The sequence below is a fragment of the Anser cygnoides genome, chromosome 3 (genome assembly GCF_040182565.1).
Source record: "Anser cygnoides isolate HZ-2024a breed goose chromosome 3, Taihu_goose_T2T_genome, whole genome shotgun sequence".
Lineage (NCBI taxonomy): Eukaryota > Metazoa > Chordata > Aves > Anseriformes > Anatidae > Anser > Anser cygnoides.
The window spans coordinates 87043741-87187919 of record NC_089875.1 but is presented as its reverse complement, the minus strand read 5'-3'; the positions used below and the strand labels follow the sequence as shown (position 1 = coordinate 87187919).

At 43.2% G+C, this 144179-nt stretch overlaps 2 protein-coding genes across 6 annotated transcripts; one reads left to right on the top strand and one right to left on the bottom strand.

Moving 5' to 3' along the window:
• Window positions 1-30428: 30428 nt before the first annotated feature.
• On the bottom strand, window positions 30429-51019 carry LCA5 (lebercilin LCA5). Of its 4 annotated transcripts, none has more exons than XM_048052508.2 (9): window positions 50866-51019; window positions 49591-49721; window positions 45002-45397; window positions 42038-42567; window positions 40407-40544; window positions 39501-39597; window positions 38263-38408; window positions 36347-36485; window positions 30429-34495 (listed from the first exon to the last, which is right to left on the bottom strand). In XM_048052508.2, exons 3-9 carry the CDS (start codon window positions 45198-45200, stop codon window positions 33696-33698), a joined length of 2049 nt encoding a protein of 682 aa, XP_047908465.1. In that variant the 5' UTR covers window positions 45201-45397; window positions 49591-49721; window positions 50866-51019; the 3' UTR covers window positions 30429-33695. The 4 variants fall into 4 exon arrangements, with proteins under 4 accessions (XP_047908465.1, XP_013056060.1, XP_013056061.1 ...); XM_013200606.3 differs by lacking the exon at window positions 50866-51019 and adding an exon at window positions 50691-50826; XM_013200607.3 differs by lacking the exon at window positions 50866-51019 and adding an exon at window positions 50246-50503.
• A 22168-nt stretch (window positions 51020-73187) lies between these two features.
• SH3BGRL2 (SH3 domain binding glutamate rich protein like 2) lies at window positions 73188-115904 on the top strand. Of its 2 annotated transcripts, none has more exons than XM_066994624.1 (4): window positions 73188-73439; window positions 94219-94394; window positions 110090-110170; window positions 111302-115904. In XM_066994624.1, the coding sequence occupies exons 1-3, from the start codon at window positions 73395-73397 to the stop codon at window positions 110148-110150; spliced, it is 282 nt and encodes a 93-aa protein (XP_066850725.1). In that variant the 5' UTR covers window positions 73188-73394; the 3' UTR covers window positions 110151-110170; window positions 111302-115904. The 2 variants fall into 2 exon arrangements, with proteins under 2 accessions (XP_066850725.1, XP_047908460.1); XM_048052503.2 differs by having other exon boundaries at window positions 73194-73439; window positions 94219-94404.
• The last annotated feature ends 28275 nt before the right edge of the window (window positions 115905-144179 follow it).

Here is a 144179-nt window from a genome sequence, read left to right as displayed (position 1 = left end):
GGCCAATCGTAAGGTCCACAGACCCTTGCACAAGTTGCTTCCCGTCAGCAGAAAACTACCTGTTCCTCCTCAACCTCAGAAACTCTGCTTGCAGATGTTAGAAGGAACCAACAAATGCAGCCTTCTGGCCTCTGCCCCAACAAGAGTCCATCTCCAAGCTCTGGAGACGGACAACCACCTAGAATGGAAAGCTCCTGGAAAGAGTGGGTGCACAGGACAGCAAGAGAGCGAGCACAAATGGTGTGTGAGCGTGCGTGAGTGAAGGCTGTGCGTGAGTGTAAGCCTTTGCCAGTCCTTCCTTTCCCACAGCATCCCTAGCGGCACGGTGCTAAGGAGCCTCTGGGACCCTGAGCCACAGCTGCACAAGTCTGGTGGTGCCCTGGGGCAACAGGCTTCGTAGGCCTGCAGCCCAACAAGGGGCAAGAGCATCTTCTCTGGCTGAAGCGGCCAGCCAGCAGCTAACTCAGCTATCAGCAAAGTCCCTCAGGACAACTTCACTGCCTTCCTGACAAAACAGTCACTGCTGTATTTGCATGTTACTTTTGACAAGAACTTTCCTGCCTATAGGTGAGGCTGTACTATCAGAGTGCATCTTTCCTCCATACAAACCCCCTTTTGAGCAAATGATTCCTTCAGAAGGATTTACACTCCAGCTGAAGTGTGTCAAATCTGTGGCTAGTAATGAGCACATGAAAATATTTTTTCAGTATTTACATATGAAAGATATCAAATAGGATCACTGTAAGATTACTTCTTCAGTGTCGCCTTCTAAAGATGTGGTGGTTTTACTCAGGTGGGCAGCCGAGTTCCACCCGATCCTTTTCCAGAGGAAGATACATAAGTGCCTCTAGAGAAGGACTAGCTCACTAAACGGGTTGGCCTACTAGAGAGTCCTTCAAAAGTTTGGTTGGCCAAGGAGCTGTAGCCTGAAAGTCAGAAGTCTGCTCCATACTACGGGAAGAGAGAACGCCCCCAAGGGTAAATTACCCAACATTTTGGTATTTCTCTTAGCTACCAGAAAAGAAACAAACACACCCCAAAACCACCAACATGCGTACGTGAAAGAAAACCAAGCACGGCATGCTAGAGCTGGTCAAACAATTCTGCCAGTTAGCTCTAAGAGAGAATTTGAAGTTAGCTGTGTAGCGGAGAATAAAAACGAAAAACCAGTGCTCTCTGTGTTTGAGGGCTTTTATTATCTACCACAACGGTCTGCCCAAGAACTTGTCCCTCAGGACACCAAGTTCTTTCTGGGAGAGGTTGTGCACCAACAACAGATTCTGTCCCGGGGAGTCTCTGCTCGGAATTTTGGGGTAAGGAAAGCCAGGAGGCTGGCTTGGTTGCCTTGGTTTCCGTATGCCCACGCGTGGAGACGGTAACCTGGACGCTGTGGACTGATTGTGTGCTCACCATGAAGACACGCAGGTTAAAAGGCGGCGCCTCTTCCTGCGGCCATCACTTCTTGGAAGTGAGATTGTGACGGACGAGGTAGGACGAGGCTTTTCTCCAATGCATACTGTGAACTGTCGATCTAGCTTCACATTCGTTAGTCAAATGAGAGCGGTGAATAAGAGAATGTTTACATTTGCCTTCCTTTCAACAGGCACGCAATGTGTGCAGCAGAGTCACAGAAGGAAAATTCAACTGAGAAGAGCCAAGCGGTAAGATTAGCTCCTTACGAATACACAAGTTCATGCACTTTTTTGGACGAAGGTGGTCTAGCGCAAAGCCTGATACTGTTTGTGTGATAAGTGGGCGAGAGGGGGCAAATGAAAAAAAAAAAAAAAAAAGAATGCTTCAGATACTTGTGGCTCTGCTTACTTGCAGAAGAAAAACTGCAAGCTCTTCCAGTGACAGTGTCAGAAGCGTGCAGCTAGCTCTCACGTGCACTTTCAGGGAGTCTTTAGTGGAGAAGAGATCCTCTAGTACCGTGGCCAGTGACTATTAGTCACCAGACAGAGGGAAGAACTGAAGCAGCTTCTGGTTCTCCCTCTCGCATCCCTCTGCCTTCCTGCCCAGCATGGCCATCGAGCAAAAAGCAGCCAAGCCCTTAGTTTGTGCCTTCCTCCGGCACGTTTTAAGCATGATAACTTTAGAAGTGGCCAGCAAAAGTTAGGAAGTACAGTCGGCAAAGGCGGTGTGAAATGCTAAAGGTCATTGAAGCCCAGCTCCATACCTCTTTGGGTTTTCGTATTCCCCATGCCCCAAGGGAATTTCCTTCATGAGTACCCTTGGGTTGCAGAAACCTAGCGCTTCTCCAGTGCTTCTTCTTCCCCCGTGAAATACTGCAGACCACTCAAACCCTGGTTAAAGATTTGTCCCAAAACAAAGAGAGCAAAAGTAAAGTGCCCACAAGCGAACAACGCAGACGGAAGCTCAGTCTGAAATACAAGCTATGTCATGAGGTACCCGTTGCATTGGCAGGGCGCGATGGAGCTGCCCGACTTGACCGTGCAGAAGAGCTCTGTGAAGCTCCTCACGAAGAGATGGGAGTCCGCCAGTGCTCTGGCACCCAGCCCGGCCTTCCAACGCTTGCCAGCCCCACGGTCCCTGGCACCAGAGCAAGCCAGCCCAGGCAGCACCGTGGACGAAGCTGCGGCAGACAGCGGGAGGGCGGACGTCACCCTGGGTGGCCCTCGCCGGACTGAGACCTTCCCCATCTCTGTCAAGGAGCTGCAGAGCCACTTTGAGACCCTGGGTGGCAGGAAGGTGAGTGCACGCAGGTTCCGCAGCTGAAAAGGATTCCCGCGCTCTCACTGAGGACTCGGAGAACACTACTGCCACAACAGCACCCCCTTCCAATCTGCTGCCTCTTCATATCCTTTCTGCCCCCTGAAAGCCCTACCTGGCTCCTCCCAGTAGCTTCTAACTCACATCCCCTCCATGTCTTCCAACAGGAAGCGGAAAGTGGCAAAAGCTCACTGCCACCAGCACTGGCCACTCAGCCTGGGAGCCAGACAGACATTTCTCTCATGGAAATGTCCAGCGTGAAACGGGGGAGGGCAATCTTTGAGAAGATGTCCTCAGGCAATGGACAGACCACCAACACTGAAGGTTAGCCTTACCACTTGGATCGGATTTCTCCCTTTAGTTCAATGCGCTCCGTCTCTGAGGTGGCAAGGGGCAAGCACACTCACCTCATCAGGGCAGCCCCCAGGCCGCCCAGGGAGAGAACGTGGTGTTCTTCTCAGTGCAAAACAAGCTTTCTAGCCTTCTCCATTTTGTCTGTTGCATTATGGAGCAGTGCCTGATGCCATTAAATACTTGTTGAGCAAAACACAACAGAATGGTGTCTTATGTTTTGAGAAGATAACTTTTGATGAAGACAGCCCAAATTACAAATAGGATATCAAAACTATGGGCAGCATCCATCAATTACAAAAAAGTGGTATCTTCATTTTCTTCTTTGGTGAAGATAGTTTGGATTTAGCAGTGCGTTGCTTTGGTAACAATGCGTTAACTTTTATTAGTTAAAGGCATTCTGGTTTCCACAAATCAAATGCTCCGTACTTGATGTGCTGTAAAGTAAAAGTGCGACGACACAGTGGGTAAAATGTTGGCAATACTGTTTGTTTTGCTTACTGCTTTTCTTTCAAGCTTTGAAACACATGCACCCATCTCCCTCTCCCCAACTATGACGTCTCTTTGTGGTTGCAGTGGGTGGCTGCAAAGCTGTAGGAGGACTTCCAGAAGAGAGCCCTCCCAACACCGGCAATACACTGACGGAATTCCAGGAGAATGTCTCCTTGAAAGACAAAATGGCTCTGTATCAGGCTGCGGTGTCAAAGGCAGAGAACAGCAACCGCTTTGCCAATGTAAGATACCAATGTCTCCATATCTTCTTAATTCTACGTTTGCTTTGCCCAGGGACAGATCGTAACCATCTTTATTTCTACAAGCAAGCTATCAGGTGGATCATAGGGTGGATGAAAATTTAAATCCCAAATTAGGAAACCTATAGAGCAAACATAGTCATCCATCAGTCTCTCTCTCTACCAAAAGAGGTTTTTCACGCTAGATGCCTTTGGTCTTTTGGACAATCCCCGTTATTTCGTGGACGTGCTCTTCCTTTCAGTCCACCTTTGCCTGAACTTCATGTATGAGGATCATGGGTGAGAGAGAGATCAGCAACACGGTTATCCTGTGATGACAAAACAAGGCAGTTTCCTTACCACAACAACTATTCTCTATCGCCAAATAATAAAATCCTGTTCAGGAGCACAGTGACTTTAGAGCTCTTGCTGCTCGAACTGAAGAATTTGAAATTACCGCATGATAAAACAGCTCAGCTATGGGTGCTCAGGTAGCCCAGAAGCCACCTGAGGGAAGCAGCCACCAGCCACGCTCGCCTTCAGAGTCCAGGTGTTTTCAAACCACGCAATTCCTGCCCACTGGCTTCTTGATTTCCTAATTGCCCTTGTGTATTTGGAACAGATTCCTGCAGTTCTTTGGGCCAAGAAGGTTCCAATTCCCTCCTCCCAACACTGCCAGCAATGGTGCTGTTAGCTCTCTCTCCCCAAAAGGAAGAACTGGAGGAAGCCTGACCCAACCGAACTGTGTTGAGAACATATGAACTGCTTCATTTACACCCTATAACACCTTGCCCTTCCTTGTTGAAATGGATGGTATGTTCTTACTGCAAATGGAAAACACCTGGCCTTATTTGATCCCTCTAGACCTCAGAGGAAATCAAGTCCTGCACTGTGCCCGGGGGCCTGGCTGCAGTGAGGAAACACTTTGAGAATGGGCAGATGACCCCTTCAATGACCACCTTTGCTCACTCCCAGCACCAGCACAAAGCTGCAGAGGTAACAATGGCATTTTGAATACTAACAAATTAGGTTTCCCCTGTTAAAGAGCTCGAGAGGAAAATAACACTATTTGCTTGATTCCAGGATTCACCATTCCCGGTGTCCCTGGAAAAATTTGCACCCCATTTTCTTTTCAACTCGCCCTCCTCGAGCCTCACCTAACTTTAACGGTTCAAACTTCTCATCACATGGGTTCCTTGTGGCGCTCGTAATCCCCTAAATCATCACGGTACACTGCCATAAAGGAACCATTTGGGCTTAACATCTGTTAAAGTAGAACTGATTTGTGACAGCCCTTCACAGGCAGAAACACAAATCCAGATTACTGTTAATTACGTGATTCTTTGTATTTGTTTTCAGGAGACCTCAAGAACCACTCAGCTCCCACTATCAAGCAGCACCAGGGAAGCTGAGTGCAGTGCGACGAGCTCCAAAGAAGCCCCACTAGAAGCCTTTCCAAGCAAAGAGGTAAGTTTATCAATTAACGATTATACCATTTGGCAGGTATGTTTTTAAAACAGTGTCCTAGACAGGGTTGTTTGGATGTGGTAATGAATGGGGCTTCCCACTCAGACTTCTCTGTGATGTTTCAAAGACAGCAGCCGAAATATGGAGTATTCTTCCATGTTGCACTAAATCCCGCAGTAACGTGAAGGTTTTGTGCACAGGTTTCTCTCGGGGAGCAAGTGACTCCAGAGACAAACGGGGCTTCTACACTCACCCGGCATACTGATGAAGCAGGTAAGAAGTGGCTTGAGAGTAACGGCTCCCAAAGGAGCACGACAAACCAAGTTCTTGGCAACTGTCTTTACTGGCACAAACGTGGGGCTGCTTTTAGGATACAGATACAGGACATTGCTCCAAGTTGTTCAGTGCCTCCTTCCTCAGCTAAGCACATTCATTGGTCTCAGTGGGACCTAAGAAACAGCTTTCCGTGCTGGTACACAGAGAGGAGTTTGGCAGAAGGAGGTAGCTTCCAATTTGTGCTGAGCTGCTGGAAAGAGCGGGGCATTTTAAGAGATGTCTGAAGACACACGCAAACCCTTGCCCCTGTATAGCCGAAACTGTGGATGATAAAGGCTCAATTTATAGCCAGGCGGAACAGGCCTGGACACCATGAGCACGGTGTAGAGGCGCTGCTTCTGCGGTCTAGTCCTGGTATTAGAATTCACGCGCTCGGTTAACACAAAGACCTCAGTCCTGTGCGAGCCCTGACATTCAGGCAATTCAGGTACGGCAAAACAGCAGGCCATAGATAACGTGTCCCTCAACACTTCTTCCATCCATTTCCTACGTATTTCTTCTCTTCATATTGTCCGTTGTTCATTTACTTTTTTTTTTTTGTTAGTAATAATAGTAATTATTATTCTTTCCATTGCAGTAAGCAATGCAGCTATGGACGTGGAGGTCCCAAAGACTTCCACAGAGGTGTGTGACCATCAGACGGAAAGGACAGCAGAGGAAAACGCTGTTCCCATAGACAGAGAGACTGCAACATCTGTACCAGATGGCAAGGTCTGTGCCTTTATAGTAAGAGTAGACATCAGTCTGTCAAATACAGTCTGAATTTCTATTTTTACCATGTAGTTGCAACTGAAAATGCAACCTGTGAAAGCAGTAGGAATATACGGAGCTTAGCAATGACGGGCACACAAGGTGGTATTTAGTACAACCTGTAATTCAGCAAGTACTTCTATTACATGACAAACACAACTGAAAGTTGAACTCAAACGCTTCTGCTTTTCCTTTCCTTCTCTGATGAAGGAAGCCTCTTCTTTCCCTGCTTTCAGTCTCTAAAAGGCTATGTTTTCTGTCACCAGTTCCTCAGATGCACAGAAACTCTCAACTTGAGGACAAACGAAGACAAGCGTCAAAATGTCGAGGGCTGTCCGGACCAGACAATTCCACTGGCACTGCCGAGCGAAGCACTGCACCAGCCCAAAAGCACCATGCCGTCTGCTCTTGCCAGAATGAGAGCCATGAATGCGATCATCAAGAGCCATGCACATTCTGTAAGACGGCCACGTCACCAAGGAGCTGCTGGGCTGCCAGTTCAAAGTGTCTGTGAGCAAGAAATCCCAAAGGTTCACAAAGGCGACATCTGTTCAGAGGAGCAGCTCCCTAAGCCTGGGGAGCCGCAGATGAGGGAGCCACTGAGACAACCCAAAAGCAGAAGCACTCGTGCGGCTTCCAGAATTAAGGCCATCAACGACATCCACAGGAACCTACACCATTCTCAAAGGCGTCCAAACCAGGAAGGGGCTGCTTTTCTGGTGGAGGATGCGCAAGGGTTCAAAACAACAGAATCCGGCCTGAAGAACGAAGACGCAAGCGTCACAGTCTCTGTGTTGTGCAGTAATGCACAACAAGCTGACAATAAAGAGATGAAGTGACTCAAAACTAACAGACTTGTCTGAACTTTTGCTGCCTGTCTCAACAGGTTGGAGCATCAGGCGGGGAGAAACTTCATGAAATATAACGAGGGCAAGTGTAGAGCCCTGCATCGGGGCAAGAACAACCCCAGACACCAGGATAAGTTGGGGACTGCCCTGCTGGAGAGCAGCAAAGGGGGAAGGGACGTGGGTGTCCTGGCGGAGAGCTGGCTGACCATGAGCCAGCACTGTGCCCTTGTGGCCAAGAAGGCCAATGGCATCCTGGGGTGTATTAGCAGGGCTGTGGTTAGTAGGTCGAGAGAGGTTCTCCTCCCCCTCTACTCTGCCCTAGTGAGACCACATCTGCAATATTGCGTCCAGTTCTGGGCCCCCCAGTTCCAGAAGGACAGGGAACTGCTTGAGAGAGTCCAGCACAGAGCCACAAGGGTGATAAAGGGAGTGGAGCGTCTCCCTTTTGAGGAAAGGCTGAGGGAGCTGGGTCTCTTTAGTTGGAGAAGAGGAGACTGAGGGGTGACCTTCTTAATGTTTATAAATATGTAAAGGGAGAGTGTCAGGAGGACGGAGCCAGGCTCTTCTCAGCGACATCTAACAGTAGGACAGGGGGCACTGGGTGCGTGCTGGAACATAGGAGGTTCCACTTAAATGCGAGACAAAACTTTTTTATGGTGATGGTGACAGAACACCGGAACAGGCTGCACAGGGGGGATGTGGAGTTTCCTTCTCCAGAGGCATTCCAAAGCTGCCTGGACGCGTTCCTGTGTGACCTGATCTAGCTGCTCCTGCTCCGGCAGGGGCATTGGACCAGACGATCTTTCAAGGTCCCTTCCAATCCCTAACATTCAGTGATTCGGTGATTCTGTGATTCGTAGGCATCTCAGCAGTCTTCTACCATCTTTCTTTGGCAAAGGCATGTCTGGAAAGAAAAACTGTAAAAATCACAGTCAGGAGAAGAGCTCTGGATCTCCAAAGTACCAATCTGCAGGTCTGATATACAGGCTGCCATTATGTCAGGATAACAACAACCTGCTGCCCTGGAAGATTAATCTTACTTTGAAATCAGTGGGCACTGCAATACTATGCTCCTCAGAAAATCAGGACAATTATTGCCAGGTTTTGTGATTACCACTCGTTAAAATGAGGGTATACTGGATTAGGTCACCCAGGGCGTCTCTCAGGCTGAAATTTGTCATGTCAGAGCAAGAACAGGTCACACTTAGTGAAGCCGTGTAGTTCTGGGAAGAAAACGTCCCTTCCTGCAATCGGCAGCTCGATTCTTTCTAGTCTTGGCTTTAGAGCACTATGCGGAGTTTATTACAATCTCCTGGAATCGGGAAGGCTCACCCTGAGCACTCTCTGGTGCACAAGTATCCAGGAAAGCCCTGCTGGGGCTCTTGTAGCCGCTTGCCTCAAGGCATTTTCCTAATCAAATTCCTACTCCTACCATGCCAGACCAGATATTCTTTCGTGCCCCCTGGCAAAGCTAATGGGCTCTGGGCTGGCTGCATTAGACCTTCTGCCTCAGCACCAGCAATGAGCCTGAGGCTACCAGGTAGCCGAAGCACATCCTCTCCAAGCAGCCCCATTCTGGAAGCATTATAGATTTGCAGTTCCCCTCCTTAGGTATATATGCAACAAGCAAAGCATCATTAGAAGCACAGCGTTTATGAGGGTTCTGAAAAATCACTTTTTTTACTCCTTAGCTAGGGCAAAGACTCCACAGATATGAGAAAAACGGTCAAATCTTTTCTAGCATTTCCCAGTTCATTATTCTTACTACTGTAGTCTTCTTCAGGCTTCACTTCAGAGTTGTGAAGGGCATCCCAAGTTCTCCTCCTCCAACTCAAATCTCTTCTCTTGCATTACCGATTATCTACTATGATCCCCCCCCCTTCCCCATCCCTCCCCCTACCCCCCCTCAAACTTCTCATCTGTACTTTCGCAAAGAGAGAAAAAATCTTTTCTCTTAAATTTTCCTGTTTCCTCTGTCAGGTGTGTCCTGACACCTGACCATCTTTGTCAGGTGCTCCTCAGAGAATTTTGTTTGATGACCACTCTCCTGGGGACCAGAAGTGGAAGACCAGTTTGCCTGCAACAGGAACCATCTCCCTGCGTATCGCATTAAAACAATTCATGCAGCTATAGTAATCTTTCCATGCTAGAAGGCAGGAAGTTCTCCCATCATCTTTTGTGGTTTCAGAGGAAAGAAAAACACACCACGTGTGACAGTCGTACATTGTGAACACCTAACAAACACAGTCCACAGCAGGACAGAAACATCAAATCATCCCAACTCATCATCAAAACAGCTTGCATTTGTGACTGGCTTTTCATCCCAAAAGGGGGATTCTCCTGCCATCAGTCACGTGCTCTTAAACACTCACACCACCAGAGCAACGCGCAGACTCCCTGGGTGTGTGGCTGAGACCAGGGGTAAAGCGGACCACTGCAGATCAATGAGGCCAATCGTAAGGTCCACAGACCCTTGCACAAGTTGCTTCCCGTCAGCAGAAAACTACCTGTTCCTCCTCAACCTCAGAAACTCTGCTTGCAGATGTTAGAAGGAACCAACAAATGCAGCCTTCTGGCCTCTGCCCCAACAAGAGTCCATCTCCAAGCTCTGGAGACGGACAACCACCTAGAATGGAAAGCTCCTGGAAAGAGTGGGTGCACAGGACAGCAAGAGAGCGAGCACAAATGGTGTGTGAGCGTGCGTGAGTGAAGGCTGTGCGTGAGTGTAAGCCTTTGCCAGTCCTTCCTTTCCCACAGCATCCCTACCGGCACGGTGCTAAGGAGCCTCTGGGACCCTGAGCCACAGCTGCACAAGTCTGGTGGTGCCCTGGGGCAACAGGCTTCGTAGGCCTGCAGCCCAACAAGGGGCAAGAGCATCTTCTCTGGCTGAAGCGGCCAGCCAGCAGCTAACTCAGCTATCAGCAAAGTCCCTCAGGACAACTTCACTGCCTTCCTGACAAAACAGTCACTGCTGTATTTGCATCTTACTTTTGACAAGAACTTTCCTGCCTATAGGTGAGGCTGTACTATCAGAGTGCATCTTTCCTCCATACAAACCCCCTTTTGAGCAAATGATTCCTTCAGAAGGATTTACACTCCAGCTGAAGTGTGTCAAATCTGTGGCTAGTAATGAGCACATGAAAATATTTTTTCAGTATTTACATATGAAAGATATCAAATAGGATCACTGTAAGATTACTTCTTCAGTGTCGCCTTCTAAAGATGTGGTGGTTTTACTCAGGTGGGCAGCCGAGTTCCACCCGATCCTTTTCCAGAGGAAGATACATAAGTGCCTCTAGAGAAGGACTAGCTCACTAAACGGGTTGGCCTACTAGAGAGTCCTTCAAAAGTTTGGTTGGCCAAGGAGCTGTAGCCTGAAAGTCAGAAGTCTGCTCCATACTACGGGAAGAGAGAACGCCCCCAAGGGTAAATTACCCAACATTTTGGTATTTCTCTTAGCTACCAGAAAAGAAACAAACACACCCCAAAACCACCAACATGCGTACATGAAAGAAAACCAAGCACGGCATGCTAGAGCTGGTCAAACAATTCTGCCAGTTAGCTCTAAGAGAGAATTTGAAGTTAGCTGTGTAGCGGAGAATAAAAACGAAAAACCAGTGCTCTCTGTGTTTGAGGGCTTTTATTATCTACCACAACGGTCTGCCCAAGAACTTGTCCCTCAGGACACCAAGTTCTTTCTGGGAGAGGTTGTGCACCAACAACAGATTCTGTCCCGGGGAGTCTCTGCTCGGAATTTTGGGGTAAGGAAAGCCAGGAGGCTGGCTTGGTTGCCTTGGTTTCCGTATGCCCACGCGTGGAGACGGTAACCTGGACACTGTGGACTGATTGTGTGCTCACCATGAAGACACGCAGGTTAAAAGGCGGCGCCTCTTCCTGCGGCCATCACTTCTTGGAAGTGAGATTGTGACGGACGAGGTAGGACGAGGCTTTTCTCCAATGCATACTGTGAACTGTCGATCTAGCTTCACATTCGTTAGTCAAATGAGAGCGGTGAATAAGAGAATGTTTACATTTGCCTTCCTTTCAACAGGCACGCAATGTGTGCAGCAGAGTCACAGAAGGAAAATTCAACTGAGAAGAGCCAAGCGGTAAGATTAGCTCCTTACGAATACACAAGTTCATGCACTTTTTTGGACGAAGGTGGTCTAGCGCAAAGCCTGATACTGTTTGTGTGATAAGTGGGCGAGAGGGGGCAAATGAAAAAAAAAAAAAAAAAAGAATGCTTCAGATACTTGTGGCTCTGCTTACTTGCAGAAGAAAAACTGCAAGCTCTTCCAGTGACAGTGTCAGAAGCGTGCAGCTAGCTCTCACGTGCACTTTCAGGGAGTCTTTAGTGGAGAAGAGATCCTCTAGTACCGTGGCCAGTGAATATTAGTCACCAGACAGAGGGAAGAACTGAAGCAGCTTCTGGTTCTCCCTCTCGCATCCCTCTGCCTTCCTGCCCAGCATGGCCATCGAGCAAAAAGCAGCCAAGCCCTTAGTTTGTGCCTTCCTCCGGCACGTTTTAAGCATGATAACTTTAGAAGTGGCCAGCAAAAGTTAGGAAGTACAGTCGGCAAAGGCGGTGTGAAATGCTAAAGGTCATTGAAGCCCAGCTCCATACCTCTTTGGGTTTTCGTATTCCCCATGCCCCAAGGGAATTTCCTTCATGAGTACCCTTGGGTTGCAGAAACCTAGCGCTTCTGCAGTGCTTCTTCTTCCCCCGTGAAATACTGCAGACCACTCAAACCCTGGTTAAAGATTTGTCCCAAAACAAAGAGAGCAAAAGTAAAGTGCCCACAAGCGAACAACGCAGACGGAAGCTCAGTCTGAAATACAAGCTATGTCATGAGGTACCCGTTGCATTGGCAGGGCGCGATGGAGCTGCCCGACTTGACCGTGCAGAAGAGCTCTGTGAAGCTCCTCACGAAGAGATGGGAGTCCGCCAGTGCTCTGGCACCCAGCCCGGCCTTCCAACGCTTGCCAGCCCCACGGTCCCTGGCACCAGAGCAAGCCAGCCCAGGCAGCACCGTGGACGAAGCTGCGGCAGACAGCGGGAGGGCGGACGTCACCCTGGGTGGCCCTCGCCGGACTGAGACCTTCCCCATCTCTGTCAAGGAGCTGCAGAGCCACTTTGAGACCCTGGGTGGCAGGAAGGTGAGTGCACGCAGGTTCCGCAGCTGAAAAGGATTCCCGCGCTCTCACTGAGGACTCGGAGAACACTACTGCCACAACAGCACCCCCTTCCAATCTGCTGCCTCTTCATATCCTTTCTGCCCCCTGAAAGCCCTACCTGGCTCCTCCCAGTAGCTTCTAACTCACATCCCCTCCATGTCTTCCAACAGGAAGCGGAAAGTGGCAAAAGCTCACTGCCACCAGCACTGGCCACTCAGCCTGGGAGCCAGACAGACATTTCTCTCATGGAAATGTCCAGCGTGAAACGGGGGAGGGCAATCTTTGAGAAGATGTCCTCAGGCAATGGACAGACCACCAACACTGAAGGTTAGCCTTACCACTTGGATCGGATTTCTCCCTTTAGTTCAATGCGCTCCGTCTCTGAGGTGGCAAGGGGCAAGCACACTCACCTCATCAGGGCAGCCCCCAGGCCGCCCAGGGAGAGAACGTGGTGTTCTTCTCAGTGCAAAACAAGCTTTCTAGCCTTCTCCATTTTGTCTGTTGCATTATGGAGCAGTGCCTGATGCCATTAAATACTTGTTGAGCAAAACACAACAGAATGGTGTCTTATGTTTTGAGAAGATAACTTTTGATGAAGACAGCCCAAATTACAAATAGGATATCAAAACTATGGGCAGCATCCATCAATTACAAAAAAGTGGTATCTTCATTTTCTTCTTTGGTGAAGATAGTTTGGATTTAGCAGTGCGTTGCTTTGGTAACAATGCGTTAACTTTTATTAGTTAAAGGCATTCTGGTTTCCACAAATCAAATGCTCCGTACTTGATGTGCTGTAAAGTAAAAGTGCGACGACACAGTGGGTAAAATGTTGGCAATACTGTTTGTTTTGCTTACTGCTTTTCTTTCAAGCTTTGAAACACATGCACCCATCTCCCTCTCCCCAACTATGACGTCTCTTTGTGGTTGCAGTGGGTGGCTGCAAAGCTGTAGGAGGACTTCCAGAAGAGAGCCCTCCCAACACCGGCAATACACTGACGGAATTCCAGGAGAATGTCTCCTTGAAAGACAAAATGGCTCTGTATCAGGCTGCGGTGTCAAAGGCAGAGAACAGCAACCGCTTTGCCAATGTAAGATACCAATGTCTCAATATCTTCTTAATTCTACGTTTGCTTTGCCCAGGGACAGATCGTAACCATCTTTATTTCTACAAGCAAGCTATCAGGTGGATCATAGGGTGGATGAAAATTTAAATCCCAAATTAGGAAACCTATAGAGCAAACATAGTCATCCATCAGTCTCTCTCTCTACCAAAAGAGGTTTTTCACGCTAGATGCCTTTGGTCTTTTGGACAATCCCCGTTATTTCGTGGACGTGCTCTTCCTTTCAGTCCACCTTTGCCTGAACTTCATGTATGAGGATCATGGGTGAGAGAGAGATCAGCAACACGGTTATCCTGTGATGACAAAACAAGGCAGTTTCCTTACCACAACAACTATTCTCTATCGCCGAATAATAAAATCCTGTTCAGGAGCACAGTGACTTTAGAGCTCTTGCTGCTCGAACTGAAGAATTTGAAATTACCGCATGATAAAACAGCTCAGCTATGGGTGCTCAGGTAGCCCAGAAGCCACCTGAGGGAAGCAGCCACCAGCCACGCTCGCCTTCAGAGTCCAGGTGTTTTCAAACCACGCAATTCCTGCCCACTGGCTTCTTGATTTCCTAATTGCCCTTGTGTATTTGGAACAGATTCCTGCAGTTCTTTGGGCCAAGAAGGTTCCAATTCCCTCCTCCCAACACTGCCAGCAATGGTGCTGTTAGCTCTCTCTCCCCAAAAGGAAGAACTGGAGGAAGCCTGACCCAACCGAACTGTGTTGAGAACCTATGAACTGCTTCATTTACACCCTATAACACCTTGCCCTTCCTTGTTGAAATGGATGGTATGTTCTTACTGCAAATGGAAAACACCTGGCCTTATTTGATCCCTCTAGACCTCAGAGGAAATCAAGTCCTGCACTGTGCCCGGGGGCCTGGCTGCAGTGAGGAAACACTTTGAGAATGGGCAGATGACCCCTTCAATGACCACCTTTGCTCACTCCCAGCACCAGCACAAAGCTGCAGAGGTAACAATGGCATTTTGAATACTAACAAATTAGGTTTCCCCTGTTAAAGAGCTCGAGAGGAAAATAACACTATTTGCTTGATTCCAGGATTCACCATTCCCGGTGTCCCTGGAAAAATTTGCACCCCATTTTCTTTTCAACTCGCCCTCCTCGAGCCTCACCTAACTTTAACGGTTCAAACTTCTCATCACATGGGTTCCTTGTGGTGCTCGTAATCCCCTAAATCATCACGGTACGCTGCCATAAAGGAACCATTTGGGCTTAACATCTGTTAAAGTAGAACTGATTTGTGACAGCCCTTCACAGGCAGAAACACAAATCCAGATTACTGTTAATTACGTGATTCTTTGTATTTGTTTTCAGGAGACCTCAAGAACCACTCAGCTCCCACTATCAAGCAGCACCAGGGAAGCTGAGTGCAGTGCGACGAGCTCCAAAGAAGCCCCACTAGAAGCCTTTCCAAGCAAAGAGGTAAGTTTATCAATTAACAGATTATACCATTTGGCAGGTATGTTTTTAAAACAGTGTCCTAGACAGGGTTGTTTGGATGTGGTAATGAATGGGGCTTCCCACTCAGACTTCTCTGTGATGTTTCAAAGACAGCAGCCGAAATATGGAGTATTCTTCCATGTTGCACTAAATCCCGCAGTAACGTGAAGGTTTTGTGCACAGGTTTCTCTCGGGGAGCAAGTGACTCCAGAGACAAACGGGGCTTCTACACTCACCCGGCATACTGATGAAGCAGGTAAGAAGTGGCTTGAGAGTAACGGCTCCCAAAGGAGCACGACAAACCAAGTTCTTGGCAACTGTCTTTACTGGCACAAACGTGGGGCTGCTTTTAGGATACAGATACAGGACATTGCTCCAAGTTGTTCAGTGCCTCCTTCCTCAGCTAAGCACATTCATTGGTCTCAGTGGGACCTAAGAAACAGCTTTCCGTGCTGGTACACAGAGAGGAGTTTGGCAGAAGGAGGTAGCTTCCAATTTGTGCTGAGCTGCTGGAAAGAGCGGGGCATTTTAAGAGATGTCTGAAGACACACGCAAACCCTTGCCCCTGTATAGCCGAAACTGTGGATGATAAAGGCTCAATTTATAGCCAGGCGGAACAGGCCTGGACACCATGAGCACGGTGTAGAGGCGCTGCTTCTGCGGTCTAGTCCTGGTATTAGAATTCACGCGCTCGGTTAACACAAAGACCTCAGTCCTGTGCGAGCCCTGACATTCAGGCAATTCAGGTACGGCAAAACAGCAGGCCATAGATAACGTGTCCCTCAACACTTCTTCCATCCATTTCCTACGTATTTCTTCTCTTCATATTGTCCGTTGTTCATTTACTTTTTTTTTTTTGTTAATAATAATAGTAATTATTATTCTTTCCATTGCAGTAAGCAATGCAGCTATGGACGTGGAGGTCCCAAAGACTTCCACAGAGGTGTGTGACCATCAGACGGAAAGGACAGCAGAGGAAAACGCTGTTCCCATAGACAGAGAGACTGCAACATCTGTACCAGATGGCAAGGTCTGTGCCTTTATAGTAAGAGTAGACATCAGTCTGTCAAATACAGTCTGAATTTCTATTTTTACCATGTAGTTGCAACTGAAAATGCAACCTGTGAAAGCAGTAGGAATATACGGAGCTTAGCAATGACGGGCACACAAGGTGGTATTTAGTACAACCTGTAATTCAGCAAGTACTTCTATTACATGACAAACACAACTGAAAGTTGAACTCAAACGCTTCTGCTTTTCCTTTCCTTCTCTGATGAAGGAAGCCTCTTCTTTCCCTGCTTTCAGTCTCTAAAAGGCTATGTTTTCTGTCACCAGTTCCTCAGATGCACAGAAACTCTCAACTTGAGGACAAACGAAGACAAGCGTCAAAATGTCGAGGGCTGTCCGGACCAGACAATTCCACTGGCACTGCCGAGCGAAGCACTGCACCAGCCCAAAAGCACCATGCCGTCTGCTCTTGCCAGAATGAGAGCCATGAATGCGATCATCAAGAGCCATGCACATTCTGTAAGACGGCCACGTCACCAAGGAGCTGCTGGGCTGCCAGTTCAAAGTGTCTGTGAGCAAGAAATCCCAAAGGTTCACAAAGGCGACATCTGTTCAGAGGAGCAGCTCCCTAAGCCTGGGGAGCCGCAGATGAGGGAGCCACTGAGACAACCCAAAAGCAGAAGCACTCGTGCGGCTTCCAGAATTAAGGCCATCAACGACATCCACAGGAACCTACACCATTCTCAAAGGCGTCCAAACCAGGAAGGGGCTGCTTTTCTGGTGGAGGATGCGCAAGGGTTCAAAACAACAGAATCCGGCCTGAAGAACGAAGACGCAAGCGTCACAGTCTCTGTGTTGTGCAGTAATGCACAACAAGTTGACAATAAAGAGATGAAGTGACTCAAAACTAACAGACTTGTCTGAACTTTTGCTGCCTGTCTCAACAGGTTGGAGCATCAGGCGGGGAGAAACTTCATGAAATATAACGAGGGCAAGTGTAGAGCCCTGCATCGGGGCAAGAACAACCCCAGACACCAGGATAAGTTGGGGACTGCCCTGCTGGAGAGCAGCAAAGGGGGAAGGGACGTGGGTGTCCTGGCGGAGAGCTGGCTGACCATGAGCCAGCACTGTGCCCTTGTGGCCAAGAAGGCCAATGGCATCCTGGGGTGTATTAGCAGGGCTGTGGTTAGTAGGTCGAGAGAGGTTCTCCTCCCCCTCTACTCTGCCCTAGTGAGACCACATCTGCAATATTGCGTCCAGTTCTGGGCCCCCCAGTTCCAGAAGGACAGGGAACTGCTTGAGAGAGTCCAGCACAGAGCCACAAGGGTGATAAAGGGAGTGGAGCGTCTCCCTTTTGAGGAAAGGCTGAGGGAGCTGGGTCTCTTTAGTTGGAGAAGAGGAGACTGAGGGGTGACCTTCTTAATGTTTATAAATATGTAAAGGGAGAGTGTCAGGAGGACGGAGCCAGGCTCTTCTCAGCGACATCTAACAGTAGGACAGGGGGCACTGGGTGCGTGCTGGAACATAGGAGGTTCCACTTAAATGCGAGACAAAACTTTTTTATGGTGATGGTGACAGAACACCGGAACAGGCTGCACAGGGGGGATGTGGAGTTTCCTTCTCCAGAGGCATTCCAAAGCTGCCTGGACGCGTTCCTGTGTGACCTGATCTAGCTGCTCCTGCTCCGGCAGGGGCATTGGACCAGACGATCTTTCAAGGTCCCTTCCAATCCCTAACATTCAGTGATTCGGTGATTCTGTGATTCGTAGGCATCTCAGCAGTCTTCTACCATCTTTCTTTGGCAAAGGCATGTCTGGAAAGAAAAACTGTAAAAATCACAGTCAGGAGAAGAGCTCTGGATCTCCAAAGTACCAATCTGCAGGTCTGATATACAGGCTGCCATTATGTCAGGATAACAACAACCTGCTGCCCTGGAAGATTAATCTTACTTTGAAATCAGTGGGCACTGCAATACTATGCTCCTCAGAAAATCAGGACAATTATTGCCAGGTTTTGTGATTACCACTCGTTAAAATGAGGGTATACTGGATTAGGTCACCCAGGGCGTCTCTCAGGCTGAAATTTGTCATGTCAGAGCAAGAACAGGTCACACTTAGTGAAGCCGTGTAGTTCTGGGAACAAAACGTCCCTTCCTGCAATCGGCAGCTCGATTCTTTCTAGTCTTGGCTTTAGAGCACTATGCGGAGTTTATTACAATCTCCTGGAATCGGGAAGGCTCACCCTGAGCACTCTCTGGTGCACAAGTATCCAGGAAAGCCCTGCTGGGGCTCTTGTAGCCGCTTGCCTCAAGGCATTTTCCTAATCAAATTCCTACTCCTACCATGCCAGACCAGATATTCTTTCGTGCCCCCTGGCAAAGCTAATGGGCTCTGGGCTGGCTGCATTAGACCTTCTGCCTCAGCACCAGCAATGAGCCTGAGGCTACCAGGTAGCCGAAGCACATCCTCTCCAAGCAGCCCCATTCTGGAAGCATTATAGATTTGCAGTTCCCCTCCTTAGGTATATATGCAACAAGCAAAGCATCATTAGAAGCACAGCGTTTATGAGGGTTCTGAAAAATCACTTTTTTTACTCCTTAGCTAGGGCAAAGACTCCACAGATATGAGAAAAACGGTCAAATCTTTTCTAGCATTTCCCAGTTCATTATTCTTACTACTGTAGTCTTCTTCAGGCTTCACTTCAGAGTTGTGAAGGGCATCCCAAGTTCTCCTCCTCCAACTCAAATCTCTTCTCTTGCATTACCGATTATCTACTATGATCCCCCCCCCTTCCCCATCCCTCCCCCTACCCCCCCTCAAACTTCTCATCTGTACTTTCGCAAAGAGAGAAAAAATCTTTTCTCTTAAATTTTCCTGTTTCCTCTGTCAGGTGTGTCCTGACACCTGACCATCTTTGTCAGGTGCTCCTCAGAGAATTTTGTTTGATGACCACTCTCCTGGGGACCAGAAGTGGAAGACCAGTTTGCCTGCAACAGGAACCATCTCCCTGCGTATCGCATTAAAACAATTCATGCAGCTATAGTAATCTTTCCATGCTAGAAGGCAGGAAGTTCTCCCATCATCTTTTGTGGTTTCAGAGGAAAGAAAAACACACCACGTGTGACAGTCGTACATTGTGAACACCTAACAAACACAGTCCACAGCAGGACAGAAACATCAAATCATCCCAACTCATCATCAAAACAGCTTGCATTTGTGACTGGCTTTTCATCCCAAAAGGGGGATTCTCCTGCCATCAGTCACGTGCTCTTAAACACTCACACCACCAGAGCAACGCGCAGACTCCCTGGGTGTGTGGCTGAGACCAGGGGTAAAGCGGACCACTGCAGATCAATGAGGCCAATCGTAAGGTCCACAGACCCTTGCACAAGTTGCTTCCCGTCAGCAGAAAACTACCTGTTCCTCCTCAACCTCAGAAACTCTGCTTGCAGATGTTAGAAGGAACCAACAAATGCAGCCTTCTGGCCTCTGCCCCAACAAGAGTCCATCTCCAAGCTCTGGAGACGGACAACCACCTAGAATGGAAAGCTCCTGGAAAGAGTGGGTGCACAGGACAGCAAGAGAGCGAGCACAAATGGTGTGTGAGCGTGCGTGAGTGAAGGCTGTGCGTGAGTGTAAGCCTTTGCCAGTCCTTCCTTTCCCACAGCATCCCTACCGGCACGGTGCTAAGGAGCCTCTGGGACCCTGAGCCACAGCTGCACAAGTCTGGTGGTGCCCTGGGGCAACAGGCTTCGTAGGCCTGCAGCCCAACAAGGGGCAAGAGCATCTTCTCTGGCTGAAGCGGCCAGCCAGCAGCTAACTCAGCTATCAGCAAAGTCCCTCAGGACAACTTCACTGCCTTCCTGACAAAACAGTCACTGCTGTATTTGCATCTTACTTTTGACAAGAACTTTCCTGCCTATAGGTGAGGCTGTACTATCAGAGTGCATCTTTCCTCCATACAAACCCCCTTTTGAGCAAATGATTCCTTCAGAAGGATTTACACTCCAGCTGAAGTGTGTCAAATCTGTGGCTAGTAATGAGCACATGAAAATATTTTTTCAGTATTTACATATGAAAGATATCAAATAGGATCACTGTAAGATTACTTCTTCAGTGTCGCCTTCTAAAGATGTGGTGGTTTTACTCAGGTGGGCAGCCGAGTTCCACCCGATCCTTTTCCAGAGGAAGATACATAAGTGCCTCTAGAGAAGGACTAGCTCACTAAACGGGTTGGCCTACTAGAGAGTCCTTCAAAAGTTTGGTTGGCCAAGGAGCTGTAGCCTGAAAGTCAGAAGTCTGCTCCATACTACGGGAAGAGAGAACGCCCCCAAGGGTAAACTACCCAACATTTTGGTATTTCTCTTAGCTACCAGAAAAGAAACAAACACACCCCAAAACCACCAACATGCGTACATGAAAGAAAACCAAGCACGGCATGCTAGAGCTGGTCAAACAATTCTGCCAGTTAGCTCTAAGAGAGAATTTGAAGTTAGCTGTGTAGCGGAGAATAAAAACGAAAAACCAGTGCTCTCTGTGTTTGAGGGCTTTTATTATCTACCACAACGGTCTGCCCAAGAACTTGTCCCTCAGGACACCAAGTTCTTTCTGGGAGAGGTTGTGCACCAACAACAGATTCTGTCCCGGGGAGTCTCTGCTCGGAATTTTGGGGTAAGGAAAGCCAGGAGGCTGGCTTGGTTGCCTTGGTTTCCGTATGCCCACGCGTGGAGACGGTAACCTGGACACTGTGGACTGATTGTGTGCTCACCGTGAAGACACGCAGGTTAAAAGGCGGCGCCTCTTCCTGCGGCCATCACTTCTTGGAAGTGAGATTGTGACGGACGAGGTAGGACGAGGCTTTTCTCCAATGCATACTGTGAACTGTCGATCTAGCTTCACATTCGTTAGTCAAATGAGAGCGGTGAATAAGAGAATGTTTACATTTGCCTTCCTTTCAACAGGCACGCAATGTGTGCAGCAGAGTCACAGAAGGAAAATTCAACTGAGAAGAGCCAAGCGGTAAGATTAGCTCCTTACGAATACACAAGTTCATGCACTTTTTTGGACGAAGGTGGTCTAGCGCAAAGCCTGATACTGTTTGTGTGATAAGTGGGCGAGAGGGGGCAAATGAAAAAAAAAAAAAAAAAAGAATGCTTCAGATACTTGTGGCTCTGCTTACTTGCAGAAGAAAAACTGCAAGCTCTTCCAGTGACAGTGTCAGAAGCGTGCAGCTAGCTCTCACGTGCACTTTCAGGGAGTCTTTAGTGGAGAAGAGATCCTCTAGTACCGTGGCCAGTGAATATTAGTCACCAGACAGAGGGAAGAACTGAAGCAGCTTCTGGTTCTCCCTCTCGCATCCCTCTGCCTTCCTGCCCAGCATGGCCATCGAGCAAAAAGCAGCCAAGCCCTTAGTTTGTGCCTTCCTCCGGCACGTTTTAAGCATGATAACTTTAGAAGTGGCCAGCAAAAGTTAGGAAGTACAGTCGGCAAAGGCGGTGTGAAATGCTAAAGGTCATTGAAGCCCAGCTCCATACCTCTTTGGGTTTTCGTATTCCCCATGCCCCAAGGGAATTTCCTTCATGAGTACCCTTGGGTTGCAGAAACCTAGCGCTTCTGCAGTGCTTCTTCTTCCCCCGTGAAATACTGCAGACCACTCAAACCCTGGTTAAAGATTTGTCCCAAAACAAAGAGAGCAAAAGTAAAGTGCCCACAAGCGAACAACGCAGACGGAAGCTCAGTCTGAAATACAAGCTATGTCATGAGGTACCCGTTGCATTGGCAGGGCGCGATGGAGCTGCCCGACTTGACCGTGCAGAAGAGCTCTGTGAAGCTCCTCACGAAGAGATGGGAGTCCGCCAGTGCTCTGGCACCCAGCCCGGCCTTCCAACGCTTGCCAGCCCCACGGTCCCTGGCACCAGAGCAAGCCAGCCCAGGCAGCACCGTGGACGAAGCTGCGGCAGACAGCGGGAGGGCGGACGTCACCCTGGGTGGCCCTCGCCGGACTGAGACCTTCCCCATCTCTGTCAAGGAGCTGCAGAGCCACTTTGAGACCCTGGGTGGCAGGAAGGTGAGTGCACGCAGGTTCCGCAGCTGAAAAGGATTCCCGCGCTCTCACTGAGGACTCGGAGAACACTACTGCCACAACAGCACCCCCTTCCAATCTGCTGCCTCTTCATATCCTTTCTGCCCCCTGAAAGCCCTACCTGGCTCCTCCCAGTAGCTTCTAACTCACATCCCCTCCATGTCTTCCAACAGGAAGCGGAAAGTGGCAAAAGCTCACTGCCACCAGCACTGGCCACTCAGCCTGGGAGCCAGACAGACATTTCTCTCATGGAAATGTCCAGCGTGAAACGGGGGAGGGCAATCTTTGAGAAGATGTCCTCAGGCAATGGACAGACCACCAACACTGAAGGTTAGCCTTACCACTTGGATCGGATTTCTCCCTTTAGTTCAATGCGCTCCGTCTCTGAGGTGGCAAGGGGCAAGCACACTCACCTCATCAGGGCAGCCCCCAGGCCGCCCAGGGAGAGAACGTGGTGTTCTTCTCAGTGCAAAACAAGCTTTCTAGCCTTCTCCATTTTGTCTGTTGCATTATGGAGCAGTGCCTGATGCCATTAAATACTTGTTGAGCAAAACACAACAGAATGGTGTCTTATGTTTTGAGAAGATAACTTTTGATGAAGACAGCCCAAATTACAAATAGGATATCAAAACTATGGGCAGCATCCATCAATTACAAAAAAGTGGTATCTTCATTTTCTTCTTTGGTGAAGATAGTTTGGATTTAGCAGTGCGTTGCTTTGGTAACAATGCGTTAACTTTTATTAGTTAAAGGCATTCTGGTTTCCACAAATCAAATGCTCCGTACTTGATGTGCTGTAAAGTAAAAGTGCGACGACACAGTGGGTAAAATGTTGGCAATACTGTTTGTTTTGCTTACTGCTTTTCTTTCAAGCTTTGAAACACATGCACCCATCTCCCTCTCCCCAACTATGACGTCTCTTTGTGGTTGCAGTGGGTGGCTGCAAAGCTGTAGGAGGACTTCCAGAAGAGAGCCCTCCCAACACCGGCAATACACTGACGGAATTCCAGGAGAATGTCTCCTTGAAAGACAAAATGGCTCTGTATCAGGCTGCGGTGTCAAAGGCAGAGAACAGCAACCGCTTTGCCAATGTAAGATACCAATGTCTCAATATCTTCTTAATTCTACGTTTGCTTTGCCCAGGGACAGATCGTAACCATCTTTATTTCTACAAGCAAGCTATCAGGTGGATCATAGGGTGGATGAAAATTTAAATCCCAAATTAGGAAACCTATAGAGCAAACATAGTCATCCATCAGTCTCTCTCTCTACCAAAAGAGGTTTTTCACGCTAGATGCCTTTGGTCTTTTGGACAATCCCCGTTATTTCGTGGACGTGCTCTTCCTTTCAGTCCACCTTTGCCTGAACTTCATGTATGAGGATCATGGGTGAGAGAGAGATCAGCAACACGGTTATCCTGTGATGACAAAACAAGGCAGTTTCCTTACCACAACAACTATTCTCTATCGCCAAATAATAAAATCCTGTTCAGGAGCACAGTGACTTTAGAGCTCTTGCTGCTCGAACTGAAGAATTTGAAATTACCGCATGATAAAACAGCTCAGCTATGGGTGCTCAGGTAGCCCAGAAGCCACCTGAGGGAAGCAGCCACCAGCCACGCTCGCCTTCAGAGTCCAGGTGTTTTCAAACCACGCAATTCCTGCCCACTGGCTTCTTGATTTCCTAATTGCCCTTGTGTATTTGGAACAGATTCCTGCAGTTCTTTGGGCCAAGAAGGTTCCAATTCCCTCCTCCCAACACTGCCAGCAATGGTGCTGTTAGCTCTCTCTCCCCAAAAGGAAGAACTGGAGGAAGCCTGACCCAACCGAACTGTGTTGAGAACATATGAACTGCTTCATTTACACCCTATAACACCTTGCCCTTCCTTGTTGAAATGGATGGTATGTTCTTACTGCAAATGGAAAACACCTGGCCTTATTTGATCCCTCTAGACCTCAGAGGAAATCAAGTCCTGCACTGTGCCCGGGGGCCTGGCTGCAGTGAGGAAACACTTTGAGAATGGGCAGATGACCCCTTCAATGACCACCTTTGCTCACTCCCAGCACCAGCACAAAGCTGCAGAGGTAACAATGGCATTTTGAATACTAACAAATTAGGTTTCCCCTGTTAAAGAGCTCGAGAGGAAAATAACACTATTTGCTTGATTCCAGGATTCACCATTCCCGGTGTCCCTGGAAAAATTTGCACCCCATTTTCTTTTCAACTCGCCCTCCTCGAGCCTCACCTAACTTTAACGGTTCAAACTTCTCATCACATGGGTTCCTTGTGGTGCTCGTAATCCCCTAAATCATCACGGTACGCTGCCATAAAGGAACCATTTGGGCTTAACATCTGTTAAAGTAGAACTGATTTGTGACAGCCCTTCACAGGCAGAAACACAAATCCAGATTACTGTTAATTACGCGATTCTTTGTATTTGTTTTCAGGAGACCTCAAGAACCACTCAGCTCCCACTATCAAGCAGCACCAGGGAAGCTGAGTGCAGTGCGACGAGCTCCAAAGAAGCCCCACTAGAAGCCTTTCCAAGCAAAGAGGTAAGTTTATCAATTAACGATTATACCATTTGGCAGGTATGTTTTTAAAACAGTGTCCTAGACAGGGTTGTTTGGATGTGGTAATGAATGGGGCTTCCCACTCAGACTTCTCTGTGATGTTTCAAAGACAGCAGCCGAAATATGGAGTATTCTTCCATGTTGCACTAAATCCCGCAGTAACGTGAAGGTTTTGTGCACAGGTTTCTCTCGGGGAGCAAGTGACTCCAGAGACAAACGGGGCTTCTACACTCACCCGGCATACTGATGAAGCAGGTAAGAAGTGGCTTGAGAGTAACGGCTCCCAAAGGAGCACGACAAACCAAGTTCTTGGCAACTGTCTTTACTGGCACAAACGTGGGGCTGCTTTTAGGATACAGATACAGGACATTGCTCCAAGTTGTTCAGTGCCTCCTTCCTCAGCTAAGCACATTCATTGGTCTCAGTGGGACCTAAGAAACAGCTTTCCGTGCTGGTACACAGAGAGGAGTTTGGCAGAAGGAGGTAGCTTCCAATTTGTGCTGAGCTGCTGGAAAGAGCGGGGCATTTTAAGAGATGTCTGAAGACACACGCAAACCCTTGCCCCTGTATAGCCGAAACTGTGGATGATAAAGGCTCAATTTATAGCCAGGCGGAACAGGCCTGGACACCATGAGCACGGTGTAGAGGCGCTGCTTCTGCGGTCTAGTCCTGGTATTAGAATTCACGCGCTCGGTTAACACAAAGACCTCAGTCCTGTGCGAGCCCTGACATTCAGGCAATTCAGGTACGGCAAAACAGCAGGCCATAGATAACGTGTCCCTCAACACTTCTTCCATCCATTTCCTACGTATTTCTTCTCTTCATATTGTCCGTTGTTCATTTACTTTTTTTTTTTTGTTAATAATAATAGTAATTATTATTCTTTCCATTGCAGTAAGCAATGCAGCTATGGACGTGGAGGTCCCAAAGACTTCCACAGAGGTGTGTGACCATCAGACGGAAAGGACAGCAGAGGAAAACGCTGTTCCCATAGACAGAGAGACTGCAACATCTGTACCAGATGGCAAGGTCTGTGCCTTTATAGTAAGAGTAGACATCAGTCTGTCAAATACAGTCTGAATTTCTATTTTTACCATGTAGTTGCAACTGAAAATGCAACCTGTGAAAGCAGTAGGAATATACGGAGCTTAGCAATGACGGGCACACAAGGTGGTATTTAGTACAACCTGTAATTCAGCAAGTACTTCTATTACATGACAAACACAACTGAAAGTTGAACTCAAACGCTTCTGCTTTTCCTTTCCTTCTCTGATGAAGGAAGCCTCTTCTTTCCCTGCTTTCAGTCTCTAAAAGGCTATGTTTTCTGTCACCAGTTCCTCAGATGCACAGAAACTCTCAACTTGAGGACAAACGAAGACAAGCGTCAAAATGTCGAGGGCTGTCCGGACCAGACAATTCCACTGGCACTGCCGAGCGAAGCACTGCACCAGCCCAAAAGCACCATGCCGTCTGCTCTTGCCAGAATGAGAGCCATGAATGCGATCATCAAGAGCCATGCACATTCTGTAAGACGGCCACGTCACCAAGGAGCTGCTGGGCTGCCAGTTCAAAGTGTCTGTGAGCAAGAAATCCCAAAGGTTCACAAAGGCGACATCTGTTCAGAGGAGCAGCTCCCTAAGCCTGGGGAGCCGCAGATGAGGGAGCCACTGAGACAACCCAAAAGCAGAAGCACTCGTGCGGCTTCCAGAATTAAGGCCATCAACGACATCCACAGGAACCTACACCATTCTCAAAGGCGTCCAAACCAGGAAGGGGCTGCTTTTCTGGTGGAGGATGCGCAAGGGTTCAAAACAACAGAATCCGGCCTGAAGAACGAAGACGCAAGCGTCACAGTCTCTGTGTTGTGCAGTAATGCACAACAAGCTGACAATAAAGAGATGAAGTGACTCAAAACTAACAGACTTGTCTGAACTTTTGCTGCCTGTCTCAACAGGTTGGAGCATCAGGCGGGGAGAAACTTCATGAAATATAACGAGGGCAAGTGTAGAGCCCTGCATCGGGGCAAGAACAACCCCAGACACCAGGATAAGTTGGGGACTGCCCTGCTGGAGAGCAGCAAAGGGGGAAGGGACGTGGGTGTCCTGGCGGAGAGCTGGCTGACCATGAGCCAGCACTGTGCCCTTGTGGCCAAGAAGGCCAATGGCATCCTGGGGTGTATTAGCAGGGCTGTGGTTAGTAGGTCGAGAGAGGTTCTCCTCCCCCTCTACTCTGCCCTAGTGAGACCACATCTGCAATATTGCGTCCAGTTCTGGGCCCCCCAGTTCCAGAAGGACAGGGAACTGCTTGAGAGAGTCCAGCACAGAGCCACAAGGGTGATAAAGGGAGTGGAGCGTCTCCCTTTTGAGGAAAGGCTGAGGGAGCTGGGTCTCTTTAGTTGGAGAAGAGGAGACTGAGGGGTGACCTTCTTAATGTTTATAAATATGTAAAGGGAGAGTGTCAGGAGGACGGAGCCAGGCTCTTCTCAGCGACATCTAACAGTAGGACAGGGGGCACTGGGTGCGTGCTGGAACATAGGAGGTTCCACTTAAATGCGAGACAAAACTTTTTTATGGTGATGGTGACAGAACACCGGAACAGGCTGCACAGGGGGGATGTGGAGTTTCCTTCTCCAGAGGCATTCCAAAGCTGCCTGGACACGTTCCTGTGTGACCTGATCTAGCTGCTCCTGCTCCGGCAGGGGCATTGGACCAGACGATCTTTCAAGGTCCCTTCCAATCCCTAACATTCAGTGATTCGGTGATTCTGTGATTCGTAGGCATCTCAGCAGTCTTCTACCATCTTTCTTTGGCAAAGGCATGTCTGGAAAGAAAAACTGTAAAAATCACAGTCAGCAGAAGAGCTCTGGATCTCCAAAGTACCAATCTGCAGGTCTGATATACAGGCTGCCATTATGTCAGGATAACAACAATCTGCTGCCCTGGAAGATTAATCTTACTTTGAAATCAGTGGGCACTGCAATACTATGCTCCTCAGAAAATCAGGACAATTATTGCCAGGTTTTGTGATTACCACTCGTTAAAATGAGGGTATACTGGATTAGGTCACCCAGGGCGTCTCTCAGGCTGAAATTTGTCATGTCAGAGCAAGAACAGGTCACACTTAGTGAAGCCGTGTAGTTCTGGGAACAAAACGTCCCTTCCTGCAATCGGCAGCTCGATTCTTTCTAGTCTTGGCTTTAGAGCACTATGCGGAGTTTATTACAATCTCCTGGAATCGGGAAGGCTCACCCTGAGCACTCTCTGGTGCACAAGTATCCAGGAAAGCCCTGCTGGGGCTCTTGTAGCCGCTTGCCTCAAGGCATTTTCCTAATCAAATTCCTACTCCTACCATGCCAGACCAGATATTCTTTCGTGCCCCCTGGCAAAGCTAATGGGCTCTGGGCTGGCTGCATTAGACCTTCTGCCTCAGCACCAGCAATGAGCCTGAGGCTACCAGGTAGCCGAAGCACATCCTCTCCAAGCAGCCCCATTCTGGAAGCATTATAGATTTGCAGTTCCCCTCCTTAGGTATATATGCAACAAGCAAAGCATCATTAGAAGCACAGCGTTTATGAGGGTTCTGAAAAATCACTTTTTTTACTCCTTAGCTAGGGCAAAGACTCCACAGATATGAGAAAAACGGTCAAATCTTTTCTAGCATTTCCCAGTTCATTATTCTTACTACTGTAGTCTTCTTCAGGCTTCACTTCAGAGTTGTGAAGGGCATCCCAAGTTCTCCTCCTCCAACTCAAATCTCTTCTCTTGCATTACCGATTATCTACTATGATCCCCCCCCCTTCCCCATCCCTCCCCCTACCCCCCCTCAAACTTCTCATCTGTACTTTCGCAAAGAGAGAAAAAATCTTTTCTCTTAAATTTTCCTGTTTCCTCTGTCAGGTGTGTCCTGACACCTGACCATCTTTGTCAGGTGCTCCTCAGAGAATTTTGTTTGATGACCACTCTCCTGGGGACCAGAAGTGGAAGACCAGTTTGCCTGCAACAGGAACCATCTCCCTGCGTATCGCATTAAAACAATTCATGCAGCTATAGTAATCTTTCCATGCTAGAAGGCAGGAAGTTCTCCCATCATCTTTTGTGGTTTCAGAGGAAAGAAAAACACACCACGTGTGACAGTCATACATTGTGAACACCTAACAAACACAGTCCACAGCAGGACAGAAACGTCAAATCATCCCAACTCATCATCAAAACAGCTTGCATTTGTGACTGGCTTTTCATCCCAAAAGGGGGATTCTCCTGCCATCAGTCACGTGCTCTTAAACACTCACACCACCAGAGCAACGCGCAGACTCCCTGGGTGTGTGGCTGAGACCAGGGGTAAAGCGGACCACTGCAGATCAATGAGGCCAATCGTAAGGTCCACAGACCCTTGCACAAGTTGCTTCCCGTCAGCAGAAAACTACCTGTTCCTCCTCAACCTCAGAAACTCTGCTTGCAGATGTTAGAAGGAACCAACAAATGCAGCCTTCTGGCCTCTGCCCCAACAAGAGTCCATCTTCAAGCTCTATGTTCTTACTTTATATTTCTAACTGCAATTGTATTTGCATACAATTAATTCTAAAACTGTAAAGCATAGCAAGAAAAAAAATGAATAACCTGTAGAGACAGAAAGCAGACAGGGAAAATTTGAAAATATACCTGTGGTACTGTTCCTAGCAGATTAATTTATTTTCACCTTCCTAAAGCAGATATACCTTTTTGTGCAAGGCAGCACAACATTTGCTTCAGGAGAATTCTGGTAGCACAATGTGAACATTTGTGAATTTAAGAAGAATTTGATAATACAAAACAGTGTAGAAACTATACATTTATAACTGAAACAGCAGGGCATATCAGTTCAGCACGATAATTAGAATTTGCCAGATGTTAATGGGTCGTCATGCAATGAAACAACAAGAAAATCAACCCTCCATACACTACATGATCCTTAATAACCACAACGGCTACATCGTTGTTTTCTGTCTTATGATCCTCAGCCACAGGAAAGAAAAACAAACAGCCCAAGCAACATCTTCATGAACACAGCCCATTCGTCTAGAAGGGTAGTACTCATCCACAATTAGGACAAGAGAGTTAAGAGAAACAACCACCCACTCACATACACCTACACTGCTTACCTGCAGACTTCTCCTGCCTCTCGGAACATTGTATTCTCCAAAACAAGTCATTGTGGAAAAGTAACACAGACAATTAAATTTACTGCTTCTGCTCAGAATTTCACTTATATTCTGACCCTCTTTAAGTAAAATGAATGAGCTAAATTCTGTAATATTATAACCAACATAAGCAGGTTTGGACTGTAAGCAAGCAGGTGAACGTGGATTGCTTTTCACTGCAGGACAATCAGTGAGAATGGTCCCACAGCCTGGGTCTGGGTCTGTGACTAATTTTCTTTCTGAATGGGAGAGCAAAGAAAGTTATTGCATGATGCAAACATCAGCCTTTCTTTTCAGAAAAGCTATTCTTTTCACGGAAATCTTGATTCAAAAAGTCTTGAAATCATGAGAATCCCCTGTATTTCAGTATGTTTTGAGTCAGGCTCATACGGAGCACATCAGAGAGGCATTTAAAAATCTGTCACTCTAACAAAGAATGATGACCTTCAGCTTATTTTCTGGAATGCCTCTGCTTTATACTTCATTGACTACATTTTCAATTTACGTACATGCGCCAAGCAGCAAGTTACATGATTAGCAATGTCGCTACCAACCCTCCCCCCATCTCCAGTAACAAAACCATCATATACAAAGTCAGAACTTTGTGTAAAAGATGATCTAAACGCACAAGCTTTACTTAACTCTTTTAATAAAACCATTTTGTTAAAACAAAACTTAGTAATGATTGGACTTTTACATAGAAAATTCAGAAATTACAAAAAATGGCATTATATAATAAATATAACCTGAATATATGAGAAGTGTTGGATAAGTTTGGTAGTAACGTCTAGAGAAAACCTATGCAGAAAAGAGAGCAGCTTCTCCTGAGTTAGTTGTGTCTCTGTTGAGGTTGTTCTGAGATAACATGGTTGTAGGGTAGAATATTTCCCTTCTACCTGTGGCTTTGCGGTAGCTAAGTCCCTTCTATCCATTTCATGACACTGATGTTACATATGCATTTTCCTGACACAGCTAAGAGGCTCTTTGGATGTCTGAGAAAGAAAATAACTGAAGCTTAAAAGAAGTATTCCAAACTGAAAGCAGCGTACTGTGAACAGCCTACAGGTAATAAAATCTTTCCCACACTGGCTAGCCAGAGATGCACATCTAGTAGCTTTCCCCAATGCCAGTGCTGCCACGTAAAATCTTGCTGTCTTCTTAGCCAACTCATTCGGCAATAGATAATAATGCTCCAATGTCAGAAGTATAATTTACTGATATATAATGGTATGTCAAGTAATTCTCAAAAATCAAAAGAGAGTGATGGTGTACTGGGTTTACGTGGCAAGATTTTGGTAGCAGGGGGCCATAGGGGTGGTTTCTGTGAGAAGAATTCAGAAGCTGCCCCATGTTAGATAAGGGCCCCGCTGCTGGCCAGAGCTGGGCCAATAAGTGATGTTGTTTGCGCCTCTGTGAGAGCAGATTTAAGACGGGGGAAAAAAAACTGCTGCAAAAAAGCAGCTGGGAGAGAGAGTAGAGTGAGAAAAAGCCTTGCAGGCACCAAGGTCAGTGAAGAAGGAGGGGGAGGTGGCTTGGATTTCAACACAGTGAGGCCTGGCAGATTGACTACATCTGACCACTCTCACTCACCCTTTAATAGTCCTATATGGCCAGTGCAAAAGTCAAATGGCAAGTGGAGGCTAACAGTGGACTCTCAGGGCCTGAATGAAGTGCTGCGGTGCCAGACACGCTAGAACTTCTATATGAACTAGAGTCAAAGGCTCTAGTGGTACGCCACAATTGATATTGCTAATGCATTTTTCTCCATCCCTCTGGCAGCAGCATGCAGGCCACAGTTGGAGGGGGCATCCAGTACCCTTGGAATCGACTGCCCCAGGGGTGGAAACACAGCCCTACCGTTTGCCATGGACTGATCCAGACAGCACTGGAACGGCCCGAGGGCTCTCGTTGTGGAAGCTTCTGTCCTCCAAACAACCGGTACGTGTAGTGAGGCCCTGCTTCCCCGGACGTGGCCGAACATCGCTCATTGACGGCAAGTAGAGAGTAACTGCATTTCTCTCTCTGTGCTTCCGCACGGCCTTTCCTTTTTTTTTTTTTCTTTTTCCTCTCCCTTTTCCCCTTAATTAAATCATCCTTATCTCAAACCTTGAGCTCTTCGTGTCATATTTTCTCCCCCTTCCTCTTTGAGGAGGGGGACTGAGAGAGTGTCTGAGGTGGAACTCGGCTGCCCACACGAGTAAAACCACCACAGTCCTTTTTGGCACCCAATGTGGGGCTCAAACCCGCGACCCTGAAATCAAGGGTCTCATACTCTACCAACTGATCTGGCCAGACACCTACTGGGTGGCTGGAAACATATCCAGTACACCATGCCACTGACCGAAACACTATCTTGGGCCTGGAAAGGCAAGTGCTGTGGCGACATGGTACACCAGAGAGAATTGAGTCTGTGGGAAAGGAATTTGCAGGTGGCTTTGCGCTGTTTCACACGTCCCTGAATTAGAGATAATGAGGAAACAAGCGGTAGAAACAAAAACTTGAGCAAGGTCAAGATAAAGTAAATTGGCTACAGTGTTAAAGATGAGCTTTGGGCAGTGGCCAATTGCTGGCTGGCTCGAGGCGCGCGTCTGAGGGTCTCTAACCAATTGTGTGACAGATTCGGGCGCGTGGACAGCGCTTGGGGCTACGGGGAAAGTATATGTAGTAGTGAAAAAGGGCAATAAACGTCTCCTGTTCAAGAGCCATCAGGAGTCCGTGTCTTTCATCCCTTCATGAGTCTGACAAGGGGAGTCACTCCTGAAACAATCTTGTCACCTCCTGGGCCAAGAGGCATGGCATTGAGTGGGTGTATCACATCCCTTGTCACCCACAAGCCTCTGGGAAGGTTGAGAGGTACAATGAACTGTTACAAAGATTATGTTACGAGCATTGGGTGCTGGGATGAGCATTGGGTGCTGGGACGAGGAAACAATGGGACATGAATGTACCAGAAGCCACTTGGCTAGTTAACACCAGAAGGTCTGACAGCCTCAAAGAGGAAAAGAGAGAAAACATGACATCAAAGAGCTCAAGGTTTGAGATAAGGATTATTTAATTAAAGGGAAAAGGGAGCTCAAAACCTTGAGCTCTTTGTGTCATATTTTGGGAGTGAGAAGGCGGCTGAGGTGGAACATGGCTGCCCACCCAAGTAAAACCATTACAGTCCTTTTTGGCACCCAATGTGGGGCTCAAGCCCATGATCCTGAGATTAAGTCTCATGCTCTACTGACTGAGCTAGCTGCGCAACTACTCGGTGGCTGGAAACATATCCAGGTGTACCGTGGTCCCTGGGTGAAGACAACCCCACAAGTGGGTTTGCCTTTTCCCATGGCAGGAGCAACCCACACCGCCTTCCGCATCCACTTCCCTACATGTGCTATGGGGACTTTAGCTCCTCCCACAGTGTGTAGGGGTTTTGGTTCAGAAGGACCAGGACAGCTGTCAGCCTATGCCAGTCCTTCCTTTCCCACAGCATCCCTACCGGCACGGTGCTAAGGAGCCTCTGGGACCCTGAGCCACAGCTGCACAAGTCTGGTGGTGCCCTGGGGCAACAGGCTTCGTAGGCCTGCAGCCCAACAAGGGGCAAGAGCATCTTCTCTGGCTGAAGCGGCCAGCCAGCAGCTAACTCAGCTATCAGCAAAGTCCCTCAGGACAACTTCACTGCCTTCCTGACAAAACAGTCACTGCTGTATTTGCATCTTACTTTTGACAAGAACTTTCCTGCCTATAGGTGAGGCTGTACTATCAGAGTGCATCTTTCCTCCATACAAACCCCCTTTTGAGCAAATGATTCCTTCAGAAGGATTTACACTCCAGCTGAAGTGTGTTAATTCTGTATCTAATAAATATCACATGAAAATATTTTTTCAGTATTTACATATGAAATATATAAAATAGGTTCACTGTAAGATTACTTCTTCAATGTCATCTTCTAAAGAACCAAGGGTTTTAACTCCTGGCTTGAGTGCAGTTTGTTGCAGACGGTGTCTGTTTAGGTTTCTTCCTTCACTGAAAAGATCACTGTCTTCTTTCACTTTGACTTTACTGTTTTTATCGACAAGAAGAGTATTACTAGACTCCCAGTCTACGTCAAAATGTGTCATGTCTTTACTTTTAGAATGAAAGGCGGTACTGGCACTACTTCCAAAGAGTTGTTCCATTAAATTGGACTTCTTCTCTTTCTTACTAGTAAAATCTGCATTTTCCTTGATATTTTCATCTAGGTAATCACTTTTTTGATTAAGCCAACTTGGTCGCCCTGATCCTTTTCCAAAGGAAGGTACATAACTGCCAAATGTTAACTCTTTACTTAAATCTACAGTCCTTAGATTTTTCTGCTTCTGCCCTTGTACTTTTGTGGCACAATCCTGGCTGTCACCTTGGGCAAAGCCATTACTAAACTTCCCTGGAATTTCAACGTATTGATCATTTTTCTCTTTTATTTCCAGGGAATCGGATCTTCTTGTTGTATTTAGGAGTGGTGTTTGAGAAGCAAGTCTCATGTTCATTACATTTTGGGTTTCTCTATCAATTTCATACATTCTAGCAAGCAGAAACTCTTTTTTTCGTTGCTCTTCCAGCATTTCAGTACTTTCTCTCTCTATTTCAGGTTTGTGTGTTTCTGATTCCATCTTCATTTTATCTTCTTTATCCAATAAAAAGCTGCTTTCTTTTTTCATTTTACCATATTCTTCCCACTCTGCAGGAAATGTTTAAACATTATTTAGAATTATTTAGTCTTACAGTGCCTTCATAAGAATATTTTGAAAATTATCTAAGAGAAAGCCATTCAGTTTTTAATATGCTCTTCTATGCATAGTGTGGTTTTCCTACTGTAAAAATAAATTCTTCAAAAATTACAATTAAATTCATACTAGGTTCTCTGCTAAGATATAAAGGCATGTTGTCATTTTTATAAAGGGATTAGGACATTATTCATGTTTTAGAACTTCAGAGGAATTTCATTTCTGCCAATTGCCTTATTTCCTGTGTTTGAATGAAAATGAATATAGCATATAGCATCACTGATTTTAATAGTTCTGACTTGCATGGTACTTTATTTTTCTTTGTCAGCATCACTGACACTGGGACATATGCTTTTTTTTTTCCCCATAAAGGGAACTATTGCTGTGAAGCTATCAGGCAACATAGTCATAGCAAGTCATTATTTGCTTCAAGTTGTGAATGATTTAAAACATACTACATCTGCTGCATATAGACAGCTTCACACAAGTGCCTTGTGTGTCACCACATGAACTCAATGATAATGCCTGTGCTAATACCAAATGTCAATTTGCATAGCTATGAAGGGATGTGAAAAGTGCAAAACAATAATTAGCTACTAACAAGTGCAAATAAAAGAAAAAGGAAGCTTCTAGTATTTCTGTCATCAAAATATTTTTCTGTCAAGATGCCATAGACACGTTAGGTCAAAAGCTGAATGACTACTTGCCTCATTCAACACATTGACATTTCCCTTTGAACTCTTCATTCAAACTGCTGATTTTTGTTTTCACAAAGTTCCATGTTATCTACTGTACTGTATCTACTGTACTGATCAAACTTACAGAAATAACTGGAACGGATCAATTTATGTATCTTTTTTTTAGTAGCATATCATTATACCAAGTACAGTAGCTATCTTTCTGTACATAAGATGGGGAAACTATCAGCTTATACATTAAGATGGGAAGCATGGTCAGAATCATCTTACTTACAGACATAACAGAGAAAATTCTTGGCTTGTACAAATCATGCACTAATGTTAGTGGAGGTAGGGGATTTTACACAGAATTTACTTCTGAAAGCAGATATACCTTTTTAGAATTCTTCCTTGTAATCTACAGTAACTGCTTCCATTACTTAACTATAATCACTGAAAGAATATTTTAACATGACAGGACGCAGTCCATCTAAAATACCTCAAAATATTAAGAGATTTATTCATGTAAGTCGCTAGCATGCTTTGAAAACCAAATGAATAAAAAAGCAATATTGAAATGTAACAAGAGAAATTAACATTTCTCAAATAGCCACACCAAATGATTCAGATAACCACAAGTGAAAAGAGAAACTACAACTTCAAATGATACAAGTGAAGCAGATCTCTGCTGAAAAAACAGGTCAAATTAAGGAAAGCAGATTTGTTCTACAATAGTAAAAATCTACTGCCTACCTTAATAACATCTAGCAAGTCAGCGGGTAAATGCTGATTTATCTCTATGCCATCCTTATTTTGTAAATCCAAGTCTCTCGGATTTTAATATTTCTTAGTGGACAGCAGTTTTTGCTGCTGCATACTTAATCACATCTGCATACAGGATACAAATTACTCTATATTCTTTATTTCTTTCTGATTCTCTTTGCATAATATAACTGAAAATAATTTTCCACGGTAGTGATCTCTGCAAAATCATTTCACTCTTCTCTCTCTCTCTCTCTCTCTCTCACACACACACACACACACATACACACAAAGAAAAAACTAGCAGCCACACTTGATTAGTATTCTACATTGCATTTTCCAGCTTTCAGCTGCCCATTTTCTTACCGTCATGTAGTTTCTGAAATCTCTCCTCTAAAGACTGTATTTCCTGAGCACGTTTCAGTTTCTCTTCCCTTTCCCTGTCTTGGTCTTGTCTTAGGAGGTCTCCTTGTTCTTTCCATTCAAGGTCTTGAGGCTCTTTTTCCTGAAATAAATTGATACAAAACAAACTAATAGGGTAAAATAAAGCAATGAACAACAACAAGAAAAATATGATATGAACTTCTATTTCAATTTGAAATTATATTCTCACTGCTGAACCCAAAAATGAACAAGTCATCTAAACCTAACCAACTCTGACAACCTAGGGATTTTGGTCCTAAAATCTCATCATCTTTAACACAGTTTTATGTATCTGAAACAAATGAACAGATAATCAGTTCTATTCCTTATTACATGTCAGGAAGACTGCAGCTTCTATGTCATAAACCAAAACTGTCCCTGTGTTAAGGGTGGTTCTCTTTAGAAGTCAGTAATTGCCTTTTCCAGGACTTTAATAGAAGCCAGACCCCATCGCCTTTTTGTTTTAACAAGCAAGCAATTAGTTACCACAATCTGATCTTTTTACTGAAGTGAGTGGGTTGCAGATTCAGACAGTTTCACAGTGGGAATTAATGTCATGGAGTATCAAGTAAACAGAGAAAGAGAAAGGCTCATTCGTGGGTGAAAAATCAGCTAGTAAGTAAATATACATTTAAAGGGAAAGAAGCTGCAGAAAATATATTAATGTCAGCATAAAAATCACTAACAGAAAATCAGTGGCAATGAAGTAAAGTGAAAGCATGTGGATACTGACTTTGTAGCTTGTGCTTATTTCCCTAAAAAGTGTATTTTACTGTATATAGAAGTTTCTTTTGCGCTAAAATAATTGAAACAGTTACTACTTAATGAACAAAGAAAATAGAACTTGCTGTCCAAACAATTTCAAGTATTTTCCCTTCATATACACGACTATCATTATGATTTTATAAAAATAAATTTTACAAAGAGATGGCAAACAAATATTTAAAATGCTTGACTTAGAAAACTGATGAAGGCACAGACTACCCAAATTTAATTTACATTCCACCAGCTCCACTTACACCAACTGTGCCGTTACATAACTTACACACTGAAGTGCTGGAAGAATGCATACATTAACCTAAATCCATATTTACAGAAAGGATTCTGGAAGAGACAACATACAAACCAAGCTTTCAGCCACGAAAAAACTTCAGTCCTATCAGGAAGCCAGTCAAGACAATCATCAGAGCATAATTCCTTACAAATAGCCCTAGACTTACATAAGGAAAAAACATAAAATTTGTACTAAAATCAGTCTAATTCTACCTTACAAATCTCTTTGATTTTAGTCTGAGGTCACAGAAGTATCAGAAATGCTTCTAATGGTGCTATTTTATAACAAAAAAAAGGAAACAGAAAAAAGTAACATCAAAAAACACAGCCACATTCACAAAGCTGGAGAAATGACAGAAGAAATGCCATTACTCTGACAATAAAAGGAAGCATTAGATTTATGGATTGTGAAATAAATTTGGAAAGTAAAAGAAACCATAACTAAGATCAAAACAAAAAGAGAGACGAAGGCAGCCAGCGCTGTTACAACAGATTGCTCAAATTAGCATTAGAAATAAATTTAAAAAAAAAAGTCCTAAAAATTTCAAAGAAATGGCAGTGGTAGAAAAAAAAGAAACAGACTGAACTAATGGTTATCAGTAAGACATTGAACATGGTGAACTGTCACAAAAATGGCACATGGTATTTCTGGAAAGACAACACTTTAAGATCAGAATGTTTTCTAAATTATATTTCCTGTATATTTAGATATATATTTTTTTCTAACATACAAGTTGTGCATTAAATATGCAGTCCGATAGGTGAATTATTTGGAGAAAGTCTTGAGTTTTTTTTATTGAACTCACTATTCTGGGAAGAATCCCTTCTTTCTTATTTATTGTGTCACCACAAACAAGTTCTGATTCTGGAGGAAATTCTACTGGTGAGAAGTATCCACTGGTCTGTACTCCTTTTGTGAGCTGTGTTCCTTTTTTAATATTTTGGTTGTTGGCTGTAGAAAATACAAACAAATCAAGTCACATTTTCACTTGAAAATATCACACTATGCATCTATCCCTCATTTTTAAGTATCTGCAACTATGGATATGGAAAGTGTTGATAAGTTTCACGTAACTGTTTTTAGTATCTGTAAATGCTAACTAAAAAAACTGCATGTAAAAACTTACATTGAAACCAAAACACAAATAGGGAAAAAAAAGGCTATTTATAAAATCATTATAGTATACTGAATATATATATTTTTTAATTTTCCACACAATATCCCAATCATCATCTTGTCTCAGAGGGTACATTGAGAGAAACAAATTCATTAAATTAATTTTAACTTGTATCTTTAAAACACAGACCTACCTCTGTTAAATGACATTATCAAAGCCTGAACCTAAAATGGAGTGATAGTACAATACCTATCCTAAAATGAGCAACAGATAAACTGAAACGCTCACAATAAATATTTAAAACAGTCCCAGAAATTCCTGCTTCTTCTGACGAGTAGACTCTACTGATCCATTGAAGATTGTCTGAGTACACGTACAGACAGACATATATAAACACATATTTATGCTGGTAACATAAGGCTTCAGGCTGCCTTGTCACACCAGAAGAAATGACTACATTGATGTTTTTAGAAGATTATGTTCTGCGACATATGCACTCTGACGAAAAAAGTACTGCAGCTGATCTGACAGAAAATAAATATGAATTGATGAAAAAAAAAATATAGCAGGGAGGTTTTATTTTTTTAAAGCCTTTGTAATTTATTGTCATATAGACGTTATCTATGAAATCTAGAAAATTTACTAAACAATCTCCCTCTCCTCCTTCACCCAGGAACTTCTGATATGAAAATTAATTAAGAACACTGATGAAGTTCTAGGCTCTAGTTCTGCTGCAGTCACAAAAACATCATACTGTGCCCTTCTTTGTAATGACTGCTGTGTTAAAAACAGTGCAAAAAAAGTAAGCCTTCCTGGACAAGCAGCAGTGGGGTCAAACACTGAATGGCATGCATGAAATAACCTAGCAGAGTCTAACTTAAAAGTGACGGTACTAATCTTTTTGCCTTTGTTGCTTTACATGTTACCTTTCTTTCTTTGTAGAATATCCATGTCCTTTCTTGGTGATAGCTTCAACATACGATTAGCATATATATTTTTTGCTTCAAGTTCTCTTTCTTTTTCCTGTGAGTCAAAGAGATGTAACAGAATGAGTTACTAATGTTTCATTCACTAGTCATTACCAAAGCTGTAAATTAAACTGAAAATACTTGTTGTAATTATAAAGTAAGGGCATCACTAGTTCTTGTTCAATGTTTTGAGGAGAACAATCAAATTCTTAACTTTTCTTATGCTGTAAAAAAATGCAGATAGAGCTCCTCCCCTCCCCCCAAATCATTAGCAAAATACTCTGAAAAAATGTTGCAACCCTACAGCAAAAATACAACTAAATACCAGTACTTCCATAACCTTGACTAAGACTTGTGATGTATTTATGGATCACACAAATAAATTTTCGGTATTATAACATGTTAAACATTTCAATGACAGCAGTATTACTTGTCACAGGGTACACATGTGGGTGTCACAAGTACATCCAATTAATCTTTACACAAACCTACTGTAATGCAAGTACATTACTAACATAAATTGCTGCGTATGCCTGCAGATCTGATTTTAAAAATCAAGTCTTCAATACCTAGTTTTCCAATTGATCTTGTGGTTTAATGGCAATTCTTGGCTATGTGCTTGATCTTGCTTTTCTTAACTAGTGTTAACAATAATTAACATGGAGACATTCCTGCTCATAAACAGGCTGTGGGGTCAGAGCACAGAACTTTCTCATTTGAAGCAGGAAAAGAGCTCACATGTGATATAATCAAGTACATGTCTGAAAGTGCAATCACTGGTAAACTATTCAAACTCGATTATAGATACTTCCAAAGATAAAATGCCACAGCATGGATACCAGCTTGCATTGCTTCACACTTTACCTTCAGCTTCTGACTAAGTTGTTGAAGCTCTTCTTGGAGAACTCTGTTTTCTTCTTGAGCTTCATGCACCTTTTTTTTCTTTGACTGTAACTCTCGTTGAAAACTGCTACCACTTAATTCAAGATTTTTTTCCAGATCCTTTAATAAAAACAACAAAATAATATTTTTTTTTTATCAGCAGGGATACTTTTTGTTTTCTTCTTTTTTTTTTTTTTCTTTTTATGGTCAAGGTACTTAAAAATATTACAGAAAACCAGCACCTTGGATTCAGAGATCAGCTACACCGTTACTGTAACACTAAACACGCATAAACCCTAGCCCTAGTTTTGAGGGGGCAAAGAGAGCACCTGCAGAGCTGCTGCAGCTCATCTTTCTGGAATACAGAGGGGCAATTTGCGGACATCATGGGATACGCTAATCAATTCCCCAAGGCTCTTGGCACAATGCAAAGGGTGCACCTCTGAAACTCTAAGACAATCTTGACCTGATGGTTTCAAAACAGGACACCTCCCTAAAAGTACAGGATTAGAAGGAAGAAGACAAGAAATAATTTTAACCTTCTTCTACGAAAAATAGATTTGTGACTGTTGTTGCATTTAGATACTCTCACCTGTTTTAAGTGAGCCTGTGATGATGAGAGAAGGAAAAAAATAGATGAAAAAAATTGTACTTCTAGGGCATGGTTCATTTTAACATTATCCACTACCACAAATGCTGAAATACCTGATCATAAAACTACAGGTGCCAGATGGTGACACTACGGGGTGAGGTGATTTGAGTAGCAGCATTTTCTATCTTGATATTTTTGGGTTTATTTCATGGGAGCTTAGTTTCCACTAAAATCCTTTGAATTTCAAGTATCTATTATCTCTGTGATGTAATTTAGCTTTAAGTACTAATATAGTCACCAAACTTTAACATCATTTTAATGACCAATATAATGTCAAAATAGTATTGCATACAACTTCCAGCAGTTTAAAACTGCAAACACAATTATTTTTAAATAAGATGAGATTTTAAGACATATTTTTAAATATTTTTGCTGAATAATATTAAAGTATATTGCACAAGATTCTTAAAATGGATACCTACAAAGTGTACTAAAGCTCATTTTGGTATGAAAAAGATTGCTGTACTTTCCTCCAGCTCAGCTCTCAGATGTGCAGAATAGGGGACAATCAAACGCTGTATGAATGTAGTTCACAAGAGTGAAGATTTATTTTTTTTTTAGGAAAAATTTTAGTATATGATTCCCTGAAAACCCAGTAAATTTTTACTAAATGCTTCACTTTCAGGAGAATAAATTAGACTGCGTAAAGTTACATTATAGCTGCATGCATTTCTGAAACATTATTACTAGCTATAAAAGCACTTAAAAGCACAAGCTCACTGTGTATACACTGACAAGTAACACTTAATTTGTAAATAGCAATTTCAATGCTTGACTACTGAGTATATAACTATATAATTACCTTGGAAATAATTTACTTGATGTTATTTACATGTAAAAAAGAATAATTTTCTATTTGCTCTAGCACAGTGGAAAAAATAAAAACAACATGAAGCTCTTTCTGGTAAGAAATACCTGAACCAAAATTTCTTACAAAATAAAAAAAAAAAGGTCATCTCACCTTAATTCTTTTTTCACTGTCCTCAAGTCTGCTCTCTGCATAGGCTAGTTTCTTTGCCAGGTCATCTCTTTCGGCAAGGTGCTTATCTGCAGACAGCTTTTTCAGTTTCTGCAAGACAGTTTTTGTTCTGTACAGTTCGTCTTCTGAATCTTTCAGCCTTCTCTCAGTGGCACGTTCTCTCTCTTGAGATTTTCGTAGGCGCTCCCTCAGTATTCTAATCTCATTGTTGTGTCGAGCAAGGAGCTGAGAGATTTCGTTTTCTGTATCTTCAAACTTATTCAAGGCTTTCTCCTGCCTGTGCTGAAGCCTCTTCAGCGCCCTGTTTTCCTTCTGCAGCTCATCTAGTTTGATGTGGAGTTCAGTCAGTTCATTTCGGAGCTCGTTGATTTTCAGCAGCCTAGCAGAAAGAACTCTTTTTGTAACGAGATCTATATCCTTCGCAGGAGAATCCCTAGTGAGGCTCTGAGAACGGAAACCCCACCGTGTCCCTCTTTTGCTTGGTGCATATTTGGAACCCGATTTCTTTGTGGCTAAGAGAGGAAAAATAAAAAACATATTTATTGTAAGACAATGCAATTTGTCGATTCAGACATCCTTTTTGGAATAAAGCTGTGCCTGAAACAATTTTACAATACTTAGCAGAGACTGCAGCTTTCAAACCAGAAAATAGAAAGCATATATGTGAGAGGCTTACGCTTCTTTTCATAGATAAAAAATGGAGATTTATGTTTGCGATCTCCTGCAAGAGGTAATATTTTCAGCCATCAATATAGAAGCATTGTAATCATCTGCAAATTGTATCAGAAATAACAGACGTTTCATTAATATTTGATGATGTTTATTAGTTTAAGATAGAAATACTGTACTCTTATGCATACTATATTATCAAATGCTTTTACAACGGCAACAATTAGCTGAGTGTTAGCTAGTTATGTATTATGCAAGATGTCATTCTCTCAGACAAATGAAACAGTGTTTTCAAATCCAGCTGCCATGCTTACAGACAAAACAGCAATTTTAAAGGCTCAATGCAAAAAGCCTCCAAAGAAAAATTATAAATCCATGAAAATTCAGTTGTCCCTTGAATAATTTATTTCCATATCACAAGCTATTTTTCACAAAGTATCCTTATTTGATTACTAGTGCACATCACTCATACATTTCTATTTGATACTATTTTATTATCATCCCCACAGATGAAAGCTAAACGTTAGGTTTCTATCTTATTTGCCTCTCAAGCTACACTCAGTGAATAAAGGACATAATATACTGAAATATATCTTAAAACAACTGAATATACAGCGAGTATATATTCATTAAGGGACAACAGTGTTTGGAATAAATAAGCTGAGCACCAGCTTATATATCATACAGGTTTGAAAGCTTGTATTCAACAATAATGCAGTAACCCATACACTGGGTGTGAGCAACTGCAAATTCTTCCTTCCCTTTGGTGCTCACCATACTTCTTCTAATCTACAGAGAGTATTTGACAGCAAAAATAACAGCTTTAAAATATTATCTTATAGTTTCCTCTGAACATTTTGCACATATACTCATTCATTTTCTGTTCTATGCTCACTTTTTCCACAGCTTGGACAAACAGGGAAAAAACCTTTTTTCCCTCCACATGAAGAACACTTTTATAACACTCAGGTGTGAGAAGATTAACTAACACAGGTAGTGCAGGAATGATGTCACTCCTATCACCAATTAAGTAAATTCCCATGAACCTCACAGCCTAGACTTCCAACCCCTTCAAGAATTTCTCCCACATTTAGGACAGAACAGAAAATTCCAATACCAAGTTTGCACTTTTGACCATATAGTTAAATTGGGGAATAGTGTCTTCCCACAAAAGCACTGCTTTCACCATGCCTCCACGTAATAATTATACTTGGCTTTAGCAACATCAAAGAACTAGTCATTTCTTTGCCCCCTCCAAATGAAGTAGCACAGTGGAACTGAGGTTTTTGTGTCCCAGACACCTAATCCATGACTGCTATGGAGGAGATGCCACTTGTGAACAAAGAGATGTTCAGCAAAACACCAGTTGCACCAGGACCAAGGATATTTTCCCTGGGCAACCTCAGGTCAGATCTTTTGGCACACTCTAGATCATACCGTTAGCCACATGGTTCCTACAGTATCAAGCACTTATAAAAGAAACAGCATTTGCTTGAGCAAGACAAGATGTTCTTGCTTCATCAGAAGATTTTCACAACTATTTAGAACAAGCTGTCAAAACACGGCAGAGAGGCATCCCAGCCCAGGACCTGTATAGCCATTCTCTCCCTTTTTGTAGGGATGTTCACTTTCTCTACAACCAACAAAGCAGCTTATGTATGTGAGGTGTGTGTATGAGGGAGCTCAGTGGAGCTATCACATCTCAAATTGGAAATATTTTATTCTCAAGGAAGGCCTATAAAAAACCCTTTCTTTTGAATTTCCACTCCATATGTACCTAACATTCACCAAACACGTTTACTCTCTCTTGCCATATTGCCACTTGTTTTCTGGCTTGTTTTAAAAGTACACAATTATAGCAGTGTAAAGCTTAGTCAAGTAGTCTTCCCCAACAGGGAGATCTTTAGGGTATATTGTCAGAGACATTATAACAATTGTCTCTTACAGACTGCATAGTACAGGCTTGCCTTGAGTCTTTTTGCCAAAGACTGAAAGAGAACATCAGCACAATTCAACAAAAGGCTAGTTTAGGAGCTGTGCTTGCTTGTTAAAAAATTACGAGTAATTCTGAAAACCATTAAAATCTTCCTTTTGCAGGAACAGGTTAGTTTCATTTTTCACAGAACAGTCACTAGCTACGTGCCATCTGTAGTATAATTCACATGAACCTTATTTCTAGATTCTTACAATGCTTAATTTCCCACTTTTATTTCAACTTTCAAACATAATTAACTCTTTGGAGCAGTTACAAAGGAACAATTTCTGCTATCTACCTACCTTGGTAGTGCACAAGACTGTCTGAAGTTTGTGTTTTGTGAGCTCTCTTTTCTTGGCTTGTAGACGGATAGCTTAGTGTGGGTGACTGGCCAGATGAGTGAGATACATTATCTTCATCCGAATAATAGGAGTCACTATTTCTATCCCCATCTGATTTTCTGTCTTGTTCAGAATCTGGGCTTCTTACTCTTTCTCCCATTTTTTTTTTTAAATTAGCTGTTCTCCAGATTTTTCTCAAAGACTGTTCATTTTGACACAAAAGACCTTTTAGTAGTCACAATGACAGCAGCTGGATTATTTCTTTGTATTTATCATCTTCATCTCCAAAGCATGAGATCTTTGTAGTTCAGTTCAGCAAGCAGTAGTTACCATTCAGAATGCATTTTTCTGTAACAACTGAGAGAGAGAGAAGAGTGAGAGTGATTTTGCTCTTAAGAAAGGTAGAAGAACTGTAAAATTATTCAGAATTCCTATAACTTTATGCCACATGCTTTGCTACATTAGCTTTATTACTTATATTACATGGGACAGACACCACTCTAGGAACGGAGCTAGTACTATACTCAGTAGTTTGAGGCACTTCATCATCAGAAGAGGAATGAGAAAAGTACCACAGCTAAATCTAGAACAAGGAATTACTGCCAGGTTAGAGAGAGGAGAAGAAGAATTTGGAAAACAAGACAGAAGACAAGTAAAAGTCTGAAGCTATTCAGGAAACTAACTTAAACATACTGAAAAACTTTTTACCCAATAAATTAACAATTTATTCCTATGACTAGAATTGAGACAGTATTTGTAGAATTTGACTAAGTTTTCCATATCTCAATTTCTGACAGTCAAATGATGCTAAATAATGTGCTTGAAAAATCAGTTATCTCATTTGCCTGGAGCATGTTCCAACCTTAACCACTACTGAGACCCTACCTGTGTTAGTGTGGTCTTTGCCTTGGGAAGTACTCTTGTATCCTACAACATCTAGTGCTTCGTGCCCTCAAGAGGTGGAAGGAGTGCATATTTGTGTCATGTGCGTTATATGAAAATGCAAACGTAGCCTTTAAAAAAATATATATTTTAAAGGTTGTAAGTATCTGATGAAGGAGACCACGCTGCTGGTATATGGTAAATATTACTGCAGCAGGTATAAAAGAGAAGGGCTGCTCCTGCAGATGGTCTTTTGATGTAAACTGAAATGTCCTCCAAACTCAAAGTAAAAACCACCTTATTTTGCAATTTTTTGAGACACGTGGTAAGAACATCATGGAGCAAATATATCCAAAATTTTCCTTACCCTTCTCAGTCAAAAGAATTTTCTCATCAATGTATGAAGTATTTAACTATGTGCAGCGTCCTGTGTCTTACGTCTCTCACCACAGTTTTCAAGCTTATTTCTCCCCCATCTCCCTTCTTTCCAACTTCGAGACATCAAGCCTCTAATGGGTGAATAAAAAGGACTCACACCAGAGCCCGTCAGTTCTGCCTGTTGAATGACATGAACTCCTAACCCATTTCTAAATGGTTAAGTAAACTACATACACACAAAAAATGAGCTGCTTTCAATCAAAACTCTTCTACACTACAGGGCATATGACATACCTGTAAACAAGATGTAGATATTTCACTATACTAGGTCACTTTGCTTTCCTAATAAAATAAACTTAGCATGCTTTTTTAGCCTTCTGTTCCACTGCCTATACATGCAGAATTGCATAGCCAAGCAGAACAGAAATGTCAGCTGCCAAGAAAGTTTTCATTACAAATTCAAGCTTTCTGGCCCAGTTCGTGGTTAGCACACACAACTCTGTCTCCAGTGACTAGGATGGATTTGCCCTCATAATCTATACAGCAGGAATTAGAGGAATAAATATCCCCATAGATTTCTGAACAAAGAAGCTCCTAGGAAAATGTTACTGAATTATTTGGAAGAGAGTGTTTTTCTTTACTTGGGGAGTACCTCTCCAAAATAATGTTTAGTACCTAAATATTTTCAATGAAGTCCAAATAAATTAGATACCTAAAACTTACATCAAAGATGAGAACTGAAATTACACCACAAAGCTGAGAAAGAAGACAAGCTACGCTTGAGATCACTTGTCCTAGAGATTGCTAAACACATGCCGGAGAGTTCAGCGATTGTGAACATTCAAATGATCAGCAATGAGTATTCTTTTTCCTTCTGAATTAATGGAGCTATATTTCAAAAGTATACACCTAACCATAAACATATTACCTTGTTTGCCTCCAAATACAATAAAGACCCTCACATGCATTAATGACGGCAAGACTAAGATCAAGTAAGAATATTAGAATTTATCAAGGTGCAACCATCCTCCCAAACAGCTCTACTCCTAAGTCATCGAATCATATAATCATTCAGGTTGGAAACGACCTCTAAGATCATCAAGTCCAACCACTAACCTAGTACTGACAAGTCCACCACTAAATCATGTCACTAAGCACCATATCTTCACGTTTTTTGAAGACCTCCAAGGACAGTGACTCAACCACTTCCCTGGGCAGCCTGTTACAGTGCCACACAACTCCTTCCCTGAAGAAATTTCTCCTCATTTCCAACCTAAACCTCCCCTGGTGCAACTTGAAGCCATTCCCTCTAGTCCTATCACTAGTTACCTGTGAGAAGATGCTGACCCCCAGCTCCCCACACCTTCCTTTCAGGTAGTTGCAGGGAGCAATAAGGTCTCCCCTCAGCCTCCTCTTCTCCAGACTAAACAACCCCAGTTCCCTCAGCCGCTCATCACAGGACTTGTGCTCCAGGCCTTTCACCAGCTTCGTAGCCCTGCTCTGGACACGCGCCAGGGCCTTGATGTCCTTCTTGTAGTGAGGGGCCCAAAGCTGAACACAGCACTCGAGGTGCGGCCTCACCAGAGCTGAGTACAGGGGGATGATCACCTCCCTGGTCCTGCTGGCCACACTGTTCCTGACACAAGCCAGGATGCCGTTGGCCATCTTAGCCACTTGAGCACACTGCTGGCTCACAGTCAGCCAGCTATTGACCAGCCCCCCAGACCCCTTTCCACTGGGCAGCTCTCCAGCCACTTTTCCCCTAGCTTTGCATGGGGTTGTTGTGCCACAAGTGCACGACCCGTCACTTGGCCTTGTTCAACCTCATACAGCTGGCTTTGTCCCATCAGTCCTGCCTATCCAGATCCCTCTGCAGAGCCCTCCTACCCTCGAGCAGATCAACATTCGCGCCTAACTGCTCTCACAATCATCTGCACAGAATTTCTGTTACCTTGCTCCCAAGCTGAAACACAGATGCAGTTTTGGGAACAATCTGCTCTCTACATGGTGCACAGGTAAAGCTGCGTCAGTTCTGACTCCACAAGATAGAATCTCAGGGAATGCAGAAGATATAAAATAAAATATAAACTAACATAAAACTAATTCTATCTTTTATCTTTCTGAAAATATAAAGATAATACTCTGGAGGGCTGTAACATAGACCTCACATTATTTCAGTCATCTGGAATGAAAAAACATTGAAAACTGTAATTGTGTTTGTAGGCTATAGCCACAAAAGCTATATATAGGCGATGTCATTGCTTGTAAGAAGCCACAGGCTGTATTTTCAGCTAACAAAAATGGGCCACGCAACTTGTCAGACTTTGTCTGGACTCATTTTGGATGCCTGGAGCTTTGCTATAGTTTATTTAGTTGCAGCAAAATTAGCTAACAGCCACGTGGCTTATCTAATTCGTTTTTGCTTTTTGCTTAGCTTTGTACAACCATATGCTCAAGCACCTATAGTTACATGTATAACTAACAGATAGCAACAAGTAGCTCGCTCTGGGAGTGAACTATCTATTTCCCTCGGAAAAATGGAGCAGAGAGGAGCACAGCCATGAGAGGATTGCAGGGGCCTGAAAGCACAAATGCAGTATGACACTGGGGCCCCACGCTGTAACAGCTCAGCATCGGTCAGTAACTGCTCATCAGAAGGATGCAATCTTGGGAAAAAGGCAAAACCAGTTTTACAGGTAACACACAGAACAAAGAACAAACACACCACTGTAGTAAAGTCGGATGGAGCCGTGAGTCAGTGAAGAAAGAGCAATGTGTACAGTGCATTAACAAGCATAAAAAATGATCCCACATGGACCCAAGGTGAAGAAGAAGAAACTGTTAGCATCCACCATCCCAAAGCCTTCCCTGGGAGGCATGGGAAGAGGTGACTTGCTGTAAAGACTCCCCCCTGCCAGTCAGATCCGTTCAGGTCCCAGATGTGGCTGAAGTTAACACCAGAAAACATGCTTGGTACTGGAGGCTGTACCTGCATCACTGTAACTGTGCATAACTTGAACTGTGTTTATTATCTGGACTAGTACTAAGTCTTTGATTAAACCATTAAGATTTTAATTAGATTAACAATCAATTCCTGGCTCTGCATCTGTGTTCCTCTCTTTGCTGAGAGCAATGTGCTGAATAAAACAACCTGGTGGTATTCAAGCAGTCTGGTCTGTCTCTGGGCCACTGGGGCACATGTGGCATCCAGAGGAGCCCTGGACTCCTGGGGTGGGCACAGCAGCAGCAGAGGCACCACATCTAAAGGTGTTAACCTAAGTGGGGCTAACCTGTGTGGCAGCAGTGATTTCTGTGTGGGGCAAATAACTCCAACGGCGTGGATGTAGCCAAGATATACTTTACTTTTGTCTGCCTGTAGGATACTGAAAGACGCAAAGGAATCTTCATGCACAGATTTTTTCTGGAGAAAAAAAGCATATGTGAATGAAAACAAGTGGGACTGCATTCAGGGAAAAATGTAAATGTCTACAATTCAATTATCAAGATGTCTAATTATATACATAAAACAAGAACACTCGTTTTCACTTACTAACTTAAAGCTGATCAGTCATTTTATAGTCCCAGAAGTACTCATTGAAAAGGCAATAATCTTTTGGAAGACTGCTTTTCATAACAGTATTTAAAATAGACAAATTGTATTTTGTAAAGTAAAATGTAAAAACTGGAGGATTAGAATTATCCACTTCTGCGCTGGATATTACCCACTTTTGAGAATATTTTGTTAAGCATCATTTTGACAGATAGCAAAGAACAGCAATTTCTGATGCGTTCTGGAAGTATTTTGAAAAAATCAAGGGACTGAAAACAAATTGAGAAAGGTGAACCAATAAAAGCTCCCTTGAGGAATCTCTAAAACCATTTCCTGAATCTCCAAATGGTTTTCAGTTTTGTAAATTAGTAATATTATCACATTTTTTTACTTACAAAACAGGAAACCATAGTCTGTCAGGTCTTGCAAGATTCAGTTTTCCATGGGTTTACGATGTAATTTGATTAAGATAAAAAAACACAGTTTGTCGTTAGAGCAAATGAATCACTGGGATATTCGAGCTTTACTTCAGTCAGCCTGAGGACTGTCTAATTATGAAATGCTTTGGCTCGTTGACTTTTCAGCCGTTACCAAGTAGCCTGGATTGATTAAAAAAGAAGTTTAACTTGCTTGAGGAAAATCCACCGAGGTACCTGTTTTGCCATAGTACATTTAATAATTTGGGGGGGGGGGAAGGGAAAAAATATGGGTTAGTTGTTAGTCTGTTACACAAAAACAAAAATAAATAGATAAATAAATAGATAGAAAACAACCACAGAACAGGACAAGCCCACCAACACAACCAGGAGCTCCACACATGCTTTTAGAAGCCCAACGCACCAAGATCAGATCATGGCGGCCCCGCTCCCGGGGGGAACCGCGCACCCGGCCGCCGAGGAGAGCGGCCCCGGACACCCTGCCCGGCCCCGGTCCCTTGTCCCCGGTCCCCGTCCCCGTCCCCACCGTCCACCCTCGGCCCCATGCCCAGGCCCGGGCCCGGCCCTGCCTCCGGTACCTGCGGACGCGGCGCCGTTGCCACGCTACGCTTAAAGGGGCCGCTCGGGGGCTATTGACAGCCGCTGCCCCAGCAACCGGGAACGGGAGGAGGCGGGCTCTCCCCCTCGACCATTGGCTGTTCGCGCTGACAGTTTAGAGGTTCCTGGAGATCGATTGGAGGGAGGGTAAAGCTTCGGGTGCTGATTGGTTTAGACGCGGCACGGGGGGCGGGACGGAAGGGCGCCGCTGAAGGCGGCGGGCGTAGGGCGGCCGCGGGACGGAGGCGCCGCCATTTTGGCTTCGGGGCGCAGCGCTTGTGAGGGACGGGGCGCGGGGAGTGGGGCCGGAGATGGCGGCCGGTGGGTGGCGGCGCCGCTCCTCTGTGCCCTGCTCTGCCCGGCCGCCGCCCGGCCTCGGCGGAGAAGGGGGCGAGGGAGGCTTCGGGCCGCCTCCGCCGGCCTCGCCCGGGGTTTGAAAGGGGGGCTCGGGGCTGCGCCGGGAAGGGGCAGCTCGTCAGGGAAGAGGAAAAACGGAAATAAAACGTTTTTTCACTTCAGTGTTGGAGTGGGGTGTCTGGCAGGTTTTATGTGGATATGGTTATTTATACGTATGTGCGGTGTATGGGTGTGATGCAGCTTGAAAGCAAAGCTCCCTTAAAGCAGGAGGAAGAAAAAGAGATGGCATCAGATCATGTAACCCCCGGAGCTCACAGCAAGGCATGTACATTGACGGAAGGGTGAAAGTGTCCTGTAAGCCTAGCAAGTAAGTTTGAATTCAAGGGCAGACCTAATTTACTGACCCTGTTGGATTTTACTGCACAAAGAAGGCTTCTGATCATCAACTGTTATTACTTTACGATACTGCTGTTTTGTTTTTTTTCTTTTTTCCTAATGATAATCTTTGATAATGAATGTAGTCAAGCAGACTACTTTCTGGGCAGAGAAAGGGGAAAAAGAACCAAATAGCATTATTTACCATGTCATTTAACTTCCTAGTGGAATATGTCCTCATAGGACGGTGATGGAATGGCATAGGAATTCAGATAGAATAAATTAAAACAGAGCATTTCATAGAAAGGTTGTTACAACATATTTGCATAGAAAGGCACAAGTGGAATACTCTGGAGAGGGAGACTGAATATTTGCACTAAACAACACTGTCTCTGGAGTTCAAAACACTCAAAAATTAGCACTCGTTGTTAACCACTACATGAAAATTAAAAAAAAAAAAAAAGGAAATGGGATAAGATTTATTAACGAATATAATCCTTTTAAGAAAACAAACCCACAACTATCCAAACGAAAACAAAACAAACAAAAAAAACCCACCCCAAAACCATACAAACATATTCACTATTAAATATAATCGTATTTGTGACAAAGTACAGCTTCAATGCACTTGGAATTAAATGACTACCATCCCTCCATAATACAAGTTTTAGGAGAAGAAATTTTTACCCATTTCAATAGAAAAAGAAAAAAAAAAAGCATGATTCTGAAAGTCAGAATTGAGAAGATCCTCCAAACTGTCTTATTCGTATTGATTGTGTACAAGAACTCTGAATATGCATAATTAGGTTTCTTGAAAATGTAACTTAATGAATAGGCTAGGATGCAATTGTAAACATGTTGGCATAAACTCCAGTAAAAGAGGAGGAATTGGAAACATATTTTCAAAAGCACCAAAGCACTCGGGAGGCATAGAGCTGACACGGAGTCTCCCAAGCTGAACGGAGCTTTTAATTTTTTGACTCTAAAATCACAGAAAACAGGCATGCCAAAAAACAACAACCAGTCTGTGAATTTCCTAATTTTTATTGTCTCCCTAATTGCACTTAGTATTTTTGCTGTATTTGCATTACTATTATGAAAATGATTTGAAAAACAATAAAATCTCACATGGATCATTTTTTAAATTCAGCCTCCTGTGGCTTTGTAGAGCTCACCCTTGTGCTAAACAGCTAAAGCATATAATTCATCACAGCAGCGCTGGCGGAGAATCATTGCTGTCCTTCAAAAAGATCCAGAGAAATGTGGAATAACAAAGACAGAATAATTTTATTGCTTGCAACTGGAGGAAATGTATTGCTTGTATCTGGCAGCAGGCCAGGCCAGAATCTGAAATGCTGTTGCTGCTGCAAATGGGATGAAAGAGATTCATAATCCATCTCCATGCCTACTCCAGCTAAGAAAATTATAATAAGAAAATTATAAGCAGAGAAAGCAACTAAAAAACAATAGGAAACATTAAGAAATAAGGAAGAGACTTTTGTTGTTGTTTTGTTAATTCATAGGCTAATTATCATGACTAACCATTTGGTTAGCAGCTAACTAATCATTAGTTATTGAATGTAAGTAATAAAGGAATTGAATTTAGGCACTGTATATATTCAGTACCTGTACTGAACATCGGGTTCTTGTTCAGAACAATCTAATCAGACTTCTCCATCAGCTGCTCCAGCCAGGATAAGGTTAATGTGCTTAAATCAGCTGCTGAACTGGATAAACTCAGATATTGTGCAATATCAGCAGAGGGGCTAATCGATGGAAGTTTTGAACCTGTTAATCTAAAACCTTCAAATAATGTGTTTAAGGCACTGTCCTCCATGTAGCAGTTGATGCAGTACAGATAAATGGTGTGACATTTCAGATTCCCTTGGACAGGACAACTCTGTGAATCACCTGAGCAAGAAATAATGTTTTGCAGTTTTCTTCTGTCTCTGTAAAGCAAGACTGATGCTGTAACTGCTTGCTTGGATGGGAAGGTTGTTGGACCAGGGTATTTCATTCAAGAGTTGGCGGGGGAAGTAGAAAGCTGTTTTCGTATGCTTGAAAGCAATGGGCATCACCTCACAGCTTAAGTGAGAGGAGGGCTGCTTTTGACAGAAGGGTGGAAACCTTCGAAAACTAAATCAGGTCACAGTGTCACACAGTTTGATATTCCCAGAGGTACCAACAGGGGTAAAGCCCCCAGGCTTATTCAGATCAGCAGAACCCTTGCTCATTTAATCGTTACATGTACATATCGATGGGAAATCCCTGATGCACGGAAAAATGCTATTGATTTCCACTGCACCGTAGAAATGGCTGTGGCATACTGGGTGGGAACTATCATAATGACTGTATCTGATGTGACGGATAAAAGGGAGAACAAAGATGGTGCTTGAATTTGGAAAGGGAAAATCTTCGTGGTGGTGCTTTGAATACCATAACATGGTGATGAGGTGGGGACTTGAGAAATGCATGATGATATAAATGAGGGAGCTGAAGTGACATGCTGCTTGCCTTAACTGGGAGTTAGGCACAATGTCGATCTTTGCTGTGAGATTCAAACTTAGACACCCGATTTCTACAAAAGATCCAAGGCTAATGAAAACCATTGGATTGAGTACGAAATGCCAGAAAAGGTCCCTTTTGGCTCCTGCAGCCTTCAGAGTTTCTGACTCCTTCCCTCAGTATTGGCTATGATACACTGCCTTGCACACTGGAAGCAGATATGTAAACGTTTACACACATCTCTCTCACATATATGCACCAGGCGTATTAGCTCGCATCCACACTGTTACAGAAGAGCTTTGTTCAAAATCCAGGAACATATACTGAAGAGATTTTGGCTCAAATCAGTTCTTCAAGTTTGGGTAGCCAAGAGCACCAGTTCAGGCTGCTGTTGCTCCCTTTCTCTGCTGCTATGAAGGTGGTCGACTTCGACTAAGATCTCTTTGTTAGAGCATGCGTATGGATGTAGTTAGGGTCCAGCTGAAGTTCTTTAACATATGTTGAAATATTTTCCTGCTTGCAAGGTACATTGTGTGTCAGCACACACTTCCCTCTGCTCACAATTATCTGGAATCCTATCATCAAAATATTTCAAAATTAAAGTGGCAGTCTTCTTTCAATGCTGTATATAATCGTGGTCTCCTTGTACTTCTTAATGCACTTGTCAAAATGCTTTTCTTACTGTGCGCTCACCTATCCTGAGAAATGAAAAGCTCGAGATTACTTTCAAAGCTTGTCTCCCATGCCCTGGACTCTGAAGTGATGTGAAATCTTTCCACTCTTTCTTTTCTCAAGTGGTCCCGAGTCATCTGCTGAAAAGTGACCGCTCACCTTTTACACTTTAGTTTCACAATTCTTTTAAGGCGTTTCTATTGGTGTCAGTTCTCTTGCTATGACTGGTTGCAACCCCCTTCGACGGGGTTTTCTTGAGCATTCTCTGCCCGCGATGGCATTGGAGCTGCCGCTGCGTTCCTGACAGCCCTTTTGTGGCTCTGACAGGCAGCCGAGAATGGGCTTCCGTGAACTGAGCTGAACTTGAGGATGTATGAAAGAAGCACAATTGGCAATGTTCATGGTGAATTATTTATAACAATACAATTTTCCAAGGCCGTGAAATACTGAAATATTAAGGGGAAAATATGGTGCAATTAAGGAAACATTTCTGTATACTTCACAGCACTAGTTAATTTCAAAGATTTCACTGATTTGTCCAAATTATTGTTTTGGTATACCTGCTTTGATTTTCACCTCACGACTGCCTTGTTGAGAAATATTAGGTGAAAGACAAAAGTGGTTGTTTGTGAATTATGAGAATGTAATTTACAATCTGATGAATGAACACTTCCACATAATAAAATAAGATACTTCATTTCTACAGTATGAAGCGTTAACTGTTTGTGCTGTAGCTATAGGTCGCAAATTAAAACAAAATAATTTTTGCTTATGGGATAGCAGCAAGTATTTGACAAGCAATTTAAGTAACAAAACAAACAAACAAACAAACAAAACCACCACCACCAACAAACACCGTTAAGTTGTGGAGAGGTGGAGAAGAAACAAGTATTGAATGCTTGATTAGAAAAAATTATTTGAAGGAGACATTCCAGTTAGGGACATCTTTCTTCAGAAGGCGTATGCTACTGGCAGGAAGATTTCATGCAGGTTGTTCAGGATCAGGTAGTTTTGTATTAAACACTGCATTTATTCTTAGTAAGCTTTAGTAATGCTTTTGCAGAAAGTCTCTTTTTGAAGGACAAACGTGGTATTTGTGGACTTGTTTCTGCTGCTTTTGCACAACGTAAAATTTCGTATTCATAACATGCATATTAATCTTTGACAAAAAAAAAAAATCAGTGGCCAAATAACTTTGACACATTCTTTAATCAAAAGCAATGTGTGTTGCTTCTGAACATCCGTCTCTTTTGACTTTTAACTTCATTTCTATTGCTAGGATAGCAAATTAATTCTGTTCTGTCTCTGTAGAGTTTAGTGATATAAATTATGTTGCAGAAAAATAAGGTCAAATGTATCTTTGATACCAGTAAAGAGAATGGCTGCTGTATCAAAATAAATTTGGCCTCAGTGTTGAAAGTGACTGCTTTGAAAACATTTGTATTGTCCCAGTTACACAGGCATACTACTGAGACTATGAAGAATCATCTTTTCTTTTTTTTTTTTTCTCCTCCAAATATAAAGACATCCTGATTATTCTTGTCAGCTCACACCACTTGTAGGCACCTGACCATATCATCATAGTAGTATTATTTTCTTCATGCAAAATGGAATGCTTCCAGTGAGGGAGGAGAAGCACCAACATCTCAGCCCACGGCATTATCTACCACAGTCTTTGGGGAAGTAAAAGGTGGGGATTTGTACCCACTGTTAGAGAAGGGAGTTGAAATTCAGATTTCTGGATGCACCTCCCACATCAAGCTTGTTACGGGGGTGCAGACAGACAGAAGTGAGTTATTTGTGAGATGCTTCCCAAGCTGCCCATCGCTGTGAAGGCTGAGCTGCTTCTGAGCAAACACGTCCCTTGGGAACTCCGGGCAGCACTGGATTAGGACAGCAATTTGGAGGCATCACTCTTAACTTAATTACCTGAATTTGTTAAAATCCTGTTTAGGGTAAATCTGAGCTTTTACAGCTTGAAATAAATAATATCTTGCAATGTATGCATCAGCTTAGTTGAATTCTCTTTAGTGGGATTAAATACCATTAAACCAACATTCTTTTTGTCTCTTCAGGATTTGGAGTAACTTAGTTTTTTTGGGGGGGAGGTAATAAGAGCAGGAATATTCTGTTATTCATATTGTGCCTCCATATTGTGTTTCAAGGATGCTTTGATTGATGAAGACAGCTTTGTGGATGCATTTTCCCTTTCCATTTTTCTAACTGAAATTGTCAGTCCTCTCTTAAGACCTAGTAAATAATGAGATCAATCAGTGTGGAGTTGAAGTAAAAGCAAGGACAGTGCCTGAGCTGACACTGGAATGCAGCTGAGCAAACAGGGAAGGGATATCTCAGATAGTTAAAGCAAAGTCCGGGGCCTGCTCAGACACGTTTTGGGACTGTGTGCAGGATGCTTACGAAGGCTAATGTTAGGCTCAGGGGGCTAGTCCTCTAGAGAACCCATACCAACAAAAAGGGGGAGAGACCAGTCCAGACAGAGCATGTGAAGTAGGTTTTGGCTCATTTGCTTTCTCTCTGTTGACCACTTAAGGAGCCTTTCAGCGGCCCAACACAGCGACATGAACTGTCTGCCTGCTGGAGGCACCATCTTAAATGTGATGAGCTGGCTACCATAGGATGGTGAGGGGGTGGTGGGGAATGCTTCCTGAAGAAAAGATGCTAAAGAAAAGGGCTGCAGGATTCCCCTGTCCCACAGAGCAGATTCTCTTCCTTTCCTTCTCTCCTGCACCTTCCGGGGTCATGATATTACTGCAGCTTTAGAGCTGGGGAAAGGGCGAATTTGTAACCAGGGCTTTAAGTCCATTTTAGTTAAAGTAATAATAATAAGAAGAAAGTATTGCTCATTGGGGATTTGGTTTAGTTTATTCCGTGGCTACTACCAGGAAATATCCGTCTGGAGAGGAAAGCGGCATCACATCTTTATGTGCCACAGGTGGTACCCATGAATTCAAATGCCATGTACACATTTCAGGTGTCTGCACTTGAAGAAAGGTGTTGAAAAACTAAAAAGGCTTCACAAACACATTTCAAGAACCACTGGGGGTCTATAAAACTCCACGCTACAGGGAACAGCACCGTAGAGAGGATTCAATACAAAAGAAAGGTTGAGAGGTCATTGGATAGTGAGTTACAGTGTTTCTCATGCCAGATGGCTTTCAGTCTAGCAGTAAAAAGGCGTAATGGAACTTAGTGGTTAGAAGCTGGAGCAAAGTAAGAAAGTGCACATTTTTAACTGGGAAGTGCTTTTACTCAGACGAAGTGAGCAGAAGAGGTGCGGAGCTGTAGGTCGTGACTGCCCCCAGCTGTCTGCTCTGCCCAGCTGCTGCTGGTTACTGCTCTCCGGGGAGCCTACAGAAGGAGGTGTGGGGCTGTATCTCGGGTACTTCAGAGCAAGTCAGGCTCACCTGCATTGCTGACTGAAGCTGCTGTTCCGAGGAAGTGGGAAAGGTAACATGCTAACTCACCATAGCACTCTTTGCCAGAAACGGGGGGTTGTGTCGTCAGAACACTGTAAGGGCAACCTCTAAATCCTAGTTGACTTAGTGACACTAAGTGCCACTTGGTGAAGTAATAACGATGAAACAAGCTAGAGTAGTTCTCAAAAAGATGATGCTGCAACTAGCTAACTTGGTGGTTTTAACTGGGTGGTAGCTCAAAGGTTGTTTCCAGTCTTGACTAGCCTCTGCGTGGCAAAGATAGTCATACCTATACCAGGATGATAATTAGGTACTGACTGGCTGAACATAACGTATAACAAAATTCACAGTAGGATATACCATGCATGATATGTAAGCATTGACGTGAGCCAGCAATGCACCACTGTGGCAAAGGCAGCCATGGTATCAGGGAGAATGATGGCAGCAGGCCGAGGGAAGTGATCCTTCCCCTCTGCTCAGCACTGGTGAGACACACCTGAAGTGCTGGGGCTAGGTCTGGGCCCAACAGTATGAGAGACACGGACAGGCTGGAGAGAGTCCAGTGAAGGGCCACCAAGGTGATGAAGGGACTGGAGCGCCTCTTCTGTGAGGAGAGGCTGAGGGCTGGGACTGTTCAGCCTGGAGAAGAGGAGGCTCAGGGGGATCTCATCCTGCACACCTTGATCTGGCTGAGCCTGCTTGAGCGGAGGGGATGTCCTGAGGTGCCTTCCTACCTCAGCCATGCTGCGATTCTGTGATACCAGGATGTATATAACGTGTGAGGAGTGCTGGGGCTGACAATTTACGTTGCTGGATGGTGATTCCTTCTAGTGATACAGGTTGGTCAGCAAATAACAGTATTTCTGCCTAAGTAAAAGAAATCTGGGCATTGTAGTTAGCCTTGTTTGTGGGGGATAGGGTGAGGTGCTTGCATAGGAGAGAAGCAATCTTTGAAGACAGTGGTCCTAATAAGATCTTTCATAGCTGGAATTCTTATGTATGCAATGTTTTGATTAGGACGTTTCCCTGTGGCATCAGCACCCAAGTGCCGTTGATTAACCTGCTGGGATTTCTTCTGATGGTGTTCTTTCTCCACGTCTTACTTCACTTAAACACTCAGCCCCATATCTAGAAATTTGATTATGTATTTTCTGTATGTTGATGCATAAGCTTGTATTTGGGTTAACATTTGTTTTAACAAAACTGGACATTTTTTTAAATCTCAACAAATGACTAATCAGTTTGGGTAATAAAAGCATTGCCTTTGTTATGTTTCACATTATCAATTTGAGTGTCATGATGCAAATTTTGTGTGCAGTAATGCTGTATTTTCATCAAGGTCACTGGTAAAAATATTGAGAAGATTCATGCTAAAGCAGATCCCTCTAGGAGCTCACAAAACATGCAGCCCCTTGGAATTAAAACACTTCAGTTATAGAATATTATTATGACCTGGTAGTTGATCAGTTAAAAAAAAATGAAATATGTTAATATCATTTTTGTTTATTTTTTTTTAACTAAAGATTATATCATATGTTTGGTAAAAGCACTATTTCAACAACAATCTTCATTACTATCAGTTTAATGCTTAATCTCATTGAAACAGTATCAAATTTGTTTGACAGTCTGAGTTCCTGGGAAACCATGTCAACTGATACTAATAAATCTGTAATCCGTTAATTCTTTCATTAGTATCCCATATCAGCAATTCTATTAGTTTGCTTGACATCACTTGCTAGCTAAAGCTGCCTGTAGCTGCCCAAACAATTACATTTACTGTATTAAAATACGGGTTCAGCATTAACTTTTTCTATGAAAAGTCTGATGTTTAAGTTATTGATGTACAACCGCCAAGTGACCCGACAACAGAACCACAGAATTCCCACCCAGAATATTTCGTTTGCGGTTTCTCAGCTGCTTTTCCATTCCCTTGGAGGCCATCGAAACATCTTTGCCGAAATGCTTGGCGATGGAGGTGCTGCCCACCCCGGGGTGCCGCAGGTCCGCCCAACCCAAATGCCGGCATGAGATGAAGCCTCCCTTCCCCACTCGTCCTGCGTGGGCACCTGCCCAGCGTTGGGGCCAGCGTCCTTCGGGCCTGTACACCTCGATTTTCCTCCCGAGGACGCCAGGGTGCTAGGGACAGAGGCAGGGACAGCAGGCGAGCAGCAGTAGCGCGCCGATGCTCTAGGTGGAGCTTCAACACTGGCGGAGGCACCGCATGCCGGGAGCCAGCGGGAGACATGCATGGCCTTTCTTATCTTCCTCCTTTTCCTCCTCTTCCTCCTCCTCCTCGGGACTGCAGCAGGAAAACCAGCTATTGAAGGCAACGGGGAGGGATCTAAACCAGCTCTGCCCCATCTTTAAGTTCTTCTTTGTACTTTTCATCCAATTCTTTTTTTTTTTTTTTTTTTTCCCCACCTGGATTTATTGGTGGGCTGTTTCCATTTCATCTTGATTAATGAGGAAAAATTTTTGCTTGGTGCTGTTTATCTTCTTCTAAAATTCATATACTTATAGCAACCAGCCAGTAAGCAAGGAGGAAGTTTTCATGGCTCTGCTTCTGAACAGAAGATGTACGTGTACGAGTCCTCTAAACTATTTTGATTATCTCAACCATGTATCTTACAAGTATGCCCCAACGAGTACACCCCAAACAGTCTCAGACATGTGGTCTGATTTTCGGGTGGTCCTGTGCACAGCCAGGGGTTGAACCTTATGATCCTTGTGGCTCCTTTCCAACAGTGGTCAAATCCAGGAAAAGGCTGCCCCGAGAGATTGTGGAACCTTTGTCCTCAGATATGGTCAAAACTTGACTTCACGCAGTCTTGGGCAACCCAGTCCAGTTGTCCTTGCTTGAAACCCAGTCTGACTAATGACCTGCAGAAATCCCTTCCAAACTGTATTCTCTGTCAGTCTGTGGTTCTAAAATTGTGTGGCCGTTTCCAAACGGCTAGCGTGCTAGCCTGTGCTACTTCCCAAACTATCTACAAGGATTGCTCGGGAGAGTCCAAGCTGACCAGGGTGAAAGCCATGCCACTGGCTATGGCTAAAATTTCACTGTGAAGGAGACTGAGTTCTGGACTCTGGAATGGTTTAAGTGAATAAACACGGTTTTCAAAAATAGAGAAATAAAATATAAACATGGAAAATAAAATCTCGGCTTTATTTTCATGCAAATAATGTTACTGTGTTCATTCCATTCATTTAATTTGTGGCAATAGTTACAAATCTGAAATCTTCTCAGGATACTTATTGGACAGGTATCGCTGAAGGCTTTTGCACACGCCTTTATGCAAATAACTTCTTATTAGTAGTGGTATTTCATTTACACTTTGGAGATTCAAAACCCTTTATGAAACTGAAGACTTGTATTCCATAACCAAACTAAACAGCTCTTATAATGTTTAACAGATTTTCTGTAATAATATATATACCTAATTATTTATTCCCTCATTTGTGTTAAGGTTCCTTCATATTAAGATTTATAGAAGAAGATGACTATAAAGATTGCCCAATTTTCTGTGTACAGAAGACAGTATTTACTACATACATATTTTTAAGCAGGTTTATTGGAGACCCAGGGAAACCACATTTTTTCCTGTGTCTTCCAGGTTCGTGGTATCATTCCTGCAGGGGGAATATAATCCAAAGCATCTGAAAATGCCATGCAGTCAGCCTTTCTCTGTTTAATCTATTAGCCACTCAGCTGTATGATGTATTATCTGACACAGAGATAATCAGCTTAGCTGCTCACAAACATATTAAATATGTTTAGTTTAGCCTAATTCTGCAGGGCACCCTGAAGAGACACCCTGCTGTCCATCTGGAACCCTTTAGAAATCTGCACAGCTCTGTACAGAGTTGGGGACACTGCCATGTGTCTCATGGCCTTGGAGGAGAATATACTGTCCAATTGCCTGGTCCTTCCCTCTAGCCTAAAATACTTTCTTCAGCTCCTGTTCATGCACGTAGGAAATGAAACATTCAAGTGAGGCCATGCCCTAGAAAACAAAAATATCCCTGTAGCAAATCATCCAGAAGTTTGTAGGTTATAACAGAACTGCCTTGATGTCTTGTTTAATGAGTTCAGATGGAAAAATACATTTTAAAAAGAACTCCTACCCTTGTCATTTTCAATACATTAAAAATATATCCTTTTAGTATTTTGTTGATAGTTCATTGGAATTTTGACAATCGCATCTACTGTCTATACTCCCTCTTTAATGACTAGTAAAATTAATGGCACCTTGAATAATTTGATTTCTCTTCAGTCTGCTGAAAGCCCCAAAGCCCCAGCTAATACACAGTTGAGGTAGCAGTCACTGCCTCTTTCTGACTCCTCTCTGAGGTTGAAGGGATAAAGACTCTGTAATGACAGATCCTCTAATATACCTCTCCACCGTGGCTCCCACTGTTACTGGCACGGATGCATGGACTCCTTTTGCTGTTCAGGGAGCTCCATCTGCAGCTCAGTAATCACAAGCTGAATTTTAACCAATAGATATAAATAGATTTGATGTGGATAATCAATGTGATACTCATCCCTAGACAGCCACTGCCAAGAAAACAACAAATTTCTTTAAAAAAAATATCCAATTTCTTTGGGAAGTGGGGACAAACTGAGGTGGAAAGAAGCAGCTAAGGCAAACGTAAAACTCAAACATAGTATTATATATCAACATTGTCTAAATAAAATAAATACAGCATCAGCTAAAATGCGGGTCTACTAATATTGCTGTTTTACCCTGAAGTAAGAATTAGTGTATATTGCTTGTGGCAGGAAAAGGAGAACAGCGCAAGTTTCTCCATTTCTGGCTTGACTTTCTATTCATTTTTTGCATATTTTTAAACACAACCACAATTCTCAGCTCATCCGCTTCAAAAAAGATCTGCTCAGGCTTCTTTGTAAAAATGCTAAAATGTCACAGAAGTCTATTTTAAGGGGAGTTCTTGTACTCCTTTTGATGGCAAATTACATTTGACATTGGAGTTAAAGGTTATATGACTTCAAACAAGATGGGTGCCAGTGTGAGGGAACTGAATAGAGTTATACAATTTCCACAGGTTTTAAAATTAACCTCATTGCGTGATTGGCTTACATTTTCTAATCCAGTATATCAGAATAAATATATCCTTTGAAGACAATTTCTTTCCATGCAAATAATCACTGCAGGCTAAAAATGAGTAAAAATGTAAATTAAGAAAAATGGTAAATTAAATTATAGAGAAACTGTCATCTTGCTGGAATATTGACCCGAAATTGCACAAATAGAAGACACCTGCAAGAGAGAGAAAGCAAAAGGGAAAAAATAAGTAGAGAAATTAGAGTGTTTGAATGTATATTTATAGAGGAAGAGTTTCTGATGCTGTCAGCAATTTCTGTCAAAGATCTACCTTCAGAGGCATCACTTTTAGCTTTCAAACATTGCATGTTGTATTACTGCATTTTAATAATTAACTATGAATGGAATCCCTGGATGATCCCCAAAAGCTATGAATCATTTCTTATAACTAAAAAAAAAATTAAAAAAAATATTTTCCCCATTAAAATAAACAAATATGAAATAGTTTCCAAAAATCGGGACAGCAAATCCTTTTGGAAAACAAAACCAAAAGCAAACCCCCAAAAACAGTATGTAAGGAAATGGTATAAATCAATACTACAAAAAAAAAAAACAAAACTACAATGTCAGAGAAAGAACCAAAAAGTAGGGAGCTGAGATTAAGACTGAATGCAGTTCTTTTTGTTTTCCCCTCTAGTCTCCTAAATTCCTAGAGAATGTAAATATCATAAAATGTATTATGTAGGCAGATGTGATTCCAATTTAATAAGTCCATAGTAATATATTTTTTTTTTATAAGAGAGTTGCTTTTGTGCAAGGACCAGCTCTGTTGCACTAAAAACATTTGGGAGAAGTCTTTAATTTCTCATATTAGCACAAGACATTAATTTCCATGTGAAAGACAAAAAAGATTTGCTTCACTGACAAAGGTTCCTATCTCTGTTGGAATTCTGTGACGTCTAAACATAGAAGAAATATAACCCAGTTCACTTGGTTTTATTTATTTGCTAATGCAAGTTTTACCAAGAGGTATAAATAGCCCCTAGTTCCTGGGGAAGTTCATGGCACTGTTTTTGATCAGCCCCGCAAGAAATTTGCTCTGTATCCCAAAGGGGTTTATTCTTAATACACAAATTCCAGCCTACAAGAAAAACTAAATCTTCAGCCACGATCTTCATTAAATTCAAGTCCCATAGAAATCATTCTCGTTGGTTCAACATCTAGAAGCAGCTTTCAGATAAGCAGGTGAGATGACGCAGGCTTGGAAGTGACAGCAACATGGAGATACTGTGAAGATGCCTCAGGTTAAGCAGAATCTGAGCAAGGTAGAGATGTATGTAGGTGTGAAAACCATGATTAACAATTACCTACTGCTTGTCAGGATTAATGACTGCATCCCAGTGAGTGGCAAAATGGAAAGATCCCAAAAGAATGACTGAAAGAGAGACTGTTAGAAAATGCTTTTAGAAAGATGCTACACACTAGGTTAGCTGCAGAACTCAGAACCACCACAGGCTTCTTGGCTCGTAGGTTTGTAAGGCCCTCACCAGTCATACCCGAAAGAGAAGTCTGCTGTTTGAGTTCACATCGTTCACAGCTGCTATGTCACACCCTGAATCTGCAAGGTTTCTGGGCATCGCATGTTCACATTGACAGTCCCATTTGTTTCACTGGATGCTACCTGCCCGAGTCAGGTCTACTCAGTGGGAGTAAGGACTGCACATACAGGCTTTAATATGAGGAGGCTGGCAAGTGAACTGAAATGAAGAAGCTGAACTGGCTCTGTGGGCATATGAAACAGTGTTTTTCCTTCCTGTGAAGCCTTTGCCTGACCTTGCTGGTCTTTGACCCACTAGTGACCTCACAGACCCCTGACACTTGCCTCCAGTGCGGCTGATTTTGAAGTCCAAAAACTCTGAGAAAGGGTCTACTTTACAGCAGTTTATTTAGGTTTCTTTAAGAAATGCTGCATCTGATTATGGTACCAAGACACCCACTGTGGTGAGACCAACATACCTCAGACTTTCCCAGACTGCAGTCATCGATGTTAGAAGTTAATATTGAGTCAAAGTTATCTCATGTTTGTTGTTGTTGTTGTTGTTGTTGTTGTTGTGTTTTTTGTTTGTTTGTTTGCTTGTTTTTCAGGTGTAGAAAGTAGATTGGGCATGACAGATATTTACCCACTTAGGGTCTGAAATACCTGTGGTATCATATTTGTCCATTTGTGGTTAAAAGAGTGCTTTATGCAACTAAGAAAAACTATCAATGAGTCTTTTAAAAATGGTAGCTTCTCTTTCAGGAGTTACCTAGAAGCAGCCTATGCTGATGAATAGGTTATGGGCTAAAATAGCTGATAGCTATTTTATAGGCTAAAATATGTTATGATTTAGATAGGTATGCTGTCTAAAACAGGCTAGTTTTCATGCATTCATCTTGTAAACTTCAAGATTTGAGATGTCTTTCTATTTGCTACCCAACCTCCTTAATCATTTTCTCTCTTAAATTTTAATCCAATCTTTAGCATTTTTTACATAGTCCAGGGTCAGATTTTTCTCTCAAACTCATCACTGAAAGCATCTGAGAGCAAAAGTTTGCTACTGGGTTTAGTAACATATTTGCTTGTCCATACTTAATGACTTATTTTATACCTGCTGTTCTGAAAGTAATTTTAGTTCAGTCCAGCTGCATTTAGAAAAAAAAAAATCAATAACAGCTTTGACATGCTTACTCTTGCCATGTCATTATTACAAGAGCAGACTCAACCCTGCTGGCTGCATGATGTGTCTGTTGCTTAGTGAAAGAGAAAAAGCATGTATCCTGAGAAGTCTGGCCTGTGCATGATGATGAATCAAGGAATAATATTTCTTGCAGTGAGATTAATGCAGCTAACCTCTCATAACTTCTCATTTGGCTTGCCATGTTTGTTTTACAGTTTTCCGATGAAGACCAGTTGTGCTCCTTTCACCATCCTTTTCCAATTAATTAAGAAAAAAAAAGTGTTGAATTAGTTCTTTGTTCTTGCTATCCAAGTTATGCTCTAAATAGTCTGGAAGCTGTCCTAAGCTGTGCCTTCACTGACAAAAGTAATACATACTTATTGTGTCAACCAGCAGCTCTCCCAGTGGAAAAGCATGGACACAAAGCATGTCAATTTTTCTGCAAAGAAGAGCAAGTAAGGTCAAATGTGACGAGGGGTAACAGTACTGAGTTTTGTAGCCATCTTTTGGGAAGTGCTAAAAAGCCACTTAGCATTTTCACCACTTCAGGTTTTAGAACTGAACAACAGGTATAGGTTAATTATTCCTCTATGGAAAACACTACTTGCTATCCACTACCTCCCCAGTACCTTTACGGCAGTACAAAATACATTTCATACAGCTCTGAGACTAAACAACAGCTGTGCTGACATTCTGATCTCAGAAAACACGGTGCAAAACCAGGACAGGGATACAGCAGTGTGGAAATGCAGAACACAAAAAACTTTATGAGGTGAAGACCTACAACTCTGAAAGGAATAAATAAAAGCTAGCAAATTTTGCAGGGTTACTTTGCCAAATAACGTAAAAAGTGTATCTGCTTTGACAGGCAGGTCCACAGCACAGAAGAGCCTGGTTTGAGATGAATAAGATACACAGAAGGGCAATGATTTGTATATACATGATTTGAGAAGCTGTATGATTTCTCATTTCTTTAGCTGCTGTTTAGTGTGGCTCATTGCCTCCTATCTGCTCCTTTCCTCAGCACATCAGTTGCACAGGTTGTATCCATCCCACCCCAGCCTCTATCACCATTCTCCTCGGTCCCAGGCCACCAAATGTGTGATGCCGACTGGGCAGCACACCCCGGGTCCAGAAGGATGCCAGTAGGTGGGCTGCAGCCATCTGCGCTGCTTTTAGGGTCAAATTCACAGCCTTTACAAAGCCTGAGATCTCTGCCAGTCACACGACATTGCCTCCAGAGAGATGGGACACATCTGCAGCGTGCCCAGCTGCACCTGAACCTGGTGCACCCACTGCAAATGAGGATGCCTTTGGCTCTGAGCTAATGATTAGTGTGGGCTAAGACTCTTCCCTGCTGGTTCCCAAAGGTCACCTCAGACCTGTGCCTGAACAGTTTCATGTCCACGTGATGTGAACATGATGGCAAACACGGCTCCGCTTGTAGGCTTGAACCCATGCTTGAAATGCAGTGCACACATAATCTTTATCCTCTAATTTATCCCTCCTTTTGAAGTTAGGGATTTTTTCCCTCTATTTTGTGAAGTATCTAAAGAACTCCTGAGTACTATAAAAATAATAACTATTCTTAGTTTCTTTCATGCACACACTTTAGGACAGTTGCCAGTATTCATGTCTTCAGTTGCTTCTTATTCTCCACAAGATTACTCAATCTTTGTCCTTGGGTACACAAATATTATTGCTGACCCACTTCTCCTGCATGCTGAAAGAAGTGAATTTTCTAGACTGCCCTGATAGAATGGAACTGGACAGTTGTGGAAAAGCAGCTGAAGAAAATGACAAAATGACTGTAGTGGTAGAAAGCTTTTCCAAGAGCTTGGCAGAAGGTCCCCCAGAAAAGGGCTCGCAGAAATGTAATGCTCTCTGACAGCTTCCTGAGTGCACTTCGCACCTGGAGTGTTTGCTGAGTTTTATAGGAAATGCAGATGAAGAATCGAGACGTGTATGGGCTTTCATTCCTCACCACTCTGCAGTAATGTTGATCACTGAAGGTTACTCAGGTTAGCAGAGATCATGACAAAGCCTTTCACTAAATTGTGAAAACAAAGAAAGCTGCTCAGAAAGTTTGGTTTCACCAGGAACTGCAAGTCTGTTTGGCTTGAAATTGTTGATTTGTTTGCAGTATCTTGGGCTGGAAGAGTTTATGGAGTGGAAGGCTGGATGCTGAGTGACACCTGCTTGGATTCCTGCTTCTTTGTCAGAGACAACAGCTCCAGAAACAGTGGGATCTTTAAAGGCATGAGTGCAAAACGAACTCTGGCATTTCTTACATTTCAGGCAACACAGCTGTAAGGTTAAGGAATGATGAATGATTTAATACCTTGAGAGTATGGAAGAAGTTTTAACCTTCCGGTTGAGTTATTGCAAGTCAGATGACTGAGTTACACTGGATGATGGACTTTACAGGAAAATGGTTTTGTTTTCAAAGGTCCTTAGTATTAGGAATTCATAGAGTGTCAAAGCAGCCACAGATACTAACAACTAGTAATGCTTTAACTAAAGGGCAGCAGCTGAAAAGAATGGACTCTTACCTTTGGAATTATCTAGGTATATTTAGATTTAAATGGCATGAAGGAAGGCTTACTAAGCTATGTGATTTGTTTTTGTTATTTGCTATAGGTTATAAAGAGATGGTACAAAAACAATCAAGAACAGAACAGCAATACCTTTCTGCTTTCCTCAACGTGCCGCAAGTTTGTGAAAGTGAGAATCAAAACCTTTCTCAAAATTGTTCCAGCTCTGTCTCCCTTCCCAAGTGCCTGCTTTAATACCTGTACCTTGTAGTAGCTTTAGATGATAAAAACAGCTTCAGAGTAATTCAAGCCAAAAGAAAACAAAAATTATCTTGGGACACTGTTTAATTCTGTTGACATTATCTCTAAAATCTGACTGTGGATAAAGCTGTGAAATGCTCCCAATGTAAACATCTGGTCATGATTAAGGATCTGGAAAGCACAGAGTCCTGTGTGAGTTTGCTATTGGGAGACTTTGGTGTGATTTACAAAACCTGCAAAGCCATTTTTGCAAAGGACAGGGTGATCTTGGCTATGCATTGCTTGACTTGTTGTACATGTAGACGCAGAGTCATAATATTATGCACAATCCGCTACTACAGGCATTAATGCACCACTTAGAAAATGTACCCTGGAGACTTATTATATGATTAAATTGATACCTTAAAAATTCAGTGGCTTCCAGGAAGTATGTGCAGAATCTGGCTCCAAGCTACATCATCTTATATGCTTTGGAGCTGTGTCTAGCCAGGATATTTAGAGGCCATCAGCTACCACATTAGCTGCCGTTACCTGACAAGTGAAACAATCCTGTACTTACATCATATTCCCTTGGCCATTTTGTATGTTTTAGAGCCTTTAAGTTATCCACATTCTCTTGGGGTTTGCAGTGTGAGATCTGCTAATGATACTCTGTAGCCCTATTGCAGCTGGAGTACTTTGCTTTCTCTTCTCCTTTGGCTGCTTCCTCGTATGATGGTCACATTTCTACCAAGGATGATTGCTCAGGATTCTCAAAGCTTTTAATGACACTCTAAAGCAGTGATTTTCAATATATTGTGATACTTAGAATTTTTAAGAGCTGCTGAAGACCTCTTTAGAAATTTCAAATATGTGGATTATTGCAGAGCATATGTGAACTAATTTTTAACAACCTTTCATAGATCCAACAGAAATAAATGATGAGTACCAACAATCCACAAAACAGAAACTTCTAAAATGTCCCAGACAGTTTCTTCCAAGTGAGAGATGAAGCCCTCTTATCCCCTTATTTAGGCCTGAATATAATGCTCAGTATCTCCAGTATTTCTCTCCTATGCTTGTTGCATCTTGTTACACAAATAATCTTTTATCATATCTTTCACATATCCACAATCCTTGGTTTTGTGTGTTGTTTGCTACCTTAGTAGCAGTAAAGTTCTGTTTAATCTTCCATAAAAATCTGGCATAACAATGAATCATTCTTACCATACAAGCTTTAGAAACTGCACCCCCTCATAAATTCACATTTTCAACTCCGGTCTTAGAATGCAGTGTTTCTGCACCTCCTGTAAACATGAAAAACTGCTCATAAATCATTTTAATGATGACTTTTATTTATCACATTCCTTGTATTAACTGTTTGTACCATTTGGTCTTCAAGTCATTAGAATTGTACAGTAGAAATGGAGTTAGAGCTATGGCCTCAGGACATTTACCAACAGCAGCTGCAGAACCCTGACAGCCAGCCTTAACCCATTCACCATCTGAAAGTGTAAAATATCATGTGGTGATGTCTAATACGTTTTACACTCCACAAAGTAATAGTTTTCTTCTTAGGACCCATGTAAATTAAGAGGCCACTCTACAAGCTGTGAAATTTTGAACTTCTCAGTGTAAGACTTTTTTTTTTTCCTAACTGTCTGCATTTCTGCACTAGTTCCATGGCAGAACTAGCTTCTTAGCATGTATGGTCTATACAGAAACACTAACAAAAGAGAAATGAGAAAGTTATCTGGATTCCCAGTGCTTTCCAGCCCATGCCACATTAAATTTGATCCTGAGAAATTACATCTGCAAGATTTTTTTAGCCTAAAATTTTAGAAATTGACCTACAAAAATTAAGAATTACAAGGGAATTCATTGGAATACAACTTGTAAATCTCCGATCTACCTGAGAGCTGCAGGAACAAAATGGAGACTCTAGAAAACTTGTATTGGCTTGGCCAGCTGGGGATCAGTTTAGGGCATTTGAAATGGAGTAGTGGGTTTGGATTTTTCTAACAGGTGTTGGTTTTTACCTTTCCTACCACCTTTTCTTTCCCATAGCTTTTGAGAACTTATGCAGCTCAGTAATACATTCAAGAAGAATGAAATGAAAGGTATTTTTTTTCCAGGTGGGAAAGGAAACTGTATTTGTAGCTTTTGGAGCTGCCAAAGTAAAGAACTCTTAGAGGAAGAGAAAACAACCTTAAAAGTACTTTAGTTGCAGTGTTTACAGTCCCAGTAGAATTTCTTAATTTTCTTGTTTACATGTCGTACTTTTCCCAGTTAGTGCCATTGCACTCTATTTCAGACTTTGCCACATGGTTTGTTTATATTACTGTGTCAAGGTTGTCTGTGAGAGATGTGAAGCATCCTCTTCTGCTTAGTCAGAGTGAAAGACGTTCAGCACCTTTCAGAATCAGACTTCCCTATCTTTTTTATTCCCATTTTGCTATGTGTAAGAAATATATTAGAAGGATGAAGTTGCTAATATTACAAATTGATGCTATATATTAAAGCTGTAACAGAATCAAATACAACCTGCTGTACTGAGTTGCCCTGATTCTATTTATTTCACATAATAACACTGTGGCCAACTATAATATTAAACATAATATTTTCTAGTAAGGAAATAAATAGGGCAGTAAGTGGAAAGTAAACAACTTCATCTTCTTAAGAACGCTTAAATAAAGACAGGAAAATGTGTTGTCAGAAATAATCTTTCAGTGGGAAAAAAACCCACTAAGTAAAGTAATGGTGATTTTCCAGAAAATTCCTATAATGATTCACCTATTGCAGAATTTTGCTGGTTGTTCAGCAGCAATTAAGCAGTAAATTGTTTTGTTGTTGCCAATTAACTGTCACTGTTTTGTTGTTGCCAATGTGAGAGCTGGACTCAAATTAAGACAGTGGCACTGAAGTCAAATAATAGAATCCTCAAATATAAAATTAATGGTAGGATTAATATACAAGCAGAAAAATGGTACCAAAACAGTAAGAAAAGATTTAATCTAAATGCCTTAAGATGGTGCAAGAAAGAATGCAAAAGACTTACATTGCAATACAGAAAACCTTACCCTTTGTATCAAAGTTTACTCAGATTCAGTTTATTCAGTTTTCAGCAAGTATTCCCATGAAAGCAAATAATGCATAGTTATAAACCTTTTCAAAACTGGTCCCTGAATTCTCATTACAGGACTGTACTTTAAATGCCAATATCGAGCTCTGTTCCAGAGGACAGTGAAGCCAGGGGAAAGCCTGCCAATGACTTCTACAAGATATAAATTAAGCTCAGAATGAACACCGAGCATCCTGATTATTCTTTATCGCTCTTGTTAGGTGTATTCCATGACTCCCACAAACATGTCATATTCTGAAATAAATGATAAATATTAAAACGTAAATAAAGCTTTAAGAACATAGTTGGCAGTCAAGGTTGTTTGATCAGGAAACAAAAAGCCAAGAGTCATGGTCTATGCTTAGCTTGGAAAATGGAAATTTACTGAATGCAGTGACAATGCAAAGGTCTAGAAGAGTTTCACCATTGGGGTAAAATCGTGGGAGGAGAGAGCTTAATCACAGGAAATGAGTAACCATCTGGCCATATGTAAAGAATTAAGAGGATGAAGGTTACAACTGTAGTTCGTGGAAGTCTACCAGTTATAGGGGTTTGAGCACTTAAATAGAAACTGTGCCCTTACAGACCCAAAAGCTAACGAAGGCTGCAGGGATTCCTCTCTGTCACTTACTGAAGAACTGACAGATAAAGGGCGATTTGGGGTTATTCTGTTGATTAACAACATCTGTTCTAATCCCTGTCAATACTCGATAGCTGCATGCCTATAACAGTGAGTGAAAATACATGATGGTGTTTAATACTTCTGAAATGTGTAGGAGAGCCCGCAGTGCCCAGCAGGCCTGCCCCCCCTGCCCTGTCCCTGCCGCCTGCTCTGACAGGAGGGCAGCCATGCCACCTGTTTGCCCAGCCGCCATTTTGTGCCCCTTCATCCTGAAAATGGCGGTCTGTGAGGCTTGGCGGAGCAGTGAGGACAGCCCTACGTGGGGCAGGAGGACCAGGAGCAGCTAGGTGGGATGGCCTGGCACGGAGAGGTGACCATTATGGTGTGGCTGTCTGACATAGGGGTGAATTTAAGCATCTTGTGCACCATGCACCTTGCACCTGTGGTGCTGCGGACAAGCAGGCAGCACATCAGGGGCACGGTGCAAGCTCTTTGGCAGACTTTCACACACGGATGGCGGCACTTGGCACTTAGGGTGTCGGGGACATTCATCAAACCCGCCTAAAGGGCAGACACGGCCCCGTTTCCCTAACACCACACACCGCCCGGCAGCAGAACTACAGCGCCCGGCGGCCCCTGCGCGCCGCCGCCGCCACCTGCCCGCCTCTCGCCGTTCCCGCCCGCCGCCGGGCAGCGAGGAGCCGGAGCCGGCTCGCCTCAGGGGGGCTGCGAGCCGCGGCAGCCTGAGGAGGCAAGGCGGCTGCGGAGCCGCTGTCCCGTCCCGTCCCGTCCCGTCCCCACTCGGCCGGTGCGGCGTCCCCGCAGCCTCGTCCCGTCCCCGCGGTGGCCGCTCATGAGGTGAAGATGGTGATCCGCGTCTTCGTCGCCTCCTCCTCGGGCTCGGTGGCGGTGAGTGGGGGCGAGAAGGGAGGAGAGGAGAGGAGGGGAGCGGGGCTGCCCCGGCGAGGGCTCAGCCTCTGGGGCTGGGGGCTGAGGTGATGCCGCCCCATGGCTGTCCGGGGTCGCTGCCCCGCGGTTGCCCGCAGCTCCTCGGGCTCCCCGAAACGTCTCCGGGGGTCAACAGGCGGCTGTGAACCCGGGCTGGATGCCCCCGGGTTGAGGGGGCGCATGGGGGAAAAAGTAAGTGCGTTTTAGGGGGGAAAAACAGGCTCACCCCCATCCCCGAGGGGCTGCCGAAGTTGTTCGTAAATCGCCGTGGGGCAAGCCCCACAGAGGGCTCATCCTGCGGACAAGCGTGGGGCTGTCTGGAGGGTTTTTAAGTCCTTAAAATTGGGCTGAGCTCCCCCGCATCTGGGGGACCCCGGTGCGGGCAGAGGCAAATGAAATAAATAAGAACCTGAAGACGAGCTTCACCTCACTGAATTCCTATTAGCTCCGGAAAAGGTACAGCTCCTATCAAACTCAGTTTGGAAAAGCGTCACCGTGTCCCTCTGCTTAATTGAACCTCCTCAAGCTTCCTCTCGGTGCGTTAATTTCGCGTGTGACCTGTGAGTTTCCATATTTTTCGTATAAATAGACAGCTCTCGTTTCCGTGAAGGCAGTCCGAGCGTGAGCGTTCAACTAAATTGTTCTCTAATGAGAGACGTCAGAAGGATTTAGATATAATTGCTGTTCTTTATGGTTCAGCAGTGAAGGCAGCAGCATTTTGTATTGTGGAAGGATGTGGCACTTTTCCCATCTAAAGGTTTAATGTGTGTTCGCTTCCTTTAGTGCTTTACTGCGTGGTATTTGTTTTCAGTTCAGCGGCATGGTGACAGGTATGTGCTCTGATATGTTTTGGCATGAAGTGTTCAAGATGCTTAGTAGCTGCGTTACAGCTAATAAAAATTAATTACCCATTTCAGTAGCCAACTGAGTAAATACCGAGCGTCCTCAGAACTCTGCAATCCATGTGCACCAAGCAGCCGTCACAGAAACGTCTCCTTCCCTGCAATGGCAGTTGGTTTCGTTGTGGCACTCTGGTATTGCGAGGTTTAGTTTCTGTTTCATGCTTGGCGTGCTTCTGTTTCAAACAATACTGTTTAGTTTTATATTTCGTTTTTCTTGGAGGTGGAGGAGAAGGGCCACATAATTAGCTCACCGTATCTCCTGTTCTGACCAGCCTGCAAATAGGTTATTGATTGGAGTTTTTGATTCTGCCCTTTCCTTCCCCTGTCTCTGCCTGTAAGGTACATACCCCGTTAGTAGCAGCACTATAACCTTCTTCACTGTCTATTAACCCAACAAACCAAATCTGAGGTTGAAAAGCAATTTAGTTTGCATGCTGGTTCATCTGCTGCCTTTTTTTTTCTGGGTCTGACAAGAAGATGATATATAACAGGAATAACAGTTTGCATACTGGCGATAATCGACATTTTTTTGTATAGTCAGCAGTACATCTGAGTACGATCTAGCCAGGGAAGAACAGTTAATTGAATGACTGAAGGTACTGCTACCCAGTACCAGAGCTGTGACATCTCTTCTCTGTCTGCTTTTCTTCATCTGTGTTATCTTAGCATTTAGGAACCTTCATCATGGACTTAAGTTCCTGCTGTGCTCAGTGTTGCATCACAGGGGCTTTTTTTCTGTGGGCTTTGCGTCTATAGATCATGGCTAAGCAATTGAGGAAAATGACAAACTATTATCAGCGGGTTATGTGTGAATCCTTGTCTGGAGAAAAGGGCAGTTATGTATTTGCACATCTCTAAACAGGAAAAATTTTAAATTTATTTTCATCCTCCTGAGCATAAGAACAATAACTAAGCTGAATAACTAAGTGAAGGAAGATAAGTGATTGAATTGTGTAATTCCTTGTCTTCTACTTCAGGCTTCAGTACAACAATATCAGATTATCAGACACTTTTTGGGATGCAGTTCATGAGACAGGATGATTTCCCTGTCTAGAGAAATAAGTAGCCCTCATAGGTACTACTCTGTCTTCTGTCTAGCTGTAACATTCCTGAGAAATACACTGATTGTATAGTCAGCAAAGACCTCAATTTCTGTAAGTATAACTGTTCCTGGCAACTTCTAAAATATTTATTGTTCCTGTGTCTTGGTACAATTTGTTTTATACTAAAAAATATCAAAATACATGATAGTCGTACAAAATTCAAAGTGTTCAGCACATAAAGTGTTTTGTGAGTGATTCTGGAGAATGAGAAAAAGAAGTTAGCATATTGGATAAGGAGCAGCCAAGAACAACGTGAACTTTCTTTCCATTTGGGGTAAGACTTTTCCTTGCAACATCTTCCACGCCTCCGAAGGTTTGTAGACCACTGAGAGGTTAATAGTAGTATTCTTTATTTTTAATAAAACTTGTAAATATAAATGCCTCATGAGCTTAAAAGAGCCCATGGCAATGAAACCTAGTTATTGCTCGAGTGGAAACATTGCTCTTCAGTGCTTACTGGAGCTGGCCTGTGGGTTTACGCTGTAGGGATGCTGTAGGCAAGTTCCTGAGTCAGGAGAGGCATTGTGTTTATGTGTACATGTCTAAATAACATCATGTTGTTTTAAGCATGCATTAGACAGATCCAATTGAATCACAATGGGAAGCCTCTGAATAGGCAGCCAGGCATGTTTTTACAAGCCTTACTTACCATCTTCTACTTTTTCTGACCTGAATTTCTATTTGTTGCTGCTAAGCTGTGTCTCAAATTCCAAGCACTTTGTAGGCTGGGGAGGCAGGCTTTGCTACTCCTCCTTAATAAAGACAAACGGTGTTCTTTTGTGCTCTGGAGAAAGGCTGCTTTAAAATTAGCCTTTACTTTTCTCCCTCAACAGTGCTTCACTGTTTTCAGGAAATAATTTATGTCTTTGTTTTTCACCAAATCATTCCAAGGTGACTGTAATTCAATCCACTTCACGTTTTCCAGTCTATCAATAAAAATCTGTTCTTTTCCTTGTGCAGCTGTAATATGTATTGACTCAATTAAATGGTTTTCATTGTTTTCAAGCTAGATTTACCTTTGACAGGAAGCTGGTAGTATTAGCTGAGTAACTTTTTGCTGGAATTCCTACAGCTATCTGGAAATACCTAACCAGAGGGACTTCTAACCTCTTGCACTCAGAGAACTGAAGATCAGGTAAAGGAAATATCGTTGAAGAGCTTTCAGATAATAAAGAAACTTTAAGCAACTGTTTCACTTGTACTTTCTTCCTGTCTAGTAATAATTTATTGCCTTGGAGCTTCCTCGATTAAGCTGAACAGGTATATAGGGAAGTTACTGAAGTGATGGAACAGAGGGTAGAATCTGCTCTGACTTGTGAGAGATGCAGAACCTTCCCATGGAAATTTTTGCGTGTTCATAAGATGTGAAAAACATAACTGAAATCAATTCAATTTAATGCACAAGAGCAAGCATTGCTCAGACATAGACTTCTTGAGAATGTGTTTGGGAAGGAACAGCATCAATCTGAAAAGAATAGGCTTCTTTTGAAAGATCAGAAGTTGAGAATTGACTCTTGCTAATGAAGACAATAATGGATTTTTATTTTTTTTCTAGGAAGCTTGATAAGATGGGTGTAGCTATAGCGAGGTTGTTTCTATAGCAAATATTGGTTTTATGAGACTAAAGTTCTGCTTTTTTTAAAGCATATTATGCAGGTCAATGTATAAGTGCAAACATGTTGGAATTTTTGCTTCCTGGAATTACTTTAAACCATGGTATAAAACATCAGAATGCCAAAGCAATCACAATCGTGTTTATTTGGTTGGATAATGTAATTGAAGACAAATAAAATGCTAATGTTTTTATGGCTAACCTTGTCTCCTAGCGATAAGGACAACTTTCATCCCCACCTTTGTTTGTACAGTCTTGAGAAACTCAGTGTTCCTCAGCACTGCTCAGGAAGAATGTGCTTCTTGTTGAGGGGTGCGGAAGAATTAACTTAGAATATATTGGTTCTAGAGTATCCACCAGCTAACAGATTTTTTTGCCTCTCTGCACCCCAAAAGAACAACAGTCAAAACTGGAAGTGGTTAGGTTGAGTTGTACAAATGCCTTTTGTGAAAATTGTATTGGTTCTGGCAGTCATTTGAAGGGTTCTTCACCTTGTTGCATGTGACTTACAGAAATTCAGCTACCTATGACATAAAACATTAAACTTTGCGAGTTATAAACCGTATCATGAATTTTTAGTATTAGAAGTTTGTAAAACCAGATGACAGCAGCAGGTAAGTTAGCTTTTCAGAAATGAAACATAATCTTTACAATTAGAAGCAAACCTGCAATATTTATGTGGGAAATAGCAATATTTTAAATGTATAACCACAGTGTTTTCTCGCATCTGTCAGCATGCTCTGAATACACCTGTTGAATTGGATCCTAAGGTCGGATTTATGGATCATGACCATTGTACTGTGTCACTTCACATGATCAAAATGATGGTGCTTTTGATTATGCACCTGCAGAGTAGTGCTGTAGCAAAAGCAGTGATACTAGAAGAAAAAATGGACACCTTCACATTCTTGCTTGGTTACAGGATACATCAGGGATTTTGGGGATCTGTGGGTTTGACCTCAGCAGTTATATCCCGCCCATAGCAGAGGGCAGGGGACTTTCTGGGTCTAGTCCCCTTGAGCGACAGAACGAGTTCCTGCATTGTTCCTCGGTTTTCCTCTTGTTGAGTGGCTCGTGTTCAGCTTTGCTGGCTTCTGTCTGTCCTGACAGCAGGGTTCATGTAGCAAAGGGAGCCTGAGAGCCTCCGTCATGGCTGAATTCTGCAACAGGGAGGTCAGCACTGAAGGCTTTGGCTGTTTTTCTCCCTAAAACCCCCCTGTGGATCTAGCTCAAATCTGTGTTCAAGAAAAGTCTGAATTCTAGGTACACCCTCCTGAGAACTGAGAGCCTCCAAACAACGGCTCGGAGAGCTTAAGGAATGTGTGTGTTCAGCAGGTAGCCCGGCAAGAACCTGGGCACAAGAATACAGGTGGAATTCAAACATCTGTATGTGGTATTCAGTACCTAACTGTTGCACCACTCCTGTGTGCTCGAGTGCTTCTCAAATATTTACATTTCTTCTTGGCAGATAAATTATGTCAGAAACAATGCTACCTTGTAGAACACCCATTAGAATACATAGTGTTACCAGCAGTAGGACTGTTACTGACCTTTGTTTGCAATTGTAGCTGTAATAAAACTTCAAAGGAAGTGTTGTTCTGAGTGGGTTCCTGAGGACTGCTTGGAGCGTGTGGTTTTGACTCTCTGTATACTGATCCGCTTTGTACAGGCATCTGATCCAATGTCTCTGACAGCTATATAATGACTATAATGACTTTCTCATTGCAGACTTAGCCCTCTGTTTTGAATATACTCAAGTGGACAGGAAAGACTAAAATGAGTAATAAAAGGCAACTTGGTAATTTTAACGCCTCCGCCCCTTTTTTATATTTATTTTTTTTCCTGTAGAATGTCACTGTCAGGGTGCAAGTCCCTGAATGGACATACTTCACTGATGGGGACGTGCTCTCCTTAATCTTCCAGCCATATCATCAAAGCCTGGAAATACATTTTCCTAACCCTGGTCATAGTGCCAGGGATCAAAGGAGATCACATATAAGTGAATTTGATGACATTAATTTAAAGACAAACAAAAAAAAATACAACTAACTTACATGCAATTTACTGATACAAATGGCTTTCAGATTATTTCTATTTTCCAAGTTGTTCTGTGAACTGTAAATCAATTTGTGCACCTAACTCATCTGTTTTCTGGAGACACAACCAAGGAGGAAAGGCAGGGACTGAAGCATATGCCATACTGCAGTCGTCCTCGTCTTGTTGTCTGGCGCTAGTACGCTGACATATAAACTGCCACATTTACAGTTGTCATCGTCACATTATTCTCTGCCAACACTGCTCCTGCAGAGTCCCATCCCAGCAGAGGAACAAGGCAGGCAGCTCTCGTGCTGTTAACGCATTGGATCGCTGCAGCTGCTTGTTTCTGTGAGGCTGAATTGGAGCTCTTGGTACCAGAAAGGTACCAGAAACCTTCAGATTGAAGGCTGCAGGCTTTCCATACACAGCTTACCACGGGCAGGGTGTCTGCCTTCTTGTCACTACAAAGGCCACTCAGCCAAGGGACAATGAACTGAATTCTCTCACTTTTGGGCATTGCAGAACTACTTTCCCGTTATTTTTTTTTCAGCTATTCTATAAACCTAGGTCAGATACTTTCTTCTTGTCTAGACTTTTATTTGAAGACAGCCTACATGGGGAAAATACTGCTGGACTGGTGTGAAGCATGTGGTCTGCAGTCACTTACTGGGTTGTGGTGTCTAGCGCATAAAATTTGTGTAAGACATGATCCAAAGCTCGTTGAGATTAATGACAATGTTTTCATTGACCAACTGAGCTTTTGTCTGAGCCAGGTGGCTTCCATACTTACCATTAAACCTAAATGGTATCTTCTGCGTGGAAAAGTTCAGGACTTCAGTGGTGTGTAATGTTCTAAATGGTGTAAACTGTATGCTGCCGTTGGCTCCAGCTTTGACTTGCTCTAATACCGCCTGCAAACAGCGTAGTGTCCTCTCTTAGCAGTAAGGAGAAATGAACCTCGGGGTATAAGCTTCTAGTTAAGCTGAAAGAACCAGGTTGTTGATGGAAGGGCTGTGTTGGGCCACTGAGCCTCTGTCCTTGTGCAAACCACAGCCACTAAGTGCTGGTCGCATGATTTACAGGCCACCCTCCAGATAAGAACTTAATTTCCTGGGAAACACATGTCCTGGAGGACGGGGAGGTCAGAAACAAATAGCTGTGGCTCTTGTGAAGTCATGTCTCTTTTGTGTTCTCGAATCCTTTCCCACTTTTAAAATTTCAAGACCTGAAGGTAAAATTCAAGAAACAACGGGGATGTACCAGTAAATGTGAAAGGGTTCTAGCTGAAGTTACCCGATGTTACTAAAGCTCAGAAAACAAAGCTTGCCATTGTAAGGGCACAATATTTATTCAAAGTAAATTATCTTTCTTTGTACTTGTAAGAGCTTAAAAAAATCCCCTGTAATTTAATTGGTGTATTGAATATTCTGTTTCTAGTGGTCTTGTCAAAGATGAAGTATACTGCTGAGTAAGCCTGTTTTACTTGTTATATGAATGCTTTTGATTTTAGCAAAAAAAAATCAAAAATAAAAAATCAAAGCAAAAATTAAGTTTAGAATGCAACATTGTTCACTTGCTGTCTGTTAGGTTCTTGCTGATACTCTTCTATACAATGTCTTCCAATTTAATTATTTCAGACAGTTTAGACTTGCATTTATCCAAAGAGGGGAATATAAATAAATCAGAGTTTATGGAAAAAATACTTGTTTAAGCAAGTTCTTTATTGTAGAAAGTCAGGATGTCTTTTGTCTTTAGCAATCTGAGTGCGAGTTGGAGGTGCAGAATTGTCGCTAAGCTGCTAACCCAGGCTGTGTCACTTTGCTAGCAAATGCGCTAAGGGCAGCGGTTTTCTCAGCTGCAACCTCAAGTGCCGGCCTCCGAAGGGAATCTAGGATGAAGTACTGCGATCTCTACGTTGCATTCAGCGTGAAAGCTTGGTAAGAGGAGCAACAAACACAGAAAACGCTGTAATCCTTGGACATTATTCTTACTTGAAATCTACTTGTGTCTCTAAAACCATGGTCATGTTCCGGTATGGCAGCATTTTTTACCGGTTTAACGTTTAGATGTGTTTTACAGAAGATGATTAATGTTTTGCAAGTCCCTGAAGTTGGTGGATTTCCTTCTTGGTGGGGTGAGGGGAGATGTAGAGGCAGTGGCAGCGTTTCCTACCTATGGCTGTCAGTGGAAACAGCTTGGAATTAACTGCAAGAGCCTGGAAGTGCTGAGTTTCTCAGTATCCATGGGATCGAGGAAACTATCTTTTCTCCAGGGGTTTGTATGTCGTTTTGTCAGTGCCCATCAGATGGGCAGATGGAGTTGACTCAGGAACGTAAGTTACTGTTGGCTCTCATGTCTGACAACAAACATTGGATTAATTTTGGTGGGACTCATGTAGGTGAGCAGAGTGTGGGCTGATGTTTCTAGGAATGACTCAAAGTTGCTGGTGAACTTCAGGTGCTGTGACTGGAGGAAGGTGTGACTGGGATACAGGCATAGCGCAGGCAACTCAATGCTGTGTGTCTCACAGTGAGATACCATGAATACAAAGCCTGCTGCCTTGTCTTTCGTGGGCTTTAGACCTCCATCTCTGAAGTATCTTGAGATGAAATCTTTTAGTTCTTCTCTTCCAAGTCTGTGGCAGTTCTTCTATTCGGGTGTGCTACTGTAAGAGCTGTTTATCACCAGTCAGAATGGGCTGAGTCTAAAGCATGCAGATATTGTACTTTTGGGGTGCTAAGTGATGAGCAACCTTCTTACAAGTAGAAAGAAATAACTTGTTTTTAGTGGTGGAAGAGGAATACAACTGGATTTTAGATTAGTAAACAAGCATGTTTAACCTACATTTAATATTGTACACCACTGTGAAGTACGCAGAGAAAGGGTATTAACTGTCTTGCTAGTTAATTTATGAAGAGAAGCTCTTAGGAGACGCAGGCTGTTCAGTGACTCATGTTAATCATCAACAACAACATGCCCTTTGGTTGTCGCCCATCTCCCCTGAGTAGGACAGAGCTTGTCCTGGCGGTTAAGAGTTCCAGGATTTTTGTTGGCAGTTCTGTTTTTACCTCAGGATAACTAATCCCCACCACTCCTGCTAAGAGAACTTGGAAAACTGTAAGATGTTGCTTGGTTTACTGCAAGGAACAAACTTGTACAAGTCAATGCCTGGGAGGGACCTTTGCAGATACATCAATCTGCCTCATATTCAAGTACACACATGTGGATGTGTATTTTTGCACGCACACATATGTAGTGGTGTGCATGTATATATATATAGCATGTATGTCCATATGTCTGCATGTAAGTTTGTGTGTGTGTATGGTTTTTAACCACAGAGTTGCTGATAGATGCTACTTATCACTCAGTAAAAACTAAATGCTAATTTTTGCATCCACAGGAGAGAAAAAAAAAATAACATCCTGGTGTCTCATGTTGGTAGCTCAAGATACATCAGCATCTGGCTGAACCCTGTCAAAAATGACTGCTGCTTTATTCAAATGGCCCGACCTTATGGCACAGTAACCATGGGTGTCTGGCTTCCATGTAAACTAGAATGCAAAGACTGTGATGGTTGCTCAGCCCTCTGTTATTCCTGGTCTACACCTAAGGGCTTTGTTTAGGTAAACTATTTCAGGTCATGAGGTGTTTCCAAAATATCAAAACAGTCACACCTGTATAAGCGATCCACCAATGTAACTGTAGTGACTAACGGGGACGTGCAGTGGCATAGCTATCTCTGTTCCTACCTAGGGAAAAGGTACCTCAGTGTAATCAGCCTTGGGAAGAATTTCATCTGAGAGCTCCAACAGGGCTAGCAGTGGCACTTTAAGACCTTACTGCTGATAACTCTGAAGCTGCTTTCCTGTGGCAGAGCTTCTCTCAAGAAGAGGTACCTGCGTTTTAACCTCTTGGTTGCAGCCTTGTGTGTTTGCCTCTGTGGCTGTTGAAAGTGGGCCAGCAACACTTTGGCCTGTGAAACCGAGCATCTGAAGCAGGAGGACATGTCCAGTTTTGCTGCTGCTGCAGGGTAAATGATAACTTTTGGCAAGAAGGGAGTGGCAAGCTGCTGCTTGCAGTAAAACCTTAAACAGCCGCAGTGTCTGGCTTTCTGAACATCCTATTTTATGGGATTCTTCTGCTGCAAACTTTGCCAGCAGAGTTACTGTCAGACTTCATGTTTGTAGGCAGAGCCCTGAAACCACAAAGTTATATTACACGTTAAATACAAACCGAAGCCTGTGATTATGTATGTGTCCTTCACACACAGGGGTAAGTTTTTCCTGTTGGCTTTTGGTTTTCCTGCTTTAACAAAGACAGAGCTTTGTTTACCTTCACATTCTAGGAGGTACAGCAGGCTGTAATCCTTTTCATCAGTCTGCTAGGTAATGTGGGTCCTCTGAATTCACTGGATAGGTCCCACTTGGAGCAAGAGAATGTGACAAAAAAATTCCATCCTGATATAATGGTGGAAATTCCATCACAACGTTCACGAATTAGTTTGTTTTGTTTCCTGATATTTTCACATGTTGCAGAATATGATGTTGGGTGTTATCTGTGCTTTTAAAATCTGAGTGATTATTTGGAACACTTTAATAGTAACGTTACAAATCAATTAAAGACTGCTTTGTTAATCATGGAATTGGGTTTGTGTTTTTCAGACAACAGCAAAAGATGTTTTGTGTTTTTATTTGAAGGAAAGCTTTCTTTGATCCGGCGAACAATAGAGCATCATCAACTCAAACCTGTCATTATGTGGCTGCAGGGCTAGTGAAGTTATCATCCCTGTCTAGCCTAAAGAAAAAACAAGTATGCATTAAACCTTTCATCTGGATCCGCATCTCCTAAGGTCAAACAATCTTCCCGAAACATCTCCGTTGGAGTGATCTGTTTATATAGAAGCAGAGACAGGAGTGGCACTGGAAGGATTTAGATGGGATCAAATTGTTCAGTAGGAGCCTGCTAGGAAGCTAACAGTCTCTGCTCAGGGAAGGCAGCTGCCTCGGAGGCCCCGATGTGCCAGCAGTCCCCTCCTACTCGGTGAGGCTGCCTTGCCCGAGGCAAGGACTGTGCTCTAGTAAAGGTTCCCTGCATGGGGCCCTGGGGGAGCCTGAAAATCTGTGGGTGTGTTCAGCGACACCTTGAGCTGTGTGCAGGTGACTCCTGTCGGCCTCACAGGAGGTGTACCTGCAGTTTATGGGATGATAATCACATGGCAGCTGTGTTTGGGGATACAGGTGGCTGTCCAGAAATGGGTCTGCAGAAGTATAAAAGCAAAGGTAATGTGCAGGAGCTGTGAGAAGACATAAGCTACAAGGATGGAGCTGTATTTGTTGAAAGAGAAATAACATTGACATTTGTTAATAAAGTTAGAAGCCTCATTCTGCTCTCAGTTGGACCAAAGGTAATTTTGTTATTGATCTGAATAATAGCGGTGGCAGTCAGCCCTAGTTTAGAGACTGGTATCAACAAAATCCATCATCCTAGTCTTACAAAAACATATGGGTAGAACTGTGCAGTAATACAGTCCAATTTTATCTGAAATCTGACATTTATCTGAAGCTACAAATGCATTTTTCTGTTGCTATTTCATATACTGTTGGGAAAAACCTGTAAACATCCTTAAAACTTAGCACAACAAATTGTCAGTGACTCGTACTGCTGTTACTGCTGTCACTGTAAAGTGCATTATCAGGGGTATGCATGTCTGTAGCTGGCAGGATGACACATCTGTGCTGCATGGATAGTAGCTGTCAGAAGAGAAGGGCGAAAGTATTGACAGCTTTAGTGCACAAACTTGTTTTTCAAATTACTTAGAGCACTTTGGGATCCTAATATCTCTGATCCTTCATCCATCAGGATTGGAAAGCAAATAAATGCGAGCATAATCCTCCGTAGGGAAAGGCTGGCTGTTTTTTCTGTGTCCAAGGGCTCTTATCGTTCCCTCAAATTCACAGAAGGGGGTTGGTGGCAGTGTGAAAGAAGAATGGATGTGACTTAGCATTTATGTGGGGACAGGGTTCTGCATGAACCCAGCATGTCACTGCTGGGCTAGGCAGTTCTTTAGCCTGAGCAAGTCTGTATAGTCTTGGAGCTTGCCTTAAGGTCTCTGAAACTCTACCAGGCAGTCAGGACACTCTTCTGGTGGTGGCTCCTTGTGGCTCCCCATTGCAAACAGCCAGCTGGGTGCTGCAAAGAGCCCTCTGCAAGGTGCAGGGGAGAAGCCTCATGGCTAGGGCAGGAGGAGTCCAGCAGGGCTCGCACCAGGAGTGCACAGAGCTGAGACCCTGCCTGGGCAAAACACTAATTACTTCTTACCTCTTGTGAGCTGCTGGGTGGTTTTAGCTGCTCTAATAGATAAATATTCCTGCGCCACTGGGCTTTGGTGCTTAAAGCTAATGAGAAGGAAGAAACATGACCTATTTTTTTTAGTGGTAATAGGTTTGCTTTTATATCTCGTCTGCAGTACATACAGAAAATACAGCTGGGAATGCTTTCTTCATTGTTACAAAACAACGGGAGTGATAAATACGCAGAACGAGTTCACAACGCTTTCAGTGCTCTGCTGACGCACCATGTCACCAAAAAAAAGACAATTGTGTGTTTTCATCTTAAAAGCGTAGGTGATAAACATATTACGTAATAGGAATAATGTGAATTTCTTTTTAGGGGACTTTTTTTAAGTCAAAACTTTTAGTTTTCTTTGCAGAATTTGAATATTATAACACTTGCTTACTGTCTCAAGCCTGCTTATAAAGCTGATCTCTATAGTGCTATTTCAGTGAACTTTAAATGGCTACTAAATATTTAATGTATTTTAAGAAAATAAATAGAACATAGTTACTGTGTTTTTCTTCCCACTACCCAATCATAATTCTACCAAGCAAGCTTGATTCGCATCAATAAAGTGACACCTCTAAATCCCTGCAGAGTTTCAGCCACAGTGGTACTGGACTTGTGTGCAAGACACCAAACTGCTCCCTGCTCTCCAGCCTCTGGAGGAGGCGCTGCGACATTCAAAGACCGATTTTTGGTTCATCACTGCAGGACTAAGGACTGAGTTTCCAATAGTTTTAACTACCTTGCTGAACTGGGACTTGACTGGGAAGAAAGGATATTCTTCAGAATCAAACAACTCGCATAAATAAAGGGAAATAAGCATATAAATCAATAAAATGGAGATAAGAGAAAAACTTGCATTTTGTTAGGAGTCAAACTCTCCTACCAGTAAAGAGCAGGTGAATGAATAAAGCTGAAAATGCCGTTACCATACTTGTATTTATGTACACATTTTGAAAAGGAAGATAGGTATTGCTTGTTGAAAGGGTGTTTTCATCATGCAGGATACTTGCTATAAATATGCCAATTTGACAAAAGAGAATAGAACAAGGAGGAGTTAAGTGTAGAATGCTAAACAGGAGATTTAAATTATTCTCTGGCAACTTTGAGAGATGTCTGTTGGAAAAATGCATGAAAATAACACTGTCTTTTTAACCAGTCTCTGGAATCTCTGAAACATATGGTAAACTACAAACAAAAACATCTATCTATTGAAAAATTTTAGCTGCCAGCTCGCGTTTGAATTGTTAGTCTTTTGAAATGAATTATTCTAGTCCTGCAGGATGGTTCCATCAGGAGGAGAAATTCTTGATTGCTGAGAATAGGCTTTGTGAATCCTTAAAACCTTGTGGGCTGCTCAAGGTGTCTTTCGTTTTGTGCTAGCCACTAGGATCCCCAACATTATTTGAAAACAAGCAAACAATGTTTTGTTTTAGTCGTTTTTGATTTCCGCAGTCAGTGCTGTTTGATTTCATATCGATGCAATGGAACACAGAATCATGTCGTTAATTAGAAGATAGATCCAGCTTCTTACTCTTTTGATGAGAAGTAACAAGCCAAGAGCTGGACCTCACGGCGTCTAACTTCATCCAGTCCATCAGAGACTCACATGTGAAGTGGATTTTCAGTGCTACAGGAAGACGTGGTTCCAACTACAAGAAGAAAATGATAGAATCAGTTACTTTATTTGCATGCATCACTGGCAAGTCTTGTTTCCTGAAACACAGAAGAAATCAAAAGAAGTTGGCTTGAGAGGCTTTCTCAGCTGCATGCAGCTTAAAGGTGGCCTGCATGGCACTGCTGGTAGTTGATATTTCTGTAGAGCTTTCTCTTCTTGTCCTGGTCTTCCCCCTTTTTCTGTTTAGTCTCTGTCTGTCTGTTTTCCATTACAGGCTTACTGAAGTAAGAAGACCACCTAAGCAAACTTCTACCTGTTCTGGTTTTGAGCAGGGATAGGTGTAGTTGTACTTGCTAAAGCCTCCTTCGTGTTTCTGAGCGTTACCTTGGTACTTGCACAGAGAACAAATGTTTCTTACAAACGGTCTTAAATAACAAACTTTCTGCTTCAACTTGCAATAAAAACATACACAGAAGTAGATTTAAGTGTGTTTTATCGCGGTGCAACATCTAGCAATGAAAATATGAGGCTAGCAGGCCTTGGGTATGGAACAAAGTTCACTCTCTTCTGTGGCTTTACAGAAAAACTAAATCATGTTTTCCTTTGACTGCTTGTGATGAGGAGTCTTTAAAAAAACAAACCTGGCTCAGACTCTAATTGCATTTTGTAAATACGAGGCTCTTTCAAAGTTAGCATACACATCCCACACAGAGGTAGAGGTAAAAATTGCCTGGCAAAGCAGCGTCTCAGCAGTTCCCAGGGATCTGCAGACTGACTTCACATCAAGCTGAACAGATTGCCCTCCCAGTTCGATGGAGTATTTCATGTGGCGTGTCCTTAATTATGTCTCTGTATGCAAGCGGCAGATTGCTGCTAGCTGCAGCCCAGGGCAGCGCAAGCTGCATGTGGCTGCTGGTCAGGGACTGTTTTATTTCTGTTCAGACTGAAAGGATCTGTGGTCAAGTTTTAAGATTTCGAAACACGAATGTATAGGTTTTCTTCAGGATGAAGTGCTGAATGTGTTGTGAGCTCTGGGGAGGTCTGTTCCGAGCAGACTATTCCTCTTCTATCATGTGTAATGCAGTACTTGCTACAGCAGCTAGCCACTTACTTTGCTGTTGGGAATAGTTATGTAATGCAGATTTTTTTTTCCTCTTTCTTCTCTTCTTCCTTTCTCCACCTCATCACAGCCTCTCATCTCCCTTCCCCCCGTGTACATAGTGGAGTTGTATTTTGCTGTGCCCAGAACAATGAATTAATCATCTGAAGCTTTGTAAAAGTCTGTCACAGCCCCACCACCTCTCTGCAGTCAAAACTGCCAAGGTTCAGTTGTGCTTTCCTTCCCTAAGCTAAGTAAAGAAAGAGAATTCAAGCAGAACATCTGTGTCACCACAGGTTGCAAACGTCACCAGACCAGGAGGGTTTGTGTGTCAGTCCTGGTGAGTGTGTGAGACTGTTTTCTGCTTTCGTACAGAAGCACCAAAACCACAGTGGAAACAAGCAAAAGAATGCAGGTGTTGCGTAGTGTGTTGGAAAGAGGTGTTGCTTCCTCGTTTTTCTAAGACAGGTAGGTGTAGGTTTGCAGTTAACACTGTTTAGAGAAGTATTCATTTGGTGTGGTGAAGGCTTGCATCTCTTCATCAGCGTAGTATCTGTTCAGTATCTGGGAGCAATGTTAAGCCTCATCTATATGAGCAATTAAGATTAGTAATCCTCTGCAGTAACTATAGTACATCTGATTTTACAGTGCAGTAATCCCTTTGGTTTTATTTTCATGACTTAAAAAGGCAAAGGCTCCACAACTGATGCTATCAGCTGCGGCAGTGAGCTGGAGCCTGTGTTTGTCTAACACAAATGCTGTTTATGCAGTTCACGTTTCAGATACCTGTAGCTGGTCGTGCTTCAGCTTCTGCCGAGCTATTTGCTTGGGGTGTGGTTTTGCTGTCGGTACAGACTGCTCGGGTAGGGGTGCTGACGTTACTGATGCTCCCCCTCGTTCCCCTGGTTCCCGCGTTGTGCTTGTGCAAGGGAAGCTGCAGGAGCTGCTCGGCAGAAGGGAGCAGCGCCGCACCACCTCGGTGGCAGCCAGCAGCGAGATCTGCATAGCTGCATTGTCACGCTGCCCTAAAGGCGCCCCTGCCAAATGCAACGCGTTCAGTTTTCAGCTGAGTCAGCGAGGGCACTGCTGTGGTTCTGGAGGAAGGGCATGGGTCAGAAAAGAGTAACTGGAATCAAAGAGCAGGAGGGGAACCAGCAGGTCTGCCTTTGTCTTTAGAGGCACACATCTAGATGGACCCATTTTTTAAAACATCAGACTTCTAAAGTGTGTTCATGGTCTCGCAAGCCAGCTTAGCCATTCATTGTACGACCTTGTTCTCAGCATGTGTGTGGACTGAATTTATTTGGGGTGGGATTTTGTATTACAAGGAAAGCTATTCGTTCTTGGGGTCTGTCTGTAATGGACAGATCGGGTTAGGCTTTCAGTCCCTCCAACTCCAGGCTAAGGAGGCCATAGGACAGCCAGTGCCACGCATCTTGCTCACCAGCCCCTGCTCTGAACAGTACCTGCTGCTGTTCCCCACCTTGCAGGGTGGAGAGCTGAAGCCCAGGGGATGCCTCAGCTCCAGAGGGTGAGGGTTAGAGCCCAGAGCAGAAGCCCAACCTCCTCCATCCACTTTGTGGGCACCAGGCACTCAGCAACGTGCCTGCTGACACCATGAAGAGATGTGAAACTGAGGACGTGTCTGCTGTGTCCCCTTCATACTAACTGGGCTAATCAACCAAGGCAGAGAAGTTCTCTTTAATCATGCCCATTGCACAATTCCTCTTAATACTGCTACTTGAATCACCTTGCCTGTAGTATGGTAGAAGTAATATTCATTTATCTCATCTGGATTAGATCCTGGACTAGTGACATTTGTACAGTGTCTTGAATACCTTGGTATAAATAGGTTAGGATAATGAAATACTGCTGCCATTTAGTAATGAAGAGATGATGCGATATGCTCCTCTGGTTCACCAAAGGCTGTCACTAGGCAAGTTCTGGCACATAAGATCTGAAAACATTAAGGAATCATAGGGAGGGAAGAGAGAAGAAAGCAAAGTAACCTGTTGGAAGTGATGAGAAGCTTTCAAGGAATTTTTAGACATGATCTAATTTTGCTGAATTTCTGGTCCACTGTAGTCATGATCTGTGATGGTAACATCCCCATTTTGTTATCCTGCTGATAAAGGAGCTGCGGATCTCTTTGTCTTTTGACAAGACCATTGTCTTTTTACTAGGGATCACTGTTGAGGTTAGCTGGGATATGGTTAAGGAGTGACTTGAGCCCATATTATTTGTGTAGGAAACAGAATTGTTATAGCAGAAGAGTTTCCAGTCTAACAGGCAAAGATATGAAGTCTAAGTGGCTGAAAACTGCAGGGGAGGTGAATTCTGAGTAGAAGCAGGAAAGGCTTGTAAGTGAGGGCAGTTAATTGACTATGGGAACAATTTACCAAGACAGGTAGGTTCCCCGTCATTAACAGTTAAAGAGTGGAGCTTAGGGGAAAACAATTTGAAGGAAACTCCTTACCCCTAAGAGAAATTGATTCAGGGATGCTGAAGGTCGGAACAGATAATCCCAGTGGTCCTGCCTGGCCTGGCCTGAGGATGTCTTTGAAGTATTTCTGCGAAGTGGTCAGTGAGAGCGTGTTCTCCTGTTACCTGTTGCCAATCAGGATAAAGAAATGAAAACTAGGGGAGAAAGCCTGGATGCTTTAGCTGAGGTGGACTTTCTTTATCACCTGAGCTGAGTAAGTGATTAACTCATTTAAGCAGTTCTGTATATCAGAATTATTGCTGGTTTTAACCCTAATAAGGAAACCAGCTCCGAGTACTGTGATGAAAGGGAGATGTCTCTGGGGATGTTTTACTTATCGTATTTTTCTGGATAGAAATACAGACTAAAAGTAAAACCAAATGAAAACCCGTGAAAACAGATGTTCAGAAAACAGTCAGCCTGCTCAAAATGTGGAAGACAAACATTGGATCAGAAGAGTAGACTGTTAGCTCAGTTTTCTTCACCATGTTAGAGATGGATTAGGATCATATCAGGTAAGCAGATACTGAGTTTGTTTTCTAGGCAGTGTGGCTGCTTAATAAAAAGAGATGACATTTTCGATTCCTATTTGTATTTATGTCTAATATTCTTTCGTGACTACAAGGAAATTTCAAAAAAAAATCAACATTGAATGGCCTGCTTGAGATGAGATAAATAGGATGCATATGGAAGCTGCAGTCTCGTTATGGCATACAAAATGAAGTGGGAGTGCTTTTTGCTCTCAGACTTCACAATGGATGTATATTTTGATGGTTTATCTTACAGCATCTTCTGATATGCTGAGATGTAATAAAAGCAAATTAATTTGATGCTAAAGCAGGCTATCATATAAGAATACAAATGCTGTCACAAATTGATGTGTGAATAGCCATGAAATGAGTTTTTCTGAACGTGGTATCTCTGATTGTAGGAATACCCTTCTCAGGTTCCTTTTAGTTACGTCAAGCTCTGGAAAGCCGGCAAGCAGCAAGGTAAAAACCTAAGTTTCACAGAGAGGGCTAAAGTAACCCCCTTGGTAGTTTGCCAGAGGAGGATGCACTGATCTTCACTGGGCTCTTGAGAGGAGCTCAGGTCCTCTGTGTAGTGTGGTGAGGAGGGAAGAAGTGACACTGCTCTTTGGAGCATCTCGTCTTTGCTGTGGGTTTCCTTGGGCTGAGCGGTGGGTTTTGTAGCTCGGAGTAACCACAAATGCGAGCTGCAGGCACGATTGTGAGGCTGACGCACTCCTGCGGCACAGATCCAGTTGTATGGAAAGACAAAGGTCCTGTGGTTTTCTTGGGGAGAAATCAGCTGGCGTCTGTTGTGGCAGATGCTCTGAGCATCAGTCTTCAACAACAAGGCATAATTTAATAGGATTTTTTAATGTAAATGATTCTCTCGCTTCATTTTACAGACTTCAATCAAATCACTAGGGGGAGGAGGAGGAGATGTTGCTTTTTTGGCTAAAAATTTTCAGGGCATTTTGTTTAAATTTATGCAGCTGGCACACCCACAGCTGATAACTCATGCAGATGTCATGTGCAGAATTGCAAAGCTTCTGGCTAAAAAGGGGGGGGGGGGGGGGCAAAAAAAATCCTGAACAATTTATTTCCCTTCAACATCTTAATTAGTTTTATAAAAATAAAGGGGGAGATTGAGAAACATGTGTTTGTGGGAGAATTCTCATGTGTGAAGGATGAGATATTAGGGATCTGGTTAAAGCTGAGTGGCACTTAAACTTGTGTCCACAGTACAGAGTACTGGAAGAAAAACTGTCTCTTTTGGACCTCTCTTGCAGCTTTATTATTATTACTATCAGTAGTAGTAGTAGTAGTAGTTTGGAAAAGAAGAGAGTAAGATATTTTCGTCCTTTATTTCTACACTGACAACAGAATTTCTGTTTGTAATTTGTAAGGAAGCTGCAAAAGTCATGTTGGTTTTGGTACCAGGAGTGATGAGGTGATGCAGTCATTTTGCTGTTGTTGATAATGTATCATTTGCAAACAACTTTAGGAGCAGCCTTCTGCATTAAAAAGTGATCCTTTCACAATATGCCTAAAATCCAATACAGTATATGTTCAAAAAAAAAAAGGAGGAAAAAAAAAGCCTCTGAGACACAAACTGATTATGCAGCCCATTTCTTCAGAAAGGCAGTAATCTGTTAAGACCTTTGTCCTTCTAGTTTTTTGAGATGGCTACTCTCTTATTTTCAAGGAAAAAATGATTCCATCGCCATTACCTCCAAAAGTTGTGTATTTTCATGGTGCATTTAGGTAGACAGAACAGGCTGTGCGACAAGAACAGCTAACATGCACTTTAAAAATCCTCTGATTTCCAAACAGCATCTAGGTCATATGATACCCACAGGCATGATTCATCCACCTGGGCTTTATGCCAATCAGCAACTGTGTGGATCCAACACTCCAGGAATACTGTAAAAATATTAAAGCTGTATTTTTTTCTTCAAATAATGCTGTTGATGATAGCTGTAGAAGTATAGCATGTAATTTGTAGCTTCTTTCTGAAGGAATTTGTTTCATTAAGTAGATACAAAAAATACAGCACGGATTGAAGTGAATGCAGAGTAGATTGAGACAAATGAGTACAGCTTTCCTCAGCCCCACATACTTATTTTTTCAAGGTGGCTGTCTTGGTATAAAATCCTCTTTGAGGCAGATGTAGTCCTCACCTGACTGCATCTGCTTGGAGCCCAGCTAGCTGTTAAGAGCTGACATTAGTTAACTTCAATGAGCTAAAAACTGCCAGCCTTCTGCTTCTGTTGGGCTTTTGCATGAAGAGCATAATCTCTTTGAGGGGCAGAAACCCCATACGTTTAGTATATACCTAATGCCTTTTCATGCAGCAAATTTAGTTTTCAGGAGATGAGATCATGCTTATTTTTAGGCATGTGTATTATGCAGACAGACACTCTTAATTAAAGATTCAACGAGCCTTCTTTAGGAAACCATGGAGCTGCATTTTTAAAAGATGTCTAGGAAAACAAAAATATGTGCAGCTGGGGTGGTGTGTGTTTCTTTTTTTTTTCCCCTCTCAGATGTACCAACATGTTCATCTCAATGGACACCGATAGACTCCTATAGACACCCATAGACTCTTCTGGGACATGCCAGATTGCTCACCTTGCATTTCTAGCTGCCTATATACTTCAAAAATGTAGCCCCTAATGATTTTGAAAACCAGCTACATCTTTTACCTCCTACTTGTTACAGCCCTATACAGATTATTTTTAAAAAGCTGCTTCTAGAGAGTAAAGGCTGGTATTCCCACAGTAGAACTAGAGAGACAGCCTTCTAAAAATGAAGCAAGGAAGCATAACCTTTGCCAACTTGTAGAGAAACAGCAGTGTTTGACTGCTATGAATTTAAAACTGAAAAAAATATTTTCTCCTCTGTCTTCCTGAGCTTGTGACTTTCTGTCATGTGGATATGGGACAGGGAAGAAGGAATGCACTCAGATTTGTAAATGTGTCTTGGTTATGGTGGACTTTCTCTGATGTATTGTTTTGCTTTTTTCTTTCCTTCATCTAGATAAAGAAGAGGCAACAAGATGTGGTGAGGTTTCTGGAAGCCAATCGCATAGAGTTTGAAGAAGTGGATATCACAATGTCAGAGGAGAAAAGACAGTGGATGTACAAAAACATTCCTGAGGACAGGCAGCCTGCACAAGGCAATCCACTGCCACCACAGATATTCAGCGATGATCGGTACTGTGGAGTAAGTAGCTGTCATGGTGTACCCTGCTGGCCACTTAGATAGGCAGAACCTGCTGTTGAGCTTCTTTAGCAGTATCTGAGTTAATGGTGACAGTTTGGGGGAGGAGGATCTTGCAGTGAAAATTCAAATCATCTGTAAACGCGTATGTTGTCTTCAGCTAGTGGATTCCCTCTGTGGATGTAAGAATTCATAATATTACGTGCTTTGTGTACAGCCTGTTGATGGTGAAGTCCCTTGTAAGGCCACTGGAATCTGGGGATTTCTGGTTTTGCTGCTACTTGGGTCTAGGCCAAGTGTAAAAATTCAGAAGGAAATTTTTGGTACAGTAAATGAGAACACTAGCTAGATTGAGTTACATTGTCATTGTAATTAAGCTCCCTCTCTGTTGCTGTTGTAGCATAAATTTAATTTATGCTCTGAAAGCCTTTATGCAGTCGGAGTCTCTAGGATAAACAAAACCTATTTGCTATTTGAACTTTGGAATAGTTTTATTTTTCCCTAAAGAAAAGCAGCTTGAGGCTTCTCTTTTTCTGCTGAAAGACTGGTAAGCTTGAGAGCTTGTAAATGTGACAGCAGATCGATGGGTGGACTGATTTGTCTGATGGTGTAAGCTGCAATAACTTCTCCATCTGCTAGTGCAAGCTGCAGTGGTAGTCTTTGACTGATACATTAAGAATGGTGCCATATGAATGTTTTATTTCCCTACTTAGCCAGCAGCCCTGATTTTTGGGCGCTCTTATAGTCTGGGAGAATCTTCCCAGAAGTTAGACTCTTAACAAAATGCTGTCAGAAGACCGGAGCTGGGTCCTCTCTGCCTTGCTACATTCTTTCATGCTCCAGCTGTGTCACTTGTACATCCTTTAGGAGGCAGGTTTGAGGTGCCTGCTACACTGGTTGGTGAGGTTGACAGATTTGCCATGGTGGATGCATCAGGAAGCAATTTTGTAAGGTTTGTATGTGAATTTGGTAGGAGGCTGAAACAGGGAAGTCGGGGTCTGTGGTCACAATAGCTGGACCAGAGTAAATGTGGGCACTGTGGAGGTGTCTGACTGCAACGTGATGGAGAGAAACCCAAGCAGGTTCTAACTTACCCCTGCCTGACTCCACTGCAGTGCAGCTAAGCTGCTTGTGGCTGCTGGGTGATTCAGATCAGCTGAGAACCTGTCAGCTGCACTGCGGTGGGTAGCTTAAGGCAGGAAGTGCACAAGGAGTGATCCAGGATCCTCTGCTACAAACAGATTGAGCATGATGCAGCAGCTAATTGGCTTTCTGAAACAAGATATTTAACATCCCTCTATATATTTTGTATTGGCCTTTCTTGTGTACTTTCTACCTCAGTTATTTAATTCATATCTTCCTACTTCAGGGTAAGAAATGTCCATTAAAGAAAAGTGTCTGGGACATGGAAGGAATTTTAACACTCGCTTATGGAGCAGCTTCCTCACTTGCAAATAACAATATTTGCATTGTTCAGTGTGATGTTAGTTTGTCTGAGAAATACGTTTTTTTAAGCAGTTGTTTCTTATCCTTTCTGCATCTCTGCAGCTTTTCTTTATGGTATGTTTTAACTTAGTCTTAGAAATTGCTGTTTGGCATTAGCACGGCTGAAGATGTCATGCAACATGTGAGATGATCTTGTTAATCTGTCTGCTCAGCTGATAGCTGTTTTCAGCGGAGTTAATCCTATTACTAGACCTCACTGGCTGCATGAACACCTTTAATGAGCAAACATGCTTTGAAAGAAACTGTGTATTTTCTAGGATGAAGGAAAAAGTACGTGCCAGATCTCCAACATTCACCGTTTAACCTGCCGGCATTAGTTAATGAAGTTCTCAGGTAATAAATTGGAGGCAGAACGTTAGGCAGGAGACAAAGGAGGTAAGTACTGGAAAGGAGGTTGGAATATCACACAGAAGTTAGATGAAGTCAGCAGACATTGCACATCATGTCTCCATTTTGATTTCCACAGTGAAGGTTTTCATATGTTTATCCTGGCTACATTTAAAAAAAAAATCCCTATTAAATAACTTAAACTAAAAAATAGCCACCAAGATTTCTGTTCATTGAGTTAGTGAAAATTGTAGCTTATTGTTCCTGATCTGTGTCCAGGCAATTTCTAATCCAATTTGCTCTATTAACAAACACTGTCTGTTTCTTTGCCTGCCAGTTCTACAGTCTCAGCACGCTACCAGGAAACTACCTAGGTACTTATTTTGGCTTACATGTTATTAGTTACAATACAGTCTGGTCAGATCTATTGCTGTTTCCCTAAATGTATGAGGGCTAGACAAGCAAAAGCAAAGTATACTCTTTATTTTGTTCATTCTCTTTCAAGAAAGATGCTTGAGATTGTGATGTAAGAGCCCTGCCTCCATGTCATGCTTGCAGCCGTACTGTTTCTTCTGTGTTAGTAAAAGCATTAATGTTTGGGGTGTGGTTTTTTTAGTTCCTTCTGTCTTCATTTTTCTGGGTAGGACATCACCATTTGAAACAATGAATTTTCAGAATGTAACTGCACTGTAGAGGAAGTTTGTATTCAGTGTTTTCAGTAACTATCCAAAAAGGCTTGGTGTCGGCTATTTGAATATGTATAACTAGATATAAGGGGAAAAAAGGCACAAAACGATGACCTTTTTTTTCACAAAATAATGTTTCTTGTACCACAGTAGGAGGGATCCTTCTGGTACTAACAAACTCCATGTTTTGAAGTGTGAGCGAGACCTTGAAATTTTCCTGAGTTAATGTAATTGCAGATATGATCATTAATCTTTCTTTTCCTTTTCTCAGTCTTCTGACATCCAGTCCCCAGTTTTTTGGTAACAAGCTTAGCTAATAGGATTTTGAAAAAAGTAAGGATTGTTTTTCAGCAAGAACCATTTTTTATTTCATGTGAACAAAGTAGATAAGAGCTGTGAGCACACAGAACACAAATCACTTTACTGATAACCCAGTGTTATGTCATAGCAATGTCACTGATAATTTACATACTTTTGTGACTTTACAGTCTGTTGTTTCATCTTAGTGGCATTACTGCAACCTTGTAAGTGTTTGAGAAGAGTCTACATTTCAGTCAAATCGGACACACGAACCTCATTTAATTTACAGTAGTGTAAATCTGAGATTGCTGCAGTTACTTCTTGCTTTAGCTAGTGCTATGCAATAGTTAGAAAATGTCAGTGCCTATTGCATGTTCACAGAGGGAACTCACACATTTTGCTTAAGAAAAAGTAAAATTGAGATACATTGGAAAGGGGTACAAAAACTGGACAAGTAGAGCCATTTTTCTCAGTGGGAGCTAGATAATATTTTGATCTCTGAATAAATTTTTGTTTGACTAGCAATCTAAAGGTTTTTGATTCAGGAATCCTGAATCAGGGGTGATGTAGGGATCGAATGATGCGCTATATATGAGACCTTCAGTTAACATTTTGTTTCATGTAATAGTTTATACTTCTTTGGGTAGCTCTTTCTAAAGCAGTTTCATCATGTAATGAAATCACAGATAATCCCGAGTCTTGGAACTGAAGAAGGCACTCATCAAATTTTAGTCATTTTAGGGTGACATTTGGCGATTCTGCTATGTGCCAAGCTTTAACCCCTTTCCTTAAGACATTGGCATTATTCTAATTTGGAGAAAAAAGTGCTTGTTAGGAAGGCTAGTCTATTTTCACCTCTATTTATACTACTGAGACACTGACCTGAAGAGTTGCATTGTTCTGTTGGCTTGCTGCCACTCATTTACTATAGATTTCTCAGCTTGTGTCTATCCAGAAGCCTATGATGATTGCTTTAAAAATCTTTTCTTTCCTTTTTTGTCTTTGTTTTTTCTTCCACCAGAAGGTACCATGTGACCTTTTGACAGCAGGATTCTAATTCTCTCCCTTACTAAAGTGTAGATTGACATTTTAATCTTACATTAAATGTCCATCTCTATCATTTTTCAAATGAATTTCACGGGAGTCCTTGTGTACAATAATGGAGGGCAGAGCATTGACCCCTGCCAGCAGCTAAGCACCCACACAGCTTCTTGCTCACTCATCTCCCCTTCCCCCCTACCTCACCCAGCAGAACTGGGGGGAGAATACGAAGAGCAAAAAGCAAGAGAAATTGTGAGTTGAGATAAAGAGAGTTTAGTAGGTGAAGGAAAGGTGGGGGGAGAAAGAACAGGTGATGCAAAGGCAATCACTCACAGTGTCCAAAAGCAGACCAGTGCCAACCCAGTCTCTGAGCAACAGCTACCTTGAAAGAAGAACATTCCCTCCCAGCTTTTATTGCTGAGCGTGATGTTATATGGTATGTAATATCTCTTTGGGCAGTTTGGATCAGCTTTCTCAGCTGTGCCCCCTTCCAAACTCTTTGCCCACCTCCAGCCCTACTCGTTGTGGGGGGTGAGAACAGGGCACAATGAGAAACAGACAAGACTTTGATGCTCTGCAAGCGCTGTTGGGCAACAGCCAAAACACTGGTGTGTTATCAAGACTCTTTTAGTCACAGATCCAAAACACAGCACCCTGTGTGTGCCATAAATGAAAGTTAACTCTGTGCCAGCCAGAGCCAGTAAAATCTCCACTGCTTATTTCATACCTTTTGCCCCACTTATCCGATATATCCTGATTAACTCCCCTCGGCACGGCACGGCTCTCGGGCATGCCATTGTCTACATGACGTACTTTTACAACAAGGTTCTCCACCCAATATCTTGCCACAGTGCAGCATCCCAGATGGATCTGCCTCTGCACTGCCAGTTAGTCTGTTTCCAATGCACAGGCAGCCCCTCAGGGCTTTTACCACTAGCCAACAGTCAGTATGGAGATAGAGTGCTGGGCACTTTTCCCTTTCAGTAATCTCTGCATAGCTTTTACTTCTGCAGACTTACTCAATTCACCTTTTCTTTTCATGGTTTTGGTAATGCGTTGTGTGGGACTCCACACAGCAGCTTTCCACCTCTGATGCTTTCCCACAGTATGACAGGACCCTTCAGTAAACAGAACATACTGTTTTTAGTTTTTTGCTAATTTATCATACAGTGGGGCCTCTGGCCTCCCTGGGTAGATGCTTTGAAAACGCTGCCTTCTGGTCAGTCTGTGATGTCTTCTTCCTGCTCCCTGGGAGCTGTTTTGTCCTTTGCTAACTGAGCTAACCTATCCTTCCATTGTTTCTTCTTGACTATAAGAGTGACTGTTAAAGTTGAGGATTAGATCTCTGATTTAGCTACAGCGTCTGTGTGTCTGCAGATCCACAGGCCCTCACTTTGTCTGTTTGCGTGTCCTCAGACCCACAGATCACCTTGCTTCTTTGAGGGGTCTGGACAGTGGCTTGGTAAGCAGAGGTCAGGCTCCAACACAGTGCTAGAAGATGTGTCTCTTTGGTAGCATCAGGGCATCCTTCCTTCACGCGGTCTGCCCGTTCAGCAGGATTCCATGTCTGTTTGGGCATGAAGTCCCAGACCATCAGAGGTGAAAGCTGCTCTAAGTACCTGCTCAAATTCTCCCACACGCCTTGCTGCCCTGGAATTGGTTGCCTCGGCGCATTCCTGTGTGACATTCCCAGCTGGCTGGTTAACCTTATGAAGAGCCATAATCAGCACAAACACAAGCAGTATGGTTACCCAGGGTTATTCAAGAAATTGGAGGACCATCGCAACAAGGGAGGAAGCAGAAGATGACTTTCATCATTCCTCCACAAAGTGGCTCCTGGAGAAGAGCAGAAAGGACTAACTGCTGATTGTCTCCACAAAATGGTTCGCAGAATACTGGGATGGCAGCAGTGCAGGGGCCAAATACCAGATTAGGCTCAAGGCCAGTACTTTTATTATAGCTCTTCCAGGCAAAGCAAAATGATAACACAGCACACAGCAACATTAACAACCCCTGGTGTTTGAGGTACAGAAAGAAAGGGGGCAAGCAATGGAGCAAGTGAGGGAACAAATAAATCAATATCCAGAACAGAGAAGTCAACATTGTGACCACCAGCAGCAAGTAACAGGTAAACAGCTGTAAGTTCAGTCTGGCACACACTTAGCAAATCTTTCACTGTCTTGAAACCTCTGAAGTCCCTGTTCAGGAGCCAAAACAGATTGCTGTCGGTGCCTAAGGAACCACACAGCTCATTGTTCACACCATACCACCAAGCAGGACAGGGAAGAGAATAGGAAGAGCAGAAGTGAGAACAACAGGTGGGTCAGGAGAAACATTTTAGTAAGTGAAGGTAAGGGGGGGAAAAATGACCAAGTGATGCGAGGTGGTCCCTTTACCACATCCCAAAAGCAGACATCTCCAGCATGTCTCTGAGCAATGGCTACCTTGGAAGACAACCCCCTGCCCCCCACATATTTATTGCTGAGCATGATGTGTGGAATATCCCTCTGGCCAGCTGAATTCCTCCCAGCCTCACTGCAGGTCATGCTGGGGAGCAGAATAAAAAACAGACAAGGCCTTGATGCTGTGCAAGCACTGTTGGGCAATAGCCAAAACACTGGTGTGTTATCAAGGCTGTTTTAGTCACAGATCCAAAACACAGCACCATAGGGGTTTCTGTGAAAAAAATGAACTGAGTCCCGGCCAGATCCAACAAAAATGAGAAGATGAAGACTGTCGTTCATTTTCTAAGTTTACGCTATTAAATCCTTTGCTTTCAAGGTTACAGGAAAAAAAATCTAAATGTTCTACCTTCCATTGCATATTTATCTTACACAATCAGATCAGTTAGTTAGCTTGTGAGTTGCTCAGATTTTTTTCTAAACAATCGCTGATAGGATACACCATAACACTAACTAGTCAGTGTCCTGCAAGTTAAAAACACTATCTAAAAAGAGAAGGGATAAGTAATTATCTTGCTTAGTGCAAGATAAAAGTGCTTTTTTATACAGACTCTGGAAAGTCCAGACAGATGGAGAGGTCACTGTGGACTGGCACATTAGGGCTAGGTTCACAGAGGGAGTGTAGCATGATGCCAAGCACTGACATGCCTAAATTTTGGGTATGTGGCTTTGGAGTAGAAATGAGAGTAGAAATTGCAGCCCCCTGGTAGAGCTCTAGCTTCTTCATATGGTTGGTGAGGAGCCACAGATGCATGTATCCAAACAGGATGTAAAATAGCCCCAATATTGGGCATGGAGAGTTCTTAAAGCAGCAAGCAAGAAATGCTGGAAAAGTGGTGTCTGAAATTAGGCCTGTACTTCACACCTCCCCCTTCTGTTCTCTCTGATATCCCCACAAGTGAACACACAGCCTTCTTAGGCTAGAAGTGAATCCTGGATCTTTTCAGAAGATAGAAAATCTCCACTTCCCCATGAAGCTGCACTCTAATTTTAACCTTACGAAGCTCAAGTTAGCACACTGAAACAGTGACAGTTTTATATGCACAAAATCTGCCACTGATATGAGATTGCCTGAAATTTAGGCCAACCAAAATTAAGGTGGGAGTTTGAGCTGAAGGGAAAATATTTACATAGCAGGCTAACTCTTCTTTCTTTATTTTTGTGTTCTTGGAAGCTGCTCAGATGGTTTAGAGTGTTAGGGTAAGTAAGCACTGATAGAGTGCCTGGTGGGCACAGCAGCAGAGACAGGGACACATATATTTGTTGTCCTTCCCTGAAATGTAATACATGGGTATCAACTCCATCAAATCAGTGAAGGTCTATAGACAAGAAAGAAATCAAATACTCTGCTGAAGGGGGTGCAGTGTTCTTGAGAAACTGTTCAGTGCACAGGGAATTACTGTGGCACTGATTTCTCTGCACTGTTAAGTATCAGTCTCTTCTGCTATTTTTTTAAAGATCCTTGAAAAAAAATCCTATATATTTTTTCTTCCTTTTTTATGTGTGTAAAATAGCAATTCAGTAACTACCCATTAGGAGTAACCACTCATTTAGAGGAAAAAAGAAAAGAGAGGATGTAAGAAAACTTGGTTAGAAACCATCCCAGAATTTCTGTCCTGGACTGTTGTTGGGGAGTTTGTCTTACTTCTTGTACAGGTACACAGAGCTTGAACTCTGTCTCTTTAGATCCTCAAGCACTATGGCATAATTCATCTATAGCATGCCTGCTGTAGTGTCTTTAGGAGCCAGGGCAGTTGTGAGGCTAACCTGGTATCCAGCAAGCCTACATTTGGTTCCCTGCACCTGTGCAGACGTCTTGCCCAACTCACTCAGCATTTTGGTGGTCCCACTCTGCCTTTAGAAGAGAGATAATCTCACTAGATACAAGTTAGTGTGAATTCCTCAAGGATCATATACTGTCTATTTAGATTAATGAGTGATTATGCTGAAACTTTCTTGATAAATTAATTTTTCCATTAGAGCTAGAATTTCCTCGTATGGTCAGTTTAGGTTGTTTGTTGAAATCGTTCTTGGTCACCTTTTGCAGTTGCGCATCCACAGACCCTAGGCTGAATGCGAGTGACCTGGGGACAGTGGCATAGAGCTGTTTGTCTTCCTGATGAAGCTGTTTCTCAAGCAAGGAATGCAGAAGACAGAGGGGAAATAATCATCTAGCCCTTAGGAGAAGAGTAGCAGGTTGCTTTGTGGAATGAATTACCTAAGCTCTTTAAAAATCCTGTCCAGAGATCTTATCAGAAGGTTAGCTAATGGAAAGCTGTGTTATGTTTTGGCCGTCCTGTGTCGTGTAGACGAGATCTTCTTATTTTTGTGTATCTGTAATATTGAAAACAGGCTCGCACCCATGCACACGCACTCGTTCTTCAAGGAGAGCTGTGCTGAGTAAGGCTTTCCATTGTAATCCTAATCAGATCAGTGAATGAATGTCATCTGTCCCAGCGAACTCAACTGCCCTTTTCAGGAAGGATGCTAACAGCTCGTTCTCATTGGCATCCAGCATTAACTCAGGCAGCAGCAGAGTGCTCGTTCAGTGCATTTAAATTACGAGTTCGCCATTATTTCTTGTAAGAGCAATTACCTTGCCCTTTTTAAAATAATGGAGAGATCGTAATCATACATTAAAAATGATTGCTGAAGAGAAACAAATTAAAAAAGCATGGCAATAGATTTCTCTTTAAGTGCTGTACGATAATTAGTACATTTTTTTAAAAATCTATATAAAAAGCAGTCGAGCTGCATTTGGGCAGGTTGCTTGTTTTTCTGCTTCTTTGTGTGGCAAGCACCTGATAAACAATGAGGATTTGTCTGAGATGTTTAACAAGCTCACTCTTTCTCTTCTTACGAGTTAAAAGCAAACACGAACAAAGCCAGCCTGCTCTTTTAAAGAAACTTCCTGGGAGGAATTTTACTCACAGTCACTGTCTGAAATGTCATCAGGTAAAATGTGCTCCTACTCCGAGTTGCAGCAGTGTGCAGGCAGTATCTGTATAATTGCTAACTGGCAAATGAAATCTGCTTTGTGTTAATGGTTTACTTTGACCCAGTGTCATCACTCTGTTATTATCCTTGAAGCACAAACAATTATTTATGCTGGTCTGCAGTACTGGCAGTTTTAACTTTGGTGTGCAGCAAATAGTTTCTCCCAGCACTGCCAGTGTTTATTTACTAAAGTCTCAGTGTACCTGCTTAACAAAACAGTGAGCCAAATTATTTATGGCGATGCCTGCAACCACATCACTACAGCGATCTGGTCGGCCAGCACTAGGCATGCAGCACACTTAAAGACTCCACATCACAGTCAAGCTCCTGCTACCACTGGAGCCAAGTTGATCTTTGTGAACAACTTGGCACTTGCTGCTGGAGGAGAACTACCTTGGAAGTGGCATTTCGAAGGAAGGGAGGATTCCCAAGGACCAGCAGCTTCCTACTGGATAAATTGGCATAAAACCCATGTAAATGCCAGGATGGCATAAGGCATTTGTGTCATAAGGCATTAAATCCAGATTCCCAGAATGTATGTCCACCATCTCAAAGACTCAGCTGCTCTTACCTCACTGTAGCACTTGGGCAGTGGATGGCTGTTGGGATTTCTGCATGATCTAGATATTAAGAGAGTTCTCCTGCTTTCGATTAATCTGGTTGTATAGAGGAGCAAAGCAACCACATCTTTGATTTTCAGGATAAACTGCAAGGATTCAGATTTTGAAAACAAAGCTATGTAAGTGTGAGGCTTGCTATGCATTTTTCTTTTACCAGAAAATGAAATGAACAGTATCACTTGACTTTGCTGATTGTTAGAAAACTTTGTTTAACATACAACTTAAGATAACACCCATAGCCGTAACTGTGTGAGGCTGAAGGTCCACCTAGCCCAGATCTGTCCTGGTAGTGGCCATAAGCATGAGCCTAGAACAGACTACAAAGAAGTCAGGCATATAAAATACTTCCATTGAGTACTCTCTGACTCTAGCTATTTTTCTGAAGCAAGTATATCACTTCAGCTTATTTAATAATTCTTATTACATTCCTCTTCCATGAACCACAGCCTTCTGGTAAAGCCACATAAACATTTAGCATGCCTAGCACGCTTCTGCAATGAGCCCACTGAGCTCTGCATCTAGCTCCGACCGTCCTGCTGCCACAGCGAGCTTTGCAGCCTTCCTCCCATTACCACCTGGGGTGACTTTGCTTCCGAAAACCTTTTCAGCCACGGTCTGCCTCTGGTCTGGTTAAGAACCACTCAGCAGGAGCAGGGAAAGCAAAGACGAACTTTATGTTGCTTTATGCAAGGCCAGCAAGATTTTGCTTGGCTCCGAAGGTGAGCTGTTGAAATTTCAGTAGTTAGCTGTGTTTATTTTCCATAAAATGAGAGCTCCTTAGGTCAGCTAAGTTGTTCCCCAGCAGCTCTCACAGCACCTTTCATGCTGTAACCATTCTGCTGGTAAAACAGGGGCTGTGTCTTGCTCAGACAGCGTGGTGATCAAGCTGCTGCTGCCTTTAAGGGTGAGGAGCCAGGTCTAAAGCAGTCAGGTGGTTGGTATCCTGTTAAGAAGCATTTTCTAATTAGAAATAGCTTTTTACTCACCTTATTTATAGTTCTGTCGCTTCTCTGTCCCCTCAAACCATCCCGAGATGTATTTTTTATCCTAACTGGCATTTATCATTCTCTGTAACCTTTCATACCTTCATCTTTGTGATTTATCACCTGTATTTTTTTTTTGTGGCTTTTCAACTTCTCCAGAGGGATTGAGCATCCCTGCGTCACTGATGATTCATGTCCACTGTCCCCTTTGTTTTATTAGCCTTAATCAGCTACCGAGTTTGCCAGGATTTTGTATGTTAATAATGTGTAATTAGCAGCTCTGGAAGGCACCAGGGATCATAATTTAAAGCGACACGGTAAAAATGATGTTTGTGCGCAGGATTGCCTTTTGAAGTGGTGCAGTGGGTGGCAATTTGCCACACTCGTGTATTTTTAGGCTAACAGCTGCTTTCTCAACGCCTCCAGGGGCGAGACGGCGCTGCTCTGCTGGGCCCAGCGAATCCCCAGCGCCTGCGGGCTTGGTAGAGCTGCTTGGTGCCGTGGCAAGGGGACTGCAGTAACTCGCTGCTGGCAGCGAAACCTGGTGCAGAACCAGGGGACCGCTGCCTTGCCATAAGCAGGGGTTGGTGGTGGCCTTCCTCTGCGCGAGGCAGTGCCCCGTGGAGACTTTTCAAGGGGAAGCTCTTGGCTTGCAAGTGGGCTGGGGTCCTGCCTGTGTATGAAGCTCCCAGCTTCCTCTGAGCACGGCACCATTTGCCTTCCTCAGCCCCTGCACTCTGTCAGCAGTAGGGTGTTTGTTATGTGAGACGAGGATTTTCATATCCCCACCCATTGAGTTAGTGTCTTTGCACGTGGCCCAGATCTGTGAAGACCTTCTCTGCTTATAAAGGTAAGGCCAAAGGTGGGATGTGTTTGGGACATCGGGCACCTTGCATGTGTTACCCAGAAAGACAGTGGTGCCCAACTCCTACCACACACCAAAGGAAGATTGATGAGTCCTTGTGGTTGTGGTACCAGAGATCCATGTTTCTCAAAAATCTCTTAAGAAACTACCGTACTAAAGTATATTTTCCTCAAATTTTATAGGGCTATTATACATTTTAATTTTTTTTTTTCATATTTGAATATTTTGGGATCATATGTTTTCATTGCAGCGATTAACAGGAAAACTCGATTTGCAATTTTACTGCTGCTTTATTTAAAAGTAAGATGCTTCTCTCCACCCCGCATTAAAGCATGACAGTGTCAATAGCATTTTAGTATGTTTTGTAATGCAGATATTTCAAAGCATGGGGGAAGTTTCTTCTAGCTGATCATCTCTTCTGGTTGTTAGAATTTCGGAATGACTGAATAGCTTGGGGTTTGTGCTCTTTCCATCATGCTCTTAGTTAAGCTCATTGTTTAACCTTCAGGTTTCTTTCAGTAAGTTAATCCAGCTTTGATCCTGTCTGCAAAAATGTGGAAAAAAAAACTATGAGCACTTCTGGAAGTAAAAGTTGATATAACTAGCACTTGCAGAAAGCTTTTAATGATTACTTTACGGAGGTTAAGGTAAGCACATGTTCACAGATACTGGTGCAGAGTCACAAAGCCATTGTCAGAGCAAGAAATGCAGCTCTGCTTCTTAGCATGCCATTTTCCAGTTGTGAGTCCCTATCCTGTTTTTCTTAATTAAGAAACAAAACAGAGCTCGAGAACGGTGATGTGAGGTGATGGCTCACCCGAGCAGAGTCTTCTCTCGGACACTGCTGGGACAAACAGGTCACAGGGGATTCAGGAGAACTGCGTGTGTTCTTCAGAGGAAAGGGTGCTCTTGGTGGGCATTGAAAATGATGTCTGTCTTGAGCCATGCTGCTGCAGAAATACTTGCAATAGCTGCCTGGGTGGCTGCTTATGGTTTGCTGGGTTGTAATGAGCAGCTTAAACCAATTTGAACCTGCCCTGATACTAGAAGGGTTCTTCTCTGTCTTCTGTGGGTTGTACTTGTCCAGTGCTGCCCTACCTTCAGCTGCACAATAGTGTGACGCACCTGTAGATGAACCCAGTGGAGAAAAACAAGGTTATTTCTCAGATCAGGCGCTGTCTTCACATGTGGTTGCTTATCTAGCTCATGTCCCTCATGGCTTTTCGTCTGCTGTAGCAAAGCCAGGCTGCATCTTCCTCAGATTTAACAGCAGCCGTGCAGTTTTCAGGTCTTGTTCTTAGAGATCAAGGGCTTAATTGAACACCTTGTGGCAGAGCTTCAGTATTGCTGAATTTACTACTCATTTACTACTGCATCATTGCTGAATTTATTACTCATTTAGGTATTTAATGAGCACGTAGTTCTCTTTTCAGCCCCATGACATTGTTTGGGTTGCTTCCAGTACTGGTTCAGTTTTTGCTATGGCCTGCCTGTTTTATTTGGATTTACTTTGCGGCAATTAATTTATGTTAATTATGTTCAGTTTATGTGTGAATTTATGTTAAATTAGAAATTAGCATCAGTTCATCACCTTTAATGATTTTAATTGATGTAAATATGTCTGTTTCCTCTGTTTAATTGTATGTTTAATTTCAAAGCTAGGCAGAATGGACCACACCTAAAATTAACAAAGAGGGAGCTTAAAACTGTGTCTAATATCTTTACATGTTGGCATTTTAAAATGAAATAGTGATAGTTCTGTGCTCATAATGATAAGCGGCATCCGTCTGCAAAGCCTGTTTTCCTGTCCATGCAGCTGATCATTGCAGGAGATTCTACCTTCCTTTGCTCCAGAGCGGCTTTATTCCTACAAATGCTTCATTCCCCTGGCAGTGAAAGCAAATAAACTTAACTCTTCCTGTAAAGCAAAGTGAGTAGGTGGCGTTCACTGGAAATTAGGCATCACGCTTGGAAAAAAACATGGAACTGAAAAACAGACAGAAGAAGTGCATGTGCTCTCTCTCAGCCTATATTGAAGGGCGCAGTAGACGAAGTCTTGGAATACTGGCCTGCCACCCGGGTATAGCAAAGCAACATGCCATCTTTTAAGAAGGCAATGGCAAAAAGTCATCTTAAGGTTTGCTCCTTCTGGTTATGTCAGCTAATACATCTGAGGCCTTATGAACACCACGGGCTTCTGCTGACCTCTCTGCATCTTTGAGAGCAGATGGCTTTCATATAGACTTTGGACTGGGAAAGCACGTAGCACGAAGTATGGCTTTTTCTAGGCTCAAGGTACTTGACTGACTGCAGCTGCAAAGTGACACTTTGCTGGGACAGTGGCGTTCACACCGGTGGAGCAGTACGCCAGTGTGGAAGTGCTAGGAAAGTGGCTTTGGCTAGTGCACCATAAAGGTTTTGAGAGAAATTCTGTGCATCTGCGGGATGATAATGGATCTTGTGGGAGTTGCAATGGTGACTGTGTATTTTCTGTCTGAATGATCTTTTATTTTAGGTTGGTGGAAGGAAAAATAGAGAACGGAGGGAGGTAAAGTCTCTATCTGCAAGCACACACTTTCCTTTCAAAAGCAGAAGTGGAAGGAGACAAGCGGGCAAAGCAGTTGCTACTAGGGGAAAATTGAGATCCAATTTCAGGGAAGGCACCTTACACTTTAACAATGAGAAATGAGCTCTCAAAAAGCAACAAGATCAGAGGATAGGAGCCAAAGAAGTGCTGACTTTAGGGGTCAGGGGCATTGTGAACAACTGTTACGCAGGTGGAAGGTATGTGGAGGCACAGGGACTACCTGTTACTGTTCTGTATTGAAAGCATGTATGTGCATAGTCCGTATTTAAAGAATTATCTCTTGTTGAATGCTTTTAAGTTAAGCATAACTACTAATCTTAGATGTTTAGGGATAATTGCTATGTAATGGTGAACACACCTGAAATTTCCCAACATTTACAGAGTATTTTACATGTCAGAAGTGGTTAAATAGGGATTAATATTTCCACTTTATGGTTATGTGGAGGAGAAAAGGAATCTGAGCTGGGTGCTTTATTGTTTGCTGGTGGTCATAGAGGAAATATTTACCAAACCACTAAGAGAATCCGTAACTTCCTGGCTTCTCACTGTGTGCCAAATCCATTTGCTAAACAGTGCTCTGTTTTCATCGTTTCACCTTCAAAACCGAAAACCGTCAGCTCATCTGGTGATAGAAGAGTAGCAAGTGTCCAGTGCAATAAACAAATTGATAAAAGTAGTAGTAACACTTTGAGATCAAAACCTGTTCTTAAGCAGTTAAAACACAAAGGGGACAATTGTGATAATAAAGCTTTTTTAAAAAAAAAAAATCTATAAAACAAGATTCCTTATGGTAATATTTTATATTTAAGTATGTGGTTGTCCAAGGCTGAGATATGCTTGCTGATTTCAAAGGATAGAGTAGTAATGAAGTCTTCTGTTCCACCACAGGAGAACTATGGAGTTCAGTTGCCTTAGAATTTCTCCTTAGAGGTTTCCATGTTAGTATTTTGTGCGCTAAAATGCAAGTTGAAAACGTCATTGGAAACTTACTTGCATTGTTTGGCACTTAACTACCTTTAAAATATTCCCACAATAGATTTCTTGTTCATGCAAATCCATGTTTATATTTTTCTGTCAAATAAAGTAGTGAAAGGTGTTTTAATTAAAGCATCTACATGTTTTACTTTGCCATCAGAGTTGCTGATATTACTACCTTTTAGAATAGCTGTTAGGTTTGCATAGGACAATGCAGGTAAGTACCAGTATTTTCCTGAGCATTATTGCATATCACCCTTTACTCTGACACATGATGTGGGAAGATCAAGCAGGAAAACCTGAATACAAATGTTCTCATCTTTTTTTTTTCCCCTCTAGGATTATGATGGCTTTTTTGAATCAAAGGAGAGCAACACTGTCTTCTCCTTTCTTGGACTGAAACCTAATTTAGCATCAAAGGTCAGTGTCATATGGCAGGCTTTTCATGGGATTCTTGAAATATTGAGACTGAGCTGTCCTTGAACTGAATGAACTCACTGTGACCAGCTATGCACTATAGCTGTCCGTACATATCAATATCATGTTAATGAGGTAACTGAAACAATTGCAACGTAAAGCATTTTGTAAAGCAAAGTGACACTAAGCATATACATGAGGTAAGTTGAGACTGCAGGTAAATAATGTTTAATGAGTACATTTTGCTGCACATTATAGTAAATTGAAAGCAACTGACATACTTAACAGGACAGAGCTAGGGTCTCAATCACTGGAATATCCAGAGTTTGTGTCACCAAAATACGATCATGCTGGACCAGCCTGGTTTAGTGGCCCAACCAGGACAGCATTTGTTCATTATGCAGTATTATTTTTTTAAATGCTGAAATGATGGAGCAGACAGGAGTTGCAGCAACTTTTTGGATAAGAATTAAATTTTAAAGAATACATATATGCAAATCAGAAAAGAATTTGAAATTAAGCCAGTTAACATCTTTCTGCGAGGACAGTGAAATAGATGAGCTTTTATTGCCGTATGGAAGCCTGAATGATCCTGGACACTTGTTCAAGAGGCTGTATGGTGCCCCTTTGGGCAGTAGATCAGACACGTAGGAGATTATTTTTTTCCCTTTGCTACTGTAGGTATAGCTATGTTGGGTAGCAGTGCTGTTTCAGGCCTAGATGGTAGTTCTTGGCTATCTAGAGAGTTACTTCTGCCAGCAATTCATTTATTTCTGGATCCCCTGGGGAAGAGGAGTAGGAAGGAAAGTCAGCAGGGAACCACAAAAACAGGTTATTTTTGCAGTCTGCCTTGCTTTGGTGCTTGAACAATTAGTCCTAAGAAAAAGGTGCTGTTCTGCTGCAGTCAGAAGTAGCAACTTCTGTGCATCTGTGTTCCTTGGAAAGAATCTGCTGTAGTCCTGGAGGGTTGTCTGTACAAACTTGGCCACGTTGCTGCACCAGTCTGGTACTCTTGCAGAGGGATGTGTCCTTAGCTGCTATGTGAATGTGTGAAAGTCACAGATGCAGAAGATGAAAATGTATTCATAGCATTAATGATCTTTTTTTATTTATTCTTATTTTTCTTTTAAATAGGAGTCGTAACCCTAAAAAACCTATCTGAACTATCAACAACCGCATCTTCTGGATGAATGACCCTGTTCTTCAGCACACGACAGCTTCACTTATGGATCACTGTGATAGAGCAAACACGCATCCTTAGTAGTAGTCTGCTTGCCATGAGACGGTGCTCTCCAACAATATGGAGTTAATAACATGTATATGGAATAGGATTAAGTCTGGGCTACTGATCTTCCTTTTTAAAATATTCATTGTTGGTGTTTCACTTTTGTCTTTGGATTGCTTTTGCAGCTGGCACTGATATTCTAATAGACACATGTTTAAAGATACGAAGTGGAAGTGTGGGGCTCTGTCATTCATCGGTATACTCACAGTCAGGTTCCTTACCTTTTTTAATCCTTCCAGCTACTGTTGTTGAAGTTAGCTCGTCATGACAGTTAAAGTGCTGGTGATTATTAGAATTTTTGTGCTAGCTATCATTCAGAGGGAAAAAACTGTTGATCTTAAGATCTCAGTCCAAGCCAATAACTGCCGTATTTTTGCTATACATTTATTTATTGTTATGTTTATGCTAGATCATGTTTATTGTAAGAAACACGGGTTGCTAACCTTTTTCATGAAACCTTGATTTGCCTCATGATGCACATTCCAACTGGTTGTTTGAAAACAGTTGTTATTGTGGAGGGGGTGCCAAAGTGAAATATTTTGACATGGTTCCTTTTCCAAATGAAGGTGAAAGGCAGGTGAAAACACTTGGTGGACTTATACTTGGTAGGTCAGAAGAGGTCTTATAGCTAAAGATTACATTGGTATTTCTTTACTGAGAAGGACTTAACGCCCAAAATTGGAACTTTGTAATTGGACTGTCTTAAAATGAATTTTTGCCAAAACTTTGAGTCAATTTTTAATAAAACACAGCTCCACCATTAGACACAAGAAAGTCAGAAGGACAACCAATTATGTGGGAAAGCTTCTTTGCAATGCCAAGCCTCTGACTGTGGCTTGAAGGAAGCCCAGCTGCTTGTAAAAAGTGTCAGAAAGCAGCTCTGTCTGTGTAACAAATCACATGTTCTATTAAAATGAGTAACCGTGGCATCCTAGTCAGGTTAGTTGGAAAGGACAACTGGAGATCATCTGGTCCAGCCTTGTCAAAAACAGGGCTGACACCAACACTAGCTGAGGTCAGTTGTGAGGTTGTTTAGCAGTGTGTTAGAAACATCCAGAGGTGGAGATCTTGTAACCTGTGCTGATGCTGCAGTACTCTCCTAGTGTCAAGCATGCACTCCCAGGTTGTAATCTGTGGCTGTTGCCTTTCCTATATTTTCTGTCACTCACAGGAAGAGTTTGGCACCATCCTTTTTGTGCCCTCAAGATAGTTGTAGGGTATTATTAGATCACCTCTTAGCCTTCTTGTGCCAGACTAAACAAGAATAGCTTCATTAAGTTCTGTTTGTAGGTTCTGCTTTAGGAACCTGGCTGCTTTGGTGTGGTAGAGGGCTACTCTCTCCAGTTTCCTCACATCCCTCTTGAACTGGAGAAAGGTCCCCAAAGTGGGCGCAGTATTTTGGATGTGGCCTCATCTGAGTAGAGGGGGATAACAACTTTGCTCAGCCTGCAGGCCACACTTGTCTTGAGATAGTCCACTGCATTTTCCCCCTCTTTGAAGCAAGTGCACTGCTGGTTTATGACCAGCCTGGCTTTCACCAAAACCCCAGTCCCTTTCAGCAAGGGTATTACTCTGTCAGTCACTTCCCAACCTTTACTGATGCCTCACCACCCCCAAGGACAGAGCTTTGCACTTGCCCTTTTCAAACTTCATGAGGTTTCTGTTGTCCCAGCCTTCCTGGCTATTGAGATCCTCTGGACTGAAGCTTTGTCAGCTGTTATCAACCACTCTCCCAAGTTCAGCCTTGTTCGCAGATTTGCTGAGGGTACATGCTAGGTCACCATCCAAGTCCCTGCCAAAGATGCTGAACAACAGGTGAGCTGTTGCCTCTCAGATTTTGGACAAGAGCTGACTCAAGACTAAGAGGTATGACATGAGCAGTGTTCATGACTACTAGTTTCTGGGGTAAAGAACAGGTTACCTTCCTGTTGGTGTTGTCTCAGCTACAAGCTGCTTAGTTGACTTTTTTCTTTAGTATAAAGGGAATACCTATATGAATTTTCCCTTTAGTATAAAGGCAAGAAAGCTTTGAAAAAGGAGATGTTAAGTTTTAAAAGATGTCCATCCACCGATCAATTTCCCTTCAGATCCTCTGGTGCCTCCTCAACTCAGTTAAAGGAACTAGATGGAGCAAGAGCACGCACAGATTTCAAGTCCATGGTTGCATTTACTAGTCAAAATCTTCGTTAGAGCACCTTCTCTAGAGGACTCCTTAATGGGAGTTGATAATGTGCATATATATGTGTGTATGTATGTGTATACAAGTATATGTATATGCATTTTTAGGAAGTATGTTGTATGTAGTAAGTTATTGTGATATTCTTGTCACCATTCCCATACTTTGATGAGACTTGAACCTCACTCTAGGAAGGGAATGTGACAGGAGGTGGAGCTGTACATTAACAGGTTATATATAATATTCCTAAAAAAAAAAGTTAAAGAAAAATATTTAACTTTGAAAAAGAATACAGATACAAATTTACATGATTATGCAGTTAATTACAGAGAAGCCATCCTGGATTTATCATGTACTTGATAACGTTGTAAACTTAGAAAACTGCCTGAAGTCCCAGTTTCGAAAAACTCACATAAGTGGGTAAGTGTATCCGCTGGAGTAATCCTGGGTGGAATCCCAGGCTTACTGATGCGGAAGGCAAAATCACACTGATTTCTCCAGGGATGAAATTAGTTTCACAAAACTCCTCTTGAATTTTGATAGTCGTAAAATTGAAGTCTCCAGTTCAGTGGAGAGCAAGTTCTGCTGCAGCTGTTGGGCAACAGTGACGTGTTTCAGAGCATGCATGTGGGTGACATTGGCCGTGCGGAGGACAGCACTAGCTCCAAGCACATCCTGCTTGCTCGCATGGATCGGCAGTGGAAGTCCGACGGAGTGTTTGCTTTTGAATTGTACGTGGCTAGCTTAAAAAAAAGAGTCTACATGTTGCTTGAGCGTGAATTGTGTCTGTTGTGGAACAGCCTTATTTTTGTAATGAAACCAAGCAGAGTTCTAGTTTGTTACACAAGATGATCTGGAATTTTTTAACCAGTTTTGTAATAATGAAATGTTCGGGTAACAGAAAAGTTCTGTGGAAACGAGCCATTTATTGAAAGAAATAGCATATTCCTAACGTTGTGTAAAATACTTGGTATAAAGGTGTGCTTGAGAACCAAATGATCCCAATTTTTAGTTAAGATTTGTACATACCCCGCTCTTTAGAAGGGAGAGCAGTGTGAATTAAATTTTAATCTTTGTACCTAGCTAAAGTTGCTGCCTGGGCTTATGTGCGCCCACGCGCTCACTGTACCAGTGGCTTTGACAGAGATGTTCTTGTTGGTGCCACACACCACTGGATAGTGCCTTGCCAGAAGGAGGACTGGCGCAGGAGTAGCGCAGGATCTTCTCAGATGTGCTTGACTTTGAACTCAGAAAGAGGTAGTTTCTATTATTACTATTTTTTTTAATAATGCAGTAAACTGATGTTGGTGAGTCAAAAGACACGCGCTTTGTAGGGCAGAAACAGTTTTTGCTGAGTCTTCTAAACTCTTGATTTTTCTTAGTATGGCTTTCTCTCTTTTATTATTTTATTGACTGTTTATAATCAAACCTTCCAAGGAAGTGGACATGGAGTAAAAAGCCCCTAAATCCATCTTTATGCTTTAAAATAGCCATCTTATTCAGGTGTTGAGCGGCCCAAGTGCCATCACTGAAATGGAGTTGCCAAGCTCTCAGCAGATTTCTTGGTCATCCCTCCCTGCCCCTGCCCCCAGTCAGGCCGTTTATTCAGGGAGTCCAGTTATTCTTGGACTACCGTGCTTCCGAAGTAGGAGCCTGAGATTTGAGGCACGAGAACTGCTTCACAGCAGTGTAAGAGCGGGGTCTTCACCAGCTAGTGCCAAATCCCGTCAGACTTAGGGGACTTGTCCACCGGTTTCACTGGATCCTCACGTGCACGGCGCGAGGAGGAGGGACCCCCGGGTACCCGCCCTGTGCGGTGAGCAGGAGTGGCAGACACAGGGTTAAGTGTCTCGTTTGCAGCACCCTCAGCAGCGGTCCTCACACCGGCCCTTTGGCTTGTGGCATCTTACGTGAAATCACACCACTCCCCCCGCAGCACGGCCTGGCCTTCGCTCCCTAAGGGATCTGGGAGGGGAAACAGAGAACAGCTTCCCGGGAGCATCCCTTCAGCCCGGGCAGATCCAGCGCACTCCCTTCTTTGCCTCTTCCTAACGTGCTTCGTCCCGTCCTGCGCAGACCTGTGCTCAGAGCTTCTCCCAACCATTCCTGACGTCCCCGTGACGCGGCAGATGCAGACCTGGTGTTCCCCTCCCCAGCCTCAATGTTTCGTATCTCGGCGGGGGAGGGAGCACGCTGCATCCCAGACTGTGTACGCGTGGAGTCTTAAATTATGTGTTCAAGCCGTGTTCATCGAATAAAAAATGTTACTCAGACAAGACGTTCGGGCGGTGTTGTTTGTGCCACAGGAAATGGTGACAAAATCCAGGTCTTTCTCCTTGCTGCAGCTCCCTCTGGTGCCAGCCCGGTTCGTCGGCAGATGAAAGCACCTCAAAGCCAGGCACCTCGGAGGCTGAGCCTGGCTCTGTATGGTGCTGAGCAGCTTCAGTCCGTGGTGGCTTAGCAGGAGCTGTGGCCTGCAGGGCACCTGCGGAGTTAGGGTCTAGGTCCTCCCCAGGGGATCAGCAGGAAGGGAGAAGAAAAAAAAGTGTGACTTCTTGTCTTCTGTGTTTGTACTTGGGTGAGTTAATAAATGCTGTGGGAATAAAGGATGGATCCTGTGGGGTGTTTGGGCAGTGTTTTCCAGTCGTCCCCTTCAGTTCTAGCTGCACACATCTGTGTCTGAGAGAGGCCCCTTACCTCCCAGGGAAACCACGAACTCCCGGTCATGATTCATTAAATCCCTGTGCAATATTCAAAAGCCAAAGGAGTCGTGTTTTAGAAATAATGCAGTTAGTTTAGTTTATTTTATTGTATTTAGAAATAGTTCCTCTTCCCTCCAGAGGAACTGAGATGCAAAACGAATGCAAGCAAGTGTGGTGAGAGATAAAATGCTCACCAAATGGCACTCACTCTTTCTTTGCACATCCACCACAATCGATGAACGTTGAGATGTGTAAAACTAATCTGAAGCAAGGACTGAGCCCAGATGTCTCCACATTACTGGACCTCCAGTAAATAAACTTGGCCAAGTTGGTCTCCTGGGAACCAAAAAAAACAAATGGATGGAAGCTCAGGTTTGGCCTCATTTCCCTGGGCCTACCTGGAGCTTTCATGGAGTCATTAAGGTTGGAAAAGACCTTTGAGACCATCTGGTCCAACCATCACCTGTCCAACCCAACATTTGTCTGACTGGAGTAAGGTGCAGACCGGTGCTGGTGGAAGAGAAACCCGCAGAGGGGGATCAGGTGCAGGAGAGAAAAACCAGGCTATGGACAAGGGGCAGGAGCAGATGGGGTCTACTGGAGGTAGAAGCTCTTTTCTGGTCCATCCTGCTCCTCCAGCAGCTGCCAGCCATCTCCTCCTCTTCCCTTAGTTACATGCTTACACCCTTCTGGTGGGATAAGGGTAATTATCAGGGCTGATGGCTTTTGTGTGTGCTTCCAAGATAACTTCAGGGGCAGCCGATTTTCCTCCCTCCCTGTAAACACGTGTGCCGCATTCTTATCCACAAGGAGCGCAGTGCCCTGTCGCTTCCCACACACTTGCATGGCACAGCACCCAAACACCAGCCCCTGTCCCTCCATGTGCAGCATCCGTCCCTGCACACCCCCAGGCCTGCAGCCAGGTGCTCACAGCTCTGCCGTGCCACAGTGTCTGGAGAATCATCGTTTAGGTTGGAAAAGACTGGTCGGACCTCAAAGAGAAAACGGTCTGAGTCTTTTCCTTTTAGCTCTTCTCAATCGTATTTTTTATGTGCTTCACGGGGGGGAGGGAGGAATGTAGGTGTGAAGAGGCAGAGACGGATGATGCACCGATCAGCTTTTCAGATGTGAGGACTAATAAAGCTCAATTACTTTTAAGCCTGGCACGAGCGGCATACTGATGTGTCCACATATACATTTTTCATCATTTAATTATAAACTCCCTAATTAAAGCTATACCTGGAGAGGCATCCAGCTCTTTCTAACTCAGCTACCTCTGCCAACGTACCCAAACTGTCCTCGTGCAACCGCTGCCAGACCCTCCCTGCTGGCTTTGCAGAGCCCTTTGGCATCACCTGCTGCCAGGGCAGAGCCTCGCTGCTGGCTCTTGAAGTCCCCCTGGGGCTTTACCCCCCTGCAGGAGGGGATGCCCAGGCTGGCACAGCCCGAGACGTGAAACGGAGCTGGCAGAAGGCAACCTGCAGGCGGGCGCTTTTTGTGAAAGGATTTAAATATCGGTGGCGGCAGCAGGAGAAGACTTCGGGATTATTTTTGGCACCCAGATGGCGTGGCGAGGCTGTGCGAGGGGGCTGGGGATGGCTTCCCCCGCTGGCTTGCCCCGCGGGGAGCTGATACCCCAGTGCCGTGCCTTACCAGGCACAAGTACCCATTGGATTACCTGCCATGGGTACGTATGGTTCCCCGCAGGTAGTTCTGCTGTTGGCAGGAGGAAGGAGCCGTGCGCCTCCTGCTCACCCAACTTGCCTCCTATTCACTTCTTTTGTTTAGAAGGGGAAGAGCCACCCTCACTGCCTCTGGTGTGCAGCTCGGTCCGGATGTCCTGCACCCTGGCACCAATGCCAGAAACCACATGAGCACAGCCCAAACTCATCAGTGGTCCGATAGGAATCCTGCACGTGGGAAATCGCCTGGAAGTGGAGGAGGCTGAGAGGTGCCGGGGCATTTGGAAATGGGCAGCATCCGGCCCTGCAGGAGGGCTGCGGGCACCACCGATGTCCAGGGGAAAGCACTGGGATGAGGATTTCTTCTTCATACAATAGTAGCACCATGAAGCTACTCCAGAATGAGCGCTTTAATTGCTTCAGCTAGCAGAATTCGTAAATTGGAGATAAAACAAAAACAGAGACGATGTTGATATTTGCTTTCAGCATCTTGGCAGAAGCCTTGTCATTTAACAGTTTCTTATTTTAGCTCTGACTGCGCTAATGCTTCCATTTAGCATATTTCCTGGGCATATTGTGTGGGCAGATGAAAGGACTGCACTTGCTAAATACATGAATTAAACATTCTCTTGACACACTTTAACCTTTGATTAATTCAAGGTGTCAGAAAAATCGATAGACGGGGATGCGCTCCTTGAACTTACACCAGCTGCAGGAGTAAAATAAAGCTCTTGGAAAGATCTTAAGTAGCCAACAATCTTTTTAAAAGTTATTTCTCTTTCCTCAAAATCTGTCTCCTTTCCTTCAGCAGCCAAACCCCGTCTGCTCTTGCTGCACGGGGCTCAGGCTCTCCCCCTCCCCGCTCCTTTGCCAGCTCTCACTGCTGCCTCTCCCCCAGCTCCTGGTGCGGTCCTGTCTTCCTGCATGTCAGGCCAAAGTCACTGCACTAGCTGCAAAATTGCTCTGGTTCTGCTTGTTCTGACCTCCCTTGTCACGGCTGAATCCCCTAAGTGAACTTCCAGCACATTTATTAGTGGATTTTCCAGCCTCTCCTTGCTTCACGCTTGGTCATGTCTTCAGATACAACCCCTGTGCTGGTGGTCTACCCTGTTTACCTCCCTTCACATCCACCTGGCGTCACCAGATGAGAGGTAATAAAGGTAGGTGAGAAGTTTGGGGATATTTGGTGGATGGAAATGTAAGGAACACATTGATTATCTTCTTCCTGGGATAATCAATTGCCCTTTCAAAGCACCACCTATGAGAAAACACCTCTCACTAAGCGTTAGCCAACACCCCAGAGAGCAGAGGCATCTTGAGTAGGGGGCTGCAGAAAGCACCTCCGAGTAGGAGTGAGCTTTGGGAAAGCAACTCCTTGTTAGCTTGAATGACCTGATCCTACCAGCACATAGCAAGAAACTGGTCACAAATGACTGATCAACCACAGGAAAATCAGCGACCAGTCTCCCCAAAAAATGAATTCGGAGATTTGCACCTCAGCTTGGTTTTAAAGACTGTCTGCTTCCATGCTGCCACAAAGGGTGAGTTTCATCACCAAGACCATCCAGGTAAAAAGCTTTGCACCACATGTTGAGCATGGTGCCACCAGGTGGCTCTGGGGCTGGAGAGGTCCCTCTGGTTCAAGCAGTGGCTGGGGGTGTTACGAGGTCCTGCCATCACCTATTTGTATTGGGTGTTTTACGCCCATCTATACAATGTCTGTAACAATTAAGAGAACACATTGCTGAAGCCCCCGTTAATGGAAGGTAAATCAGCTTTTTAAATTAAAGAAAATAAGTAGGGAGGCTCCTGGGAAATTAATTTTAATTTTAGAGACATGTTTTCACAGTAGGTTCCTCTTCCTGGCACAGCTAAGATGAAGATGAAAGTTATTACAGACAGACTACCTCTCCATGGTTTTATGCCGGCACCAAGCTTCTGCAGAATTAGGAAACAACCAAAGAGGCTGAAACAGCACTTCATGAAATTTCCAGAGAGCTTTGGTGGCTCGTTTTTGACTATTTGCAGTTCTTTGGGCTGGGAGGGTTGCTTTGCACCAGGACACAAATCAGAAGTCACGCGAAGCCAAGGAGCTGCTCTTCGTTCAGGGTGTGTGAATATGAGTGCAGCAGCTCATCACCCTCTTCAGGTCATGCCAGACTGGCACCTAATGGGGTGATTTGTTGGGATCAGTGGATTATCCCATGCCTTTGTGTTCCAGCACTCGTGAAAAGGGTGTCCTCATGAGGAGAGCATGAGCAGAATAGTAAAAGGATGAGTAACCCGTTTCGCACAGAGCTAATAAAAATTTTTAGAGGGACTGTAATTGAACTCTGCATTTAATTAGCATTTCCCATGCCTTCAGCTGTGCCCTCTGGATTTACGGGGCTGAGGTCAGCGAGGGCAGGTAACATGCTGGGTGCCGCCGGCTGCGCAACACTCTCGTCAGCCGCCTCCGCTGCTGCCCCCTTGGCAGCTGGGAGGCTCCTGGAGACTTGCTTGTGCAAGCAGCACCTCCGAAGACCTGTAAGTGATGCCCCAAAAGGCTGACATGCCCAGGGGCTTATTGCATTTTGTTGGATTGATGAAGGAGACGCGGGAGCAGTGAGCACCGTCCCCACACCTGTGGTGTTGCACATGACGGCAGTCCCCCTACCCTGCACACCGTGATGGGAACTGCAGGCAAGCCCAAGTGGAGAAGTGATAAAACTGTCTACAATGAAAGCTTGTTACATGTAGAAAATAAACTGGGGAGTGGACACATGATGATGTTTTTGTAGAGCTGGATGGCACAGGGAGTCACTTTCTCGTAAGGTTTTGAGATTGCATAATTCTTCCCTTTGTGCCCTGGGACAAAATCTCCAAATCTCCAAATCCAAAGCCATGTAGGCTTTACTGCACGAAACAGCCAGTGGGTGCTGTCCTTAGACCAAGGGATATTTTGGAAGTGGATGGAAAGAGGAAGGTTACTTCAGCCCTGCTTCCTACTCCCCCAGACTTGTGGCTGCTGGGTACGGCTTCACGAGCCCTGCTGAGGGGGACGTGGGGACAAGGCAGAAGCGCCACCACCTCAGGGGGACGACGCTCGCTGGAGCAGGAGCCACTTCTCCAGAGAGATCCCAGGGAAGGGTGAGCCACCGTTTTGGGGCTGTTTTGCACCATCGGATCGATCAGGCCTGGCAGACAGGAGGCTGCATGCTTAGGAGGACGTTGAGCAACGCGAGTCCGGGAAGCTGAGCTCAGTGCCTCGCAAGGACGCCCTGTTGCTTAAGCGGGTTGCTAAAGGAAATCAATTGGAAAAGCAGATGGTTTAATTAGAATGCCAGGCTCCCTCCTTGTAATGCTCTGTCTCTGGATATTTTTACTGTTTTATTAACAAGTCTCTCGTACTTATTTCTTTCCCATTTCTTGACAGATGCTTTCATGAGGGTTATATAAAGCCTTACTCTCATCCCTACTTTGCCTAGAAATAGATTAAAGAAAGGCTAAAATGCAGATTAGCAATGATATTCAGAGCAAAATATTTACCACACTTTTTTTTTTTTAATAATAAATGTAGTTTTTCAGAAGTTTTACAAGAGACAATGCTTCACAGAGGTGTCTGCGTACCTAGGAGAGGTTTCTCCAGGGAAGCAGCTATTTATTCGCCTGACAGGAGGAAGAGCAGGCACGAGCTGCCTCTCCTTGTACACGCACACAGAAATGGGAAAAACCCCTTGGAGAATTTCAGTGTAGCTGTTGTCAGACACCAAATTAGGCTGAGATTAGACAGGTGCCCATTAAAAGGTGTTGCCTCTGCTAGATGAGTTTCTGAGCAGTCAGACTGAAATTATACAGGGTGACACGAGTTCACCAGAATGTGAAGGGTAAGGTTACGAGGAGCGGCTGAGGGAGCTGAGCCTGGAGAAGAGGAGGCTCAGGGGCGACCTCATCGCTCTCTACAGTTACAAAGGAGGCTGTAGAGAGGTGGGGGTTGGTCTGTTCTCCTACGTGCCTGGTGACAGGACGAGGGGGAATGGGCTAAAGTTGCGACAGGGGAGTAGGTTGGATGTTAGGAAGTACTTCTTTACCGAAAGGGTTATTAAGCATTGGAACAGGGAGGTGGTGGAGTCACCATCCCTGAGGTCTTTAAAAGACGTTTAGATGTAGAGCTTAGGGATATGGTTTAGTGGAGTACTTAGTGTTAGGTCGGAGGTTGTCGATGATCTTGAGGTCTCTTCCAACCTAGGTGAATCTGTGAATCTGTGAATCTGTTATCCCTCCTTATCGAGGGACTCAAAGAACTCACAGACAGCATAAGCTTGCTTGCAGTGGTATCCTTGCACACTTGCTTGGCTGGACAAAGTGGCCAACTAATGGACATATCTGAAAAGCAAGAATGTGCTTTCTTACAACCCAAGCCACATAAAATACAAGTTTTTTTAAAGCAAACCATAGCCACAGCACCATTTTCAATTATTTAAATATCTAAATATTAGTTACATCCCTTCAAAATTAGCAGTGTCATCAAGATCATAGCAATTCTGTAAATATCTTCTCAACCCCTCTACCTCATCAGTTGGCTTTCTCACTGAATAAATACACCACCACTCTATTGATATTAGTTACAGTCCATATACTGAATGCATCCTTTGGCTTTATTGTGTTTTTTTGTTTGTTTGTTTTGGCTTGGTTTGTTGTTGTTGGTGGTGGTTTTTTTTTTTTATTTATTTATTTATTTATTTATTTATTTATTTATATTCTCAATTCAGTTTAAAAAACAGATAAACAGGCAGGAATGTAATTTAGCTCCACATTAAGATAACTAAATGCATGTTCTTATGTGTGAGCAAGGTACCAAAGTTCCATCACAGCTAGCAGAGTCCTAGGGAAGGCTCAGTTCAGCTGCCTGAATTCAGGTACCTAAACCTGGACCCATTTCCTGTCTTCCATGGGAAAAATAGCTAATTACTGTACATTATCCCATGTCCATCTCTGATGTACCAGCTATCATAGTTCCCAGACCTCCAGGGAAGTATTTTCTTTCTTCTTATCCTACTGTAGTTGACCCAAACTTTAATACAGTCACTGTGAAGGGGATGTCTTGGAGGATTGAGGTAAATGGGAAAAAGTCTGCTTTAGGTTGTTTAGCAGCGGTTATATTTTAGAGAAAAGAACTTACTTCATCATAAAATAAAAGGCCAAAGCCTTTTATTAAACTTTTATTAAACTCTGAAAGTCCCAGGTATGCTCCAGAACATTCTCCCTGAACCTGTAGGTTTACATTACAGTAATCAAACTAAAATTGGTCAATAAAAATAAAGAAGTTCAAAAATAAAAAAAGTTCAGAAAACATTTAACTTTATACTTATTTTTACTGATGTAACTATATCTCAAAGGTGATTCATAAATAGGCCCCGTGCATCATTATCTTCTTCAAATAAATATCTGTAAAACACATAGGTGGCCGAAGGAAGCGTATTGGGCAGCAAAATCCACCGTTGCCAGATGCAGAAATATTTCCCCATAATGCAGGGAATGACTCTGACTTTCACCATCTTTACAGCAGAACAAACGATGCATGAGCACAAGCAAGACAGGAGCTGTGGCATCAGTGGTGAGCAGCAAAATTCCCAGCTTTTAAGTCCTAATGCAGCACCAAAAAAATACATAATGAATGCATCCCTCTGCACAAGGCTGAATTTCTGTTTGACTGAACATCTACTTGTTTCTAGTAAAGTACTAATGTGGTTGTGCCTGAATTCACCTACCAAAAAAGAGCAGAACATCCTTGAAATGTTCTTGAGGGAAAGACAAGAGAGCCAGGGAACAGACGGATGTCAGCATTCCTTGAGAAGCTGCTTTTAACAAAGAGCATTTAATGAACAGCAAGCAGTGTATGTTACAGACTCTGTGTGGTTTAACTAAAAGAGGCCATAACCCTCTGGAGTTTACAAGTGCTTTGTACGAACTGAAACAATTTGGCTGACATCTGCCTTTACAGCGGATTTCCCATAGCATCCAGCTATTCCAGTTTACTCATAATTAAATGACATCAGAGACATCTGCTTTAAAAGTGGAAGCAAACCTTCCAGAGTGGTTACAGCTGCATGGTCTTTATTTTATTTTCAAAGCAATGGGACCATCTTCTTTTCAAATGACCTTTAATTAATCTCCTTTTTCTAACTATCTCTACAAATACTGCCATTGTCCATGTCTTGTTACCACAGTGAATTACTGAACTAGGAACAATACAGAATGACCTTCTTTTTGATGAGATTACTGGGGATGGTGCTGCTTCTTCATCAGGACCAGCAGCAGGAAGGAAAGAGCAGGAAAGGCAAGCAGAAATAACATCGATACTGGCAATGATAACCTTTAAAAATCTTTCCTATATGGAAATGGAGATCAGGCAAGAAAATAATGAAGTCTTTATTGATACCAAATTATAAATAAATAAATGAATAAATAAAAAAAAATAATTCATTACTCACTCATGCTGTACTATTGAGCTGCCATTTCACCTGGTTTTACTGTTGGGAAGGAAGATCAAGTAAAAGGAACAAGTGACTCTTTTCCCACTGGCCAACTCCCCTTGTAAAATGTTTTATAAATGATGATGCATGGAAATAAAGCTTCTCCCTAAGCACAAGACCTGACAAACAAAATTTTGCCTGCCCACATTCTGGAAATGCAATATCACTGATTTTTTTTGTTTGTTTGTTTGTTTTGTTTTGTTTTTGTTTTTGTTTTTCTCAGTACACTTTTATTTCCAAGGAAGCCCAGGTTTCTTCTACATTTTCCTCTGCTCTTCCATTGGCTATCCTGGCAAAAACATGCTGTTTTCAGCTTCATGTAACTGCTTGTCTCAAATTCGCAGTCAGTGGCATCACCCCTCTAAGAAGGCCATTGTTCATCGGCAGGGATGAGGGAGGGCACCCAAAGCTTGTACTCCTACTGAAATTGCTAAAATGAATAATTTACAACGTTTGAGGAAAATAACTGCAAATAGCAAGTACTTTTTTCAGATCCTTACAAAGCAAAATTGCATTGCCCCCATCAGATGGCAAGTAATGAGGCAAAATGTTTTGTCTTTTACTCCTCTCTTTAGCCAACCCCAGATTTGGCCAGTTCTTCTCAGAGGTGTACCCTCCACAAATTGCATTTGCTCCCTGAAATGAAGCAACATCCACACAACAGAAAACCTCCAAGCAGGATAAAGCCCTCCAGCAGCCTTACCTCCAGGCCGATCTAGGGCCCAGAGGCATTTTGTGTAGTTTCCCATCAACAGGAGGTTCTACCTACCCCGTTGCCCTACCTGTGCTGCAGCACCTGTGCCAATGTCCATGGATGGCGACCGTGTCTAGATGGCGCATCTGCAGGAAGCGGGGTGGTGTCTCAAGAGCATGTCCATGGCAATAGTTTGTGATGAAGCAGCTACAGGAGAGCAGGATGCACTGTGAGCACAAGAGTGAGAAAAACATGCTGCAGGGTGAGCTTTGTCACACAGCTGGTTTGCATATGAGAAAAGACAGTGCTTGAACTTGACTGGAGCCAAGCAGAGGCACCAAGGCTAAAGTAGGGTGCTGTGTCTCAGAAAGCATGCGAGGTAATCAGTGTGAAACCAGATAAGTCAAGGGGAATTTGGAGGTTCTCTTGGGGAGCAGAGCCTTGCAAGAGCACCTGTGACTAGGAAACCAGATCATCAATGCCATGTAATGTTGAGATTGCATAGGTAATAACATCAGAAATACTGAACTTAGAAATGGATACAGCAAAATAGGGGTAACTGTGTTGATATTTGGGGAGGAGACTGGGTGGAGAAAGGAAAGTAAAGGTGAAAAAGAGACAAGGAATGAAAAAAAATGGAGACAAAGACATGAAATCAGCCATTGAACAACAAATAGTGGGACATTTCATGATAGGATCGTGGACACCTACAGGTAGCACTGAAGCTGATGGGCATATCCCAAGCCTATTGGGACACTGGAGGAAACCCCTTGGATAATCTGCTGGACTCTCCATCAGGTCTATGTCCAAAAGACTTGTGTGGGAGGGTAGAGAGGTGGGACTGAACAGCAGAACCCATGGCATGGGAGGGCACAGAGAGGGGTGGCAGAGCTGGGATCCAATTGTGGTTGTGTTTAGAGAACAAATATGAAGGTGATAAACTCTAGCTTGGAAATCATATGTGTGAAGAATGATAGAACCATAAATTGTCAAAAGTGCTGTGCTCTTATTTAATTAGTTTATTGGTCAGGTAATTGGTTTATCAGTATGGTGATGGTTAATCAAGCCAGTGACCTAATGGGGAGAGTTGGTCCTTGAGGCAGCGGTAGACCACACAGCCCAGTGTTAAAGCATCCCCACAAAAACCAAACTGATCAGCAGTACAGCCACGCTATATAGTTCTTTATTTCAGGGCAGGAGCCATTTGTCATCAACAGGACGGAGGCAGGCAATTTCTGTTAGACGAGGCTGGAACATAGAGTTGAAAGAAAGCTGAGAACAGGGAGACCAGAGCTGCTGAGGGGAAGCAGGAGAGTCTCAAGTGTTTGGGCAAGCTGGAATGGAAATGACCACTGTGTTATCTGCCAGATAACATTAGACCTTTCAGGCTCCTAAATAGATAAATAAAACTGCAGTCAGTCACTGGAAAATCATAGCGCTATCACCCAGTCTGAAAAGTAAATATCCTAGAAAAATATAACATCACCTATTCTAAAAATAAAAATAAAAAAAAAATGCATGGGGTTTTTGAATGTCCTTTTTGTTGCTGAAAAGCCATCTTCTCATTCAACAGGCACTTCTTAATGCATGTTCAGTTAAGATGAAATACTTGTCAAGAGGTACATAGTTAACTTGGGTTTTCCTCTTTACGATGAATGATGGTGAAACATGGATGCTTTTAGAAACTCACGAAGTAGAATTCATCGTTTATGAGCTGGCTGGTAAACTAATAACACTGCATGGTTTCCCATTTACCTTCTGCTCCGGCAGACAGTGATTCGGCACTCCACACCATCTTATCAGCAATGCAAAGATCTCTGCAGTCTTGTGCATCAACCCCAAAATACTGCAAGGCTCTCATTGGGTTAAGCAATCAGAAACTCTCCAAGCACGCCTGTAATCTTCTTACTGGTTAAGCTGGTCTGGAATCAGGCAGACGAGTTCTTTCTGACCTTGCCACGGGGGTCATTTCAGTCCACACAACTTTTGGAGGGTCTCACGCCATGCAAAGGAGGCATGCTGACCCTGCTCAGAGCTGCTACTGGTGCATTAGCCGGATACGGGTGTTCTTTTGCCTGTGTAAGAGCTGAGAGGAAATCTGAGTAGATGATAGTAATCTGCTGTTAACTTGAAGAGGTTGACAAAATCAGCTAAAAGCAAATCATTGTTTCAGGAAAAAGGTGCATTTTCCAGCAGTACTAATAACACTGAATTCAGTTTCTTTTCCATGGTTCTCATTTAATCATAGACTCATACAATGTCCCAAGTTGGAAGGGACCGACAAGGATCATCGAGTCCAACTCTTGCCACCACACGGGTCTACCCAAATATTCAGACCATATGACTAAGTGCGCAGTCCAAATGCTTCTTGAACTCCAGCAGCCTTTGTGCTGTGACTACGTCCCTGGGGAGCCTGTTCCAGTGCGTGACAACCCTCTCAGTGAAGAACCTCTTCCTGAAGTCCAGCCTGAACCTCTCCTGTCGCAGCTTGACACCATTCCCTCAGGTCCTATTGCTGGTCACTAAAGAGAATAGGTCAGCACCTGCCCCTCCACTCCCGCTCGTGAGGAAGCTGTAGACCATGGTGAGGTCTCCCCTCAGCCTCCTCTTTTCCAGGCTGAACAGGCCAAGGGACCTCAGCCGCTCCTTGTATGTCTTCCCCTCTAGGCCCTTCACCATCTTCGTAGCCCGTAATGTGTTGAAGCACAAATGCACTTTATATTATATTTAGACTTTAAAAATATATATCAATGTGAGTATGATCCGATTCAAGGGGACTGGCTGGCTTGTGGGGGGTATAGACTTACACCTCTTGAAAATGGAGTGCGATACGATATTATTGTATACTTGTTCAAGTTATCACTGAAATCTGACACTATTCAATCTTTCGTTTCCTTATTTTAAATATTTATTTATACCTCAGATATGTATGCTATTGGCACAATTTACCTGGTCTTTCATACTTCCTTTTCCAGGAGGTAGCCACATTCAATCCCAGGGATTCCTGTTTTATCAGAAAAATTCAGGGAAGAGAAGACATTGAGTGTCCTATCTTTTTCGATCACCTTCTCAGGGATCGCGGTGAGGCTGACTGACCTGTAGTTCCCTGGACCCTCTTTCTTGCCCTTTTTAAAGACAGGAGTGATATTTGTTCTCTTCCAGTCCTCAGGAAACTCTCCGGTTGCCATAACCTTCCAAAGATAATCAAGAGTGGCATTGCCATGACATTGGCCAATGTCCTCAACACTGGTGGGTATATCCCATCAGGTCCCACGGAGCTGTGCATGCCCAGTCTCTAGCCTGATTCTCCTCCGCAGAGGTCTGCTCCAGACTTTCTCTATGGTCTCAAGGACATGGGACTGCTAAAGGCTGGTTTTACCCATAAAGACCAAGGAAAGAAGGCATTGACCTCAGCTTTTTCCATGCCTTTTGTCACCAACTCTCTTGTCCCACTCATCAGAAGGCCTGCATTTACCCTAGTATTGCTTTTGCTGTTGATACACTTTAAAAAGCCATTTATGGTTTTTGTTATGTCCCTCACCAGATTCAGAGCTGGAAGGGTTCAGTTGACCACTTCCCTTTCCATCTGGATTGTATTCCCACAGAGACCACCTGCGTTTAATGGTATCAAAATCTTTTACTTGTTTTCAGTAATTCTGCATCATTTTCTATAATCATTTTTCTGTTACTGACATCCTCCACATTACATTTTAAGTCGGCACCGTACTGTGGGCAGATATTTGTACATGACTGTTTGGGATGATTCCTCACTCATTTAGAAGATTTTGCAGAAGAAGCAAGCTGTTGCAAGTTTAAAGGCTCCAAGTTCATGTTATCATCATTTATGCCTAATACTTTTTTTTTCTTTTTTTTTTCTCCCTATGGGAAAAGAAAGAGAAGATGAGAAAAATTGGAATTTCTTCCTTCATGTGTACCTTCATTTTTTTGTGAAGTTGCTCAGAATGGATAGGAAGTACTCAGCAGAAATATTTGCCTACTTGAACTTTTTTTTTTTTTTCTGGATTTGAAGTGATGTTTTGTCTTGTTGCTTTTTGTTTGTTTGCTTTGTTTTCCCTGTGAAAATGTAAATATAAATATATTCTTGCAGTTATCTTTGTTATACATTTTCTATGTGGACACACATTATTACAGAGGCATGAACTTCACACTTGAGGGAGATCAGTAGAATAAAACCCTCAGATATGTTTGCGTCCCTGTGTTGCCCTGACCGTGTGATGATGACCTCCACATTGCTGCAGCTCTTGAAGGGAGTTTTAGAGTTTTTTGCTGTCTCACAGAGTTTTGTACAAGATGCATTTATTTTTGCTGTGATGCTAGCTTGAGAAATTCCCACCCGAATGCCTTTGCCTGAGGCCATTTGTTCACCTCCTTGGTTTATTCATCCAGCCCCCAGGCACTACAGTTTGTTGCCACTTCAGCAGTGTTGCTATAAGGCTTATTTTTAGCTCTCCCTCATCTCACATTTACAATTTGGACCTCAGTGAATAATGGAAGAACTGGGGACAGAACATGAATTGGAAAAAGGGAATATTGGCACAGACAAGTGGTTTTAGGTTCGAGCAAGAATGACTTAATCCAGCTTTGCATAAAGACAGTCTATTATGCAATTATGACTTTGGAGGTCACTACTTCTTCAGAGGGTGATGAAGTAGCCACAAAACTTATATTTTGAAGGATTGTTGTTAAGTCTTTACCCTACCAAATCTCTCAGTTTATCTTAAGGAAAAAAAAAAATAATAATGCTCCTGTGAAATGAAATCATACTCCATTTCTCATCTCGCACAGAAATAAGAAATCAGCATGCGTGGGAAGTGGAAAACGAGGATAGAGTTCCATATGTTGGGACCCAGGAATGCCTGAATTTCTGTTTGTTTTTAAGCTGGATTTGGTAAAGATTTGGGCAAGATTTATTCGTTTTTCAAGAATTGCACTCCATTCCCAATATAAAAACATTCCTGTGTCTTATCCATTCACCTTTGGAAATTGATTGAATTATTTATGCCAGTAGCAAACTTCATCTGTTCCCTCTCTGATGACTTGCCCAGACATTGACACAGAGGACAGCTCCTTACAGGTCTCCCCGAGGAAAAACTAGACATGCATCCATCAGAGAGATTCAATACATCTCAGTATGCAGGACCAGCCATCTGCTATGATTTCTGATGTTTAAACAGGCCTCTGGCCATTCCAAAATTGCATTCCTTTCATTGGGCTCTATTCTTTCAGTGGCTTCTCAAGAGAAACACAGAAACCTTTTGAGAAGCAAAGTAGAGAAGACTGCCTTGCTGCCTTTTGAGACACACCCTTTTTAAAACCACCTACCAGGTTTTCTCCTAAGGAATCCTCACTTCTCTGAAAATACAGATTTTTATTTTTCTCCTCAAGTTTGTGGTATTCTGGCTTGATGGGACAGCTTGGCCTTGGCTTGGTTGCTCACACAGAGGTGTCTGGTGTGATAGGATGCCCCAGGCACCCACCTGCCTATGTCCTGGGCCACTGCCAACAGCACCCCACAGAATCTCAGAGAGCCTACAACATCTTGAGTGATACGAGGCACTACCATGTGGGCAAACAAATCGTGCCGTCACTATTCTTTGGGCACTGAGAGATGGCACATAGTCCTTTGGTACTTCTCTGGTGAGGGGCCTGTGATGGACCAAACATCACAAGTATGTACTCCACGCAATCCCCAGAGGGTCCTCATTAAGACTTGTCACAGATTTTCTTTTACCCAGCATGATGGGAATCTCTGATTTTACCAGCTGTATACTGACCCAGAGTTAGTTTAAGATTCACACTTGAACAGAAGCATATGGATTAGTTCGTTTTAGTCATTTATTTTTGTCTCTAGAGGTTCCAGTATTCTGATATGCTGGTTTCTAAGTCCTGATGCGATAAATATGCCTTAGCTTGCAGACAGCCCACAGTTTTGGCTTGTTTAGTAATGTTCTTCCTAAATATCCACTCAGAAGAAAGCATTGTCTGTCTATGAGGCTGGTTCATTTGAATTCTGCTAACAGCTTCATTTCAATATTTTTTTGCTCCAAAAAGCTGTAAATAGATGTTTATTTTTTAATATAATTTCTCCAGTAATGTTTGTATTTTCACTTCTTTTCTAGAATTCATGAGACTGTTTATCAAATTTATATTTCCAGCTTGATTTCACTAATCTTCACCCATGTAAGCCTCATGAAGTTAAACAAGGCAAAGTACAAAGTGCTGTACCTCAGTCAGGGCAATCCAAAATGTCAATACAGTCTGAGGGATGAATACATGGAGAACAGCCATGTGGAGAAGTACTTCGGGATATTGGTAGATGAAAAATTGGACGTGAGCTGGCAATGTGCTCTTGCAGCCCAGAAGGCCAACCGTATCCTGGGCAGCATCAAAAGAAGTGTGGCCAGCAGGGTGAGGGAATTGATTCTCCTCTTCTACTCTACTCTCATGAGACCCCACATGGAGTGCTGCGTTCAGCTCTAGGGCCACCAGCACAAGAGGGACATGGGCCTGTTAAAAGATGACCAGAGGGCTGGAGCATCTCTCCTGTGAAGAGAGGCTGAAGGGGTTGGGGTGGTTCAGCCTGGAGAAGAGAAGGCTCCAGGGAGACCCTACAGCGGCCTTCCAGTACTTAAAGGGGGCTTACAGGAAAGCTGAGGAGGGACTCTTTGTCAGGGAGTGTAGTGACAGAATAAGGGGCAACAGTAACTTAAAAAGATAGGTTTAGATCAAATTCTAGGAATAAATTCTCCATTGTGAGGGTGGTGGAACAGGTTGCTTAGAGAAGCTGTGGATGCTCCATCCGTGGAGGTGTTCAAGGCCATGGGCCTTGGAGCTTTGGGCACCTGGTCTGGTGGGAGGTGTTCCTGCCCATGGCAGTGGGGGTTGGAACTAAGTGGGCCCTAAGGTCGCTTCCAACCCAAAACATTCTGTGGTTCTATGATTCAGATACTTGTACTTCAATTCCCTGGCATCAGGAAGAAATGTCATTCAACATGGTTTTTTTTTGTTTTGTTTTGTTTGTTTTTATTGTTTACTAAAGCCAAAAGTATCCCAAAAGTGGGTGCCACTGATTGCATTTCAAAATGGAGAATGCTGTAGAAAAGGAGGTCTGTCTGACACCTTTTCTCAAAACGTAAAGGAGTTTCTGTACTATATATATATTCTAAAAAACAATTGTTCACTTCAAGTTCTAAATTAAACAAACTTTACTTTAGAGTTGGATCGATTTTCTGTATCAAGATAAGAATTAACTGCTAATAGCACAGTGTGGAAGACTAATTACTCTAAAGTAGATACAGGATAATCAATCTGGACATCTTTAAAGAATGTTGAAATTTATTTAGCCTTGCCCAATTTATTCAATTAGCTAAGAAAATACAGCAATTTAATACAAAATGTAAGATAGTGAAAATTCCATAAAACGTTTTATATCCTAAGATCTCATTTTCTGAATAAAAATGTCACTCAAAGCTGAATGGTAGATGAAAGTTGATCACGAAATGGTTTACCAGAGGGGATTGGCCAAGAACATGCACTGCGGTAGGAGATGCATGAAGTCAGATGCCCAAATTATGTATTTTAGAAAGTTGCAGAAGAAATTAAAATCAGTGGGCACACAAGAACAGAAATACTATCTAATGAGAGCTCATATTATTACGTCTACCCTTGCGTTTCTTCTAATCCTCTGTCTCCTCTCTGTCACGTGTTCTCCATAACCATTGTTATATCACCTAAAAAAATGATACTGTGTTTTATATCATATCTTATAAGCAAGACATCTTTATATCTTGCTTTATATCACCTAAAACAAAAACAAACAAACAAAAACCACACTGTGGAGGGAGTTTAGGCATCTAATTCCTTCCTTCAGGTGATAATGGCTGGATGGGAAAGAGAATTGTGAGTTCTGCCCCTCAACAGCACGGAAAAGATACTTCGTGCTTAACACAGCATGTAGCAGGAAAGCTGTGTTTAAGAATTATGTTTCAATATTATTCACAATTTATATTTGACCACCTTACATCCGAGAAGCACAGAGGTGAAATGACTGGCCTACACTCTGCATGGGGGTAGAATACGGCCACGTCCCAGCACAGGCTGACCTCCAGGACCTCTGCTTCTGCTACTGTGAGTCTCTTGCAAAGCAAAAAAGTTTTGGCTCAGTCCCGTCTCTCAAAACTGAGTGCCAAAGATACCTAAATGATCAGGTACCAGATCCTGGGTGACTAAATTAAATTATATTTTGTTACTTTTTATTTCCAGTGACATATTAAGATTTATTGCAATTGAGGAAGGTTATGAATATACAGCTACAAAAATTTGCTCTTGGAAGACCATTTAACCCACCCTCCAGCATGCCTAATCCACCCTTTTCTCAGTAACTTACAGACCTGCCTGTGGCACAGACCCCTCCTACTCCCCTGGTGACCCACTTTCCTAAGGGCATTCATCTTTTATAATTGCAGCTTACAAATCTTAAATCCAATCATCATTTACAGTTTCTTCAATCTTCCTTTTCTTGGCAAGTAACTCAAAAAGTAACTTCTCAGATGGAACCTGTGCCATTCTTCTAATCCGTTTTGCATGATTTTTAGTTGACTGCCACAGATAAAGCAGCATGAAAGTAAGCTGCGTGATTGAAAAGTATCTTTCATAAAACCAGAGGATACAACCTGTGCTCAGCGTTTCACTGAAAGCTCTGCTCTATTAGCACATGTTATCTCTGCTGGAAAACAGTTACCTTGCTTCTCTGGGTGATTTGCTCCTGTGAGGGATTCTTAGTACAATCACAAAGAAATGGCAATGCTGAAGCCTGCTTTTCCTTGAAAGACAGTGTAAAAGTATGCTATTTCAAGTAAAGTGTCTTAGTTCTGAGGCAGGTACAAAAAAAAAGTTTACTCTGCAGTGCTTATTCCAACACCAATCTTCATTCCCATTCCAAATGCTTTTATTTCAGCTATTTTCCCTGATCAACCCTAAAGGAAATCTGTATCGCATTTCACTGTGATTTTAGATGCATTTTTGAATTCTCCTGTTTTCTTTTCTAGTCAGGGAAGTAAAATTAAGATCAGAGAATTGTAGAGAACAGTTAGCCTTCTTTAGCTTGGAAGACATGTACCCAAACCTTGCTGCATTTACCAACGAATTTAGAATTAGAATAGCTCAGTTGGCAGGGACCTACAAAGATCACCAAGTCCAACTGCCCGACCATTTCAGGGCTAACCAAAAGTTAAAGCATATTAGTGAGGGCATTATTTGAACATCTCTTGAACACTGACAGGCACGGGGCATCACCCACCTCTGTAGGAAGCCTTTTTTCAGTGTTTGACCACCCTCATAGTAAAGATTTTTTTCCTAATGCCCAGTATGAACCTGCCCTGGTGCAGCTTTGTGCCATTTCTGCACGTCCTGTCATTGGTGAATGAATTGGTGAAGATTCTTTGGCTTCAGCTGTAATAACACTACATCCTCTGTGCATAGCCCATATTTTTTTCTCTTTCTTTTGGATAAGTTCCATATCTCAGCTCTAATTTTCAAATTACAGGGAAGCAGAATTAATTAAAATACATATAAGAGCAGATTTGGAAAGCAGTGTAATAGCATGTGCAATTTTGTTTGCATGATAAACATTAGCTGTTTGCTTCTTCCTTGAAGACTAGCAAATCTGTTCTAGCTAAGGAGGAGACATAAGGCATGATACCTTAGCTGAGTGGCCGAGATGCTGAGGATCTGTGTTTCACATCTCACTTAAATTACTGTTGGAGATACTTCTGGAGGTAGCACTGGAAGCTATGACCCTGTGTGCAATATTCAGCTAGGATGATAGTTTTGGGCAGTCCAGTTTGGAATAACCTCCAGGTCTGAGCATCTGCCAAGGACCCAATGCACCCCTGTGGGTTCAAGTCCTCTTTGGACAGCAATGAGAACTGAGTTCAGGAAGGGTGGTCTCCTACAGGACACTGGGCACTCCTACAGTGGTTTCTTTCAGGGGCTCAGAGCATCTGGTGTGCTGTGAAATGCCTCTGGGACAGGCCTGGTGGGTGAAATAGTGAACATTTTCTCCCATTATCAAAGTGGTGAACACCCGAAGTGGTGCTAGGTGTTATTAGCAAAGATGATGCTACAGAAATCAGTGTGTCCCAAAAGCAGGTGGTAGAGGTGTGCTCATCGTCTGAAGGGCCAATATCTATAAATAAGCTGCATCTACTTGTAGTTAGGCAATGCTTATGTGAGCCCTTGTTAGGAACAAGTTTATGTGCCAAACCAAAAGATACTGTTTTGTACCAAACTGATTCATGATGAGTTGAAAATCATATCCGGTATGTCTATGCTTTCAAGGACATGGGGAATAGGGGTCTTGGGCTGTCTTCACACTCCTTTCTCTCCTTCATTTGTGAAGTTTATTCTGACAGACTATACTGATAATAAAACCTATCCAGGAACATTCTTACCTGAACCTTCTGATACTCAAAATCTTCTTTTTCCAGCCCCCTCATCTACAGTACCTGTTACAGGCACAGGTGCCTATAAAGTGCTGAAGGAATCCCTGGCCATGGGAGGGCAATCCTTCTAGTGCTTCCACGAGTCACATCAACAAAATAGTCAACACTTTCTACCCAATAGGCTAGAAGGAACAATCTGTTTCTGGATCACAGAGAGGTTTTGGAAAGTAAGACTTTGGCTATACATCCTTATACTCCTCAAAAACACTGGCAGTCACAGTGCTGACCTCTTGAAAGACTGTAATGTATTTTTATTGCTTTCTTTCAGCAGTTTTTTCAGACATGGTTAAATGGAGCTCTTTGCATATAGACATTTTATAGAAGCTCTTCTTTAAATATGTTTTTGGTACAACAAATATAACATAAAATTAATAACCAGGACTAACCCCATCCTTCCTTCTGCTGATGGAAAATTAGAAGTGTTGGATGACATGGTTGTGTGAAAGAAGCAACAGGCCTGGAACTATTTTTGTTTCCATAACGGTGAACCGCATTATAAGGTAACTTTTAAAATTTGGGGGGTTGGGAATTACAGGACAGTCCTGTCCCTTCCAGGGTCCCCTGGTCTTCCTACACCAACGTGGGGGCTGATGCAGCAGAGGGAGGCTCAGTGGCCTCCATGGTCCCATCCTCTCTTCAGGGATGCGGTGGCAGAGTGAGGTGCATCCTTGAGCTTCCTGGAGGGCAGCACTGGGTTTGGGGGCTCAACACAACCCTGTTGTTGCAATGTGAGGTGCTATGTATTTTAGCTGCAGGTGTGGTGCCTGGTAGCAGCTGTTTTTCATCACAGTGTCTTTCCTCTTCTGAGAGTCAAACAGGGGAACGGGGAGTGCTGGAAATAAGAGTAGGCAACGCTTGCTGCTATTTTTACATATATCCTTACCAACCTGCCTTGTTTGTCCTGCTGAGCCCTTTGAATTAGCAGGAGGCTTGGTGATGCAAAAGGCAGAATTGCAAGTCACAGCAGTTCTTATGAGCCAGCGCCCCTAAGCTTCACTGTCGAATAGGTTAAGGATGGTGCCGCTTCCCACAGCCAGTTGCCAGGGCAGCACAGCAACATTAAAGGCTGTTTACTTCTGACATGAATTTTGGAACAACTGTGTACTGTTCCTGAGCATTATTTAAATAATACCCAGTGGTTTGTGTGAGCAATCTGGGCTTGTGTGATACTCACAGTCTCTGCCATCCCCTGACCCTTGCTTATGAGAATCATTAGTTAACATGGGGGAAAAAAGAGCCTCTGACTTAACTGATTTTATTTTCCCATCTACAGCTTCAAAGTCCCACTTAAACCCTGCCATCTGCTGCCTACTTTGGGGTAATATTTCTGTCCAGAAATGTGCATATGAAAATGTAAATGACGCCTTCAAACTATCCTCTAAACTACCCAATGGACCACCTCTGCCAGGTATCTCCTCTGGACCAGGACCAGTGGCAGCTCCCAGGGGTAAGGGCTAAGCCCACGGGGAGGTGCTGGAGCTGGGGCACGCACCCCCCAGCACCCTGCCCTTCAGGGGCATGCTGCACCCATCGTGTGCACGGACTCCTTGGGGGGAAACAGCCCCAAGAGCATCCCAGAACACAGCTGCTTGCAAAGCAGAACGTAAGTAGTAAATGAGAGGGATGAGATAAGGTAAGTACATAAGCTGCCTTACTTGCGAGGACGTATACCGTAGAATTTCTCTCTCATGGAATAGTCTGAATGACGATGCCAGGGGCACCCAGCTGGCCCCCCATCAGACACCTCTCATGTCCGTGGTCACTCGTGCATGGCAGAGCACCCCTGGATGGGGATCTGCACCCCAGTGAGTGACCCAGGGGACCGGGTATTTTTCAAGGACAAGATTTTCAGATTGACATGGGTTTTAAAAAAATACCTGTGTACTTCGGGTGAGCACCTGGGCCTTCTGCTTGGCTCAGCAGACAGGCTCTGAAAAAAGCTCTCGGGTCAGTTGGACCTTGCTGGCACGGCAGGCAGGAGATGCCGGGTTTGAAAATCCTCCTGCGGATGAGTCAGGAGATAAAGTCCTGAGCAGCTTAGCGGTGCCAGGCTCCCCCAGGAGTGGGGAAGGGGGAAGCAGGGGTGGGTGAGGGCTTCCCCCTCCCCTGGGGCAGGGCCTTGGGGTGCTCAGGGCTCCCCACGACCTGTGGTCTCCAGGCTGCAGACCCTGACAGCATTAACACCTGCACTGCAGGTACTGCTCCTTCCCTCTCTTCCATTCATCAGGTGGATAAGGCAGAACTGTGTTTCCTTTATGTCTTAATGGCACTAATCCCTGCTGGAATAAAAAGAAATTGTTTGGTAGATTAATGCAAACACTTCATTATACGACCGCAGTATTTATGTTTGCACCTAAATAGTTGTTTCCCATCAGTGGGAAAATACATAACACATTCCTGCCTATTATTAATCATCTTTATGTTAAGAAAGCCTTTCCTTTATGGATATTATGTACGTAGTGTGTGATTAGGCTGTTTTGAAATGTGATGAATGGAAATTTTACCTCCATTCTGCCAAGGAGGTGATTTTTATACCCAGGTGCTATTTATTTTCCATCATGGATAGCACGAGCTGGCTGTATGGATACTGATGGGATTGTGTTATTACTCTCAGCACTCCTTGTGCACATTGATCTGTTGCATTTAAGTCCAGCTGGAGGTGGTGGTGAAGGTGTTTGTGTGCTGGTAGCTCACCGCAAGCTCTCTTTTTCACAGAAATGCATTTCTACGCTGAAATTTCTACACTGACTTTCTACCTTCGACCTGTTCAGCAAACAATAGGTAAAGGAAGAGGTCTGAAATTTCCCCCTCGTTTCCATAGACTGCATCATGGCCCTGGTGTGATGGGGAATGCAGAAAATCCCAGTGCTGGACCTTGCTGTGCTCCTCCAGCACCTCCTCCTCATCAAATGTGTTGCCCCAGGCTTTATTTACTTCATGCTAACCAAACACTCTGCCAAAATACTAATTTCCTAATACTTTTTTTCTCCCATGGCTGTCGTTGTCTCATAATGTGTCTGCAGCACAATCACTAATTAACTTATCTCCACGACATGCCTGCAGCAGCGTAGAGGTGCTACTGCCCTCATTTCTGGCCCTCCTGAGGCCCAGCGTGACCAAGGCAAACAGGCACCCACCAGCGGCCAGCCCTGGGCACGGTCACAGGGCAGGGAGGAGGAGGAGCGAGGAGGAAGCTCTGGTGAACTTCGCTCAGGCAAATGTAGGCTATGGATCACCTCTTTTGGCAAGATCCTGTGCTAATGCAAGTCTGGGGAAGATGCTCTAGGTGGGTGTTCTCCAGTCTAGACTGGGAGCACTGGTTTTGGTACCATGGGGCTCAGCACTGTAACGAAACCCATGGGGACATCTCCATCCTCCTCGTAGCTCCTGCAGCACTTACCTGCAACCATCACAAAGATCAGAGCAGTGAATTAGATTGCTGGTGGCAGGAGACGACATCTGCTTCATCCCGAACAAGATTCATCTTGTTTTATTAGCCATCAGAGACGATCTCCTCCGCTCTGTCAGCAGAGTACACGTGAGGTGCAGCTGGAAGGACACTGCAAATGGACAGCAGCAACCCTGAAATCAGCAAAACCGCAGTGCCCTGTAAAGCTCCACTTACCAGAATCGTGCCCACATCCTCACTTTATGGATCCTTGCACATTTGGACCCCAGCCACTGTATTTCTTTAAAATATTTAGTTTTATGTGTATAGATGCTCAGTTACAGTCAGATTCTAATTAGATGACATTATTTAGAAATGCAATATTTCCCAAAAGATGGCATATGAAGTGTCTTGCTATGGTAATTGGTGTTTTTGCTCATTCCTAGATTACAGACATTATAATTATTTCACATCATCTTCCTGCTAGTTGGAAAAATCTGTTTACTTGTTTTTTGGGGGGAAGGGATATGAGGGGGGGGGTCACCAGCTGCTTATTTATATATATGGGTTTGTCATGCTGGGAGAAAGAGCAATAGAACAGCACAGCATCTCATTTAACTTTTTTTTTTGTCTTCTTGTCTTCTCTCAGGATATGCAGTAGCTGCCACCAACAATAATTATATCTTTGTCCCTTCCAGGTGTTTCAAATTTTCTCCCTTAACTTAGTTTATATACAAAAACTTGCATTGTATAATCAATACCTTTAAAATGTTTTAGTGTTTGTATTCTTTTTTTCCTTTTTTTCTTTTTTCTTCTTTTCTGAACATATATTGCCACTATTTTAACACTGAGTCAAGCTGATCGGCTTTTGAGGTGATATCACTAACCTGGCTTGTACAGCTGCTAAAGTAAACTTGGAGAATTATAGTTGCAACTTCTCTAAGATCTTTCATGTCATTTTGAGGGATCCATTAGAATAAAAGTAACAAAATACCCTTTAAGATGTTACCTCTGTTCTCTACATTGTGGTTTTCAATGGAGTTAAAGATCAGCATTCTTGGACTGTTACTCCATGGCATGTTAGATTGCTTTGGGGATAAGCTCTGAGCAATGAAACTTCAGATAAATAAAACATACCCTGCAAAATCCTCTCATTCTCTGAACATGTTATTCTCTTCCAAATCCTCAGCTTGATTTCAGGGTCACAACTACAGTATCAGGATGTCTCTAAATCCAGAGTTTACACCATTTGCAGCCATAAAATATGGCTTCTCCTTTTTTTGTCACTTTAAACTGTCTCGCAGTCACCTTCAGCTCCCCAGTGTCCATAGTTTGTCCTAAGGGCAGGGATCTTTTGTCCAATGTGTACAGCAACTCTCACAAATCCGGTGTCCCTAAACACTCCTGTCCCGTATGTCCTTATTAATAAAATAGCTGTGCATACAGATAGGCTCTGATAGAGATTTTTGGCAAGGCTGTTGGAGGTTGCAAGTACTTCTTTGTAACAAATCCTTGCCATATAATTAGAAATGCAGCACTTTGTTGAAATCCATGAATTTTAAATTAAGCATCAACCTTCTCATTTGTCATCAAAATTGTAGTTCATAGAAACTCATCTGACCAAATATTTCAGCTGTGGTTTCATTCTCCATTTTATCACTGCCAAGCAAGCATAACAAGCTTTGGAAGCTTAAAAAAAATAAGATTCCCCAAGAATCTTTTGGGAATAGAGATGGGTTAGTCTCGAGAAAAGATCTAAGCAACTGCTTTGAAAGTGTCATTATTTGTTTTCCCTGGAGGAGCTCATTTCAGTATAGCGACATGTTTTGATAGCTGCATTATGGACCTGAGGTGTGTGGATATTCAAAAGAAGCAAACAGGTAAAATACAGCACCACAGCCTTAAAAGAGGTCTCCCTTACCAGCAGCACTGATGTCAGATGAGGAGGGGGCTCCTGCCCAAGGTGTGAGGAGGGCAGAGCTCCGCTCCTGGGTCCAAAGTGTCCAGGTCATAGAATCATAAAATCATAGAATTGCAGTATGGTTTGGGTTCAAAGGGATCTTAAAGACCACCCAGTTCCAACCCCCCCTGCCATGGGCAGGGACACCTCCAACCAGACCAGGTTGCTCAAAGCCTCATCCAGCCTGGCCTTGAACACCTCCAGGGATGGGGTCCCAGTGTGCTGTTGCAGTGCAGACATGCTGCTGGAGGAGATCACATGTTTCCAGGTCACTCTTTCTGTGGGAAAGAGGGAGAGTTTCCCAGGGGCTCCCAGATCTGGCTCATCTCCATCAGCTCCACAAAGATGGGTAGCTCTTTCCAATTGGCAATAGCAGGGTGTCCTGATCTCAGTCAGAAGAAAAGCTGGCCCAAACTTGCTCCTTGCTACAGACACATCCAAAATATCCTCTCCTGAGTTGCTCTAAATCAGTCTTGAAGTTACAGCTGTGAAAACCTCCAGCATGGACTCCTGTGGGTTGGAATCTGGAGGATCACTTGAACAATATGGAAGAGGTCAAAGTGCTGAAGAGCCAACGGTGAGGGCCAGCACAAATGTGCTAGTGTAAATGGGAGGGTGTCACAGAGACCACCTCACCAGGACCCCAGGACCCGGTGACAGACCAGGTATCCTTAGAAATGGGTCTGGACTCCTTCTAGAGCTTGTGTTATTCCACCAGAAAACTGTTTTTGCATTTTTGCATTTATTGAGGTGATTGCAATACTCCCATCTTGTGCCTTGGACCTTAATTATACTTTCAGTCTTCCTTTCAATCTTTTAATTAATTTCTTATTTATTTCACTCAGAAATTCAATGGACATGTCTATAGTGGTAGAAAAAAAATGTAGCCATGGTATTGGACCAAATGCTAGCAGGTGATCGCCCACCACATTTAAATATAGGCACATTCCCTGGCATGGATACAGAAAGCGCCAAATAGCAGCATCCCAGGGTGTTATAGGTAACTCTGTAGTCATTGTCTGAATAAATAATAAACTGTTGAGGCAGAACTGAGGAGGTGATATGGGTCTGGGATTGCTGAGAGACTGGGGAGGATGGGAGCCATCAAAGGGAACCTTTGTCAAATTGTAACCTGGTGGGTAGTATATCTGGTGTCTTCATTAAACCAGCTGATAAATTGTGGGTAATTGCTGCCCTAAAATGCGCTTTCAGCAAGCCTATGCATTTATTTACTATAGGCTCAAGCAACTCAACCGTACCCCATGTCAGTATTTGACTGACACAACCAAGTCTGCCCAGTCACACACTTCACTAGGCGTTTATTCTGGGTAAAGGGTTTGGGATGACACGTTACTGAGCTAAGAGGCAATATGTGAAAGGGAAATTAATATTTATTCAGAGCCATCTTTAATTTGTTTAAAATAGCATGGGTTTTAAGTTCTTAGGGCTCCCAGGGTGTTTAATACATTTTAAATGCATGATAATGAATTAAACATTCCAAGATTTTCCCTTTCTCATATTGATGTGGGTCTGAGGGGAGAAAAAAAAAAAGTTGGATTTGTTGTTGTTATGTGAGTAGACTTGTTTGGACTTTTACTGCCAGTGCAATTGTTCCCTTGCACCTATCCATGTAGGGTGATTTGTAATTCAGCACAGAATAGACTTCCTTGGCTTCACATAATTGCTCAAATTTTTATTTGTCAACTGTTGTAGATCAGAAGCATTTTCAGTGCTGCATAGACTGACAAGCGCTGCTTAAAATAACCCATATCCCGCAATTCTTCCCTCAGGAGCTTATCCATGAACATTTTCAGTGTACCGATTAATGAGACCAAGTTTCCCCCTCCCACTCATCTAATTAAAATATTTAAAAGAATATTAGGCAAATGTAGACTGCCTAGTAAGTGAAAAGATATGCTCTTCTCTGTACTAGCCAACTCTTGTTCATCTTGGTTAAAAAGAGGGAGAGGAAATCTCAATAAATCAGAAGTCTGCTGCTGTCTAAATCGGGAGTGCTGTCCTCCACTGAAGAAGATGAGCTTTGGTGTTTGGCACAGGTGTCAGATTGGACCAAATATTATGAAACAAGTGATGAAATAGGCAGCAAAGTTATTGTGCAGTGTAAGTTAAAGAAGCAACTGTTGCTATTGGATTTTTTAAAAATTAATAATCGTGTCTGCCAAAATGGTAATACTTGAAAGTTCAGCCAGAAATGAGAAGTCCCAGAGTGAGAATTTCAGGGTCTTGGCATGAAATCTACTAACCTCACAGCTCATATGTGATAAGCATGTCTGACGTTCAGTAATGGGATGTTACGGCAGGCATCAAACACAGCCCGTTTCAGCTGCTCACATGTGAATAATGCAAACTCTTCTTGTCAAAGTCAATGGTCTCTCTTCATCTGCTCATAGTTTTTTGATACCAGCTGCACTCTTAAACACAAGACTAATCTATATATTCCTTGGAGTAGTATAAAATTTATGAGAGAGCAGAGTGAACTGCATCCAAATGGGCCACTCTGAGGCTAACAGTGAACAAAGGAAAACATTTCTTAAATTATCATTGTAGAGCTCTAATTTTCATATATATGGATGTGATATCAATGGGCAGATGTGTGCTACACTCAGCACATGTAAGGTATGTTTGGGAAGGTATGAATATGAATACAGAACAAGAAACTTCTGCTATAAATACAGTTCCTGAAAATACAGGCACGTATGTTGACTTGAAACTACCTTTGAATGCACGTGTACCTGCATCCTCTATGACCTTCAGAAACAGGATGGAGCAGAAGTGCTTTACTTCTCTATCTAGAGAAAGCCCTGGTCCTGACTGAGGAGGGAAGGTCAGATAAATGCAGAGTGGGAACGAGACAAGCAGGTGGGCATGGGGTCCCACTGGAAGAGGGTATGTGAGGTGACAGCGACATCCAAGGCCCACCAGTCATCTCCCTGCAGAGGTGGCACACCAGACGAGGATGAGAGAAGGGAGAAAGGATGGTGGGAAAAAACAGCCAGGAGAGTCTGTGTGGGAGGAGGAGAAGGGCATGCGATATAGTGATGTGAAATGGATCGAGCATGCTGTGCA

Excerpts from the sequence above, each read along its gene's own strand:
- LCA5 (XM_048052508.2), bottom strand. The coding sequence starts at position 45,200 with ATGGGAGAAAGAGTAAGAAGCCCAGATTCTGAACAAGACAGAAAATCA. Across the intron at positions 39,598-40,406 it reads AACTTAGTCAGAAGCTGAAG|GAAAAAGAAAGAGAACTTGA; the intron begins GTAAAGTGTGAA and ends TTTGACTCACAG. Across the intron at positions 38,409-39,500 it reads TATTCTACAAAGAAAGAAAG|CCAACAACCAAAATATTAAA; the intron begins GTAACATGTAAA and ends TATTTTCTACAG.
- SH3BGRL2 (XM_048052503.2), top strand. The coding sequence starts at position 73,395 with ATGGTGATCCGCGTCTTCGTCGCCTCCTCCTCGGGCTCGGTGGCG. Across the intron at positions 73,440-94,218 it reads CCTCCTCGGGCTCGGTGGCG|ATAAAGAAGAGGCAACAAGA; the intron begins GTGAGTGGGGGC and ends TCCTTCATCTAG. Across the intron at positions 94,405-110,089 it reads GCGATGATCGGTACTGTGGA|GATTATGATGGCTTTTTTGA; the intron begins GTAAGTAGCTGT and ends TTTCCCCTCTAG.